The sequence below is a fragment of the Xenopus laevis genome, chromosome 5S (assembly GCF_017654675.1).
Source record: "Xenopus laevis strain J_2021 chromosome 5S, Xenopus_laevis_v10.1, whole genome shotgun sequence".
NCBI lineage: Eukaryota > Metazoa > Chordata > Amphibia > Anura > Pipidae > Xenopus > Xenopus laevis.
Window position 1 is genome coordinate 11,000,329 of NC_054380.1, and position 131,983 is coordinate 11,132,311.

Genomic DNA, 131,983 nt, shown 5'->3' on the forward strand with positions numbered 1-131,983 from the left:
CATAGGGACTCAAGTGGTTAGGCTCAGGTATAGATAGATTGTAAGAGTAGGGTAGGCCGCCTCAGAAAGGTAACCAGTAGGATTAGTTTGTTTAGGTAGTAGTGGGATAGATTGGTTGGAACTCAGTGCAGGTGGTGAGAGTTGGTGGCAATATAGACAGTCAAGCAGCTGAAGCTCCAACGAGTAGAGAGAAACAGAGGGACAAGTCTCTAGGCGATACCTCGCCCCGTTCGGAAGAGAATGGAAGAGGAACTGCAGGTTAATTATGACCTAGTGCCTAGAATATATAATGACCAGTTACAATTATTACAATGGTTAATTCAGTGGCTGAACCTGTGAAGCAGAGAAACAGGCCTTATTTTATAATTAATAAGCATGTAATAGCCAGTATATGGTGATATCTGTCAGTCCTGAAACGCAATTGATTGTGTCGCCATTTGTATTCCTGCGAGTTTCTCCATAACGGAGCAGTTGTCATTCTTGTGCAAATGTTTTGTGCCTTGGTACGTGGATAGCAATTAATCACAACTCATCATAACCTCTCTGTGTTGTGAGCTCTTATTAAAGGGATACTCGCATGGGAAAATTTTTTTTCAAAATGAATCAGTTAATAGTGCTGCTCCAGCAGAATTCTGCACTGAAATCCATTTCTCAAAAGAGCAAACAGATTTTTTTATATTCAATTTTGAAATCTGACATGGGGCTAGACATATTGTCAATTTCCCAGCTGCCCCAAGTTATGTGACTTGTGCTCTGATAAACTTCAATCACTCTTTACTGCTGTACTGCAAGTTGGAGTGATATCACCCCCCTCCCTTCCCCCCCCAGCAGCCAAACAAAAGAACAATGGGAAGGTAACCAGATAACAGCTCCCTAACACAAGATAACAGCTGCCTGGTAGATCTAAGAACAACACTCAATAGTAAAAACCCATGTCCCACTGAGACACATTCAGTTACATTGAGAAGGAAAAACAGCAGCCTGCCAGAAAGCATTTCTCTCCTAAAGTGCAGGCACAAGTCACATGACTAGGGGCAGCTGGGAAATTGACAATATGTCTAGCCCCATTTCAGATTTCAAAATTGAATATAAAGAAATCTGTTTGCTCTTTTGAGAAATGGATTTCAGCGCAGAATTCTGCTGGAGTAGCACTATTACCTGATGTGTTTTGAAAAAAACATGTTTTCCGATGACAGGATCCCTTTAAGCAGTCAGAGATGTTTGTTAGAGTTCTGCCAGCTTTACTAAATATCAGAATAACAACAATAAATACCAGCCTTGTTAGATGATCACATCTCACCCAGCGGCTCTGTTACATACAGTATGTCAGATAAACCGGGCTAATATACACAGAGATTTGTAATGAATTTTCGCCCGTTAGTGAATTTCCCCCATGTGTATAAATGATATATTACAGAGAAAATATTATTTGGGTTCTCAGTGTATGATGCCTTTGACTTGTATTTAAGGAAAACTAAATTATAATCCTTCTTGTGAAGGGAAGAGAACTGTGTACATCCCTTTAATGTGGATCTCCACCCAAACCCCCTTCATTTAAATGGTAATGATTGTTTCAAAGAGTGTAAAGTCAGCTCTACCTGTGCAGGACGACTGGGTTAAGTTGATCCTCTCCGGAGGACAGCGAATAAAAAAAAAATTTGTCGCTTGCATTAAAAATTGTCGTGCATCAAAATTATTTTGACGCCCATTGACTTAAATTCGTTTAGCGAATTTCGTGGTATATTCGCAAATTTTTCTAAGCGAAATGGGACAAATTCTCTCATCACTAGTAAGACCTACTGAGAATAGGAGATTTCTTACCTGGAAAATCTTTTTCTCATATTCCCGTACTGTCAGTGCAGCATCACTCCCTCAAAGAGTGCCGGTTTTTGCTGCTCGTCGCTTAGTTATAGTTAGTTAGGTAGGCAGGTTCTGTCTCCACCGACAGGCTCTGGTACAAAACTGAAGGAAGGGATGGAGCCAGGAGGAAGATGATTGGAGAAAGCTCTTCAGTCTGTCCTGCCTCTGAAGAGGATGAACCTAAACCAGTCATCCTACACTGACAGTACGGCCTATGAGAAAAAGATTTTCCAGGTAAGAAATCTCCTTTTCCTAAAATACAGCGAATGAAGTTTCTCCTTTTTCTTCCTTTCCTTCTCCTGAAAGGTCAGAAGCCCAAGAAGGGTAAATGCCAGCGCTTCTCTGAGTTTGGTTTGATTTAGTGATGCACCGAATCCCGGAATCCTTCACGAAAGATTTGGCCGAATGCAGAACCGAATCCGAACCCTAATTTGCATATGCAAATTAAGGGTGGGAAGGGGGAAACAGTTTTTACTTCCTTGTTTTCTGACAAAAAGTAACGCAATTTCCCTCCCGTCCCTAATTTGCTTATGCAAATTAGGATTCGGATTTGGTTCGGCTGGGGAAAAGGATTCGGCCAAATCCTGCTGAAAAAGGCAGAATCCTGGCTGAGTCCCGAACTGAATCCTGGATTCGGTGCATCCCTAGTTTCATTAAAGCTCCTGCTCAGGACCCACCTGCAGTGACAATGATCTTTCCGTTCTTCCCAAGCCTCTGCTTTTCATAAAATATTTAACGACTGCGGCTTGAGGCCTGAACCCCCGGGTGGGCCCCAAAATTGCTCCCGCTGGAAGATAAATGATAGATGAGAAGTTAATAAAGTTGGGTCGTTTAGATGAGCATATGGGCACAATCTGGGCTCAACAGGATTTGGCAGCCTGTCCATTTATTATGGATGCAACTTGTTCCGCTCAGGAGGGGCTTCTGTCTCTTAATTAGCGAGAAGTTAGTGTACTGTAATTGTAATATATTAATGTTTTGCATTAATGAGAGATGCAAAGAGCCTGGAGTTTATCACTGCCGATGGTATATTTGTCAGGCTATCGACATTCAAATGGATCAAAAGAAATATTCAGTGCAATGCAATGTGTTGCGCTGGAGTTGCCATGCTGCCTGGCAGTTAAAGGGACAAACATTTTGCCTCTGATTTGGGAAATTCTTGGGTATAACTGTGCTGTTATGGATCTGTGCGAGTCTCTTAAAGGGGTTGTTCACCTTTAAATTAACTTTTAGAATGATGTAGAGAGTGATATATTTGGTGCCTACACCTTTCTCTTGTACATCAATGCAGAATAGGTATAAATACTTGTCTGCTTCATACTAAAAGTTAACTGAACTATCCCTATAACAGGAGTTTGTTTCCTGTTTTGTTTCCTGTTTTGTTTCCTGTTTTGGGGGGGGGGTGATGCTGTGAGGTGGGAGGTTGGCATTCCAGGCTTGGGCATTTGTAGATTTTAAAGAAAGAAAGAAATTGAAGTACAACAGGATAGTAAGGAAATGCCTGAAGCTAACGGCAAGAACCGTAACCCTCTTGCTTTAATCTTGCCACACGAAGTGCGTCATGCCCAACGGGATTAAAGAGATTGGCTCAGTGCACAGGATCAGACCGGCCGTTCCAATTTGCCATCTCCCCACAGCCAGTGATGTCATCGCCCTTGAATACCAAATGCTCTCAGGGGATTTACATTGTCATGCAAACCATCTTAAAGGAACAGTTACACCAAAAAATGAAAGTGTCTTAAAGTAATGCAAATATTATTTACTGTTGCTCTGCGCTGTCACAATTGGTGTGTTTACTATAAAAACCCAACTACAGTTTATATAAACAAGCTGCTCTGTAGCCATGGGGGCAGCCATTCAAGCACAGGATACACAGTAGATGGCATGGCTACAGCAGCTAGTTTATATAAACTATAGTAGTACTTATCTGTTATCTACTGTGTATCCTGTGCTTGAATGGCTGCCCCCATGGCTACACAGCAGCTTGTTTATATAAACTATAGTAGTACTTATCTGTTATCTACTGTGTATCCTGTGCTTGAATGGCTGCCCCCATGGCTACACAGCAGCTTGTTTATATAAACTATAGTAGTACTTATCTGTTATCTTCTGTGTATCCTGTGCTTGAATGGCTGCCCCCATGGCTACACAGCAGCTTGTTTATATAAACTATAGTAGTACTTATCTGTTATCTACTGTGTATCCTGTGCTTGAATGGCTGCCCCCATGGCTACACAGCAGCTTGTTTATATAAACTATAGTAGTGCTTATCTGTTATCTACTGTGTATCCTGTGCTTGAATGGCTGCCCCCATGGCTACACAGCAGCTTGTTTATATAAACTATAGTAGAACATAAAATAAACTCAATAGGCCGGTTTTGCCTCCAATAAGGATAATTATATCTTAGTTGGGATCAAGTACAAGCTACTGTTACAGAGAAAAAGGAAATCATTTTAAAAAATCTGCATTATTTAGTTAAAATCGAGCCTATGGGAGACAGCCTTTGCGTAATTGGAGCTTTCTGGATAATGGATACCATACCTGGTGCATAAGACTGCATTGTTTAAAGGCTGACTGGCTGTAATCCCTTTTGGTCCTTCCACAGCCTCCCTGCTTTATTACAACCCTATTTAAATAACTTTTTTGTTTTCAAACCGCACCTCTGATTCAGTTTTTGGTCAAGGTCACCTTTCTTAACTTTCCCCATTCCGCTGTAGTATGAAGAATATCTTGTACTCAGTGTTTCAGGTGGATGGGGGCAAGTCCAAGCAAAGTTGTATGTGATCAGGAACGTTGCCTAAAAATTCCATATTTTTGTTCTGTTCTTTGGAAGCGATGCTGTGTTATTGACTAAAATGATCTCATTGTTGCTTGGGAGGCAGTGAGTAAAGAATCGGACTGACTAATCCAAATCCTTAGTGCCCAGTCTCAGGGCTTTTAGTAGTAATAATCAGCCTCATACCACTAACTAAGCAGGGCCCCCCCCCCCTTACTGAGGACCACAATTTGAATGTTTTCACGTAAAAATCAAGAAAAAATAGAGAAAATTGGAAATTGACGCCGGCGAATTTTCACCGCCGAATTTTCGCGGGAATTTATTCACCCATCACTACCCACTAAGCTTTTTCCCAATGTGCACTGGATGACATGACATATGCGGATGTGACATCACAGCACAACGCGCATGCACATGACGCCATTTTTGCCACACCACTGGGGGTGTGCGAAAAGTTTTTTTTTACCATACAGACATCCATGGGCTGTAACGTTAAAGCTGCAGTGCTTGGCGCAGGCCCTCAACAGCCTATATAAAAAATACGTGCCTGCCTGGGGCCCCAATGGAAAGAATGCTCCTTGAATGCATGGCCACACACCTGATCTGCTCGGACCACTCCCCAATTATGTCAAACCCAAACCTAGATTCTCCCTGGCCACTCCCCTTTGGATTTTGCCAAACTCCACCCATAATCCTTCCAAATCCCATCCACTCAATAAAAGACCTGCCCTCTTTGGGAACAGCTTTCCATCTCAAGGCCCCCCACTGCCACAGGGCCCTTCATGGCAGCATGACCAATTCAAATATGCAAATTAGGTGTTTGAAATTGATGATGGGTGTTTTGAAATTTGGACAAATCCAAAAAATATGGATTAAATGGTCCAATAGGGATATTTATCACCAGGGCCATAGTTGCATCCATAAATGACCCCTATATCTTTTCTACTTCTACCCACCTTTTTCCTCTGCCAGGGGCCCCTTGGATGTTGGGGGGAATAGGACATACGTGTTGTTTGCCTTCCCTAATGTCATTTGTAATGTGATATTATTTATATATGATTGGCGCCAATAATAATGATAATAAAAGCCATTTCATCTGATGGTGGTTCTGTGCTATTATTCATCCTCGCCCGTTGGCCAGACCTGAAATTGCTGTCAGGATAAAACGAGCTGCTTCTGATTGTATTTGAAATCACTAGAAAACGGAGAATGTGAAAATATGAAAATAATTGGTGGCCTGGTGTTTTGCTTTTGTCATTTGTGGCGGCGGCGGCGAGATAGGGCAAAACATAATTACAGGGGCGGCGGCGCGCATACAGCTGAGCCACAATTTGGAGCAATGTTCAATTCAATAACACAAAGGGAGATGGGATGCGAGCGGCACAGCTGAAAGCTTCTTGTTCCCGAGGATTAGAATAATTCTGCGCACAAATGCAATTATGAGAATGTTGCTCAGCAAATGAAAATGGATCTGAAACAGAGGATTAGGTGGGAGATTTAGGTAAATTCAAGATAAATCAATTTCAGCCACTGTCAGGAGATTAGGGGGAAAGGCCTGGAGGAGGTCCAACACATGCTCAAGGTACAGAACTACTTCCAAACTATTTTACATTAGAACCTTCAAATACATCGAACACCAGAACTGGACGGGGACATAAAGAACCCAACAGATCACTGTAATTTCCATGGCTGGTTAAAAAATTCAGTGTACTATCAGAGGTCCAACCTATCTAAGACTCATAGGTCGAATCCTATGTATGGTCCAAAAATGATGTCCTCCCCAATTTATATCTGATTTGGACCGGTTCAGGTGAAAACTCCTGCCAGCCAAGGAGCACATCAGACATGCTCAGAGGTCTACATAGGGTGCCCATGGGATCCAGTCAATGGCTTGAGGACTGTATTGGACTTCTTCTTGTGAGACGTCCCTGGAGATTGCCGAAGTCCCTTACCTCCCAGAGCGTCTCTTCAAGGTTGTTGGTGCGCAGGCACGCACTTTCGGGTTTGCGTCTAGAATGACGTCACCAGAGGCGCCGGATTTGAATCTTTGGTGCCAAAACTCCTTTAAAACGCCAATCTTCCATTTTGATGGTGCCCAAGCTGGTTTCAGTTCTCTGTTCCTCAGGGGCGATTCTTGCTATTATGCCGCCTGAGGCGGCCTTCTTTCGCCCCTCCTACACCTCCCCACGGCACTAACCTTTACAGCGCCGGAGAGGGCAGGGGCGGTCCGCGACGCTTAGTGCAGAGAGCGCAATAGCCCTCTCTGCACTAGAAGAGCCGAATTTCCGGTTTGAAAACCGGAAATTCGGCTCTTAGTTACCAGGAGCGGCATTTTTGCCGCCCCTGGCAACCAGGGGGGCGCTGCCGCCTGAGGCGAGTGTCTCAACTCGCCTCATTGGTGGAGCGCCCCTGCTGTTCCTGCTGAAGCGTTTTGATTCTGATTTGGATTTCTGGTGTTGACCTCTGCCTGACTTGTGACTTTGTTTGCAGCCGCCTGCCTTGACCCCTTTGCCTGATTGTGACCACGTCTTCTCTTAATCCCTGCCGATACCTCGTTTACGGACCTGAGTCTAGTTACGCACTTCCCTGTTGGTTTCCACAGCAGAAAGCCCCGGGGCCCCAAAAGGGCATTGGTGAACACCGTAAATCAAAAGGGTTCACCTGTGCGTCTGAAGGTAACCATCACTGTGCAAGGTTCCCGATAGCGTGAACGTTAGACTTCCTGATACTCAAATAAAACAAAGACCTCCTTGCCTGGCACCTGCCAAAAAAAAGCCATTGCATCTGTGTATGGCCATCTAAACCCACTTACCTCTCACTATTGCTGATTTGGACTAAGATATCATATAGGAGGTCCAGTAGAAACCTGTAGCAATCAAACCAAAGGTAGATATGATTTATGATCATTTTGTGTCACTATCAATTAGCAAAAAAGCAAAACATTTGTGAAACATTAGGATTCTATAGGTTTTTTTATTCACTGAGACTTTTTATTTTTTTTTTTTTTGCGGTGACCTTTTCCGAGGAGTTAATTGGGCGTTTTTTCTCTGCAGTTTTTTTTTTTTTGGCACCAAAATTTTGCATCAGTGTCAAAATCTGAATTTCGCCACCGAACCGACCTGGCGGAAAATTTAGCTCATCACTAGGGATAAGCAAAATATTTTGTTGTGCTTCGCAGAGACAAAAGACTCTGATGAATAGTTTAAAAAATGTTGCGCAGTTTAAAAAGACTGCCATACAACAAAGCTCCATTGACGTCAACGTGGGGAATTATTTGCCGTTTCATTCATTTTCGGCAAAGCGAAATCACTAGTACCTTATCACTAGTACTGATACATAGCTTGTGATAGCGGCAACCACCCCCATAGCACACGGAAAGCTTAAATATAGGCCACGTAGAAAATATCCAAATGGTGTTGATTTGTTCAGCCAATATTATTTCTGTTCTAGTTTAATCAAAATACAACATACATCAAAAGTCAGAACTGACGTTTTTCTATTCATTTCTGTGATTGAATCATGAATAACTGATTTATAGGAAGACACTGCTTTGTATTTCCATAGCTGAAGGCTGACATCTATTGGCCACCCAAAAATCCTTGGCTGTAATATGGCTCAGTAATTACCAAAAATAGCCATAAGAAAAAACATCCATTAACGTTAATGCTTATGCGGTGAGAAAAAAACTTGAGAAAAAATGGCAACAGCACGAGGGCAGGTTTATTATTATATGTGTATCCATATCTATTAGCACAATTAGTCGACTCATAAATAAGTAGCAAATGAGTTCTATTTTTATTAGCAGCTAATTGCAAATGTGAATTCGTTTGTATTGTAAATGTTTCCTTTTCTGGAACAAACAGTGGTTGGAATAAATGTCACATCCAAAGCCTCGAGGCATTGGCTTCAGGGAATATCTGCTGAATGTTTTCTCTGGGTAATTTCTCTGTTGTTTAAGATGTAATTGCCTGCATGACACGGCACTGATTTCCATTCAAAGTTAATGGGTTTAAGCATTGTGCCCCGTGTAGGGAGCAACGGAACGACCCAGGTGCCCATATAAGGTGCCAAACTGGATGGGCATTTCTGGGATCATTTACATTGTGGAAGGTGCAAAAAATGGCTGGAGTTTTTGCACTTTTACACTCAGCCGTCCCCTCTTTTTGAATTTCCACAGGTTCTCTGCACTCCTTTTTGGATCCAATTGGTACTGTACTAGGCAAAAACTATGTTCAGCACAAGCCCTGTTAATTTCACTCATGTTGTACAAGGGGATGTACTGCCCCTTTAAGGGCCACTTTAGATTTAAAATCTAAACAAAATAATCTGCTAATACCATTACGATATGAATTTCAATACGAATTTCATCTATAACCTGGTAATTTCAGCCCTGGCGCCATGTTCTGCCAACAGCATTATGGATTATGGTTCCCATCCTAAAAAAGCTACATTTTTTAAATTCTTTCTGGGTTTGTCCCTGGTCTAGTAATCTCCTGCAACCAATCAGCAGGTAGAATTTACTCTTAGCTGGTGAAAAACCACCATCCTTATAGTTGCTATGGGTTACTAGACCTGGTAGAAGTTGTTTTTGTTTTTATGATCACATTTCACCAGTTCCAAAATGACAGACATGTCCCTACATATGATGTACATACTTGATATGATTGATAAACATTTACAGTAAGTACTAAAAAAAAAAAAAAAGCTTTTTCGGACAAATGAAATGTTCATTAATGAGATTGATTGGCCTGGAGAATTCTGCCTGCGGGTCAATAGAAAATTTGCTGAAGGATCAGGTAAAGCAAGTGCTAATCAATGGCTCATTATCTAATTAGATTAAGCTCAAAGTGGTGAGACTGAGGGACTTTGTCTATTTCATTTGGTCAATAAAGACTTAGAATTGGCCAATGAAAGCAATGTTTCTGAGTCTGATGGCAACTCAAAGCTGTGGTGATCAATAGTCTTCTTAGCATGTAGTATCATTGCAGGGGGCAGTAGGCAGCTGTGGGAAGAATTGCACACAATTTGGGCTACTTCATCATACACAACAAGCTACTCTCTGATCTTCTTCATGTTCCACAGTCTCACCCACACAGAAAAAATCATTGGTACCAGAGTCTTCTACACCCAAAGAACAGTGCCAGATCAAGGGAAAGGTGACTTAGCCAATGGTTTAGGCCCCAGGGTTCAAAGGCACCATCCTGTCTAGTGCCTATAGTAGCAGTGGTATATTGTGTCTGGGAAGGGAGTGTGACTGTGGGATAGCAGGTATAGTAGGGAGAGATGGTGCCTATAGTAACAGTGGATAATAGTCTCTGGGAAGGGAGTGTGACTGTGGGATAGCAGGTATAGTAGGGAGAGATGGTGTCTATAGTAACAGTGGGATAATAGTCTCTGGGAAGGGAGTGTGACTGTGGGATAACAGGTATAGTAGGGAGAGATGGTGTCTATAGTAACAGTGGATAATAGTCTCTGGGAAGGGAGTGTGACTGTGGGATAGCAGGTATAGTAGGGAGAGATGGTGTCTATAGTAACAGTGGGATAATAGTCTCTGGGAAGGGTGTGTGACTGTGGGATAGCAGGTATAGTAGGGAGAGATGGTGCCTATAGTAACAGTGGGATAATAGTCTATGGGAAGGGAGAGTGACTGTGTGATACCAGGTATAGTAGGGAGAGATGGTGTCTATAGTAACAGTGGGATAATAGTCTCTGGGAAGGGAGTGTGACTGTGGGATAGCAGGTATAGTAGGGAGAGATGGTGTCTATAGTAACAGTGGATAATAGTCTCTGGGAAGGGAGTGTGACTGTGGGATAGCAGGTATAGTAGGGAGAGATGGTGTCTATAGTAACAGTGGGATAATAGTCTCTGGGAAGGGAGTGTGACTGTGGGATAGCAGGTATAGTAGGGAGAGATGGTGTCTATAGTAACAGTGGATAATAGTCTCTGGGAAGGGAGTGTGACTGTGGGATAGCAGGTATAGTAGGGAGAGATGTGTCTATAGTAACAGTGGATAATAGTCTCTGGGAAGGGAGTGTGACTGTGGGATAACAGGTATAGTAGGGAGAGATGGTGCCTATAGTAACAGTGGATAATAGTCTCTGGGAAGGGAGTGTGACTGTGGGATAGCAGGTATAGTAGGGAGAGATGGTGCCTATAGTAACAGTGGATAATAGTCTCTGGGAAGGGAGTGTGACTGTGGATAGCAGGTATAGTAGGGAGAGATGGTGTCTATAGTAACAGTGGATAATAGTCTCTGGGAAGGGAGTGTGACTGTGGGATAGCAGGTATAGTAGGGAGAGATGGTGCCTATAGTAACAGTGGATAATAGTATCTGGGAAGGGAGTGTGACTGTGGGATAGCAGGTATAGTAGGGAGAGATGGTGTCTATAGTAACAGTGGGATAATAGTCTCTGGGAAGGGAGTGTGACTGTGGGATAGCAGGTATAGTAGGGAGAGATGGTGCCTATAGTAACAGTGGGATAATAGTCTCTGGGAAGGGAGTGTGACTGTGGGATAGCAGGTATAGTAGGGAGAGATGGTGTCTATAGTAACAGTGGATAATAGTCTCTGGGAAGGGAGTGTGACTGTGGGATAGCAGGTATAGTAGGGAGAGATGGTGTCTATAGTAACAGTGGATAATAGTCTCTGGGAAGGAAGTGTGACTGTGGGATAGCAGGTATAGTAGGGAGAGATGGTGCCTATAGTAACAGTGGATAATAGTCTCTGGGAAGGGAGTGTGACTGTGGGATAGCAGGTATAGTAGGGAGAGATGGTGTCTATAGTAACAGTGGGATAATAGTCTCTGGGAAGGGAGTGTGACTGTGGGATAGCAGGTATAGTAGGGAGAGATGGTGCCTATAGTAACAGTGGGATAATAGTCTCTGGGAAGGAAGTGTGACTGTGGGATAGCAGGTATAGTAGGGAGAGATGGTGCCTATAGTAACAGTGGGATAATAGTCTCTGGGAAGGGAGTGTGACTGTGGGATAGCAGTATGGAGGTGTATTAGGGAGAGATGGTACTTATAGTAGAGGGGGACAGATGGCTGCTGGTGACAATAACACTGTGTTGCACAACCTATTCTGTTAAAGTGCAGCTTCCAATAAGCACTAAGAGCCAAAAGCAATGAGTTGGTAAATCCATACATTATGGGGCCCCTGAAAGCCTCTTGTGTCTCTACTCCATAAAAAGAGGTCCTGTCTCTATAGACTGTGAATTCCATCACTAAGTAAGAAGCTCACATTGGACTGTTCAGCACACGGTTTGACTGAGAAATTCATTAAATACAAGTCAGAGGATGAGATGTAATTTGCGCTAATGTTGGAACATGACACGTAATTGCCGTTATCTTCCAGCCTTTCCTCGCGCGTTTTGTTAAAGATAATGGATACAAGAAGCTTCCAGAACCTGGAATAACTCTGACCTTTCCATTCTCGTGTGTTAAACACATGTTCTCCCTGCCATTATCCCAAATTAGCAAGTGAATGGAGCGGAGCAACTACTGACAATCAAACACCTTTCAGTGCAGAATAAAAAGCGTTGACTCCTGTGATGAAAACGTTCTATAAATACTTTATTGTGGCCAACGTAAGAGGCACCTTCGGCCCAGGTTCAACCCGGTTGTGCAGCAAAATAAGCCGAAATGGTTTTTATTGTGCAAAGAATTTCTGTCTCAAAAAATTTACTTCAAAAAAATTACTTCTAGAAACCAATCAGTGATTAACTTTTTAAAGTCAGCTGCAAGTAGAACAATGAATGCAGCAATTTGATTGGTTGCCATGGGTCACTGCCCATGGGCAAATTTGCCCAGTGTTGATAAATGACCCCCAATGTGTTTATATACAGTCAGTGGGAAGATCCTGTATGCGCAGAGATGGAGGTACAAGAAGCAGGAGGAGGAGGAGGAGGAGATAGTATTGGGGACTGTTGTGTGATTATTAGAAAAGATGACGCCATAAGAGTTCTGGGCAGGAGCATTTTGGATGTTGCTGTGGGGCCTGATTTAGAGAGCCAATCATTTGTGGCCAAAGAAGAGGGTCATCCCAATTAATGACACGAAGATCACGATTACGACTTGGTATCTATAGAAGGCAGACATGGTTTTGTCCTATTCTTTTAATAGGGATGTAGAGCTTGATATTTTAGTTATTTTAGTTATGTGTCATATAGGTAACTGGTAATGTTGTGCAGGTTGACAAAAAGTCGACCCGCATCCGACCATAACCTGCCCATTTATTACCAACACCTGACCCTAACCTGCCAATTTGTTACCCACACTTGACTCTAACCCGCCCATTTATTACCCATACCCAACCCGCCCATTTACAGTATTACCCATACCCAACCCTAACCTGGCCATTTATTACCCACACCTGACTCTAACCTGCCCATTTATTACCCATACCCGACCCTAACCTGCCCATTTGTTACCCACAACTGACCCTAACCTGCCCATTTATTACTCATGCCCGACCCTAACCTGCCCATTTGTTACCCACACCTGACCCTAACCTGCCCATTTATTACTCATGCCGACCCTAACCTGCCCATTTGTTACCCACACCTGACCCTAACCTGCCCATTTATTACTCATGCCCGACCCTAACCTGCCCATTTGTTACCCACACCTGACTCTAACCTGCCCATTTATTACTCATGCCCGACCCTAACCTGCCCATTTGTTACCCACACCTGACCCTAACCTGCCCATTTATTACTCATGCCCAACCCTAACCTGCCCATTTATTACCCACACCTGACCCTAACCTGCCCATTTATTACCCACACCCGACCCTAACCTGCCCATTTATTACCCACACCTGACCCTAACCTGCCCATTTATTACCCACACCTGACCCTAACCTGCCCATTTATTACCCACACCTGACCCTAACCTGCCCATTTATTACCCACACCTGACCCTAACCTGCCCATTTATTACCCACACCTGACCCTAACCTGCCCATTTATTACCCACACCTGACCCTAATCTGCCCATTTATTACCCACACCTGACCCTAACCTGCCCATTTATTACCCACACCTGACCCTAATCTGCCCATTTATTACCCACACCCGACCCTAACCTGCCCATTTATTACCCACACCTGACCCTAACCAGGCAAGCGGAATTCGCGGCGAGTTTCCACTTTTTGCCGCCGGCAAATAAATTTGCAAAACTGCAGCGAAAATTCGCAGACCAAAAATCTGCATAAAAAATGTTGCGTCAAGATTATTCGGACACCCATTGACTTTAATGCATTTGGACCAAATAGGCGTGCGTATAAAAATTGTCGCGGGTTTTGAAATGGACGCACGTCAAAATAATTTTGTTGCCCATTGACTTCAATGCGCTTTGCGAATTCTTTGCCATTTTCACCCATCACTACTCGGTATTTAGGCAAGCCTCGGTATTTATAGACCCGGCTCGAGGGTGGGCATATGGTAAAGTTCAAGTCGAGCCTGGCTACGTCAATGAAAAATTTTCTTCATTTAAAAGGGAGCTGCAGTTGTGATAAAAAAACAAACAAACCTTTTTTACATACTGTATCTAACGGTGTCAGACTTTGACACCGGGGCCCACCAAAAAACCTTAAACCAGGGTCCCACCAAAAAATGTTAGACCCTCTCAGTAGTATTATTCTTCCTCTCCTCACTCAACCTCTTTTCCCCCAGTCTCTTTTCTTTACATACTATTAGGGATGCACCGAATCCAGGATTTGGTTCAAATTAGGGGCGGGGAGGGAAATTGCGTGACTTTTTGTCAGAAAACAAGGAAGTAAAAAATGTTAGATTAGGTTCGGTATTCGGCCAAATCTTTCGTGAAGGATTCGGGGGTTCGGCCGAATCCAAAATAGTGGATTCGGAGCATCCCTACTTACTATAATCTATTATACAATCTATTTAGCCTCTTTGTTCTCATAGAAATAATTTTGACAAGCAACAATTTTTTTATGCGTGTGACAAATTTGACACGCGCAGGTTTTACTGTGTTTTATATCACTAGTGGCTCGGGCTACTTTGTTCTTGCTGGGGCCACTGTGGTATGAAATACAGGGGCCGTTTTGTCATATATGGCTTGGGGCTGGGGCTACTGTGTTCAGGGTCGGAATTAGGGGTAGGCAGAAGAGGCACCTGCCCAGAAGCGTAACTAGAGGGGGGCGGGCTCTGGCGCAGGACGCACAGCCGGGCCCCCGCCCCCCTCCATACACCCGGAAACTGTCCGGGAATATGCGCCGCGTAGCGGCGCGCGGACTTCGCAGACTGCCAGGGGGCCCTGAGGGGGTGCGGGCCCTGCTCGCACCCCCTGCTCCCCCGGTAGTTCCGCCACTGCACCTCCCTAGGAAGCAAAGATGGGGGGGTGCTGGGCAGGTGTCTGATAAAGAGTCTTCTGCCTCCCCCTAGTCTATGTTCATGTTCCCCTCTCATCCCCTCTGCTACTCTCCCCTGTGTCACCGTGACCCCCCCCCCTAGTGGGTAAGGAGGAGCGAGGTAGCCGGCCAGGTTGCCCAGGGAGCCTGGTCAGCTTGGCCAGCACTGACAGTGTTATTGCTGGGGTCACTGTGTTATTGCTGGGGCCACTGTGTCATGAAATGCAGGGGTTAATGTTTAATTTCTGGGCCTGGGGCCACTGTGTCAGGAAGCGCTGGGCCAGTCGATATATATTTCTATAAATATATATATACAAATTTATATACAGTATATTTATATTTGAGTAATAAAGTAGGTATAACATTGGGAGTGTGTCGTTGGGTGTGTCATTGGCAGGGCCTTGTGGTGCTTCAGGCAGGTCACACATACAATCCAGTCACACAGTCACACAGTGTTATAGTCACACAGTGTTATAGTCACACAGTCACACAGTCACACTGTTATAGCTGCAACAGTTCTAGTTGAGAATCTCTCTTTCTCTAGCTTTAGAGACACTTGCCCTCAGCTCAGGGCACATAAGGTAACACTTGGGGGCACATTTACTAAACTCGAGTGAAGGATTAGAATGAAAAATACTTCGAATTTCGATGTTTTTTTTTTTTGGCTACTTCGACCTTCGTCTACGACTTCGAATTGAACGATTCGAACTAAAAATCGTTCGACTATTCGACCATTCGATTGTCGAAGTACTGTCTCTTTAAAAAAAACTTCGACCCTCTACTTCTCCACCTAAAACCTACCGAGCACCAACGTTAGCCTATGGGGAAGGTCCTCATAAGCTTCCCTAGCTTTTTTTGATCGAAGGAAAATCGTTTCGATCGATGGATTAAAATCCTTCGATCGTTCGATCAAACGAAATGTGGTAAATCCTTCGACTTCGATATTCGAAGTATTTTACTTCGAGGGTCGAATATCGAGGGTTAATTAACCCTCGATATTCGACCAATAGTAAATGTGCCTTATAAAGTAATTTATATGAAGAGCACATAGTGAGTTTTCCAGGCACCCACCATTGATGTGAGTTCTCATGCGGCTCTGAATCCCATTAGCACCACAGCACTAGGCTCAAGAACTCGCACATAAGCAGGTCTGGACTGGGAATCAAAATAGACCCTGGCATTTCAGGTACACAGAGGCCCAAACAGCCCCCAGCAGCCCAATAAATAGTGTCTGTGTATGGCAACAGACATAGCAGCCCCTCTGGCATTTGCCAGAACTCCCAGATTGCCAGTCCGGGCCTGCACATAAGAGCTGACAATTGATTAGAGGCAGCGATTGGATGCAAAATAAACATACCTGAAGGAGACATGAAGTGCTTTCATATACAAGAACAAAGCAGGAGGGTTATGAACATAACACACACTAGACCCAGCAGTTGAATTTTTTATACCCTGCAATTTTTCAAAGGAGAACTAAAACCTTTTGATATAATGCAGCCCTATATCAGTAATGATCCGGACCTTCATAGTTGTCCCCAGCAGTTCCTTATCTTGGATCTTATTAGGCATCTTTTATGTGTCAGTGGCTCTGCACATGCTCAGTGTGCTCTGGGCTGCAGGGGAGAAATTAAACTTAGGGGTCGGGGGAAATCATTAAGCAGAAAGTGAGGTTCATCTGGCATTGAAGCTGATGCTACAGGGCGGATTATGAATCAATTCTGATCTCTTTTGAGTGTGAATTCATTACTAATCAGCCTTGTATTGTGACTGTTGTATTTTATATATATATATATACACATACTGTATATTGTGAATATTATATTGTACACTTTATATTGTGAGTAGGTCCCTAAGCTCAGTAAGTGACAGCAGCACTGAGCATGTGCAGTGAATAGAAGATGGGGAGCTACTGGGGCATCTTTGTGGGCTGTGGATAGAAATCTAAAACATAATGCACAGCATTTCTAGCCTAAAGGCCCCCATACACGGGCCAATAAAATCTGCCGACTGACCAAGTCGGCAGTTTATTGGCCCGTATGTGCGGCCATCAGACAGGGGTCCCTGATCGATCTCGGCCGTAAGTCAGCCAGGGTAAAAAAATCCTGTTGGATCGCAGCCGCATCTGTTCGTTGATGCATCCCGTGATCCATGATCCCCAGGAACCACTATCGGATCAGCCTGATATCGCCCACCTTAATATGGGCATCGCCAAACGAGCGGATCTCGATGTGTATGGCCACCTTAATTCTTTGTTAAGGTTTAGTTCTCCTTTAACATTAAGACAGAGATGTAGTTTGACTGTGGCACTACCAGCACCTGATGCCAAATTCCCTGGAGCCTCAGAGGCTGTCACTGGGTGCTGGAAGTTTTAACGTAACATCTTGTAAGGTTGACCCTTCTCTTTAGGGGTGACTTGATCTCCTAGATCTGCAGCCCACGTCAGACTAATAGGGAGCTAGACAGGACCCCAGGGAACCCTTTTCCTGCAACTGTTCTGCTCTGTTATTATTATTAGTAATGAATAATGTTGCAGCACAAGATCAGGGAAGGTAAGTCCAGTCTCCCCACCCGGTGGCGCCTTCACAATCGCTGCTGATTAGCCTCCCAACACAGGCAACGGCTTTGAATAGGTTTAGATTAATCTTAATTTCCAGCCGCGCTTCCATTTAGCCAAATCCATGTCAATCGCTAATCACCGAGAGCTAATTAAAAAAGACAAAATCAAACAAGTGAATGGCTGCTATTAATCACATGAAGCTGATGTGCTGGCTGATAGTGATGGGTGAAAAATTTCGCCATTGTTGAATTTGCGGCAAATTTGGCAGTTTCGCTGCAGGCAAATTTGTTCGTGAAAGCGCAGCAAAAATTCGGCACGTGAATCGTTTTGGCATGAGCAAAAATACCTGATGCACGCATCACGCGTGACAAAATCAAAGCGCGCGGCAAACCAGTTTGCCAAATTTTTCACTGTTTTGCGAATTTGTCCAGAAATTCGTGAATTATTAGGCGAAATGCAGCCCATCACTACTGGCTAATAGTTAGGGCATAGAGTGCTCTCTACATTTTAGCTTTAAATATCAAAATTGCAGTCTTTACTTGAGTCACCTCCCTATCCCCAGTTTGGATTTCCCTCAGGTCGCATTCCTAGAAGCAGATATAACTGTCCAAGAAATTTCGGAGGCTATACATTCCCTTCCGAATAATAAAACACCAGGAGTTGACGGTCTCCCAGCTGAGTGGTATAAAACTGTAGCTAAAGACCTAATTCCCAAGTTACTCCTTATGTACAATGCTTCCTTGGCTGACCACCGTCCCCCTCCCTCTTTATATTCGGCCTTGATAATTTTGATACATAAATCGGGCAAGCACCCTGAATCCTGTGATTCCTATCGCCCTATATCACTTATTAACACGGATGCCAAGATATTGGCGAAAATCTTGGCCACCCGGTTGATTAAGGTTATCACTTCTATCATTCACCCGGACCAATCCGGTTTTATGCCCGCTAAGTCCACCTCTGTTAATCTTAGACGTCTCTATACCAATCTGCAAATGCTCCATGACAACTCTGGCTCCCGAATCATAGTATCTCTTGACTCTGCTAAGGCGTTTGATACGGTAGAATGGTCCTTTCTGTGGGAGACGCTCAGGTCATTTGGCTTTGGTCCTAAATTTATAGCTTGGGTCCAGTTACTTTATGCACATCCAGAGGCTCAGATTAGGGTTAATAACTCCAATTCTCTACCTTTCTCATTGTATCGTGGCACCCGCCAGGGCTGCCCACTGTCTCCTTTATTGTTTGCATTGGCAATTGAACCTCTGGCCATAATGATTAGACAGGCTACCAATATCTCTGGACTCCGTTACAAAACCTGTGAAGAGCGCATTGCTTTGTATGCGGATGATATTTTGCTATTTCTTGCAGACCCAGGCCCTTCCCTTCATAATGCCCTTTCCCTTATCCAAGAATATGGGACGTATTCGGGCTTGAAGGTCAACTGGGATAAATCCTCCATTTTGCCGGTGGATCCTGTCCCTGTTGTCCTTCGACCCCCGTCTCTTCAATTACAGTGGTCTGACCAAATTAAATATCTGGGAATTATTGTAACTGCCAAGGATTCCTCCTTCCTTGAGGATAATTTGCTGCCATTGCTTGGTACCTTCCTCAAAACGGAAACCTCCTGGAAGGGTCTCCCTTTGACTTTATGGGGGAAAATTAATCTGTTTAAAATGATTTTCCTACCGAAATTTCTGTATTTCTTTCGAAATGCTCCCGCGAAGATACCTAAATCATTCTTTAGCAGAGTCAATAGTGCTTTGATCTCATTTATATGGGCGGATAAACGCCCTAGGATCTCCTGGAAGTCTCTTACAGCTACTGTCCCGAATGGGGGCCTTGGACTCCCGCATCTCTGGTTTTACTATGTAGCAGCACAACTGTCACATGTGCATGAATGGCTGGTCCCTAATCCGGAAGACCCCAATATGTTATTTCACTCCCTTATCCTAGGTTCGGTCGAATCCCTCTGCCACTGCCCTAAACGGAAGTTAAAGGACTCTGCTATTTTGCCTCCTGTATTGAGGGCCCCCTATGATGCCTGGCAGACTGCAAGGAGGTTGCAGCGCCTGTCGAATCCCTTGCTTACTCCATACACCCCTTTGTGGGGCAATTCCCATCTTCCCCACCTTCGGCATCTGCCTGATTTTATATACTGGCCCATTCGTAAAATTAAAACTCTTGGAGACCTGTTACAACATGGGTCATTTCCAACATTTCAGCAGCTGCAAGATTCTGTGGCTCCTATGAGTTTGAATGTGTTCCGATTTCTGCAGTTGCAGCATGCTTGTAGAGCCCAGTTTGGTCCGGGTCCAATTACTTATCATACTTTTCGGTTTGAAGATATTCTTAGAGTGGAGAGTACGAGACAGCTAGTTACTCACTTATACAGAGCTTTGCAAGACCTAGGACCTTCTCCATTTGACTCTGCCCGTCGTAAATGGCAATCAATACTACCAGTGATTGATGATGATATTTGGGATGAAGCCACCGCTTCTAGCTATGGTTTCCTTATTTCTACTAGGGATAGGTTAATTAATTTTAAAGTTCTCCACCTCTATTACTTTTCACCCCTCAGATTGCATAATATATTCCCCGACAAATCTCCAGCATGTCCCAGATGCCAAGACCCATCCGCAGATTTCTTACATATTTTGTGGTCCTGCCCCAAGATTGCTCGATTTTGGCGTGAGGTGGTTAAATGTATGAGTGATGACTTGGAGCTGCCTCAGGTCCTCTCTCCTGAAGCCTGTCTTTTGGGGGTAGTGGGAGATATGGTTCCACAGAATCACGTTAAACTTTTGTACCGTACTTTGCTGTTTTATGCTAAAAAGGCCATTATACTTCACTGGCTTCAGCCTGCACCTCCCTCAGTCCAATATTGGATTGCCTTGGTTAACCGCACCTTACCACTTATTAAACTCACTTATGAAGCGCGGGGCTCCTCAACTAAATTTGAGAAGATTTGGGAGAGATGGCTTGAGGTATATCCTAACCCTAATGTTCAGTGATTGCTTTGTCTTTAAACCTGTCCTTGATGACCGTACTGTCTTATTGTAATGCCTACTGTCTTCTATTGTGTGGATTGTACATGTTTGATCACACATGTCTGTTTGATGTGTATTGATATGTCACTTTGCCTTTTGCTGAATAAAAGAAACTTTAAAAAAAAAAAATATCAAAATTGCAATATTTAGGCCATTTTCAGATGCTTCTATTGAAACAACAAAACTCTTTAAAAAATGCAGCTATAACTGGATTTATTATTTGATTCTGGCGTTTACACTAAGCCAGTGTTCTGCGTGTCCAGCTTTTAAGTGCTGACTGTCTCCTTCCAGCTGGTCACTAGAGGGCAGTATTGCTCTATGACAACTCTAGGCAGTCTGAGCACAAACAGTTAAAAGATTGGGCACTAATGTTAGAGCACAGAGTGTGCCCCAATTAAGTGCAAATCACTACATTATACTTATTTCACTAGTGCTTTGTTTTACAGTAGAGATTCAAGGAGGAAACAGCTAGATATTCATTTGGGCGGCTGTGGGTTAAACCATTTGCAACTAATGCAGAATTTGCTGCCTTCTCTTCCTCCTGTCCAGCTGAACTGTTGAACATTGCCACCTGCAGGCTAAAGGTGATATTGCAGCAAATCTTTGTTATAGGGGGTCCATTTACCCCTTTAATAGAGGCCCATGACTGATACAGAGACCAAACTAAAAATGGAAAGAGCAAAGTTTTTTTTAAATTGGATTTACATTTAATCAGTGTATAAAAATCTGCTCATTTATCCTAAGATGCACATTCATAGTATAATTGCCATGTTTGACCCTGACCCTTCACAGAAAAAAATATCCCACCCCCCAAAAAATGTCCTTATGTCGTTCCTAAAAATTCTACCTTCTCTGTGGTTTTATGAGTGGTTATGTCTCAGCGTGAGATCAGTAATGATCAGAATAGATATTGGGGCTCCATACCCCACAGTCAGGCCACTCAGGGGGTTCAGTTCATTGAATTGATGTCTCTGTAGCACAAACTCTAGATCTGCTGCCGCACAGACTCTCCTTCCTTTACGGTTCAAAATCTCTTACTCTTTATTGGTGTCAACTGGACATTATTATCTGCATCCACTGGAACACAAGAAATAGGTCAAAATCAATAATAATCCATTAAAAGGGAAAAGCATTAGAAAACTTTCTCAAATCTTTCCTAAGCAGAAGAACATCTTTCTTCTTTCTTTCTCCTGACAACTTCCTTGACTACTTGGTGGTCAGACTGATGGGAAACTGACCAGCAGGTGGCGCTGTTGTAACAAAATTAATTCATATTAACAGTACATGTATCCCTTAATATCTTGGAATAAAAAAATAAATAAATAATGAATGTACATTGCAAAAGTGCTTAGCATAGCCCCCTCATTAATTTTACATTCACTTTTAAGGTTTACTTATCCTTTAAGAACTTGAAAGAATAATTCTGTCTCTTGAGTAATGGGCACATAGGTTAAGAGACTTGAAGCACCTCTTGTGATTCAATTAAGTGCCAGAAAAAAGTAGTGCTTTGGGCATCACACCAGCTCTTTATCAAGACTCTTTATCTATCGGCCCTGGTAGAGTTTAAGTAAACCCTTAAAAAAAGCGAATGTAAAATTGATGAGGGTGCTATTGTAAGCGCTTTTGTAATTTACATTCATTATTTATTTTTTATTCAAAGATATTGTTATCTGTTGTTGATATGAACACATTTTGTTACAATGTTACAACAGCTCCACCGACCGGTCAGTTTACAACTCATCTGACCATTAAGTAGTCAAGGAAGTTGTCAGGAGAAAGAAAGAGGCTGCTCTGATGTTCTTCTGCTTAGGAAAGAAAGTTGAAACCTTTCTCAAATCTTTCCTAAGCAAAAGAACATCAGAGCAGCCTCTTAATATCTTGGAATAAACTAATAATAATAATAATAAATGTACATTGCATAATTTCTCACCAATTTTACATTCACTTATTTTAAAGGTTTGCTTCTCCTTTAAGGTGTAAAAACTGCCACAACCTACTGCTGATAATTCCTCATTCAAGTTGAGGAGTATCGTACCCAATGAGGAACAGACATACTCATCTCTCTATCTTTGTCTCAATAGACCGTGTCAGTAGGAGGAGTCCTGCTACAGAACTCATAGTATATAATATACTCATCATCATATAATAGGACTGGCATTAAAAAATTCCTTTGCCATGTCTTTGATATTCTCTTACCTGCCTGCAACTTACCACCTTGACCCTGTCCCCTTTCTACTAATGTTTCTGATCTCCCTGGGTGAATAGATAGATTTGGGAATTTCATAACGAAGGTAAAACAATCATAAAATCCAAAGGACTTTCTTACCTCTTCTCCACTTAGGTAAACGCCTCTGCCATCCTTTGATAGGTTCTTAAATACTTCTGTAAATAGGAAAATGACATTGAAGAACTGATGCAAATACAGGAAAAGGTCGGCTTCTGTAGGGTCAGTGGTAGAGTCCTGCGCAGGTCCATTTTATGGAACCCGTACCCGCCCTGTACCCGCAACCTGCAACCCGCATTCTTACCCGCTTGGAACCGCTACCCGACCCGCAAATACCTTTTCCGCAACCCGGACCCGCGCGGCGCCACCCGATGACCATCAAGAATCAGAAAGTGCTGTCATTGTAAACTAGGGATGCACCGAATCCAGGATTCGGTTCGGCATTCAGCCAAGATTCGGCCTTTTTCAGCAGGATTCGGATTCGGCCGAATACTTCTCCCCAGCCGAACCGAATCCTAATTTGCATATGTAAACAAGGAAGTAAAATACGAATTTGAATATGCAAATTAGGGGAGGGAAATCGGATTTGGTTTGGTATTCGGCCTAATCTTTTGCAAAGGATTCGGGGGTTCGGGCAAATCCAAAATAGTGGATTTGGTGCATCCCTACTTATTTTTGAATAAAAGGTGCCACATAATCATATTTAGTGATATTAGTTGAAAAAGTAAATAATACTTTCTAGAAAAACATCTCATTCTTTTATCGGAGAGACAGGGCCCCTAATCAATCTATGTACATAAAAGAGTCAGAAGATGCCTCCTTGACTTTGTTTCTACTGCAGAGCGGAGATGCAGAGACAAGATGACTCAAAGAGAACGCACTTGTTACGGTTTCCAGGCGAATCAAGCAGCAGACAAAATCGGCAAAGTTGAGCTTTTCCGAGGAGTTGGCGTATCTCAGGACCATGACGTTGATAACAGCAATGCTGATTGGCAGCCCTGTGGGGTGGAAAGATTGGCAATGTTTAAACTGAGATACAGTCTGATTGTGAGCACACACGTCAATACTCTACGAATACTCTAATTGGAAATATCTAGTGATGGGCAAATTTGCACCGTTTTGCAGAAAAATTTGTGCGAAATTCGCGAAATGGCAAAAAACTCGCTAAATGCGGAAATGCGTCGGCGTCCAAAAAACTGACACCGGCGTCCATTTTTTTTGATGCCGGCAAATTTTCGCCAGCGAATTCGCCCATCACTAGAAATATCTATTTGGCCTTTATTGTAGCATTTTGCAGGGGTGCAAGGTTCAAACCCTCCATCACCCCACTGGGCGTCCAGTATGTCAGCTCCCCAGACTAAAGGTCAAGTTAGTGAATAAAATATCGATATTTCCTGTAGACACTCCTGGTAACTCAGCTTTTGGTGAAGAAAAGTGAGATTTAGGTGTCAACACTTGAAACTATTGTAAGAAATAGCCATTGTGGATATGCCATTATCTTATATTATATTGTAGGTGGCTCCAGGAATCCAAGTACATTCAAAGTCACAACTTGACCCACATTTCCATATCAAAGGGTTTCCTTGGAATTGTCATTGGTTTCTACAGGAGCTGTACAACTGATTTTCTATACAGAAAACTTGCTCTAAAGAATGTGGACGATTTGGGGGGTTTCTCTCAACACCTGGTCAGTTGGGAGGTGAGCTCTGGGGGCAAGTAACACAAACCAGAATAAAAGAAGATTGGACAGGAGTGAGGGAAGTCTGGGAAGATAAAGACAGAAGCAGCCAGAGAACAAGATGGGAGCAGGAGAGAAACTACAATGTGACTGTATAATTATTCTCTAACTGTAAATAGTGTATCATATATAGTCTTAGTTTAATTGTAATTGTTTAATTGTCGTAACAATAAACTGATTTATTATTCAGTATAATCATTTTGATATACACTTATTGGTGTGGATTCTTTGTCTGCTTGCTGAAAAGAACCATAAACCCTGGTGAGAGAATATTATTGTTAAAGGGATACTGTCATGGGAAAAAAAAATTTTTCAAAATGAATCAGTTAATAGTGCTGCTCCAGCAGAATTCTGCACTGAAATCCATTTCTCAAAAGAGCAAACAGATTTTTTTATATTCAATTTTGAAATCTGACATGGGGCTAGACATTTTGTCAATTTCCCAGCTGCCCCAAGTCATGTGACTTGTGCTCTGATAAACTTCAATCACTCTTTACTGCTGTACTGCAAGTTGGAGTGATATCACCCCCTCCCTTTCCCCCCCAGCAGCCAAACAAAAGAACAATGGGAAGGTAACCAGATAGCAGCTCCCTAACACAAGATAACAGCTGCCTGGTAGATCTAAGAACAACACTCAATAGTAAAAACCCATGTCCCACTGAGACACATTCAGTTACATTGAGAAGGAAAAACAGCAGCCTGCCAGAAAGCATTTCTCTCCTAAAGTGCAGGCACAAGTCACATGACCAGGGGCAGCTGGGAAATTGACAATATATCTAGCCCCATGTCAGATTTCAGAATTGAATATAAAAAAAATCTGTTTGCTCTTTTGAGAAATGGATTTCAGTGCAGAATTCTGCTGGAGCAGCACTATTAACTGATTCATTTTGAAAACATTTTTTTTTCCCATGACAGTATCCCTTTAATAATATATCATTATTTTACACTATGAGTGATACAGTAAATGACTGTTACCCTTTGCTCTCTCATAACCACCTTTCCCTCCCATCTGCCTATTTGCCCCTCCAACTATCACTCAGAATACAATGTACCTGCAAGCTGAGCTGCTTTCCTCAAACCGGAGGCATCAATGAATCCGGTCTGGTTTCTGTCTATTGATCTGAACAAGTCCTGCAAAATAGAATTAGATTTCATGAACTATACTTCCCTCATGAAATCAGAAACTCTTTTAACCTTTAATAGTCTCTTTGGCATGAATGCAGCAGCGCTCACTGATGTCCAGTCTTCTCCTGAATGCCTTGACTTATGCCTCGACTTAAAAGAACAGTAATAGCAAAAAAATTTAAATGATTTAAAGTAATGGAAATAAAATTTAATGTTGCACTGCAATGGTAAAGCTGGTGTTTATATAAACAAGTTGCTGTGTAGCCATGGGGGCAGCCATTCAAGCACAGGATACACAGTAGATAACAGATAAGTACTACTATAGTTTATATAAACAAGCTGCTGTGTAGCCATGGGGGCAGCCATTCAAGCACAGGATACACAGTAGATAACAGATAAGTACTACTATAGTTTATATAAACAAGCTGCTGTGTGGCCATGGGGGCAGCCATTCAAGCTGGAAAATGAGAAAAGGCACAGGATACACAGCAGATAACAGATAAGCTCTATAGTATACAATGGGATTCTTCAGAACTTATCTGTTATCTATTGTGTATCCTGTGCTTGAATGGCTGTCCCTTATGGCTACACTGCAGCTTGTTTATATAAACTATAGTAGTACTTTTCTGTTATCTACTGTGTATCCTGTGCTTGAATGGCTGCCCCCATGGCTACACAGCAGCTTGTTTATATAAACTATAGTAGTACTTATCTGTTATCTACTGTGTATCCTGTGCTTGAATGGCTGCCCCCATGGCTACACAGCAGCTTGTTTATATAAACTATAGTAGTACTTAACTGTTATCTACTGTGTATCCTGTGCTTGAATGGCTGCCCCCATGGCTACACAGCAGCTTGTTTATATAAACTATAGTAGTACTTATCTCTTATCTACTGTGTATCCTGTGCTTGAATGGCTGCCCCCATGGCTACACAGCAGCTTGTTTATATGAACTATAGTAGAGTTTCTCAAGCAAACACACAAGCTGTACCAGTACAGGGCAACACTACATTATATTGTCATTCCTTTAAAACCCTTTCATCCGTTTGGTGTTACTGTTCCTTTAAGGAGTAATCTATTCTTCCTTCTCAGTCAGCGGGTGGGACCTGGCTAGGATATTTTTGGGGCAGACATGGAATATCAAGAATTCCCACAGTTCGCTGATTTCTACATTTGCACCAAAAAAATAAGAGCCCACGTTGCACTCGATGCGGTTCACATTCAAAGTAAGTTTAAGGTGAAAAATACTACAAAAATACTCCATGTCTGCAGGGTTACACGATGGATGGGGCAGGGAAAATAAAAAATAAAAGCTGCCTTACCTTACACATACTGAGTCGTTTCCAGAGACGCCCAAATTCTTGCAGACTGAGCCTCCCGTTGGCATTAAGCTGTGTGTATTTATTAAGGTCAAGAGATCTTAGAGAACATCCCATTTCTTATACTAATCGATTCCACCCACAACTCAGTTGCTTCTTAAAAGAGAAGATCCCATAAAGAGACCCATACAGTACAGCATATGTTCCCATTAGTCAGTGTCGGACTTGGATGCCAGGGGCCCTCCAGAAAACATAGGTCTTCAGTCATCCTCCATATTCTCTTAGGGGGTTATTTACTAAACTCCCCATGCAAAAATCACGAAAAATTAGTGATTTTTTTTTTTATAAAAGAGGACTTTTAAAAAATATTGAAATTTTCAGAATTTATTAAACCCAGAGAATGGCTGAATCTGAAAATCCAGGCATCTCAGACCTGGCGGGGTTGCATATAAGTCAATGGGAGAAGTCCCAATGATTTTTTGATGTGCGCTGGGTTTCATGCAATACTCTGTTTAAAGGAAAACTATACCCCCAAAATGAATACTTAAGCAACAGATAGTTTATATCAAATTGAATGACATATTAAAGAATCTTACCAAACTGGAATATATATTTACATAAATATTGCCCTTTTACATCTCTTGCCTTGAACCACCATTTCGTGACTCTATCTGTGCTGCCTCAGAGATCACCTGACCAGAAATACTACAACACTAACTGTAACAGGAAGAAGTGAGGAAGCAAAAGGCAGAACTCTGTCTGTTAATTGGCTCATGTGACCTTACATGTGGTTTGTATGTGAGTACAGTGAATCTTACGATCTCTGGGGGTGGCCCTTATTTTTTAAAATGGCAATTTTCTATTTATGATTACCCAATGGTAAAAAAGTATATTATTATGATAATGGTTCATTTACATGAAGCAGGGTTTTACACATGAGCTGTTTTACTCAGTATATTTTTAATAGAGACCTACATTGTTTGGGGGGGGTATAGTTTTCCTTTAAGGGGGAAAATTCCCAAAAATCTTGAAAAATTAGATTTTTTACTGCAAAGCTAATTTTCTGGAAAATATAATAATAAATAAGTGTAAAAAACCCAAGCGGATTTGATCTGAGTTTGTAGCAGAAAATATTGAGATAAATTTGTGCTTTGATAAATAAGTCTCAGTTTTTTTTAACATACTACAATATTTTCTTCCATCCATTTTTTTCCCCCATTCACATTTAAAGGAGAAGGAATAGCATTTTACAATTGGGTCCTAAAAGTTAGGCACCCCCAAGTGACTATTTTTACTTACCTGACACCCCAGGCCAGTGCTCCTATCAGCAGAAAACTGCACCGGCCCGGGGTTTTTCTAGCGAGCACCACGGAGAGATCCTATTCTTGCTTCATTATTTTTCAAATTTCCCGGGGCAGACGCATGCGCAGTAGAGCAAAATAGACGGTTTCTTCGTTAAAGTCCGGATTTCAGCTCTACTGCGCATGTGCAACTGTGAGAAGACCCGAAGAAGCAGGAAGAGGATCTCTCCATGTTGGTCGCTGGAAGAACCCCCAGCCAGTGCGGTTTTCGGCTGATAGGAGCACCGGCCTGGGGTGTCAGGTAAGTAAAAGAAGTCACTTGGGGGTGCCTAACTTTTGGCACCCCCAAGTATAAAATGCTATTCCTTCTCCTTTTAATTAAATTGACCAAAAAGTTTGACAGTGACACCTGAGCCCACCTGCAGGCCCAGATTTGCGGCAAGGCCGCATAGGCCCGGGCGGCAAAAAAAAGGGGGGGCATGCCGCCCAGCCGCATTATGGGGACGTGTGCGTCCCCATTCAATTGTACCAGCTTCGCCGGCGCGCTGGGAAGGGGATGTGTAGGTGGGCGCTAGGATCGTGCCGCCACCTGTTCAGACCCCGCAGCCTAGGGGCGGCCCACAAAGAAATCCGGCGCTGCCCATCTGGAGTTTTCCTGGTATCCCTGTGGGCCGGCCCAACACAGCCATTAGTGTCGAGCTCAACCCCCTCATAATAAAGAAGCCACTCAAAGGTTATTATTGGAAAATAAGTATTAAGGCCTCATAGAGAAATCTATTCCTTGGTCTTCAACATGCTCCCAAGGAGCAGAGAATGAGGCTGCTACGGAGTTGCCTGGACAGACGGGCATTTCATTAAGAAAGATACATCCATCAACATTAGGATCCCCCGGCAGGCGTCCAAGGTGAAGTCTCCTCGGCTGCCATTGAAAGTCTGATCTGGAAGTGAGAAGGAGGAAATGCTTAATCAGTGCTCAATGTTTACTCAGCATAAAGGGGAACACTTCCCAATGACATGTTATTGCCTAATGAAAGAAAATCCGATTCATTCAGACCCGGCAGTCTTACCTTTAATTATCACCTCGTTCAGGAGTCTTTGTAGCTGTTCAGCGTATAATTCCGAGCTCTGATAACGACACAAGCAGAAAACAGGTACCTTATTGGCTGATGATGAAGGCCACAGAAACCCAATGGGATATGAGCAGCTTATTTGTAATTATACACCCTGTCTGGGTCAGACTGTGTATGAACATGGTCTTAGTATTGGTTTAAATTTACAATAAATGCTTCTGCCCTGTAGGCTTTTGCTAAGTGGACAATAAGGGCTTTGCCCAAAATATATTGTGCTTGTTTATGTCATATCTAAGTTTAAAGGGTTCAGTTTCGGATTGGCCCACCGGGATACCAGGAAAACTCCCGGTGGGCCCTTTTGCTTCTAACTATGTGGCCAATTTTATGGTCATTCCTTATTTCTTTATGGGAAAAATGCTTAATAATGGAATAATAGACTAAGTAAATATTAAAGACTAGGAGAATAAAGAGATTGAGTGAGGAGAGGAGGAATAATAGTTTGGTAAAGTTGGCCCACGGTCGAATGTTTTCTGGTGAGCCCCTGGCATCCCATTCCGACACTGAAAGGGTTTATTCACTTACGTGTTGAAGTGCAAAGCACTAGGGGAAAACAAAAATGCACCCAAATGTGTTTACCTACAATGCAGCGTTTCCCCCCAAATTCCACTGCAATAGCTGCAAATGACCACGTGCTGCAACTGGCGCTTAATTTGGAGACTGAGTGCTACACTAAGAACAAGGATAAAATATATCATAGAAGAATAGGGAGCTTTGGGAAATTGGCCCTAATGGTGCCAGACCCCCATAACAATCATTAATAGGCATGTGCCAGTATCAACTTTCAAAAAGCTCCGCCTTAAATATACATTCGTTTAAAGAAAACATTCATTTTTACCTTATTACAGTAATGGATAAACACCGATTCATAGCCACCATCTTGATAGTTCTTCAGCACAGCCTGGGGGGGAACAATAATATTGGGGAGTATCCATCATTAGGAAATGTATCCAATACATAGTAGCAAGGTCAATAATAAATGTCTTTAAGTATACTGCCCACACATTACAAGTGACTACTACTTACACAATGTGATCACCACCACCCAGGAACCACCCTGAGAGGAGAAGTACTTGGAGGCTTCCGACCCTGTTGCTTATTGGGCAGCCCCATAGTGTCAGTCAGTTCATTCAAAGAGTTGTGGGATGTCCTGCCTAAAGCACCTTCCTCCCAATGGCTTGAGTTAGTTGAGAGAGTCCCAATTGGTTGACCCCAAAAGAGGCTGGGCTTACCAGAAAGTGGATGGGGTTTTGGCAAGTCAAAGTTGGTTTGAGTGTGACTAGGGTTGACAACTTCTCTAAAGACTAAAAAAGGCTTACGCATCTATTACATTTCTCTTCTATTAATAATGTTGGAATTAAGCGTTTGTTTTTTTTTTTAAATAAATACAGCTCCTTTGGTCGTAGCCTTAAAGGGGAACTAAAGTCTAAAATAATATAATGCTGGAAATGCAGTATTTTGTATACTAAACATAAACATGAACTTAACTGCACCAGAAGCCTAATAAATGATTTATGTTTTCAAAGTTGGCCACAGGGGGTCACCATCTTGTAACTTTGTTATTCATCTTTGCTAGACCAAGACTGTGCACATGCTCAGTGTACACAGCCAATAAACAATGGCATATTTACCCTTGAGGCTCAAATTCTAGTATCCCAACACCTTGCTTCCATCCAAAGCAATCAATCCGAAAATCCAATATGTGAGTGTGGATACAATGAAGCGCCAAAAAGTGCCTTTATGTTTTTACATAAAGGCACTTTTTGCAGCAGTACATATTGGATTTTCACATGCTCAGTGGGGTCTGGCTGCTTAGGGATCGTAATAAATTATCAAAACCGCACAAGTCAAACAATATCTGCCAGAAGCCGATACAGCAAAACTTTAATTAATAATAATCAGAATATACAGACTGCACTGGGCTCTGTGTTGTCATATAATCTAATGTGGATTTTATAGTTTTTGTATTGTTTAATACAAACTTTCTCCAACTCTGCAGAACCAGTGGCTGCAGCAAAATAATCCTCCAAATAGAATCCCAGTTTATCTGTTTAAATCTGGCTCTATGATCTTTGTCCCTGCAGCTGGAGTTGGAAACAGTAAAGGGGATGTAAAGGCAAAAAAAAAAATCTAACACAAATCTTAACACAGTCGCCGACTGCTCTAGAGGGAAACAAACAAAGCTGCTTGAGTTCTGGGTAAGGTGGGTTCCCCTTCCCTGCCCTGCTGTTTAAAAGTATGATTGTTTTTATTGCAGAGCAGTTAGGGACTGTGTGAAGTTTCCTATCCACAGCAGACAGAGCAAGTAAAATAGAGGGAGAATTTCACTGCATACAGGCAGGTTTCTTATAATGAGTAAAGTATATTGGAGATAGATTTCTTTTTCATTAGAGAAAGTAAAAATTTTTTTGCCTTTACATCCCCCTTTAAACATTTGTTAGTTAATTTGATATAAACTATATGTTGCTTAAGTATTCATTTTGGGGGTATAGTTTTCCTTTAACTTAAATGCAATTGAAACAGATACGTGTTACATAAACTGAATAACCAAAAACTTGTATTTACCTTGGGAATCTGGGAGTTCATGCTGAGACTGGAGCTAAACTCACTGAAAAACACAACAGATTTTATGCAAAGGATGATGTCTGTCTGTCTTTTCTACAATTTATCTATATCTGTTCTTTCCTTTCCCCTCCATCCCCCCCAAACCCAAACGTACACTGTGACATTCAGACCCATTCCAGTTCCATTTCTCACATGGTGCTGCAAAGTAACATTCTCATACTATTAAAGGAACAGTTTGGTGTAAAAATAAAAACTGGGTAATTAGGTAATAAAACATGTTTCTAATATAGTTATTTAGCTAAAATGTATCTATAAAGGTTAGATTGAGTGGATGTCTAACATAATAGCCAGAACACAATTTCCAGCTTTGCAGCTTTCTTATTGGTTACCAGTCAGTAGCCAATCTGTGACATGAGGGAGGCACATGGGTCATAACTGTTGCTGAATGCTGAGGATCAATTGCAAACTCACTGAACAGTTATGTCCCATGTGGCCCTCCTTACAGTCACTGACTAACTCAGAGTTAGAGAGCTGCAAAGCAGGAAGTAGTGTTCTGGCTATTATGTTACACATCCAGTCACTCCAGTCTTTATACATTACATTTTTTGACTAAATAACTATATGAGAAAATATATATATATTTTTTTTGCACAGCCTATCTATTTACCCAGAACAATTCCTTTAAAGTATAGGGCACATTTACTAAGGGTCAAATTTTGAAGTTAAAAAACTTCAAAATTCGACCATCGAATTTGATACTTCGATGGTCGAAGTTTTTTTTCAATCGAAAACGCCCGTTTTCGATCAAAGTAAAAATCGTTCGATTGATTGATTAAATCGTTTTTACAAAAACAGACTGCTCAAAACTTAGCCAAACACTCAGAAAGTTTATAGGAGGTCCCCCATAGGCTAATCAGCAATTTGGCAGGTTTAAGGTGGCGAAGTGACGAATTCGATGTTTTTTATTGGAATCGAATTTTGGCCTATTCGATGGTCGAAGTACCCAAAAATTACTTAGAAATTCGAAGTTTTTGAATTTGAAAATTCCCTTCGACCCTTAGTAAATGGGCCCCTATGTGTATGTTACAGTATGAGAATATTACTTTGCAGCACCATGTGAGCAAAGGAACCTGAATGGGCCTGAATGTCACAGTGTATGTTTGGGGTGTGGGTGGAACTGAACCTTCCTTTAATATTCAGCTTTCCAGGGGAGCAATATGATATTTACCTTAACCCTGCATCACTCGCATACTGATAATGGTTCTCTTCCCTGGGGAGTGAACTGCTGCCCTGGTTCCTGCAATGAAAGCAAATGATGAGGAGGCTAAAGCTGCCAATATAGAAGACCCTATGACTGGAGGAGCCCAAGAGAGAGGGGGCTGCTGTATGCTTTCAGGTCCCTCACCACTGTCAATGCAAGTTGGGGGTCACTGGGAAGCTAACGGTGCGAGTCATTCTTTTCCCCCCAAAGTGGGGACTGGAAAACTATTCTGCCGGCATTCAAACATTACTCCACTGCCAGTGCTTACTGCTTCTTCCTTTATATAATGTCCTTGACCTACTTCCACTCAATGTAAATAATGTTTTTGGGGTGCCAGTACCCGCTGACTGGAGTGCCAATATCAACTTCTTCTCACTGAATATAATGTGTTTGATTTGTCTATACTCAATGCCTCTCAATGTTTGCAAAATACTAGACTTGTCTGTACTCAATCTCTCACTGTACGTTATATAGAATATACTTTGTGTGCCACTGCCCATTTTTTGTAACGATTGTGCCCTATCATAAAACAGGCCCTCCATCGGAGATGGTTTAACTCAACTTAGTGCCTTGCCACAGAGCAGAGTAGGGATTTAAATCCCTTGGTAAGAAAGACTCACCCTTTGATTGGCATGTCCTGTATTTTACACTCCTTGCTCTGATTTCATTGGAGTTAAATGATTGGTTATCATCCCGGGGTTTCACATTTGACAGATGCTAAACAGAAATAAACCCTCCTACAGGGGCCACTGACCAATAAGATTAAGCTAAAGCGTGTATTGTGCCTTTCTTTAAATAGGAAATAGACGATAATCACCTTAATGCAGGATCACTGGGATAAAGTGTTTGGCTCCCTTCCCTTGGAGCTGATTTATTGTCTTGAAATCTAAAATGACATAATGAGAGGCATTAAAATACTCTGATATCCATATTCCAGGCAGTTGACTGTCTAGACCCGGCCCCATTAAAAGGCAAGTGGCCGTCAGATATAACATAATTGAATGTTACATTATATAGAAATGATAATATAAAGCCAGTGTCAGACTGGCCCACCGGGATACCAGCAAACTCCTGGCGGGCCCTGGTGTCAGTGGACCCTGTTGCTTCTAACCATTTGGTCTATTTCATGGCCATTCCCTATTTCTTAATAATGGAAGAATAGATTAGAGATGGTAGAGCTAAAAGACTAGGAGAATAAAGAGGTTGAGTGAAGAGAGGAGGAATAAGAGTTTGGAAAGTGGGTCCATGGTCTAAGGTTTTCTGGTGGGCCTCTAAGCAATCTATGGAGCCTTGGGAGTCACAAAATTTCTTAGGAGGCCTAGGGACTTCTAGTTGGACAGTCCTGCTTTAGAGTAAGGGCCATCAAATTTGCCATGGAAGAATGATAGAATTCTTCTTCTACATCATGGGGCAAATTTACCTAGGGTCGAATATCGAGGGTTAATTAACCCTCGATATTCGACTGCCGAATTGAAATCCTTCGACTTCGAATATCGAAGACGAAGGATTTAGCGGAATTCGTTCGATGGAACGATTAAATCCTTCGAAATCGAGCAAAGGATTTCGAAGGATTTTAATCCATCGATAGAAGGATAATCCTTCGATCAGAAAATTGTAAGGAAGCCTATGGGGACCTTCCCCATAGGCTAACATTGGCCTCGGTAGGTTTTAGGTGGCGAACTAGGGGGTCTAAGTATTTTTTAAAGAGACAGTACTTCGACTATCGAATGGTCGAACAGTCGAACGATTTTTAGTTCGAAACGTTCGAATTGAAGTCGAAGGTCGAAGTAGCCCATTCGATGGTCAAAATAGCCAAAAAAAACTTTCGAAATTCAAACTATTTTTCCTCTATTCCTTCACTCGAACTAAGTAAATGGGCCCCCTAGTGTCCATGTCAAAAAGCACAAGGGAACTGTTGTTTTTTAAGCATAAAGGAAATGAAGAGAGTCACTGGAGTAACTGAAAACTCACTCCCCCATGTAGACATGACCAGCAGAGACCACCTTAGCCAGTGAGGTCACCAATAAACCCCCAGGGTAGATCTGAAGATAGGATTTCTGCCTGTGTATTGAGAGAAGCTATTGTTCTAAAATGTCTACATCTTTCTTATCTACCATGGCTGCACCATCGGGATTCCCATGACTTATTGTTCTAGACTGGCACATGGTGCAAGGGAAAGAGCCTTACTTATCAATCTCTTTTGTCTTCAGAAAGATCCGTAAGAGGAATTCAGACTCCTGGCCTTTGCTTTCGGTGAAGGGGATGATAACGTACGTCCCTGGAGGAGCCCTAAATGAACGCGTGACTTCACGGCTTATTTGAATGTCTGTATTGATGACATCCATGGCTTGGTTTGGGGAATAATTCTGCTGAGATAAACCCCTCACACCCTACATAGACAAGCACAAATAAAATATCCATTACACAAGTTTGGGGTAATGTGATGTCTAACATTGCCCAAACTGACTCAGCCCAATGATATTTATTTGCAAATTGCAACACAATGTTTTACACATGTGTATCCTTGGTCTGAATCCTGACACTAGAGTGCACCAACATAGGGCCTTCTTGTTAACTGCACATATAATAGGGCTGGATAAGCAACTACTGTTTATTTTATCTACTACAGTTTATATAAACAAGCTGCTGGGGGCAGCCATTCAAAGCTTAAAAAGGAGAAAGGCACAGGATACACAGCAGATAACAAATAAGCTCTGTAGTATACAATGGGATTCTTCAGAATGCATCTGATATCTGCTATTTGTCTTGTGCTTGAATGGCTGCCCCCATGGCTACACAGCAGCTTGTTTATATAAACTATAGTAGTACTTATCTGTTATCTACTGTGTATCCTGTGCTTGAATGGCTGCCCCCATGGCTACACAGCAGCTTGTTTATATAAACTATAGTAGTACTTATCTGTTATCTACTGTGTATCCTGTGCTTGAATGGCTGCCCCCATGGCTACACAGCAGCTTGTTTATATAAACTATAGTAGTACTTATCTGTTATCTACTGTGTATCCTGTGCTTGAATGGCTGCCCCCATGGCTACACAGCAGCTTGTTTTTATAAACTATAGTAGTACTTATCTGTTATCTACTGTGTATCCTGTGCTTGAATGGCTGCCCCCATGGCTACACAGCAGCTTGTTTATATAAACTATAGTAGTACTTATCTGTTATCTACTGTGTATCCTGTGCTTGAATGGCTACCCCCATAGCTACACAGCAGCTTGTTTATATAAACTATAGTAGTCTTTCTGAAGCAAATACACCCGTTTTACCAGTGCAGGGCAACAGTACATTATTTATTTATTACTTAAAAACACTTTAATTTTTTGATGTTACTGTTCCTTTAAACACAGCCGTCTTCTACTTCCATCTATGTGCTTCCCTTTCTAAAGGTGTAATGAGTACATTTTATTTTATAGCACTGTATTACACTGATTTATTTTAACTATGATTCCTAAACAGGTTAGATTATGGGATAAATGAATTACTTTGTGCTCTTCTCTGCCTTCATCAGAAGAGACTTACCTTGGATGCCACCTGTGTAAAGAAAAGAGACATCATTATTGCATTTAACAATTACTATTAATTATTAAATAACCAAATAAGGCTGACAGAAGCTTGACTATCATAAAATGGAATACAAATTGGACTTGGTTATCATGCAAGAAGTGAAGAGGGTCTGGTAGAGAGAGAAAAGGAAGGTATAAAGATAAGGGAAGGAAGATATAGAAAAAAGGAAGGAAGGAAGGAAGGAAGGTATAAAAGCAAAGGAAGGAAGTTTGGGGAAAAAGGATGCAATGGAGGTAGGTATAGTGAGAAAGGAAGCAAAATATAGAAAAAGGGAAGGAAGTAAGGTATAAAGAGAAAAGAAGGAAGATATCTAAAGGAAGGAAGGAAGGAGGAAGGATGGAAGGAAGGAAGGAGGGAAGGAAGGAAGGAAGGAAGGAAGGAAGGAGGGAGGGAGGGAGGGAAGGAGGGAGGGAAGGAAGGAAGGAAGGAAGGAAGGAAGGAAGGAAGGAAGGAAAGAAGGAAGGAAGGAAGGAAGGAAGGAAGGAGGAAGGATGGAAGGAAGGAAGGAGGGAAGGAAGGAAGGAAGGAGGGAGGGAGGGAGGGAAGGAAGGAAGGAAGGAAGGAAGGAAGGAGGGAAGGAAGGAAGGAAGGAAGGAAGGAAGGAGGGAGGGAGGGAGGGAGGGAGGGAGGGAAGGAAGGAAGGAAGGAAGGAAGGAAGGAAGGAAGGAAGGAAGGAAGGAAGGAAGGAAGGAAAGAAGGAAGGAAGGAAGGAAGGAAGGAAGGAAGGAAGGAAGGAGGAAGGATGGAAGGAAGGAAGGAGGGAAGGAGGGTGGGAGGGAGGGAGGGAAGGAAGGAAGGAAGGAAGGAAGGAAGGAAGGAAGGAAGGAAGGAAGGAAGGAAGGAAGGAAGGAAGGAAGGAAGGAAGGAAGGAAGGAAGGAAGGAAGGGGAAAGAAGAAATTGAAAAGGACAGACATTGAAGAAGAAACTATTTAGAGAAGAAGGAAGAAATGAAGGATGAAATAGATAGAGAAAAGGAAAGATAAAGGAAGAAGGAAATATCATAACTGACCACAAGGAAAGAAAGGAAGATGTAGAAAGGAAGGAAGGAGGGGGAAAGAAGAAATAAAAAAGCATTGGAGTTGAAGAAGTAAATATATAGAGAAGATCTCTAGTTAAATGCCCCTTCACTGTGATACCCCACTGACTGTGCCAATCGCTGTCCCTCAGGTTTTTGCTATGAATCTGCCCCCATTTTCTGCCACATTCTACTTACCCTGCACAATGCAAAGCCAATGCCTATCCATCTCTGGCTGTTTTTATTCTCATTCTCCAGGCTTTGCATCAGCGCCACAGTCACATTATACCCCTTCTTCATCCCTTCAGAGTCCGACACTGATATCACATACTGGGGGTTCCTCCACAGGTCCTCTGAGACAATCCAATAAGGGACATACAGGAATTAACGAGGAGTTACACAAGTTATGTTCAAGGTGTCCTCTTGGGTCTGGTCTCCTGGGATATTCTCCTGCGCTTATATCAGCTAAATCATTTCATTAACCAACCCAACCCCTGCCATGTTCTCTGTATTCTCATTAGAGATGCACCCAATCCACCACTCGTAGAATTCTAACACCAACTTGGTAGGAAACCAAATGGAATTCTAATGAAATTGATAAAACCACTGGTTCTGGCATTGCACTCAGTAATAAATAAAGGCAGCAATATGATGAGATTTGTGATTTGAGTGGTCGATTGGTGGTTCCCCAGTTACTCTGGCAGGATTTGTTGCTTTGTAATTTAAAATACCATCATTCAACCTGGTCTGGGTGGGTTTTAGAAGACACCGAGGGATCAATTAAAATGTTGCTCTTCTTGTTGCAGAGGAAACAACTGTACTCTCTACACCAGCGATGTGACCCCCCCAACCCCCTCACCCTGGTGATCTAGTGTTTAATCACTCAGGGGAATCAGAACTGTACCAAGTGGTATTCTTATCAAAATTAAAACAAAATCTACTACAGGTATGGGACCTGTTATCCAGAATGCTCGAGACCTGTGGATCTTTCCGTAATTTTAATCTTCATACCTTTAGTCTACTAGAAAATCATGTAAACATTAAATAAACCCAATAGTCTGGTTTTGCTTCCGATAAGGATTAATTATATCTTAGTTGGGATCAAGCACAATTTACTGTTTTATTATTACAGAGAAAAAGGAAATTTGTTTTTAAAAATTTGGATTATTTTGGATAAAATGGAATCTACGGGAGATGGGCTTTCTGTAATTCGGAGCGTTCTGGATAATGGGTTTCTGGATAACGGGTTTCTGGATAACGGATCCCATACCTGTAGTAAATCATAAAATATATAGGAATAAAAGGAAATGTACCTGAGTTACTGCAGCCGGCAGCCGTGCTTCCTCTCACCCAGCGTCCGAAGTGCGTGAGAGTCTGCCACGCTCGCTTTGGGTTGTCAAAGTCGAAATACGCCGGCACGTGATTACAAATACTCGCAATGCTGAAATTCTGCAGGAAATCTTGGCAGGACATCCTGTTGGGACGGGACATGTGTCAGTGATATGGGCCAGTACTTCTCTGCCTTCCCTACTCACAAGAGTTAATATATTGTCTCACTTGTTCCGAACCAGCGCCCCCCAGAGTCCATAAGAAGGAGACTCAACTTCTCAAACTGTTTAAACTTCCTTACGACAAAGTAAGACTAATAATTAATTTTTTTATAATTACAATTCATTTTTACTGAGAGGTACCGCTATATAATACAGTAACATGCTTTGGAATTACCCATTTATGTCCAAAAGGGTATATAATATATAATTACCAGAATTCTCCGTCATTCTTTTGAACATTTAGCTTGTGCCTTATATCGGATCTGACCCGGTCCCACTGAGGTGCACTGAGAAAATAAAGAAGCAAAGTGTGAGTATTGGTACAATACCGGTCAGTAAACAGAGGTTGATGGAAACATGTTATAAACATTTCATGGCCTCAACTTTCCCTTTAATGAAAACTCTTTAAAGGGCCACTGTAAAAATATAATTTTCAGCAGAATTGTGCTTTATACAAAGGGGGGGGGGTTAATTTTACTGGCAGAATGGGTTCAAGAACTGTTATGGTGAGCATAAGATGGACGCACGGGCAGATTTTGTCGTCTGGACACACTTCCCCGAGCCTTCAGCCTATTGGGCAATATACACGGCCAAATTATGGCCCACCTGATCAATATTCTATTGATGACACTAAGGCTGCAAAAACTGCACCAGACTGTGTCCATCTAACTGTACTGAAACCATATTGGCCCAGAGTCAACATCTTGCCCTAAAGTGGCCATCAAGTCCCACAGTTTTTTATCTTATTTACTGTTGCCATTTGATCTTATGTCTCCATTTTGTCCTACTGCCTACCTCTTGTTCAACTTAAATCATCTTGTCAAACGGTTTTCATTGTGCTGTACTGTGTCACTTTCTGTGATACTGCTATCTTGTCCTACTGTCTCCATCTTGTCCTACTGTCTCCATCTTGTCCTACTGTCTCCATCGTGTCCTAGTGTCTCCTTCTCCTACTGTCACTGTCTTACCCTACTGCCACCATCTTGTCTATTGTCTCCATCTTGTCCTATTGTCTCCATCTTGTCCTACTGTCTCCATCTTGTCCTACTGTCTCCATCTTGTCCTAGTGTCTCCTTCTCCTACTGTCACTGTCTTACCCTACTGCCACCATCTTGTCTATTGTCTCCATCTTGTCCTATTGTCTCCATCTTGTCCTACTGTCTCCATCTTGTCCTAGTGTCTCCTTCTCCTACTGTCACCGTCTTACCCTACTGCCACCATCTTGTCTATTGTTTCCATCTTGTCTATTGTCTCCATCTTGTCCTACTGTATCCACCTTGTACTACTGTCTCCACCTTGTCCTACTGTCTCCTCCTTGTCCTACTGTCTCTCTCAACCTTATTCTACTGTCTCTATCTTGTCCTACTGTCTCCATCTTGTCCAACTTTCTCCATCTTGCCCTACTGTCACCATCATGTCCTACTGTCTCCACCTTGTTCTACTGTCTCCATCTTGTCCTACTGTCTCTATCTTGTCCAACTGTTTTCATTGTGCTGTACTGTGTCACTTTCTGTGATACTGCTATCTTGTCCTACTGTCTCTATCTTGTTCTACTTTCTCCATCTTTTCCTATTGTCTCCATGTTATCCTTCTGTCTCTATCTTGCCCTACTGTCTCCATCTTGCCCTACTGTCTCCATCTTGTCATACTATCACCATCTTGTCCTACCATCTCCATCTTGCCCTACTGTCTCCATCGTGTCCTATTGTCCCCAATGCCATTGTCACAATTACAGCCTGAAGCAGGCAAATAACTGTATGTGTAGAAGTCATCAGTCCATACTTATCACTCCATCGTCCGTTCCATTCTCCTTTCCCCCAGGGATTCCAAACACGGATCAGATCTTCTGTGCCATTCTTGTACTCCACCTAAAAAGCACATCTAATTCAGAGCCTTCTAGCTCCATAGGATGAATGTTGCCCTCTGTGGCACAGGTTTATATAGCTTTGGGATACCAAAGAGCCCACATTATCACTGTAACATATTTTAAGGCCAAATATGTGCTTTTTCCCATATCTCTGAATTTCTTTACATGGAACCCCATTTTCCATAGGAACCAACTAGTATTCGCTATTTGAACCATCCATGGAGAAGACAGTTTTGCATATAACTGATGCAATATGTCTCTGTATCTCCACTTTGCCTTCCCATTATCTTACTTACAGGGATACCCTGGTACAGAATTAGCATAAATTACACATATTGTACTTATTAACCCAGGCGTATAGTTATTGATCAGGAAATATGGCACAGATGCAGACAAATCCAACATTTACTGGTCACTGCAGTCTGCTTTATGGCCAGTAGGTGTCAGCACAGGCACGATGATGAAAAAGATTATTTTATGCTGCAGCTGGAGGTTAACTCTTTAACTGCCAACTACATATACTGTAATCTATTTTGCAGAAACTAAAGTTACAGAAAGCTGGGAAATTTAGATTTTAGGTTCTCGGGTTCAATGTTTTCCTAAGGGATCCCTTGTCGCAATGCAAAGTGTTATCTTGTCTGTGGCAGCAAAACTAAACATTTAAACAGAATCTGTACATCTAAGTGAGATGTATTTAGGCATCACGTATAGAAGGAATGTCTGTTCTCAATAACTCAATAGGCATAAATCCACTGAGGTTTCAATAGGTAAGTACTAATGTCTCATTATGTAGGGCAATGCTGGACACTTGTGTGACCCTCTACAATTCAGCTATAAATCCCTTACCTGTTTAGCATCCGTCACGGTGTAGGAATGACCCTGCACTAGGCCATTTTGTAATTCTGGATTTCCAGATTGTTTCTATTCAGAATAAATGAAACAATTTAAATATTAAAAAAAAAGAATCCAGGAGCTCCCTCCTCCTCACCTGTAAGCTTCCATCAGACTGTTCTAGTCCTGCCCGCTACTTACATACCTCCCAACATTTTATAAATAAAAAAGAGACAAAAAAGTTGCCGCACGTAGCCAATTAAGTTAGAAACTTTGTTTCTTTTTCTGGCTGTTCAGTGCAGAGAAAAACTGGACTTTCCAGTACAAACAAGGGACTCCGGTTTGAGCTGTCAAAAGAGGGAATGTTCCTCTAACAACAGGACAGTTGGGAGGTATGTATGTTACAAACTCCCGGCTCCTCCCCCTTTACCCTTCCATGAGAGTGTCCCACCCACTGTCTGAATCACAGGCCCCTCCTCCTTCCATGTAAGCTCCCATGAGAGTGTTCTGGTCCAGTTGGACATGTATTATACTTTTGTACTTACATTGCCGGGAGTGGTACAGCCCAAGAGTGAACCTGTTTTGGCAGCTTCTATAACGATGTCCCTCAAATCTTGCGGGGGTTTCATTAGATCAAACTCCACTTGCACCCCTCCTGAGAAATCAACCAGGGCTTCTGATAGGTAACCCCAGTGCAAGTTCTGGTAGGAGCCGCGCAGCCTGCAATCAGTGTAACAATGGGTTAAGTCTCTATTTTCTCCTTGCCTTTTATATCTATAGATGTGTCCATTATCTATCTATCAATCTATCTATCTCTCTCGCTCTACATATCTATCTCTCTTTTTCTTTCTATATATCTTTTACTATCTATTCTCTCTCTCTCTCTCTCTCTCTCTCTCTCTACATATATATCTCTCATTTTCTATCTATATATCTCTCACTATCTATTATCTATTTGCCATCTATTATCTATCATCCATCCATCTATCTATCTATCTATCTATCTATCTATCTATCTATCTATCTATCTATCCATCCATCTATTTATCTGTCTGTCTGTCTGTCTATCTATCATCTATCCATCCATCCATCCATCCATCCATCCATCCATCCATCCATCCATCCATCCATCTATCTATCTATCTATCTATCTATCTATCTATCTATCTATCTATCGATAGAGGTGCTGGTAGGTCTCGGTAACCAAGACCAAGTTCTAAGATAATAATTCCTTAGTGAACTTGGGGTATTTGGGCCCAATGAACAAGGTAAGTGACAGGCTAGAGCTCATCATGGTGCACACACAAGGGATATATGATAGTTAGGCCTTGTGAGCAAGATCATCCTTGTGCTCCACCAAGGAGAAATTGTGGGGTTATTATTCCCCAGGTGACACTCTCCATAATGTAGAGACCACGTTTGGAACATGACTCCACTGGAAGGGATCCCAAAACACCATGGTTCCCACCCCATTGGAAAAACTTAACTCCCGCCCTTTCCATTTCTAATTAGGCTGCAGATACCCCAACCCAGTTCTATTATAAGTCCAAGTGTTTCTGAATCTTGCCCCCCATTCCTGCCCTGCCTGTTTCCAAGGCTGGGGGGGGGGTCCAATGCTTTTATAACAGCGGGTACAAATTCTGACATCAGGCGAGTGGGGTGTTACTGAAGGTGTTGGAGGGAAGCATATGATGGGGAGCAAAGGCTGTTCCTATTCTTTTCAATAAACCTTCAGTATTCTACTGCCGCTGCTAATACTCTACTGCTGCTGCTAATATTCTACTGTTGCTGCTAATATTTTACTGCTGCTGCTAATACGCTACTGCTGCTGCTAATGCTCTACTGCTGCTGCTAATATTCTACTGCCGCTGTTAATACTCTACTGCTGCTGCCAATATTTACTGCTGCTGCTAATACTCTACTGCTGCTGCTAATATTCTACTGCTGCCGCCAATATTCTACTGCTGCTGCTAATGCTCTACTGCTGCTGCCAATATTTTACTGCTGCTGCTAATACGCTACTGCTGCTGCTAATACTCTACTGATGCTGCTAATATTCTACTGTTGCTGCCAATGCTCAACTGCTCTGCAGATGGGTTTGAAGGAGAAAGGCTCCATCAGATTACTTGTTCCTTGCAGGATATCTCTCAGCAGCCTGTAGAGAACTTGCTTTGCAGTAAGTATTGTTGCCCCCATACCCAATGTGTCACTTTCACATCCTATTTGGTGGGACACTTACTTGGCGTAGGCTTTCTCCAGCAGGCTGGGCCAGAACTCATTGTCACTGCGGGGCTGGACAGACAGGTACTTTCCATTCAGCATCGGCAGCCGGTCATCTATAACCACGTCCACCCACTCACCAAACTGCCAGAACTGCAGGACAAATGGACCAGTCATTTTGGAGAGGGGGGTTACATCCCATTGTAACATTAATAGAATTTAATATAATATACCCACTGCCCTGCCTGTAAAGGATACATAAGATACCCACTGGCCAATCCTTAAAGGATAAGTAAACCTTGAAAACAAACGCATGTAAAATAGATGAGGGGGCCATTCTAAGCACTTTTGCAATTTACATTCATTATTTATTTATTTTTTTAATTCCAAGATATTAAAAGATTAATGTACTGTTAACATCAGTGAATTTTGTTACACCAACGCCACCTGCTGGCCATTTTCTGACCAGTCTGACCACCAAGTAGTCAAGGAGGTTGTCATGAGAAAGAAAGAGGCTTCCCTGATGTTTTTCTGGTTAGGGAAGATTTGGGAAAGGTTTCTAATTTTTTTTTCTAAGACGAAGAACATTAGAGCAGCCTCTTTCTTTCTCCTGACAACTTCCTTGACTACTTGGTGGTCAGACTGGTCAGAAACTGATCAGCAGGTGGTGCTGTTGTAACAAAATTAATTCATGTTAACATTGTATGTATCCTTTAATATCTTGGAAGTAAAAATAAATAAATAATGAATGTACATTGCAAAAGTTCTAAGAATAGCACTCTCATCAATTTTACAGTCACTTGTAAAGTTTACTTATCCTTTATGGTTTCCAACCCACTAGCATAAACAGGATTATACAACAGATCAGGAAGGATATGGACAAAGGAGAAATCCGCAACTCACCCTAAAGTGGAAGACACCGGCATATTTGTAATTAAACTCCTGATCCTTAGGAATAACGTTATCTAGAAATTTCTGGTGCAAAGTCAAAGCTCCGACAGCAGCCAGGACCCAGCAGTCACCTGTGTTATAGATACAGAATAAAGTGAGTAATGAACGCCATAGGCACCTGAAGTTATTTGTCCTTTAAGGACAGGGGCACACAAAGCTACTGGGGGAGATTAGTCACCTACCGACAAATCGATTCTTCTTCGGGCGACTAATCTCCCCTAACTGGCTCCCCGCCGGCTAGAATCTAAATCGCCGGCGGGATGGCACTCAGAGCACTTTGTGTTCCGAAGTTTCCTTGTGAGGCAACTTTGGGCGCCTTCAGATAACGAATCGCTCCGAATGCCATCCCACCGGTGATTTCGATTTTAGTTTGGGGAGATTAGTCGCCCGAAGAAGAAGCAATTTGTCACTAAGCGACTAATCTCCCCCAGTAGCTTTTGATGTTCACCTTCCGAACACTTTTTTCAATTCAGTTGTTTTCAGATTGTTCACCATAAACAAAGACTTTTTTTCAATTGCTAAGCAATTTCCGATATCCATTCATTTAGCATTTACACTAGATTTACATATACAGTGCATGTAAATCGAATTCCTATGCAAAACAGTCTTTGTCAATTTATAGTCATCGTGATGTGGGTTCTGACTCTTGAAACTATGTAGCAGAAGCCAGCTGATTAACAGACCTGGAGGAGAAAGTTGACTTCTGCTAGATTGTTTTAAGAAATTAAATATTAGATATTTGCACTTTTTACATTGCAAATAAAAAGCATGTGAAACAACAGTCCAGATTTGGTTATGAAGAGAAGCTGGATAAGATGAAGTTAGTGAAAGTCCTCTGATCAGTAGTGATGTGAGGGCTAGCCCAAACCAGTGGGACCCGTGGGTTTACCGTTAGGTTGGGTCACAGGTGGGTCCTGGCCAGGCTCTTCCTACTGCCTTTACCATTCTCCCCGTCTGCAACATAACAGTAGCCCAACTGTCAGACGACTTTCACTAACATCATCTTATCCAGCCTTTCTCCATAACCAAACATTTCCAAACCTCTTATAAATGTAGTTGCACTTCCAGAGACAAACTCTAGTTCCAACATTCATTATAGATTCTAGATAAGTCCTTGCTATGAAGAGCCACATTTATGCTTTCAAGTACATTTTCTTACCTACTTGACCTTGGACAATATCAAAGATACTCGCTCCATCCACCAAGAGCCGGGCATCTCTCTGAATTTCCTAAAAGGAGAGGGAAAAGGCAATACACTCATATTAATTTTGGGGCTGGAAAAGAGTTTGATTGTGAGATTACATATCTCAATATATGTTAAGGCTAGAAATTCTGTATTTTATACACATAAGTTTCTGTACCTGCCCCGAGGTTCAGCAGCCCTATATCAGTAATCACCCAAGCTAGAGTCCTGCAGCGGGTCGGGTACTCGCGGGTTACCCGCAAAAACCTACTGTACCCTGGGGGTTCCGGGTAAAAGTTCCGGGTGCGGGTATAGACGTGGGTCGGCGGTTGTGCGGGTTTGCGGTTCTGTGGGTTTGCGGGTCTTCTCAATATCGATTTTTACTACTTTTTTCTGATCATGCCTACTTCCATTGATGACACTTCCAGTTTACAATGACAGCACTTCCCAATTCTTGATGGTCAGCGGGTTGCAAGTCGGGGTTGCGGATAATGTACTTGCGGGTCGGGGGTCCAAGCGGGTAAGAATGTGGGTTGTGGGTCCGGGTAGGGTTGCCACCTGGCCGGTATATTACTGGCATGGCCGGTAAAAATGATGGTTGATACCAATATTATTAATAGGGGAAAAAGATACTGTATATACTCGAGTATAAGCCGAGTTTTTCAGCATCCAAAATGTGCTGAAAAAGTCTACCTTCGCTTATACTCGAGTCAACGGGCGCTAGCTGAGATTGCAGTCACTGCTAATCATTCCTATACCAACAGAGGACGCTTGGGGAGAGACTGCAATATCACACAGCACCCTCTGTTGGTTATATGAAAGAATAACAGTGACTGCAATATCACACAGCGCCATCTGTTGGTTATATGAAAGAATAACAGTGACTGCAATATCACACAGCACCCTCTGTTGGTTATATGAAAGAATAACAGTGACTGCAATATCACACAGCGCCCTCTGTTGGTTATATGAAAGATTAACAGTGATGGCAATATCACACAGCGCCCTCTGTTGGTTATATGAAAGATTAACAGTGACTGCAATATCACACAGTGCCCTCTGTTGGTTATACGAAAGAATAACAGTGACTGCAATATCACACAGCGCCCTCTGTTGGTTATACGAAAGATTAACAGTGATGGCAATATCACACAGCGCCCTCTGTTGGTTATACGAAAGAATAACAGTGACTGCAATATCACACAGCGCCCTCTGTTGGTTATATGAAAGAATAACAGTGACTGCAATATCACACAGCGCCCTCTGTTGGTTATATGAAAGATTAACAGTGATGGCAATATCACACAGCACCCTCTGCACATGGTAGTGGGACAGTGGGACAATGCACACAGTAATCTGTTTGGCAATTCTCTGTCCCCATCAACTTTGCAAAGAAGTCCGGTTGATCGCTGGGGGGGTCGTTTTGGTGCAATGTGCGCTGCTGGGAGAAAGGACTGTAGTTGTGTGTAGGCTTATACTCGAGTCAAGTTTCCCAGTTTTCGTAGGTTAAGTTAGGCACCTCGGCTTATACTCGTATCGGCTTATACTTGAGTACATACAGTAAATATATAGGAAGGCCGTTATTTTTTTTTTTTCAAAAAAAGTGGCAACCCTAGGTACGGGTCGGGTATGGGTTCCAAAAAATGGACCTGAGCAGGACTCTAATCCAAGCCTTTCAATTTGCCCCAGCAGCTCCCCATCTTGGATATTGTTAGGCCTCTTTTGTGTGTCAGTGGCACTGCACATGCTCAGTGAGTTCTGGGCTGCTGGGGAGAAGCTAAGCTTAGGGGTTGGGAGCAAGGCTGAGAGGTGAGAACTTTGCCTCAGGTGGCAGTGAATGGCCAGTTACAAGGGGTGGAAAAAAGCTGCCTCCTGTAACTTAAAGAGCTTTAAGCACAGAGTGGGAGGGAGGCAGAATGGGGCTGTAGCAGCCCCAGGATCGTCCCTGGTCAGGGGAAATTATCAAGCAGAAAGTGAGGTTCATCTGTCATAAAAGCTGATGCTACAGGGCTGATTATAAATCAATTGTGATGCAGGTTACACTGATTTCTATGCTGCCATGTTGTGGGACTCTGAATTCATTACTTATCAGCCTTATATTGTGTGTGTTATATTGTATATATACTGTATATTTTGACTGTTATATTGTATATATACTGTATATTGTCGGTCCCTAAGCTCAGTAAGTGACAGCAGCACAGAGCATGTGCAGTGAAGCAGCAGAAAAGAAGATGGGGAGCTACTGGGGCATCTTTGGAGACACAGATCTTTACTGCTAAAGGGCTGTGGTTGCCTTGGGCAGGTGCAGAAGCACAAAATTTAAAGAGCAGAATTTCTAGCGTAAATCTTTGATTTAGTTCTCCTTTAAGAAGAGAAGAGCTACACGACTCATTTTAACGAGGAATATCATCCCATTACTGTGAGGCGTAATTATAGCACTTGAAATCAAGATCTATGATAGATTAAAAGAAATGTGTCAGTGGCGTTGCCTTGCGTCTAATGACAGCGATCCTTCTTCTTCCATTAATTCCGTCTTCCATAATCTTCTGCTTTATGTTTCTTCCATAGAAAAAGCCCCATAATGTCACTTTGATGCTGCCCTAACTAAAGAGCTAATGTCTTCCATCACTATCTCTCAATTAAGGGAAAGCTGCTCATCACCGCTCATTCAGACTTTTTGAAACTGTGATTATCTCGTTTTGATTCTCGCAACATGATTTCAGTTAATCACAAAACAACACAGAACCAGACCCTTCTATAGATCTACTGGGAAACCAACTCTCTTATTATCTGCCTCATCAGTTTTCATATATATATTTATATTTATAAACAGAATATATATTTATTAAGATAGCTAAAATCTCAGCCATAAAGCAGGACAGGACTGCTGCTTACAATGGGGATCAGATAAGACTGGTGCAGCCACTGGGACAGAATGCTCTGTTATACAGATAGCTAAAATCTCAGCCATAAAGCAGGACAGGACTGCTGCTTACAATGGGGATCAGATAAGACTGGTGCAGCCACTGGGACAGAATGCTCTGTTATACAGATAGCTAGAATCTCAGCCATAAAGCAGGGCAGGACTGCTGCTTACAATGGGGATCAGATAGGATCTGTGCAGCCACTGGGACAGAATGTTCTGTTATACAGATAGCTAGAATCTCAGCTGCCATAAAGCAGGACAGGACTGCTGCTTACAACGGGGATCAGATAGGATCTGTGCAGCCACTGGGACAGAATGCTCCGTTATACAGATAGCTAGAATCTCAGCCATAAAGCAGGACAGGACTGCTGCTTACAATGGGGATCAGATAGGATCTGTGCAGCCACTGGGACAGAATGCTCTGTTATACAGATAGCTAGAATCTCAGCTGCCATAAAGCAGGACAGGACTGCTGCTTACAATGGGGATCAGATAGAATCTGTGCAGCCACTGGGACAGAATGTTATACAGATAACTAGAATCTCAGTCATAAACCAGGGCCTGATTCAGATTTATCAGAAGCTAAAATGCTACAGGCATGTTTTTTCCCTTTAAAGGAATTGTTCAGTGTAAAAATAAAAAGTGGGTAAATAGATAGGCTGTGCAAAATAAAAAATGTTTCTAATATAGTTTGGAACTAATAGTAAAATGGAACGAATAAAGACTGGAGTGATTTGATGTATAACATGTCAGTCTGAACACTACTTCCTGCTTTTCAGCTCTCTTGGTTTACACTGACTGGTTACCCTGGTTACCAGGCAGTGACCAATCAGAGACTTGAGGGGGGGCCACATGGGTCATATCTGTTGCTTTTGAATCTGAGCTGAATGCTGAGGATCAATTACAAACTTACTGAACAGAAATGTCCCATGTGGCCCCCCTTTTAAGTCGCTGACTAACTCAGAGTTATAGAGCTGAAAAGCAGGAAGTTGGATTCTGGCTGTTTTATTAGACATCTGTTCACTCCAGCCTTTATATATTACATTTTCAGCTAACTAACTATATTAGAAACATTTTTTATTTTGCACAGTTTTTACACAGTTTTTATTTTCACACTGATTTATTCCTTTAATACAGAATGCAATCACTTTATTTTGCTAATCTCGGTTTCAAATCCAGCAGATCTTCACATTCAGTCGGTGCAGGAGTCTAAAACACCCCTGAATTTAACTCGCTACTGACTTCATTCCTAATGGAAAACAAGACAATAAAGGCAGAATCCACCACCTTCAGATCACTGATAAAAAACGGAAAGGAGTCAATCATGTCACAGGCCATTAATTCTGCTAATCCTGGCGCTTATATTGCCCTTTAGAGCTTTACGTTCACTGCACATTACAGCTGGGAGTCTCGACAGAGAGTTTCACCAGTATGTTACAGAATGGGAAATTCTGAAAACTTGTCATTATTTATTTTTTTTCGATTTTTTTTAGTTATTCGCATTTTTCTTTTGACTCTTTGCAGCTTTCAAACGGGGGTAACTGACCCCATCTAAAATACAAATGCTCTGTAAGGCTACACATGTATTGTTATTGCTTGCTACTATTACAATGCTACTACTACTATTGTTTTTATTACTCATCTTTCTATTCAGAGATCATATCAGTTGCATGGTTGCTGGGGTAATTTGGACCCTAGCAACCAGATGGCTGAAATTGCAAACTGGATAGCTGCTGAATAAAAAGCTAAATAACTCAAAGGGTAGAGGCACATGATGCTATTTGGGGGAGATTAGTCGCCCAGTGACGAATCGCCTCTTCTTCGTGCGACTTATCTCCCCGCAATGCCTTCCTGCCGGCTAGAAACAAAATTGCAGGAGGGATGGCACTCGGAGTGCTTCGTTTTCCGAAGTCACCCGAAGTTTCCTCGTTAGGCAACTTCGGTCGACTTCGGAAAAAGAAACACTCTGAGTGCCATCCCTCCGGCGATTTAGATTCTAGCCGGCCCAAAGGCATTGCGGGGAGATAAGTCGCCCGAAGAAGAGGCGATTTGTCGCTGGGCAACTAATCTCCCCCAAATAGCATCATGTGCCTCTACCCTAAAACCACAAATAATAAGGAATAAAACCAACTGCCAATTATCTTGGAATATCACTCTCTACATCGTGCTGAAAGTTAATGTAAAGGTGAATAACACCTTTAACCTAGAGTAAATCAAATGCAACTGTCAGTTCTAATCCCATTGTGGATCATGTATTGTATGCATCCCGAAAGTAAATTCCTTTGAACTATGGACCCTTGGACAGGCCCTGCGTGCAAGCGATGAATACAATACATATTATGTTTAACATTGCCGTGATACTCCACCCGAGCAAACAGGAGTTCGGGTTACAGAGCACAGTGATATGCAGGTTACCTTCTTAAAATCTAAAAACCCGATAGTCACTAGAGGTGAGTCCTATAGGAGAATTGCTGTAATAACCCTTAAGTGTTGGGGAGGCCCCCATTGCCTGACAAAGCTGCATAGTCATTCTTTAGTGGTGGGTTGCTAAGCAGTTTCTTATTAGTAACCCCTTGTTTCTGGGTTGAGGAAGAATTTGCTCTTTGTAGGAGGTGCCAACTCTGCTTTACACCAAACACTGTACAATAGCCAAGCAATTATTCAAACATCTTTAGGCACAACAGCCCAGAATAAACAAACTGCCCTTCAGTTGCTGCGTGTTAGTGAATTGCTTCGACCTTTGCCTCTCTTACAGCTATATATAAACTGAGTACAGGTAGGGGACCTATTATCCAGAATGCTCATGGCCTGGAGTTTTCTGGATAACAGATCTTTCCGTAATTGGGATCCTCATACCTTAATTCTACCAGAAAATCATGTAAACATTAAATAAACCCAATAGGCTGGTTTTGCTTCTAAGACGGATTAATTATACCTTAGTTGGGATCAAGTACAAGCTACTGTTTATTATTACACAGAAAAAGGAAATCATTAGTAAACATTTGGATTATTCGGATAAAATGGAGTCAATGGGAGACAGTCTTTCCGTATTTCAGAGCAGGGCCGGAACTAGGGGTAGGCAGAGTAGGCACGTGCCTAGGGTGCAAAGGTGGAGGGGCGCCAGGCACGTACTTACTCCTACCCCTAGTCTGGTCCCTTCTCTGCTGACCACCCACTTGTTCCCATCTGTGCGAGTATGCATGTGTCAATTCACGCATGCGCAGAAGCGTCTTTTCGCGTATGTGCAGAAGCATCTTTTTGCGCATGCATAGAAGCGCTCAACCAGCCGGCGCAGCAGCCGGGCAGGCAGCCTAGGGCGCCTGCCTGGCTTGGCCCGGATCTGTTTCAGAGCTTTCTGGATAACGGGTTTCAGGGTAACAGATCCAATACCTGTACTTGATAAAGACCTGGGATTGGCCCAATACAATGCTGCTAATGGGTCCTGCACCCTTATTCCTTATAAAGGTGGTTTTATTTAAATAACAGAATTAGCCTGATTACTGAAGAACTATTAGTAGCACCTCAAGGGGCAGAAAATTGCACCCATAGGCTCCAGTTGCAAGTGATCTGTGTGTGGGTCCTAAGGAGTGCAATTATCAGGGTGCACTGGGAGCAGAGCAAATATCTGTATTGCACCATGAGGTCCCTGGTACTCTCTAGCCAGATAAGGGGTTCCACAAGATGCCCACATGCCCCCACTACCGACCCCTCCAAATACAGCGCTGCCAAATGCAACAAGTGCTATACAAGTGTGGAGCAGGACTTTGCTTTTTCCATTTTATTAGCACCCCAGCACTGCACCTTTTTGCAAGTTTTTTGCACTTTGCACCTTTGTATATAAACCCATTAATCTTAATGGCAGCCGCCCTATAACATTAACTTTTATGGTTCTACCACATAAGCTGTGCCATAAACTGACTTTCCAAGCTAAGTATTTACACCACAGTTGTGCGATGGCTGGAAAGTGAACAGGGCTGTTGTACATAGTAATATAGTAACACAGTAACATAGTAAGTTAGTTTGAAAAAAGACACACGTCCGTCAAGTTCAAACTTTTTTTAATCTGCCTAACTGCCAGTTGAGCCAGAGGAAGGCAAAAAAAAAAAACCCATCTGGGAAATCAAAGCAAAGTTTTGGTCAATGAAACACTTCAGTGTGGAGATGTGGAGAACCAAGAAATAAGCCTCTCTGGATCACTTTACAGTCAAATATACCAAGCAAATTGGCTGGAGTTGAATATGGAACCAGTAAGTGTCTCTCAAACAAATTCAGTCTGACTTACAAATTAATCTCTATATAAATGCACATACTGTAGTAACATTGTAAATTAGGTTGAAGAAAGACACATCCATCAAGTTCAACCTTTTAACTCTATTTTAACCTGCCTAACTGCCAGTTGATCCAGAGGAAGGCAAAAAAAACCATCTGAAGCCTCTCCAATTTGCCTCAGAGGGGGAAGAAAATCCTTCCTGACTCCAAAATGACAATGGGACCAGTCCCTGGATCAATTGTACTATGAGCTATCTCCCATAACCCTGTATTCCCTCCAGGGCAGCCATCAGAGGGGGACATGGGGAGAGTTGTAGGGGGCCCTGAGGGTAAGGGGGGCCCTGCCATGCCACACTTACTTGATTAGCCGGGCCCCCATCTTTCTGAGAGCTGCTGACTTCAGGAAGGCATGGACATTTAAGGGGCCCTGGCCACCAATTTTTCTTATAATGGGGGGGGCCTGGACTTGTAGGTGGGGCTTGCGGTGGGTGTAGCCCAGGGTTCCAAGGAAATTTTGTTGTATGGGGCCCTGCGATTTCTGATGGCGGCCCTGATTCCCTCACTTGCTAAACACCATCCAACCCCTTCTTATACCTATCTAATGTATCAGCCTGTACCACTGATTCAGGGAGACAATTCCACATCTTCACAGCTCTCACTGTAAAAAAACCCCTTCCCAATATTTAGGAGGAACCTCTTTTCTTCTAATCGGAATGGGTGACCTCGTGTCAGCTGGAAAGACCTACTGGTAAATAAATCATTAGAGAGATTATTATATGATCCCCTTATATATTTATACATAGTTATCATATCTCCCCTTAAGCGCCTCTTCTCCAGCGTGAACATCCCCAATTTGGCCAGTCTTTCCTCATAGCTAAGATTTTCAATACCTTTTACCAGCTTAGTTGCCCTTCTCTGTACCCTCTCTAATACAATAATGTCCTGTTTGAGTGATGGAGACCAAAACTGTACGGCATATTCTAGATGGGGCCTTACCAGTGCCCAGTGCTAAGGTTATAACAAATAAGAGGAATATTTATTATTGAACTTTTTAACCAGTGCAGGTATGGGACCTGTTATCCAGATTGCTCGGGATAGGCTTGCCGCCTGTTTTTTGAAAGGCTGTCCAGGTCAAAACTGTCTGCCCGGTTTTTCAAATTTGGAAAACCAGGCATGATTTCCTATGATTGGTGTGGTGATCGGCCAATCATCCCCGGCGTCACGAACACGCCCCCACTGAGTCACATACCCACCCACCATGTCACAGACCCACCCCCATTGCATCGCGGTTCCACCCCCAGCCCGGAGTTCCACGGCACAGAAAGTGGCAACCCTAGCTCGGGACCTTTCTGTAATTTGGATCTCCATACCTTAAGTCTGCTTAAAATCATGTAAACATTAAATACACCCAGTAAGATTAATTTGCCTCTAATAAAGATGAATTATATTGAGAGAGAATAAAATTCTGTGTAAGCAGATTCCCCCGGTCATATCACCTTGACCTTAAAGGGGTTGTTCACCTAAATAAAATGTTAGTATGACATAGAGAGGGATATTCTGAGATAATTTGTAATTGATCTTAATTTTTTTATTATTCATGGTTATGAGAGTTATTTCGCTTTTTATTCAGCAGCTCTCCAGTTTGCAGTTTTAGCCATCTGATTGCTAGGATCCAAATTCCCCTAGCAACCATGCATTGATTTGAATAGGAGACTGGAATATGAATAGCCGAGGCCCTGTACAAAAGGTTGAGGAATAAAAAGTAGAAATAACAATCCATTTGTAGCCTTACAGATCATGTGACCCCCATTTGAAAGCTGGAAAGAGTCAGAAGAAGAAGGCAAATAATTCAAAAACAATAAAAAATAAACAATGAAGGCCAATTGCTTAGAATTGGCCATCCTAGAACATACTAAAGAGTTAACTTAAAGGTGAACCACCCCTTTAAGGCAGAACCATCTCATTGGTTATTTGAGCAGTTCTTTGTTTTTCTGCGCTGTGAAGAGATATTTCTCTGCTCTCGCAATGGTAACGCCCTTTTACGCCCTCTTAGTGCTTATGCTATAGATTTCCAAGTTCATAAAAAAAAGTCGGTGATTTCTTTGTTCCCGGTTCTGAGTTCAGAGTCTACGGAGCTTGTGTCAAATAAACGTTATCTTATTTTTTACCTCGACTGGTCTCCAGTATGTGAACTTCAACAATAATGATCGGCAAAACCATTTACTTCAGTGTCCTGATTTCTTGATTTGGAAACAGGCAGTTTTCACCCAAACAGCCCTTCCAAAAACCAGGTGAAAACCGGACAAGTGGCAGTCGTACATACCCTTATTATAAAGGTACAGCACACACCATCCTTGACACTTTTGTATCATTGATCAATGACTTGTCCCCATGAATACATTACACTTATCAGGTTCCCTGACTGTATAGTCAGTGTTATTTACACAAAGCCTGTTTGTCGTCTTATCGGTAAACAGGGGCCACTGATGCAGAAACAACAAATTGTCCCTTTTAATTGTGACCATTGAAATGGGCTCACGTGAGAGGTAAAACCGGGCCTTTTTGACTTTCTGCCAACATAAAGCAGCTCCCTGTGTCAACTACATCATTGACAAACAATGCGTCAGAGCTTCAGCGTGCAGCTAAATATAACTCCATGCACCCTGGAGCAAAAGGCAAATCCCGGCTTTACTCACTTGTAGCCTTCACACCTAGGGTTGCCACCGTTTCTGGAAAAAAATACCGGCCTTCTTATATTCTTACCATTTTTTCCTTTTAATAACATTGGCATCAAGCATCATTTGTACCGGCCAGGCCAGAAAAATACCGGCCAGATGGCGACCCTATTTACACCTTTTACAAGAGTTGAAGTGTCAGAGGGATCAGGGCTTGAGCTTTCACAACGCAAAGTGTATTTTCTGTTGATTTTTGTGAACCAAGAAGAGCCCAAAGCCAGACTACCTGTTGTTGTTTTTTTGTTATTGATCTAGAACATCATTGGCCATTTTACTTTAGAAATGACTAAATGGAACACGGCCTCATATTTACTATGGTGAGTCACTTGCCCTTAAACAGGTGGTTCAACTCTAAGGGGCCGATTCACTAACTTCGAGTGAAGGATTCGAAGTAAAAAAACTTCGAATTTCGAAGTGTTTTTTGGGCTACTTCGACCATCGAATGGGCTACTTCGACCTTCGACTACGACTACGACTTCGAATCGAAGGATTCGAACTAAAAATCGTTCGACTATTCGACCATTCGATAGTCGAAGTACTGTCTCTTTAAAAAAACTTCGACCCCCTAGTTCGCCATTGAAAAGCTACCGAAGTCAATGTTAGCCTATGGGGAAGGTCCCCATAGGCTTGCCTAAGTTTTTTTGATCGAAGGATATTCCTTCGATCGTTGGATTCAAATCCTTCGAATCGTTTGATATTCAAAGTCAAAGGATTTCAATTCCTATTCCTTAATTAACCCTCGATATTCGACCCTTGATGAATCGGCCCCTAGGTTACAGGGGTGGTTCACCTTCATGTTAACTTTTAGTATGTTATAGAATGGCCAATTCTGATCAACTTTTCAATTGGTCTTCATTATTTATTTTTCATAGTTTATGAATTATTTGCCTTCTTCTCCTGGCTCTTTCTAGCTTTCAAAAGGGGGTCACTGACCCCCTCTAAAAACAAATCCTCTCTAAAGCTACACATTTATTGTTATTGCTACTTGTTATTACTCATCTTTCTGTCCCAACCCTCCCCTAATTATATTAGATATTCTCATGCAAATCAATGCATGGTTGCTAGGGTAATTTGGACCCTAGCAACCAGATTGCTGACATTGCAAACTGGAGAGCTGCTGAATAAAAAGCTAAATAACTCAAAAACCACAAATAATTAAAAATGAAAACCAATTGCAAATTGTCTCACAATATCCCTCTCTACATCATACTAACAGTTAATTTAAAGGTGAACAAAGCCTTTAACTTTTAGTATGTTAAAGGATGGCTAATTCTAAGCAGCTTTTCAATTGGTCTTTATTTTTTTTTATTTTTTTATAGTTTTAGAATTATTTGCCTTCTTTTTCTGACTCTTTCCAGCTTTCAAATGGGGGTCACTGACCCCCATCTAAAAAACAAATGCTCTTTTTATCACTTTAATTTCTACTCGAGTCGCCTCCTATACATATTCCAGTCTCTTATTGAAAGCAATGCATGGTTGCATTTGGACCCTAGCAAGTAGACGGCAGACATTGAGAGCTGCTGAAGCTTAATAAATAAACCAACTAATAAAAAATGAAGACCAACTGCAAATTGTCTCATAATATCAGTCTCTATAGGTGTTAGGATTCGGATTTGGTTGGGATTCGGCCGAATCAGAATCCTGCTGAAAAAGGCTGAATCCTGGCCGAATCCCAGCCCGAATCCTGTATTCGGTGCATCCCTTATAAGTGTACAAATCCTTTGTAGCCAATTTTTCCACTAGAAGTCCCTTTGAGACAAACTGTTATCAGCCAATCCTGGTCAGCGTTGGATTCACAAATGCAGAACATAAAGTAAAACACAAGGAATTGCCAGGAAAAGGTCATGGCTTCATCCCCATGCCGCGTACACTGGCAGAATATTATTTGAGCTCCAGATCCTAATTCCAGATGACTTACAGATGTATCACATCATTTCTATCCATAATATATGGCTGCTTAGAAATTCAGTTGCAGATATTTAGCTATGGCCCCCCTGGAACTTACTTTTGGCCTCGCCCACTGTATGCTGAGCAGCTGGTCTCTGGGCAGCAGTTTTAGGCCAAGGGAGTTCACGTGTGCCGGAAACGTTTCGTCCTCAAACAGTTGCCTCCTGCTGTAGAAGGTTTCCCGGATTGAGTCAAACTCTTGCCCTTTAAATCTCTTGGGATTTTCCACTGTTCCGATCCTCTTTTGGGCCTGCTGGCCTTCTGCTATCTTCTGGTACACCCCCGGTATTGGCATTGCCACGTTATTCTGGGTAAGATAAAAACCAGTATTTAAATCACTCTTGTAACATAGTATTGTAGTTAATTAGGTTGAAAAAAGACAAATGTCCATCAAGATTAACCTTTTAACTCTATATATAAACTGCCTAACTGCCAGTTGATCCAAAGGAAGGCAAAAAAAAAACATTTACCGGTAATGTCTCTCCAATTTGCCTCAGAGGGGGAAAAAATTCCTTCCTGTCTCCAAAACCAGTCCCTGGATCAACTTGTACTATGAGCTATCTCCCATATCCCTGTATTCCCTCACTTGCTAAACACCATCCAGCCCCTTCTTAAAGGAACATTAACCACCAAAAAATTAAATTAAATTTTATGAAATTTTAAAAAATTAAATTAAAATGGAATGAGAATATAATGTACTGTTGCCCTGCACTGGTAAAACTGGTGTGTTTGCTTCAGAAAAACAACTATAGTTTATATAAACAAGCTGCTGTGTAGCCATGGGGGCAGCCATTCAAGCACAGGATACACAGTAGATAACAGATAAGTACTACTATAGTTTATATAAACAAGCTACTGTGTAGCCATGGGGGCAGCCATTCAAGCACAGGATACACAGTAGATAACAGATAAGTACTACTATAGTTTATATAAACAAGCTGCTGTGTAGCCATGGGGGCAGCCATTCAAGCACAGGATACACAGTAGATAACAGATAAGTACTACTATAGTTTATATAAACAAGCTGCTGTGTAGCCATGGGGGCAGCCATTCAAGCACAGGATACACAGTAGATAACAGATAAGTACTACTATAGTTTATATAAACAAGCTGCTGTGTAGCCATGGGGGCAGCCATTCAAGCACAGTATACACAGTAGATAACAGATAAGTACTACTATAGTTTATATAAACAAGCTGCTGTGTAGCCATGGGGGCAGCCATTCAAGCACAGGATACACAGTAGATAACAGATAAGTACTACTATAGTTTATATAAACAAGCTGCTGTGTAGCCATGGGGGCAGCCATTCAAGCACAGGATACACAGTAGATAACAGATAAGCACTACTATAGTTTATATAAACAAGCTATGGGGTGACAATATTTCTAGCCCCATGCCAAATTTCAAAATTAAATGTAAAAAAATCAGTTTGCTCCTTTAAAAAAAGAATTTCAGTGCAGAATTCTGCTGGAGCAGCACTATTAACTGGTGAGTTTTGAACAAAAACATGTTTTCCCGTGACAGTATCTCTTTAATATAATGGGAGGAACTGCAGGAATGATCGGCATGCCACATACATAGAAGGAACACTAAACACACCCACCAATAAAACTTGGTATTGCCCTCTAATTTATAGTTAATCTGTCCGGGTTTATGGGAAGGAATTGTCCCCCATTGTTTCCTTTGATCTAATCAGTGACAATTCAGACTCCAGTGTGTCACTCAGTCTCTGCACCAACTCTGCCCTCTCTGTATATGTCTGCCCTCACTATAACATCTCTCCCCTCTCTGAACCATCTCTGCCATGTCTGTCTATACCCTGTGTCTCCACTACATTTTCTGCCCTCTCTGTAAAATGTGTGCCATGTTTGTGAGTACCATGTCTGTCCTCTTTGTACATCTTGTCAGCTTGTAGAGTTTCTGCCATCTCAGACTTCTCTCTACCATCTCTGCTGTGTCTGTCTCTGCCGTCTCTGTACCCACTCTGCATTCTCTGCCTGCTTACTCTTCCTCTCTGTCAGTACCATTTTTACTTTGAATTCTTATATATACTTTAGGGATGCACCGAATCCACTATTTTGGGTTTCGGCCGAACCCCCGAATCCTTCACGAAAGATTCGGCCGAATATCGAACCAAATCCGAACCCTAATTTGCATGTGCAAATTACTGGTGGGAAGGGGAAAACATTTTTTACTTCCTTGTTTTCTGACAAAAAAGTCATGCAATGTCCCTCCCCGCCCCTAATTTGCATATGCAAAATAGGATTCGGATTTGGTTCGGCTGGGCAGAAGGATTCGGCCGAATCCGGCTGAAAAGGGCTGAATCCTGCCCGAATCCTGGATTAGGACCATACCTTGCACTTGATTGTAACTCAGCTTCATAAATCAAACTTTTGGCACAACAATTATATTGAGTTTATATATATATATATTAGTAGTCTACATTTAAGGAAACACCCCATATTGACAAAACCCAAGGTGCCAAGTATTCCATATACTAGATCCCATACCTTTTACAATATGTAATGAAGGTGTCACCAGCTCAGCTCCCAGTTTCAACCTTCAATTACTTGCCTTTGCCTCTGGCTTTCTGGCTACCAGTTTCTCTGTCTCCTCCAAAGCCCTCCTATTGTGCTATACTCCTCTGGGCTTAGGAATCACTAGCCCAGGGTGTGTCCTTTCAGCCCAAGGTACTGTACTAAAACGTACCATAAAGCTATGCCTATGCAGGTATTCCATAGTAATAAAGCAGAATTCTAAAGAAGTTCACCAGTACTAAGCACAATTTAGCAGGGATAATCATAAAGCTAATTGCTGGTTATGCTTTATTGCCATGGCAAACAATTGCCCAGTGTTTTGTACCTCTATCATGTAATTACGGACTGAACTCATTTTTAAAAAGAAATAGGCTGTAACTATCCTGAGCTAAGATTTTCTATATCTAATAAACCCAAATCAACAAATCAGCAACATATTTAGCCTTCTGAATGGAAATATCTGCTTATTGTGTAAGGATTGAACATTCACCCTTCTACAAATCCAGGGGTGCACAGGGCAGCAAATAAACTCCAAATCTCCCCCTAACATGGTTACAGATATATAGAAACATTGGGGTAACAGTCACCCCGCTATAGTTCCAGGGGTACCCAGGGCACAAATAAGCACTCACCCCAAATCTCCCCCTAACTGACCTTCAGACTGGGCCCCCTTAGCTCATAACAAGGTTACAGATATATAGAAACATTGGGGTAACAGTCACCCTGCTATAGTTCCAGGGGTACCCAGGGCACAAATAAGCACTCACCCCAATTCTCACCCTAACTGACCTTCAGACTGGGCCCCCTTAGCTCATAACAAGGTTACAGATATATAGAAACATTGGGGTAACAGTCACCCTGCTATAGTTCCAGGGGTACCCAGGGCACAAATAAGCACTCACCCCAATTCTCACCCTAACTGACCTTCAGACTGGGCCCCCTTAGCTCATAACAAGGTTACAGATATATAGAAACATTGGGGTAACAGTCACCCTGCTATAGTTCCAGGGGTACCCAGATTACAAATAATCACTCACCCCAAATCTTACCCCTAACTGGCCTTCAGGCTGGGCCCCCTTAGCTCATAACAAGGTTACAGATATATAGAAACATAGGGGTAACATTCACCCTGCTATAGTTCCAGGGGTACCCAGGGCACAAATAAACACTCACCCCAAATCTCCCCCTAACTGACCTTTAGGTTGGGACCCCTTAGCTCATAACAAGGTTACAGATATATAGAAACATTGGGGTAACAGTCATCCTGCTATAGTTCCAGGGGTACCCAGGGCACAAATAAGCACTCACCCCCAAATCTCCCCCAATCGACCTTCATGCTGGCCCCCCTTATCGCATAACAAAGTTATTGGTATAGAGGGTGGGTAGTCACTCCCCAAATACCACAGATAGCTTACAATATACAAACATTACAGGATGTTAATGGGAACTAGCAATCAAGTTTAACTGCCAGTGCCAGTAGAAGACCTCTCTACATTTGTATCCTTGGTCTCATCGTACTCGTCTTTCTGCTCATTATGTCCTTTAAGGGTAGGGGCACACGGCGCGATTTCGCCGCGATTCTGCGCTAAGCGAGTTGTCGCTGCGTTTTTTAAGCCGAAATAGCTTTGCTAACTGTGGCGCTGGCGTCAATGCAAATCGCGGCGAAATCGCTGCGCTAATTCACACGCGGCGATTCGTTTTCTATTGTCGTCCGAAGTTGCCTCGCTGGGCGTTTCCGGGCGACAGTAGAAAAAGAATCGCCGCGTGTGAATTAGCGCAGCGATTTCGCCGCGATTTGCATTGACGCCAGCGCCAAAGTTAGCAAAGCTATTTCGGCTTAAAAAACGCAGCGACAACTTGCCCAGCACAGAATCGCGGCGAAATTGCGCCGTGTGCCCCTACCCTAATGTGTCTTGAAAATTGGGCTTGTAGATCTATTCCCCTCTGCACTGTTCCTGCACAAATGATTTCTAATTAATTGAAATCAGATTAGAATTTAACAGACCTTGAAGAGGAGAGAGCTGACAAGAATCACTTTCCTGTTGCTTTAATTGGATTATTTAGAACATCAAAATCAATGTACTATGTCTGCCATGGCAAAAATCGATGTGGGAAAGAGGTGTTTGGCCTTCTAAGGAATCACGAGGCAACAATATGAAGAGGGCGGTGAGTTAAATGAGGGAGGGAGCCATAAAGTACTTTGCTAATTACCTCGGGAGCATTCTTGTCCTTGCCTGATAACTATTCTATAAGCAGCTGATTGTATCAGAGTATCTGGCAATGCGGCCTCTAGTAAGGATACTATGGGTCTCTTCTACTTATAGTAGCACCAGTGATCAGCACTGTTCTGTATATATATATATACTGTATATATGATAGAGAATTTTCTGGGTAATAATCAGGGTATAAACCTCTGGCACCTCTGGGTAAATGTATGATGGATATCCACTCCACTGCACCCAATCCATTTTTGGAGACATGGTAGTTACCAGTACGATGGAGACAGGTCCGGGTTGAGAATTAAAATAGGCCCTGGCATTTCAGGTACACAGAGGCCCAATCAGTCCACACAGAGGCCCAAACAGCCCCCACCAGCCCATTAAATACTGACTTTCTATGGCACCTTATAGCAGCCCCTCTGGCATTTGCCAGAACCCACCAATTGCCAGTCTGGGCCTGGATGGAGACACATTCAAGGAGCCTTCATTGCTGGTAGAAAATCCCACTAAAGAGTAGAGAGCACATATACCCCATACGTAATAAAAGGCACTACGTTTGGACAGGAGCAGTAGTTCAGAGCAACCAATTAGCAGATAGAATTTACTGGTCACCTATTTAAAAGCAAACTCTCATTGGTTGCTCACTACTCTATAGTGGGATTTTCAACCAGGAATGAATGATCCTTAAGTGCATCTTGAGTCTTCACCAGGCCCGGACTGGCAATCTGTGGGTTCTGGCAAATGCCAGAGGGGCTGCTGTATGGTTCCATGGAAAGTTACCATAAAGTGGGCTGGTAGGGGGCTGTTTGGGTACTTAGAATGGCAGGGCCTCTTTTGACTCCCAGTCCAGGCTTGGTCTTCACTATTGATAAAGTGTCACTTGAGAAAATGTTGTGACCTTAGATCATTACAAGAGCTGCCCTAGATGACAGTGGGCTGGGCAATATCAGACTAGGTAACCAAGAACAGACTATAATACACCAGATAAGGCATAATAACCACATAAAGACTGGAATTACTTGTTAAGCAAAACTTGACTTGTCCTATCAACTTAATCAGCTTTGTCAACCGTTGGCTCCCATCTTTCCCCTGAAATGTAGGGTCCAATAATTATTATTATAATAGTTATTATTATTATTATTATTATTACTACATAACAGTTCCTTTCAGAATGTATAGTGATATCTAAGGGGCTCAGGTGTGTGAGTATAGGGACAACCAGACCAGGGATGAAGATGACACCATTGGGAAGGTTTAACATGATGAAATATTTGGATTATATTTTGTTTAAAGGGAAGGGTGGATTTTTATGAACTTTACCATCAACATTCCAGTTGATTGAATTTAATGTAGAAGGAGGCCGGGCATGTGTGCAAGCCTATTAGTCACTTTTATTACCCTCATTAACTGAAGTGCTATAATTATGTCTGAAGGATTCCTCTAAAAAGCATGAAATAAAAGCATTAAATATTGTCGGGTTAGTCATTCGGATGCCACAGAATAGGAAGACTTTTGTTTCTCAGCAATGAAACACACGTTTGTCCTTCTGGGCCTGTAGCTACAGTATTAGTGATGGGCGAATCTGTCCCGAAAAATGAGTGAAACGCATTGAAGTCAATGATTTTGACACGAGTGACAACTTTTTATACGCGCTACGATTTTGTGCGAAGGCATTAAAGTCAGAATAATTGCACAACAAATTTTTTTCTGCCATAGCAAATTTTTCGCCTGCGAATATTTGCTAAAATCCGTTGCGTATCCATTCCTGTTACGAGCTAAGGGGGCCCAGCCTGAAGGCCAGTTAAGGGGAGATTTGGGGTGAGTTCTTATTTGTGCCCTGGGTACCCCTGGAACTATAGCAGGGTGACTGTTACCCCAATGTTTCTATATATCTGTAACCTTGTTATGAGCTAAGGGGGCCCAGTCTGAAGGCCAGTTAGGGGGAGATTTGGGGTGAGTGCTTATTTGTACCCTGGGTACCCCTGGAACTATAGCAGGGTGACTGTTACCTCAATGTTTCTATATATCTGTAACCTTGTTATGAGCTAAGGGGGCCCAGTCTGAAGGCCAGTTGGGGGAGATTTGGGGTGAGTGCTTATTTGTACCCTGGGTACCTCTGAAACTATAGCAGGGTGACTGTTACCCCAACGTTTCTATATATAACCTTGTTCTGATCTAAGGAGGTCCAGTCTGAAATGAGTAGTGGGTGCTTATTTGTGCCCTGCTGGTGGGGTGAAACTTGACTTCAGTAAAAACTTGACTTCAGTTAAAACCTAAGGCACCCCACTATTTTGAAATCTGATATGGGTCTAGACATATAGTCTGTTTCAAGGTTCCCCCAGTCATGTGACTTGTGCTCTGATAAACTTCAGTCACTCTTTACTGCTGTACTGCAAGTTGGAGTGATATCACCCCCTCCCTTTCCTCCCCAGCAGCCTAACAATGGATTAATGGGAAAGGAACCAGATTACAGTTTTTTGGTACATATGAAAATAGCACTGAATAGTAAAAATACATGTCCCACTGTGGCTCCTTCAGTAGGAGAAACAACAGTCTGCCAGAAAGCAGTTTGATAGTGCAGTACTGACTCTTTCTGAAAGCACATGACCAGGCAAATTGACCTACAACTAAAAAAAAAGACACTTGTTGATTCAGAAATAAGATTTATATGATAGAGTGAATTATTTGCAGTGTAAATAATGTAATTCAGAAATAAAAAACTACACCATAAAAATCATGACTTTAAAATGACCCGATGGGTATGTAACCAATAAATACATTACAACTATCACTACTGCTCTTTTACTACTATTTTACAATGTTTCTTATGTTCTTTATGTCTGACCCTGTTATAGGAGTTGTTAACAGTTCCCGAGATATAAGAGTAATCGATTATTTTACAATTTAGAAACAATCTTTACAAGTGTTGCTACAAGTGTTAGACAGTTATATGAGGTTACTACCGAGATACAGAGCAACTCACGTTACTAAACAAACATGGGCGAGCCCTTGAACCATTGTTTTCAGTTGGCGCTGAACATGCTCAGAGCTGGGACATGGGCTGTGAGTTGAACTCCAAACACTGTTGCCAGAAGGCTGCAGAGTGATTGCAATAAAAAAGGGGGTGCAAGTTCCTAAATCTGTCACAAGTATTATGAACTCCATGAACCGCCAACTCTCCATTTCTAGTGACACTGGGGCTCATTTATTAATACTGGGCAAATTTGCCCATGGGCAGTTAACTATAGCAACCAATCAGTGATAAGCTTGTTGAAGCCAGCTGCAAGTAGAACAATGAATGCAATAATTTGCCCAGTGTTGATAAATGACCCCCACTGACACCCCATGTTCCAGCTGCCACTGTAGCACCCAGACTCACTGGAGCCATTTTTATGATTAAAGGGATACTGTCATGGAAAAAAATGTTTTTTTTCCAAAATGAATCAGTTAATAGTGCTGCTCCAGCAGAATTCTGCACTGAAATACATTTCTCAAAAGAGCAAACAGATTTTTTTTTATGTTCAATTTTGAAATCTGACATGGGGCTAGACATATTGTCAGTTTCCCAGCTGCCCCCAGTCATGTGACTTGTGCTCTGATAAACTTCAGTCACTCTTTACTGCTGAACTGCAAGTTGGAGTGATATCACCCCCCTCTCTTCCCCCCAGTAGCCCATCAGCAGAAAATGGGAAGGCAACCAGAAATCAGCTCCCAAACACAAGATAACAGCTCTCTGGTAGATCTAAGAACAGCACTCAATAGTAAAATCCAGGTCCCACTGAGACACATTCAGTTACATTGAGTAGGAGAAACAACAGCCTGCCAGAAAGCAGTTCCATCCTAAAGTGCTGGCTCTTTCTGAAAGATTTTGTCGCCTGGCGACTAATCGTCTCGTCTTTTGAGCGACTATCTCCCTGAACTGCCTCAGCGTGTTTTCCCATAGGCTACAATGAAAAGTCGCCTGCACTAATGCCAACGCAGCGAAGCGTTTTCAATAGTCGCCCAAAGTTGCCTCAGTGAGGCAACTTCGGGCGACTATAGAAAACGCATTAAACACGGTGAGGCAACAAATCTCCCCGAATCTCCTCGTGTGGCCGAACCCTAAAGGATAAGAAAATAGACATTGAAGCATATTTTAAACTGCCAATACATTCCTCATTACCCCCAGGTTAGCTATAAATGGACATAAACCCTCCTACTAGGTTGAACCAGTTCTGTTATTCAACCAACAGTTCACCGGGGGACATCATCTACGGTATAATTTATAAATTACAGTAGGGGGTAAATTATCCATAATACCAACCAAAAATGTTTAACTTTAAGAATTCCCTGAATACACTGGTACAAGTTTCAAACAAAGAAAGTTCCAGGGAACATTTTAGAACAATGAATTCAACATTCAGGTGGAGCATTTAGAACCATGAACTGGACATTCGGGTGAACATTACAGTATTGGAACTATAACTGCAATATTCTGGTGGAACATTTTAGAACCATGAATTGAACATTGTGGGGTGAACACGTAGAGCCCCAAGTCGAACGCTCTGTGGATAAGCTTCAAGCTTTGATTCCAATTATGACTTTTTAAGGGCTGTAAACTGGACATTTGGGGAAAGGGCAGGTTTTATAACTTTGGTGGAATGTTTTTAGACCCATGACTCGAACATTCTGGTAGAACATTTTAGAACATCGATATAGAAGAAGAGTTGAATGTTTGGGAGAAGCTTCAAAACGTGATTCCTATAAAAAAAATTCCAGCAGTTTCCAGCTGAATTGAACTGGTGAAGCATTTAGAACCCTGAATTGAAAATCCTACCGAAATGTTTTAGACCCTTAAACTGAACTTTCTAGGGGTTTCTATTGTAAACCCTGAAGTTTGTTCTACAGTTTGTTCTACGGTACTAAAGTGGCAGGTCTGGTGGAACATTCTGGAGCTATGATTTTAATATTGTGGAGGAGGGGAATACAAGAACCCTGCATTGGACATTCTGGTGGAGCATTTAGAACCCTCAATTTCTGGTGGAACATTTTAGAACAATGAATTGAACATTGTGGGGTAACATATAAGAACCCTAAGAGTTAAATGTTCCATTGATAAGCTTCAGTCCTCTGCTTTGATTCCTATAAGCAATAACACAGCTTCCAGCTATTTACTACAGGACTCTTACTCAAGCACGTGAAAGGGGAGGATCTCAGAAATATTAATGTTAATAGCCCGGAGATACAAAGTACTAGAGCTTGATTCTTAGCAAAACATTAAATAAAGCAGATAAAGCCAAGCACTGGTTTTACAGGACTACATCTAGCAGCATCTACTGGGGCATGCTTATACTAAGAATAAGATTTTAAACCATCATTTTCTTGTTTTTCCAACATGTAGACACATATAAGGGTCACAATGGTCATTTGACTTGACTACTAATACCATCCATATGAAGCGATGGATTTGGGATTCATTCAGCATGGACATTAATTAGCCATGGTGGATTATTTGATATAGATCTCATCCATAATTACACATAAAGATTTCAGTTCCAGGCAAAGTGCTGTATGTAACGATGAACAGTAATGAATAGAGAGTTTACCTGTGCACGTTCCCAGGTGAAGGCTGAAGATCTCAGTTCCACTCAAAGTCTCTCTCTTTCCTGACAGGCTTGTCCTCACCTTGGTTAAACATTAGCTCATTTTTGATAATCAAATTATGCAAAAAAAGGAAGATTTCTAATCCGGTTGAGCTCACACGGTGCCCTAATCAGTGCAGGGAGGCAGCTTACCTGTATAGTCTATACACTGCATGTGAGCCCCTGTAGCTGCTGCCTATTGTTAGGCAAATGACATGCACTTTATTCTCACGTTACAGCCAGTCCTGCGGGGGAAAGAGCCAACGAGGAAGCACAAGGCAAGTGACGTACAGTATTTACACAATTACACCTGGGTCAGTTACTAAATCATAGAAGGGCAAGATATGTTTTATAGATAAAGTATTATGTTAAAGGGATCGTTCACCTAATATATATATATATATATATATATATATATATATATATATATATATATTTTTTTTTTTTTTTAAATGTATGTAATTTTATGTCTCATTAACTGATGCCCTTTATGCAAGTGCAAAGCTTTAAGGGTTATGGCCCAAGCTCGCTGCACTTCAAACTGACCAGATATTCTTTTCAGCCTTCTCACCCATTGGACCCAGAATTTCAGTGGTCAGGTTCCTTTCAGTGGCGTAACTACTGGGGGAGCAGGGGGTGCGATTGGGCCAGGGCCCGCACCCCCTCAGGGACCCCTGGCAGCTCGCGCGCCACTCTGTTCTGCAGCCGTTTCCAGCCCTACGGAGGGGGGCGGGGCCCGGCTGCACGTCCCGTGCCAGGGCCCGCCCCCCTCTAGTTACGTCTCTGGTTCCTTTATTGTGTCACTGGAAGTGAGTCTGGCTCCTTCATAATTACAGTGCATTTCCCATGCAACCAGTTCCCTTGTCCAGGGAGCAGACAGTGCAGGGTAGGGGCAGTGTTACTCCTTTGCATGCGGGCATACAGCTATATCAAAAGTCAAGAGTGAGTTTATTGTCATTTCATCCATATACGTTTGTACAGTGCGCAGTGAAACGAAACAACATTCCTCTAGGACCCTGGTGCTACACACAACATAGAAGTATCGGACAACAGACAAAAAGTGCAAGTGCAAGATAATAGTAACTATAAATAAATAAATTAGTGTACGGACATTCTCTGTGTTTGGTCCCAGGATGTTTTATTATTATTATTACCTATCCTCTAAAATGTGATGGGCTGTTATATTCCAGAAAGGGCAAAGAGTTTGGGCAGAATAAGGGGATTTTGCGGGAGGGCTGAGACACATGCTCAGATTTGGGGAGATTTAGACGCCCGGCTATAAATCGGCTCTTCTTTGGGGCAACTAATCTCCCCGAACTACCTCCCGCCAGCTAAAATCTAAATCATCGGTGGGATGGCACTTGGAGCGATTCATTTTCCGAAGTCGCCCAAAGTTTCCTCGCGAGGACGACTTCAGAAAACAAAGCGCACCAATTGCCATCCCGCCGACGATTTACAGTCTAGCCGGCAGGAGGCAGTTCGTGGAGAAGAGGAGATTTGTCGATGGGCGACTAATCTCCCTGAATCTGAGCGTGTGTCTCTGCCCTGATAGTAGCAGTGTAACAGGGTAGCCCACCACATTCCCCCGACACAACCCAGGGTGGCCTACCTTAGATTATTGATTGGGCTGATGCAGGAGGGCCTAAATCTGAATGCTAATTAGGCTGAGCCTGTTTTTCCAGTCCTGATCCTCTTGGCTTTAATTTGCTTTTGTTCTGTCCATTGTGGTTTAATTTACTTTGTATTCTGTACACAAAGCCTTTTATTAAACAAAGATATTTGTATACTAGATATATCTACTTTGCATAACCTGGACAGACTCCTACTTAACCAAGTCTCCAGTGTTAAAAGATTTTTTTAAATTAGTGATGCATCGAATCCAGGATTAGTTTCAGGATTCTGCCTGGCCAAAGCAAATCTAAATCCAAATAAATCAGGTTCATCACAAAAACACGGAAGTAAAAAGATTTTTAACCGTGTGTTCTCTTTCTCCACCATTTGCCTGATTTGCATATGCAAATTAGGGTTTGGATTCGGTTCAGGATTCGGCTGAATTTTTCATGAGGGATTTGGCTTGATCCTAAAATAGTGGATTCGGTGCATCCCTATTTTAAAAATAGTTGACAGGGGCTGGTGGTTCCATACTGAGTCAAATAGCAGCCCCCCAGTAGTAGCAATAGGAGGAATGCACAACTGAAATAATGAATATCGTCACAAGTTGAGATGAATCAAAGGTCCTTGATTTGTTTTCACTGAGATATTCAGTTAATAAGACTTGATCTTTGAGTTTTTGTATAATTTATATTGTAACTGTTATACTATAACTATCCTACTGTAACTTATGTACTGTAACAAACAAGGGAAAGTTATGCTCACCACTAATTTTTAAACCACTAAGCAAGGGTGCAATGAGGTTGTGATCACAGAATTCATACAGGCAAATACGAGAGTCCTCTGCACTCAACCCATTATCAATATATTTAAGACATTGAGACATTTTGTGCTACTGCTACTGAAAAATGCCTTACCCTTTAAACAAAACAGGGATTGTTTGTCCATATATATTGCAATGTATTTGGGATTTTAAGTCATCCCATAACTGCCCAGTCCAACACTCAAATTTCATCTGATTCATTAAGAATTCTATTGCTTCATTATACATTTTACAAAGGGACTAAGTTTTAACTGTTATACTATAACTATCCTGCTGTAACTTATGTACTGTAACCGTCCTTCTGTAACCGTCCTACTGTAATTGTTATACTGTAACTGTTATACTATAACTATCCTACTGTAACTGTCCTACTGTAACTGTCCTACTGTAACTGTTATACTATAACTATCCTACTGTAACTGTCCTACTGTAACTGTCCTACTGTAACTGTTATACTATAACTATCCTACTGTAACTGTTATACTATAACTATCCTACTGTAACTGTTATACTGTAACTATCCTACTGTAATTTATGTACTGTAACTGTTCAACTGTAACTGTCCTACTGTAACTGTCCTACTGTAACTGTCCTACTGTTACTGTTATACTATAACTATCCTTCTGTAATTTATGTACTGTAACTGCTCTACTGTAACTATCCTACTGTAACTGTTATACTGTAACAATCCTACTTTAACTGATGTAGTGTAGCTATTAAGCTGGCCATAGACGCAAAGATATAGTCGTACAAATCTGCATGTCTATGGCCAGCTTTATACTGTAACTTTCCTACTGTAACTGTTGTACTGTACCTGTACCACTGTAACTCTCTGTTACCATTATGCTGTTACAATCCTACTGTAACTGATGTATTGTAAGTGTTCTACTGTACTGTAACTGTTATGCTGTAACTATCCTCGTGTAATTGATGTACTGTCACTGTCCTACTATAACTGTCATACTGTAACAGTTCTACTGTAACTATTTTACTGTAACTGGTAAACTGTAACTGTACTATTGTAACTGCTTTCCTGTAACTGTTGTAATGTAACTGTCTAACTGTAACTGCTATAATGTAACTGTCGTACTGTAACTGCCTTACTGTAACTGCCATACTGCAACCGTTGTGCTGTAACTGCTATACTATAACAGTCATGTGGAAAGTAGGATGAATCAAGCGCACAGCCAATAGCCACTGATGAAGAATGCTTCAATCCTTTTAGGAATAGATGTACCGCACGTCTGAAGCCAGAATTTTAAACAAGAAAGAGGAGAGCACTCCAATGAAGATTTACTGCTGTGATTAGTTTTTATTGCAGACTGACAGACAGTGCTCTCCTCTTTATCATTTTAAATACAGTCATACTGTAACTGTTTTACTGTAATTGTTCTGCTGTTAATATACTGTAGCTATCATACAGTACAAAGGAATCCAACCAGTTTTCTCTGGTCAAGTCTTTCCAACCTTACTAGCTGGTGGCTACCCAGTGGCTGCCAATGGTATGAATGATTCCATGCAGTGGACATTAAGGAAAACTTTGGGCAATCATCACTCTATTCCTTTATTGGAGCTGATGGAAGAAAATGTTGGTCAATCTGTGGCGCTTTCTGGTCTATACCAAAAATATATCCCAACATTCCCTAGCCTTCTGAGCTTTTGGTAGTCTTGGATTGCATCAACAGTTGGTCTGAAATCACATTCGATATGTTTTTCTCAGTTTGCCCTTATTGTATCAGGTATGTGCAATAACATTCTGTTGTCGAATTTCCATATTAGTCTGCATTAGTAAATAATAGCTGTTAACACAACACTCCTTTACACTGCCTTATTGTTTTGTGTTCCCTTCCCTGGGCAGATATAACACTGGGCAGTATTCCCATACTATTCATACCTGCACTGGCCTTTCTTGGAAGGGGTTTTTGCATGAAATATAACACAACTTGCCACTGTTTTAACCAATCCTGCAGGCATATTGACACACAAAGCCTTTTTATTTCTTTTGAAGATGATGTGATGTAATCAGAACCTTATACAATACATTCTTTTTGTTGTTGTTTTTTTCTGTATTGAAAACAAAGGCACCATTCAGATGTCAAGTAGATAAATGTCTTATTGACTGTAGAATCTGCCTCCAGTAAATATCAATAGAAAAAATTAGTTTATTAAGGGGACTTAGCACGGCCATGTTCCCTGTACCGTTTAATAGATTTTATGAAGAACATGCCACCCTGGAGCAGACATTGATTACATACAAAAAGGATTGAAACTATAACATCCCGTCAATGTTAAGCCTATTTAAAAGTCTACATTCTTCAGAGAAGACTCCAACAGGTTGCAGAAGCAAAACGCTGATGCAGTGAGTAGTGAGAAGTGAGTAAGAGGCAGCCACATGCAGTGTGTAGAAATAATACAGTAGGGTTCATATACTTTAAATCTGGGCATATCTGTACCTAGACAGTACCCCATGGCAGCCAATCAATTTTTTGCTTTCACTGTTCTACCTACTGCTGGTTATAAAATACTAATCACTGATTGGTTGATATTGGCCCAAGGGATAACCTTCGCATTGCTCCTCCAATATATAATGAATATATAACTAACGGTGGCTATACATGTAAAGATCTGATTGGATTGCTGCTAAACAAATTATTCATTGCTTAGTAAAAAAAAGAAGTGGTCTTAATCAATTACTTCAAACTCAACCCTCTTGAGGGGAGAAGTTGTGAATTACTAAATTGTTTGTACTAGGGATGCACTGAATCCAGGATTCGGTTCGGGATTTGGCCAAGGTTCCGCCTTTTTCAGCAGGTTTCGGATTCGGATTTGGAATCCTTCTCCCCAGCCGAACCAAATCCGAATCCTAATTTGCATATGCAAATTAGGCACGGGGAGGGAAATCAAGGGTTCGGATTCGGTATTCGGCCAAATCTTTCGTGAATGATTCGGTGGTTCGGCTGAATCCAAAATAGTGGATTCGGTGCATCCCTAGTTTGTACGAAGGGAAAGAGAAAAGGTAGTAAACCCCCGCACCCTCAAACACTTCCTAATTCTTTATTATCACTGATATTGTGTGCCGATAAATATCTTCGAGCGTTAATAACTAAATTGATTCTATATTATCATCTGTGTAATTCATTAATGATTTTAATTAATTATTGTGATTGTCTAATAAAATTCATTGATTTAAAGTGCCAGTGCTTGTTCTATTAATGTTCTATGGCTGTTACAACTGACAGTTGCATTGATTATCACATACCCATAACAAATCAATTCATTAATGAAAATGAACCACTATTGTCTTACAACAATTAATAAGAGGATAAAGTGCTAGTGCTTTTCTGTGTATAACTTCCGACTATTCGTGAGCCAGAAATTCATCAATATATTTAAATATAAAATACGTCAATAGATTTACTTAGATTAAAGTGCTGGTGCTTATCCAAATACAGCCTCAGGCTGTCCGTGATTCAAAGTTCATAAGAGTTAGTTAAAAAATTGCTAGTGCTGATTAGTGTTTTAAAAAGGATGAGACATTTTGTCAATTTCCCAGCTGCCCCAAGTCATGTGACTTGTGCTCTGATAAACTTCAATCACTCTTTACTGCTGTACTGCAAGTTGGAGTGATATCACCCCCTCCCTTTTCCCCCCAGCAGCCAAACAAAAGAACAATGGGAAGGTAACCAGATAGCAGCTCCCTAACACAAGATAACAGCTGCCTGGTAGATCTAAGAACAACAATCAATAGTAAAAACCCATGTCCCACTGAGACACATTCAGTTACACTGAGAAGGAAAAACAGCAGCCTGCCAAAAAGAATTTCTCTCCTAAAGTGCAGGCACAAGTCACATGACCAGGGGCAGCTGGGAAATTGACAAAATGTCTAGCCCCATGTCAGATTTCAAAATTGAATATAAAAAAATCTGTTTGCTCTTTTGAGAAATGGATTTCAGTGCAGAATTCTGCTGGAGCAGCACTATTAACTGATTCATTTTGGAAAAAATTTTTTTTTCCATTGACAGTATCCCTTTAAAGGTGAACAATGCCTTTAAATCTGTCTGTCAGGGCAATACATTTGATAGTCCCCATTTAAAGGGGCAGCTCAAAAAATTGTTCATATAAAGAAAATGTTGTCATTAAAATTGCAGAAGACAATGTAATTACTTGTTGAGGCCCGGCAGGCTCTCTCTCCTCCAATTACTGTAATTAGCTACTGCTCGCTTCCATGTTGTCGCTGGCTGCACAGGGAGTAACTAACCAGCCGATCCAATTCCTATTTCCTATTCCAGATGTAACTTAGCGTTAAGCATTCAGCTCTGATTCTTTCCAGATCATTTGGCAGATCATGGACAATGCATAGGGTGTAATCATGTTAATAACGGCATTCATTTATATTGCCTTATGATTAAAGGTTGTCAACTGCATTCACTTGCTTAACTGAAAATAATTCCCTGTTTCCATGAAGAAATGGCAGGAAACTTACAGTAGTTGTCAGGAGCTCAGTACTTACCTATTTATTATTAGTAGAAAGCCTATTCATCCAATACTTTCCTACATACTGGAACCACAGCCCATTAGTCACTGGTTCCAATGGCTAATTGGCTCCCACTCCTTCCCATGTACAGAGACAAATCGTCAGGCTTCCCAACCGACAATTGATGTGGTTCCATATGATAACAAGCAGAAATAATGGAATATTCCTGTGGTCTGATCTTTGGACTGGGTGCCAAGCAATTAGGCAGCCAAGAGACCCTATGATTAGACCTTGTTGTGTATAACAGCTTTGTTTTGGCACTACAGTACTGTGCTGTTGGACATCATTTCATTTTAAACAGATATGGGATCAGTTATACAGAAGCCCATTATACAAATTACAAGAAGGCCATCTCCCATAGACCATTTTAATCAAATAATTCTAATTTTAAAAATGATTTCCTTTTTCCCTGTAATAATAAAACGGTGCCTGGTACTTGATCCCAACTAAGATATAATTAATCCCTATCGGAGGAGGAGGGCTTAGTGATGATAGTTGTGGGTTGGAGGTTGAGGTGCATCGGGGCATAATTGGGCAGATCAGGGGAAGGAGGGACTGGGTTGGATCATGGGCATAAATGGGTAGATCAGTAGAAGAGGGGGTTGGGGTTGGACATAATTGGGCTACTCAGAAGAAACAAGGGCTGGCATTGGACCATGGGCATAACTGGGGAGGCTAGGGGCATTACTAGGGCTTAACTGGGCGGGAGCCTAAACTGACTGCTGGGTTACCAACTAGGCCACCGAAATACCAGCAAAGTGACAAACCTATACTTGGTACAGTGTACCTCTATCGATGTTAGGAGCTGTCTTCCACTCAAACATGGATTGAATTACCTTCAGGTCTGACAGACAATCCTCTGTGAGGGGAGAATTTCATTTAACAACATTCCCTCCCCTCCTGTCTTAATACCTGAGTTGTCAGTTTTCGGGGGCACACTACAGCGAAATGCCCCTTTCCACCACAGTACAGAAAGAGCTGGTTAACTCTTCACCTATGATGTTCCTCTCTAGAGATGGACGCCCGAACAAAGTCTACTTGCATAGCCTCTTCTTCAGCAGATTGAGTAGTGGGAGGAACTACTTCTCTAATAAAATCAGAAGTACTAATACCATGACTTCTATTACCTGCCCTTTCTTAACGCCTCTCATTTAATCTGGAATCAATTTTAATGCAGAGCTGAACAAAGGAACTAAAATCTTCCAGGGCATCAACACGGGCCAATTCTTCTTTCATTGCTTCTGAAAGGCCCCTGCGAAAATCGAAGCGTTGAGCAGCCTCATTCCAGGAGGTGTCTAATACCCACCTCCTAAAGGTAGCTACATATTCAGTTAAGAACGAATTCCTTGAGTAAGGGTCAGCAAGGTAGTCTTGGCTGTAGACATTTTGTTAGGGTCATCAGAAATGATGGACATTGCAGCTAAAAATCCATCAAAGTTGGAGAGGAGTGGGCTTTGTTGTTCAATTAAGGGTGAAGCCCAAGCTAAAGCTTTCTCCAGAGAGAAGGGTTCAGATCCAACCCACCTTAAGGGTACAACTACATGGGCGATTTCCCCCGGGATTGTGCCGGATCCGACGCTCTGCGCCAAAATGCAGGCGTGAAATCAGATGAGACGGAAAACAAGGTAAGAAATACAAATGTCGGATGGTGTCACAGAGTTAATTCGACGCGACATGACACAGCATGCAGCCGACGTTCCTGTTGCTTACCTTGTTTTCCATCGCAGAGCGTCGGATGCGGCTCAATCGCGGGGAAATCGCCCATGTAGTTGTACCCTAAGGGTGTCGTTCTGAAATCTATTCAGCTGCGGCATGCATAATAGCTTACATTGGTTAACAAACCCGCAAAAAAAATTTCTATCCCCTGCAAACCTGTCAGGCACGGGCATTTTAAAGGAGAACTAAACCCTAAAAATGAATAGGGTTAAAAATTTCATGTTTTATATAGTGAACTTATTGCACGAGGCTAAAGTTTCAGCTTGTCAATAGCAGCAATGATCCAGGACTTCAAACTTGTCACAGGGGGTCACCATCTTGGAAAGTGTCTGTGACACTCACATGCTCAGTGGGCTCTGATTGGCTGTTGAGAAGCTAAGCTTAGGGCTCGTCACTAATTATCCAGCAGAAAATGAGCTTCCCTGGCTGTAATATAAGCTGATGCTACAGCTTTGCTGATTATTAAATTCTTATGCTAATTGCACTGGTTTCTGTGCTGCCATGTAGTAATTATCTGTATTAATTACTAATCAGCCTTATATTGTGACATTTCTATTCTATATGTACTGTATATTGTGAGTGGGTCCCTAAGCTCAGTAAGTGACAGCAGCACAGAGCATGTGCAGTGAATCAGCAGAAAAGAAGATGGGGAGCTACCAACTCAGTAAGGGGGTGTGCTGGGGAACACAAGCCACTAGTAATAGCAGCAGCAGGGGGACTGCGAGGCTGCGTGCAGGGCAGCGAAACAATATATTCCGTCAGCTTTTCCGCTGAATAGCAACAATGTGTTTACCGGACCCCAGTACTGATAACAAAGTTTCCACCAGAAATGATTAGTACTTGAACTGAGATAACAGCATCTTGCTGAAACGTAAAGTCCGAAACCTCCGGATTCTACTAAACAAGTTCTAGCCAATTAAACAGATTTTTCCTAGATCTCAAACGCCGACTGTAACAACCTTATCCCCAATTACCAAAACCTATAGCTCAGGTGGGGGGGGATCAGGTGATCATGGGATATAAAAAGTGTATCCATATGAATCAGATTTCATACACATTTCAATCATATGTTTATTGAAGTCGGCGTTGAACCCCTTCAAGGAAGATGAAGTTGACGTTTCTGGTCAAAAACAGAGTCTTTGAAATAGACAAAATTAGTGAAATCTGCATCCAATCGTGTTACTTTGATGCTCTTGGTTAATAAGCTTCTAACATTATGTGACATTGCGGTTCTTATGCCCCAAACGACTGTCAGTTCTGCACTCGAATGTCAATGCAAAAAGTGATTAATTTTTTTTGAAGCGGTTTAGTTTTGGGGAAAGAGAAGAGATTTCACAGTGGAAATGGAAACATGATCATTAATGAGTTCAGTGTTTTGGGTATTTTTTTTGGCTTTTCATTGTGTCTGAGAGAAAGGTTGAACTTGATAAATTTCAGTTTTCCCACTAGAATGACAAATATTTCATTTTCTTTTATTGTTACGAGAGGAAAAGCTGAGAATAATGGATGAAGGTCTCTCTCTGTTCCCCTAATGGCTTTGATTGATGAACGATGTTTCACTGTGTAACAAGGTTAGAGTTTTGAAAAAAAAAGCTAAGATATATTTTGCGAGGAAAACTATTTTTAAGGCGTTTTAATACTTGCTAACTGATACATAGGGGTTAAAGGAAAAATAATGTTCTAAATTGAAATTGCCTCTTAATTACTTTTTTTTGGTAGAGAGCTTCACATGACCAGTAGCCTAATGGCACACATGATGCAGCCTCTATATCTCACCTTCAAGTTTTTCTTTTCCAGGACTAAAGGTCTGTGTGGTTCACCACCCTTGAAGTAGTGGGTGAATGGGTAGGGGTTTGTTGGTTATTGGAGGCAATGTTGGGACATGATATTTTTGTTTTTCGTTTTTTGGTGTAGAGCAATCCCCTGTATTGTTCACACTTGTGACACCTCTATTGTTTATATCCAAAAGCCCTGTACTGTTCACACCTGAGACCCAGACTGAAACTGCCACATTGTTCACCTGTTCACACTTTATACAAAATGCTAATGGGGCACCAGCACTGTGTCACTGTGTGCCATTCTCTGCTTGCCCAGTGCTGCTTGTGTGTGTCATTCTCTGTTTGCCCAGTGCTGCTTGTGTGTGCCATTCTCTGTTTGCCCATTGCTGCCTGGGTGTGCCATTCTCTGCTTGCCCTACTCTACCTGAGAGATGTAAGCCTGTTAGGGGTTTGTTCTTGGGGTTTGTTAGCATTTGGACATTGTTGTTAAGAGCCCCTAAGGTATTTAATCATGTGTTGGGGGGTTGTTGTATTATCCACAAGGGAGGATGAGGCATATGGATTTAAGGAACAAAGAAAATTGAGTGAAGGCTGCGCTGTTGCACGAATAGTAGGGTCAGGGAAAGCAGCACCAAAAAATAGTGGATCCACACTTCCACTGTGAGTAATAAAAGTCAGCAAGAGAGGTGCGCTAATTAACCTTATAACTCCTTAAACACAGGCACCTAAAATGAAAAGAAACTACACATAGAGTAGTACGTTCGGCTCTTCCTAGAAATAACTTTGATGTTAGAACTACTCACAATCGTGATCCTCAAACAAGAGCGTGTAGAGTATTCTTTTTAAGCAGGGTATATACGATGTTGTAGCGTGCGATGTTTCTGAAGGAAAAGAGACGCTACAGATGGTGAAGAATCGTTAGAGATCCGACTTAGACCCTGCGGGTCCTAAGGACTTACCAGACTGCCGTCAGAAGAGAGCGTTGGAAGACTCGCAAAGAGATCGCTCGATGCCGACGTGTTTCCCAGGCGCTGTTAAGACACCGTTCCCTGAGTTCAGGCAGCCTTGCTCACCCGCTGCGCGTCCGCAAACTCTGCTGTTTCTCGTCCCACAGTCAGTCAGCTCGCCTCCGGTGCCGTGCGAAGGTTAAATAAGTGATTGGAAAGGGGATTAAATCTATAACAAACTTTTATTTCATTAATACAAAGGCCCAACGCGTTTCATATCCTACGATACTTCCTCATGCCCCTGAGGAAGTATCGTAGGATATGAAACGCGTTGGGCCTTTGTATTAATGAAATAAAAGTTTGTTATAGATTTAATCCCCTTTCCAATCACTTATTTAACCTTCGCACGGCACCGGAGGCGAGCTGACTGACTGTGGGACGAGAAACAGCAGAGTTTGAGGACGCGCAGCGGGTGAGCAAGGCTGCCTGAACTCAGGGAACGGTGTCTTAACAGCGCCTGGGAAACACGTCGGCATCGAGCGATCTCTTTGCGAGTCTTCCAACGCTCTCTTCTGACGGCAGTCTGGTAAGTCCTTAGGACCCGCAGGGTCTAAGTCGGATCTCTAACGATTCTTCACCATCTGTAGCGTCTCTTTTCCTTCAGAAACATCGCACGCTACAACATCGTATATACCCTGCTTAAAAAGAATACTCTACACGCTCTTGTTTGAGGATCACGATTGTGAGTAGTTCTAACATCAAAGTTATTTCTAGGAAGAGCCGAACGTACTACTCTATGTGTAGTTTCTTTTCATTTTAGGTGCCTGTGTTTAAGGAGTTATAAGGTTAATTAGCGCACCTCTCTTGCTGACTTTTATATGGATTTAAGGGTATGTTTTTAACATGACTTAAATTTTTCACATTTGAGTGATGAGGGATTTGGTTTTTTGGTGTGCTACCACCGTTAATGTGGATATGATCTTAAAAGTTCTAGTGGTAATATGGGTGTGGTTTAAAAGGGGAGTGGCCAAAACTGACTTCCATTATCGGCCCTCCACCACATAGGCCAGTAAAATTTTGGACCTCGGCACTGGTGTAGGGACCAACCAAGAAACCTTAGACCATGAGCCACTCTCAGTACTATTATTCTTCCTCTCCTCTCTCAACCTCTATTCTCCTAGTCTCTTTTCTTTAGATACAATCTATTATTACAAATTAGCCTCTTTGTTCTCATAGAAATAGGGAATGGACATTAAAAGGTCAAATGTTTAGCTGCATGAGGGACAGCAATTCCACAATCATGGATCCGCACACACTAGTTTTTCTGCAGTGGGGAAACCCCTTTCTTTTTATTTATATTTACCACCAATATCAACGTTTCAGGGGGTACAACCTCCCTTCGTCAGGATAACCAGCACCACTATAGCAGAGAAAGTGAGTAAAATTCCAGGTGTGCGGTGTAATTATTACAATATAGCTGCATGAGGGGCCACTGATACCTGGGCCCACCGGGAGTTTTCCTGGTATCCCAGTTGGCTAGTCCTAAACTGGCCCAATGCCACATACAATACATTCCCCAGAGCAGCCACATCTTACCCTCCATTATCTCTCCATGTCCTACTCTGCCTGAACTGGAGGTATGTGCGGCTTTTAGGAAGTGTTATTTTGGCATGGTTCACCACCCTTGAGTTTTAGATGAATGGTGTGGGGGTCTGTTGGCCATTGGAGGTGTCACAGCAGTTCTATTGCATACATTTAACTAATAGAAGCAATATGTTGGGACATGATATTTTGGGGAATGAGTTCCCTTTAAAGGAGAAGGAAAGTCTTTTTGCACTTGGGGTGCCAAATGTTAGGCAACCCCAAGTGATTGTATTTACTTACCTGTAACCCAGGGCCAGTGCTCCTATCAGCAGAAAACTGCACCTGCCCGGGTTATACCAGTGAGCACCCCTAAGTGCAAGAACACTTTCCTTTAAAAGTACACTTGGATCAAGGAGAATCAATTACTGTATCTGCATCTCTACGAACAATGCCAATCACTACTTTATTTTAGCCTCATTTGCTGGTCCCCTGAGTCCATCGATACAAACAAGGACACATCTACCGCACTCTGGACCCTACCTATAAATTGTCCTAGTAGACTTGGATTTGGAACAGCATATACATTATTCATATTTTGAGTCCTGAAATCCTACGTATGCATTTTAGATATTAGATATATTTAATTTACAAAAAGACATGTTTTTCTGGTTTCTGGTTTTGGCTCACTACTGGGGTCTTTTTGGCCCTGTATTCTTGATTAACTATATACATTTGTCATTGGTGCAATGGGGCGATATGGGCACCCAGTTTTACCTGACTTTAATGCAAAGGAAGGGCAACGCTAGTGTAAAGAACTGGAATTATTAGCAACAATCTACTTTATTTGTGGTGCCTCTAATAAAAGAATGTGTCTCTGTGATGCAACTGGCTTTGGCCACAGCAATTTGGGTGATGTTTTCACTCCTCAAAAGCCATATCAATTACAGAACCACAAACAGAAGACACAGTTACATTCTATGTTGTCTCCATAAGATTCACAATGATACCCTGTAATATGTTTTATATTACACATTATCATACAACATCACATCTCACTGGCATTATATATGATTCATAAACCACCACCTTATTTTCCCAGCATGTACAGGACACAAAAAAATGGAAACACAGATTCTTCCTTCTCATTGGAGCTCACAATCACTAGAAAATTTGGAGCTCACAATCACTAGAAAATATGGGAAAGGAATGAAAAAAATCATAAGGACACCAGTATGTGCAGCTGAGTGGCCCAACCACCAACCAACCTCTAATATGATGGGTACAAAGAAACCAAGAACAAAATCTAGAATGAATGAGGTGCCTGTGCCAGACCTGGATAATGCCTTTACTTTATTTCTGCATTTGTCACAGACAACTATAAGCACCTCCTGTGCCATATTTTAGGCTTAATCAAGTCTCAGCAGGGAAACCCCATTGGGCTCCAAACCCACAGCTGTACAATCCCAGATTGGCCTTTAATCACTTGTGCCTGAGGTAGACAAATTACTAATCATCTCGTGCATAAGATTAGACCACCCAAACCCATGATCATCCTATATTTTGCAAAAAGTCCTCCTAGAAGATTTTGGTGAAGAAGATATAGAAGTTGCATTTCGACAAGCCATTCTGGTTTCATGTTTAGAAGACACGCATTTGGCAGCAGTTTGGTTTTGGGAAAACTTGGGAAAGATACAATAATGCTCAAATTTAATTGACAAAAAACCCCATAAGGAGGATGAAAAGTTGATATAAGAAGTTCAGCTAAGACGGTTCCAATATGGAGTTTGCTGCAGCATCATCAGTATGAACCCCACTAGCAGGACATCATTATTTTCAGCCACTGAAAAACATAAAGTAAGGTTTTTGTTAAAATGCACCAGATGCTAACCTTAAAGGAGAACTAAAGCCTAACTAAAGAAGTAGGATAAATTTAGGTCTTAGAGAAAATTTTCTTAAACTCTGGTCTTCCCTTTTTAAAATTCTGAAGTCTGAAGATAAAATTTACATAGAAAAATGTATGTATACTTCAGATGAAAACTCCTCTTCTTTGGCACATTGTAAGTCTAAGATTGATTGATTGAAGATGTGATAATTTTGTTATTTATTTGGGTAATTATTTTGTTATGTTTGTTGGTAGAGAGGAAGACTTTATCTTATTTTATTTTATTTAATTTTGTTTTTCTTTGATGAATTTTGTTGATGTCCTTAATGTTTTGTTAACAATGAACTGCTACATTATATTTCTTATTATTATGTAATTGGCTAATGTTATACTAAGCTATTGCTTTGCTGCTCTTTGTTCTTTCTGTTTTTTAAAATGCTAATAAAAACAATTGAAAAAAAAAAAGAAGAAGAAGTAGGATAGAAATGTTGTGCATTATATTTTGGGCTTCTGTACTAGCCCAAGGCAACCACAGCCCTTTAGCAGTAAAGATCTGTGTCTCCAAAGATGCCCCAGTAGCTCCCCATCTTCTTTTCTGCTGAATCACTGCACATGCTCTGTGCTGCTGTCACTTACTGAGCTTAGGGACCCACTCAACATACAGCACACATAGAATATGCACTAATATGAGCAGGATATTGTAGCCAGGAAGCTTTAGTATCATTTTTTATGCATAACCATTAAGAAATGTTGGGAGTGAAGCCAAGGTTACTGGGAGTTTACACTCAGGGGTCTATTAACATCATGCTTAAAGGGCATATAAAGTCAAAAAAATAAAAACCCATTTTTACTTTCTTTAAAAAAAAGAAATCTATCTCCAATATACTTTAATTAAAAAATGTGTTCTCCCTTGATTCACTGCTGTTAATAGGAATTGTCAGACAGTCCCTAACTGCTCTGCAGGGAAACAATCATACTTATGAACAGCAGGGGGAGCCCCTGCCTTACTTCCCAGCCATGCAGAACTCAAGCAGCTTTGTTTGTTTTCCTGTAGAGCAGTCAGCGACTGTGTAGAGATTTGTATTGGATTTTATTTTTGCCTTTACATCCCCTTTACTGTTTCCAACTCCAGCTGCAGGGATAAAGATTATGGAGCCAGAGTTAAACTGATAAACTGGGATTCTATTTGGTGGATTATTTTGTTGCAGCCACTGGTTCTGCAGAGTTGGAGAAAGTTTGTATTAAACAATACAAAAACTATAAAATCCACATTAGATTACATGACAACACAGGACCCAGTGCAGTCTGTATATTCTGATTATTAATCAGTCTTGCTGTATTGGCTTCTGGCAGATATTATTTGACTTGTGCTATTTTGATCATTTATGACGATCCCTAAGCAGCCCAGACCACACATGTGCACAGTCTTGGTCTTGCAAAGATGTATAACAAAGTTACAAGATGGTGACTCCCTGTGGTCAACTTTGAAAGCATAAATCATTTGTTTGATTAGGCTTGTGGTGCAGTAAGTTCATGTTTATGTTTAGTATACAAAATACAGCATTTCTAGCCTTATTCTATTTTAGACTTTAGTTCCCCTTTATGAATGAGCAAAATATTTTGCAGAGTTTCATGCTGTGTAAAAGTATTTAAGCTAGGAAAACAGTGTAAAAACTGCAGAATTAAATTAAATAAAATAAATATTAAGATGTGTATTTCTTTAACACCACCCAGTTGCTGTATTTTAATGCTGTTTTTTTCTACCATTGTGGAAAATATTCATGTCCTCCGTCAGATGGGAAAATGGCACTGAAACCTGAAACTCAAGGAATGGGAAATAGTGCGCGCTAACAAATCAATACCCTTGATGGAAGCATTCAGTCCTTTACCGGCAAATGCATTTGTTAGAAAATGATATACAGGTATGGAACCTGCTTGGGACAGAGGGTTTTCTGGATAATGGATCTTTCCATCATTTGGATCTCCAAATCTTAAGTCTACTAGAAAATCATGTAAACATTAAATAAACCCAATAGGCTGTTTTTTCAACAAGGATTAATTATATTTTACTTTGTGTCAAGTACAAGGTCCTGTTTTATTATTACAGAGAAAAAGGAAATGATTTTTAAAAATTTGGATTATTTGGATAAAATGAAGTCTATGGTTATTCCAAGCTTTTGGGATAATAGGTTCCATACCTTTATATAATTAAAAAGCAAGATAAAATGTCGGAGTTCCACAAAGACAGAAGGTTATACATTGGGAGTCTCAGCCTTCCTTTTATTAACCCACAGCCTTGAAATAAGTAGCCTGTGTAATAGATTAGCTTCTCTCCACTGGACACCAAAACAGTCACTCCAACTCCAGAATATCTCCTACCTTGTCTTGGGTAAGATAAACTCCTTTGCCATCATTTGTCAGCCTCTGAAACCTTTCTGGATAGAAAATAAAGGCACCGATTTAGTTACAGGGCTTTCCAGGTACATTCACCCCCCTCCAATGGTGCTGCAGTCTGTCAAATGACTAATTATTTTGAAATCTATATATATTTTTTCAAATATGAAATGGAAAATAAACATATAGGATAGGAAAAACGATGACTGTTGGCCAAAACAAAAACTTTAAGTAAAATTGTTTCTAGTGAGGGGCGAAAAATTCATGAAACGGTGGAAAAATTTTCGCGAAACGGCGAAAAATTCACGAAACACATTGAAGTCAATGGGCGTCAAAATAATTTTGACGTGCAACAATTTTGGCGCGAGTGACAATTTTTATACGTGCGACTATTTTGTCAAAATGCATTAAAATCAATGGGCGTCCGAATTATTTTGACGGGCGACAATTTTTATGCACACAACAATTTTTGTTGTGGCGGATTTTCGCTGCAGTTTCGCGAAAACATTCGCGGGCAATAAAACGCATAAATTATCCTCTAGTTTAGGGTTGCCCAAAAGGTAGATGGGGATCTACCAGTAGACCTTTAGTTGGTGATCAGTAGATCTGAAGACTCTGTCAACAAACAGCTTGTATATATCATCCTCATGTTTCATTCTTTTCATTTCGATATTCATTTTGTTAAGGTTACAGAATAAATTGTTTTTAAAAATATAGCAATATTCATTTTCTCATAAATCAATATAATATGTAAGTAATATTTTCTATGGAACAGAATGTTAATGCTTTTATAGATGTAGCTCAACATGGGACAACATCACGAAAAGTAGACCTCATATTAGTAAAGTCACTCCTGCTCTAATTTGTTTGCACTTCTCCTTGTTCGACACCAAGATATCCCCCTAACATGATTATGACAGACACATATTTGACTGCCAGTGTCCAACTCAGCATTGCAACACCTATTTGTTATATTAAAAGATTGAACAAGTCTAGCACAATTGTTTTGGATGCTGTGGAGTCAGATTTAAGGGAATGTTCACCTTTAAATGAACTATGTATGTATGATGTACAGAGTGATATTCTGAGACAATTTGCAGTTATTTCGAATTTTGTGGTATTTGTGTTTTTGGAAGATCCCCTGGCATTCTTACCTCCCGGTGCGTCTCCTCCCGGCCGGTTCACTGGCGTTTGACGCTGAGCATTGTGACATCATCATTTGGCGCAGAATTTAAAATGTGGTGCCAAATTCCCTTTAAAAAGGCTTTTATTCATTTTGACGATGCCCAAGCTGGCTTCTGTTTACAGATCCTGTCAAATCGTTACTACTGTTTAGGATATCCTGGTTTTTTTACTTCTGCCTGTTTTTTGACTCAGTTTCTTGTAACCTGCCTCGACCCGTTTGCCCGTTTTTGACTACGCCTTGCCTAATCCTTGCTGGTACCTCTTTTACGGACTTGTTACTATTTACGCACTTACTCCATGTCGGTGCCGCAGGAGAAAGCCCGGGGTCCCAAAAGAGCGTCGGTGAACACCCGAAATCCACATGGGTTCCCTGTGCATCTGAATTTACCCACTACTTTCAAGGTTCCTGATAGACGAGTACATTACCGTTTTTCAACTATTTAGCGTTTTATTCAGCAGCTCTCCAGTTTGCAATTTCAGCAATCTGGTTGCCAGGGTCCAAATTACCCTAGCAACCAGACATTGATTTGAATAAGAAACTGGAATATGAATAGGGGAAGCCTGAATAGGATTATGAGTAATAAAAAGTAACAATAACAATACATTTGTACAGAGCATTTGTTTTGTTATGGGGGTCAGTGACCCCCATTTGAAAGCTGGAAAGAGTCATAAGAAAAAGGCAAATAACTATAAAAAATAAATAATGAAAATGAGTTGAAAAGTTGCTTAGAATTTGCCGTTTTATAACATACTAAAAGTTAACTAAAGGGTAAGTCACCCCTTTTAAGATACATGTCTAAATATTGGGAAGGGGTTTGTTACAGTGAGAGCTGTGAAGATGTGGAATTGTCTCCCTGAATCAGTGGTACAGGCTGATACATTAGATAGGTATAAGAAGGGGTTGGATGGTGTTTAGCAAGTGAGGGAATTAGGGATGTACCGAATCCTTCTGCCCGGTCGAGCCGAATCCTAATTTGCATATGCAAATTGGGGCAGGAAGGGAAATTGTGTGACTTTTTGTCAACAAAACAAGGAAGTACATTTTTTCCCCTTCCCACCCCTAATTTGCATATGCAAATTAGGATTTGGTTCGGTATTCGGCCAAATCTTTCGCAAAGGATTTGGGAGTTCAGCCAAATCCAAAATAGTGAATTCGGTGCATCCCTAGAGGGAATACAGGGTTATGGGAGATAGCTCATAGTACAAGTTGATCCAGGGACTGGTCCGATTGGATTTTGGAGTCAGGAGGGAATTTTTTACCCCTCTGAGGCAAATTGGAGAGGCTTCAGATGGGTTTTTTGCCTTCCTCTGGATCAACTGGCAGTTAGGCAGGTTAAAATACAGTTAAAAGGTTGAACTTGATGGACGTGTGTCTTTCTTCAACCTAACTTACTATGTTACTACAGTATGTGCAGGTGTAGAGATTAATTTGAAAGTCAGACTGAATTTGTTTGAGAGACACTTACTGGTTCCATATTCAACTCCAGCCAATTTGCTTGGTATATTTGACTGTAAAGTGATCCAGAGAGGCTTATTTCTTGGGTCTCCACATCTCCACACTGAAGTGTTTCATTGACCAAAACTTTGCTTTGATTTCCCTGGTCTATTTATTGAAAAAGTCTAACTTACTGTAGGCTGATTTCAGTCGTACCATGCAGCACAAATAATCTTCAAAATTGAGTTTCATTTTATAATCTCCAAATCTTAAGAGCAAGGTGGTAAGTTGATCATTGCTAATTGCAATTCCTGAGAATAGAAAAAGAAATCTATCGGTATGTACAGTATATCAGTTGGTACCCTAAATTGTAGCATGTGCCCTGGGGTTATCCTAGATTCTGCCCTGTCATTCACTCCTCATATCCAGTCACTTGTTAAATCATGTCACTTCCACCTGAGGAACATATCCAAAATACCATCATTTATCACCCAAGATGCTGCCAAAATTCTTATTCACTCTCTCATCATTTCACGTCTAGACTACTGTAACTCTCTTTTGGCCTTCCCCTCCAGAGACTGTCACCTCTCCAGTCCATAACGAACACTGCTGCGAGGCTCATACACCTCAGAAACCGCTCCTCCTCTGCCTCGCCATTCTGTCAATCCCTGCACTGGCTTCCGTTACCTTTCAGAATCAAATTCAAATTAATGACCCTGACATTCAAAGCACTTCATAACTCTGCCCCACCCTACATCTCTGAACTCATCTCTATATACTCACCCAACCGCTTACTATGCTCCTCTACTGACCTGCTACTCAACTCTTCTCTCATTACCTCTTCACATGCTCGCATTCAAGACTTTGCAAGGGCTGCACCCCTCCTCTGGAACTCTCTCCCACGGTTTGTCCGACTTTCTCCCAACCTTTCTGCTTTCCAGAAATCTCTTAAAACGCACTTCTTTCGAGAAGCCTACCCTCACTCTGCTTAACTACCAAACGCAACACCACATACAGTACCACATTTCTCACCCACTTAATTCGATCTTGCCCACTCCCACACCTTGTGTATTACTCCCTTCTCTTTAGAGTGTAAGCTCTTTCTGCATAGGGCCTTCCTCACATTTTGTACCGGTATTGATTGTGATGTATGTAACTCCATATGTTCTATGTATATAATTCATGTCATTTAGTTGTATAATCACATTTACTTTACAGTGCTACGCAATATGTTGGCGCTATATAAATACATGTTAATAATAATAATGTCTCAGTGGAAGGACAAGAAGAACAATATAGTCAACATAAAGCGGTGTCTAAAGCAGGAGTCCCCAGACCTGCCCCCTATGGGGCCTCAGAGCAGAGGGAAGTTGGGGGACAGTTACAGAAAATTTGGAAAGAATGCATAATTCTTTTCCAAGACAAACCTAGAAGCCCAACCTGAAGGTCTGTCTGAGATCTGAAGTGAACCTTTATTTCCTGTGCTAGATATTCTCAGAACAATGTCATTGGGGTATATTCATCAAAGAGTGAAGTTAGAGATCGCCACAGTCTGCTAGAGTGAAATTCCGCCTCTCTCCAGTCATTTCTATGGGATTTTTAAAAGAGTATTTATCAATGGGTGAAAGTGAAAATTCACCCTTTTATAAATACGCCTTTCAAGATGCCAAAGAAATGACTGGAGAGTGGCGGAATTTCACTCTAGTGGACGGTGGTGATCTCTAACTTCACGCTTTGATAAATATACCCCAATGACTGATGACAGGGTCATTTCTGTAACCTTGTAATGAGATAAGAAGTTTCCTGACTTAATATTTAACGTCAAATGGAAGCTCGAAGGGAAAAGGCCTGAAAACCATTGGCCTAAAGGCACACAATTATATCTTATATAGAAACCCCAAATATATATTAAATATCGTCTTGTTTTGCAGACCTGCAGATTTCACAGCTTCCCTTAATTCTGAGAGACCAATAAATCCACTTCCATCGATATCAACATCGGTGAATATCGCCTTAAAGAAAAATATAATGCAAATTAAAGGAGACATTTTGTGTAAAAACTGAGAATGTACCAGTGCCTTAGCGTCATTTAAATATAGACAAATTGTGCTTAAAAAAGTGGTGTTTCAGGCTGATTTATTGACAATTTCTGAAAAACCCTAAAAATACCTCCCTTCTCTTCCAATTCCTGCTCCCTGAATTCCCAGACTGTGCAGGGGAGACGGCAGGTCTCAGCTCACTGCACTGAAGGACAGGAACCAATCAGCAGCTAGCAGGACCTGATAGGGAACTGAAGCCTGTCTTTGCTTGGGTGACTGCAGGGCTGTGATTGGCTGTCCCCCTCCTACTGTGCTTCTGGCAGGGACCGTTAGGACACGCCCACCCCTCATTTGAAACACAGACATGGACCAGAGAACATCTATAGGGAGCTCCAATAAAGGGGCTATTTTTAAAGATAATATTATTTTTTAGCACCATGTAAAAGCAACACCATATATTACTTATAATTGCCTACAAAATTAGGCTTTTTCATTTATCCTATATGTCTCCTTTGAAAATATTTAAATTGACCTTTGAAAATGTCATTAAAAAAAGAACATTTTAAGGTACAGATGTTTATCCCGTATAACACGAATTATTGGACTTGACATACTTACAGTTTCCGTTTAAGGCAATAGACTTCCTGGACTGATGATAAGGGGTCAGAGTGAAATTGCCCATACATACTGTATATCCCCTATGTGGTCAAGTGATCATTACTAGTAGAGCTCATACTAAACGTAGATGTTTTACCTTAAAGTAGTTGAGATAACTCCAGAGCCGCATAAAGAAATCGAGTTCCAACTTTCCATTGCAAGTGAACTGTGTAGGCAGTTAGGGGAATTCAGAAATTGGTTGGACAGACACAGATGAAAGCCCAATTTTTTTTGACCACACCCATTTTTGTGGCCACATCCCGTAATTACCATGTTCATTATAAAAATTTGAAAATATTTCTCCTTATCTAAACTGTTAAAATTACTTATTTTCTTATCTCAAAATTGTTACAAAGTATCTTAGTTGCACCTGTTAGCTGTACTGGCCTCTCTGCCAAAAGCCAATTAAGTTAGAAACTTTGTTTCTTTTTCTGGCTGTTCAGTGCAGAAAAAAGAGGGACTTTCCAAAACAAAGGAGGGACCTCAGGTTGAGCTGTCAAAAGAGGGACTGTCCCTCTGAAAAAGGGACAGTTGGGAGGTATGTTTTCTTAATAGGCTGAAAAGTGCCTGAAACTGACCCTTCCTCCTTCAATTGACTGCAGTGTCAGTGGTGCAATTACATTGGCGCAGACCCTGCAAATGGGGGGCCATAACCCCCCTCCAATGACCTGTGATCCCTGCCCTGGACCTACCCAACCCCTGTGCCACCTGAGCCAAGTTTTGCCTCCACATTATTAAGTATATCATGTGGGGGTCTGCAGGTCAAAGCCATGTAGAGTCTTGAGCTCCTACTAAATGCTCACTATACCAACCCCTTGTGTCTTGCTTAGGTGAGTGTAACATGTATGGGTTTCAAGAACATTTTAATTATTTTGTAGTTTTTTGAGGTTTTTCATCTATTTCTGTATATAAGGATACGTCCATTGATGCCAAAATCGATCGACTGGCCTCTAAACTGAATCGGATTCTTCCATGGGGAGCAAATCCTAGAGGGAACAGATGCATATCATATGGAAGGGGAGAATTGCATCTTTGTTGCTATTAGTAACTATTAATACTTTACCTATTCCTAGTCATACATCTTACCTTTTGCAATTACATCATTCAGAAACATTTGTAGATCCCAGGCATTCATTTTGCCTCCCTAATGTCAGGACAAGAGAAGGGAATTAGAGGGATGGTGCTGTAGGTGAAGTCTTAATATAAACTGCCTTGACTTTTAGAGATCTGTATCTCTGGAACACATCTGGGGCAATGACCTCTGCTACATACTGTCTCTGATACCTTGGGTCCCTGTATTGGTGGGTTCCATCATTAGAGTTCAGCAAGATCTTTGCCACACTGTCCTATTGCACTCAGTTATACTAAAACTGGTGACATGACATCTGAGAAGATCTCACCTTATCTTGGTTAAAGTGCCTCTGGCTACACAAGCCAAATTGATCTAGTGCTTCTACTGCATCTCATCTTATCTTATTGGTTTATCCATTCCTGATTAATTGGGTGTCCTAGAATGACCTAATCTTCACTGGGACTCTGGACAAACATACATCCTTCAACATGTATAAAACCCTTCTTGGCATTACTGTCTATACACTTGGCATGGTGGGTAAGATTCTCCTATGTTGCACCAAAACATTACCCAGAACTTTACTAAGATTGATCAGAAGGTGCAGGAGAGAAAAAAACAGGTGTGGGGTAGTGGTGGTAGGCAGGGTTGCCACCTTTTTTTAAATTCTTTACCGGCTGGTGGGGGGCGGGACACAAAGGGGCTGGCCGTGACTGCAAAATGGGCGGGCCGTGACGTCCGCGCCACGGACGATAAAAGAAGCACATGAAAAGCTAAGTTCCAGGGGATTGGGGGCAGGCCGAGGGCTCTTTTTAATCGTATTACAAATTTACCGGCAGCTACATTGCCGGTAAATTTGTAATACCGGCCCCGGCCTTGGCAGGTATTTTACCTGCTAGGCCGGTAAAATACTGGCCGGGTGGCAACCCTAGGTAGGTGACTTGTAGACTGTGGAATGGGGTGGAAGGGCGAGAGGATGGGGCTTGGGAGAGGTGCATTGAGCACCAATACTACTTGGTTTGGCTCTGTTATTTCCACTTTACTAAGACCTATATAACATTTAGCACTATCTCCTTCTAATTGTTGTGAGACACTAGACATGCCGCCTGAGAAGATCCCACCTTAACTTGGTTAAATTTCCCCTGGCTACACAAGCCAAATTAATCTAGTGCTTCTACTGCATCTCATCTTATCTTATTGGCTTATCCATTCCTGATTAATTGGGTCTCCTAGACTGACATAATCTTCACTGGGGCTCTGGTCAAACATACACCCTCCAACATGTATAGAACCCTTCTTGCCATTATTGTATATACACTTGGCATGGTGGGTAAAGTTGCACCAAAGCATTACCCAGAACTTTACTAAGATTGATCATCATTGGCATTGCTCCCTGCCCAACTGAGCTTATAACATAATGTCCCTATAACACCAGAATGCATCTCCCTTGTACTCCAGTACCTGAGTGGCATATTTCATAAATGTATCTTCATGTGTCTTTTCTTCATTTCTCTGTAAAATAAAACATGAAATGATTTAATTTCTGCTTCTGCTGTAGTTAATCAGTATTGAAAATGCTGAAAATAATTATTATTTACAAAGCACCATGTAAGAGGTTACATACACAAGAGAATACATAGGAGAGAAAAAACAGGTGTGGGGTAGGGGTGGTAGGGGACTTGCAGACTCTGTGGAATGGGGTGGGAGGACAAGATGATGGAACTTGGGAGAGGTGCCTTGAGCAACAATACTACTTGGTTTGGCTCTGTTATTTCCACTTTACTAAGACCTATATAACATTTAGCACTATCTCCTTCTAATTGTTGTGAGACCCTTGACATCAGGTTCTTTGATGGGTCCCAGCAAGCCCTGCCCAACACTGCTTGGGCAGTGGAAAGAAGTGATGAAGCAGAAGAACATAAATGGTTTAAAGGAGAACTAAACCTAAAAATTAAGATGGCCAAAAATGCCATATTGTGCATACTGAACTTATTGCACGAGGCTAAAGTTTGAGCTTGTCAATAGCAGCAATGATCCAGGACTTCAAACTTGTCACAGGGGGTCACCATCTTGGAAAGTGTCTGTGACACTCACATGCTGAGTGGGCTCTGATTGGCTGTTGAGAAGCTAAGCTTAGGGCTCGTCACTAATTATCCAGCAGAAAATGAGCTTCCCTGGCTGTAATATAAGCTGATGCTACAGGTTTGCTGATTATTCAATTCTGATGCTAATTGCACTGGTTTCTGTGCTGCCATGTAGTAATTATCTGTATTAATTACTAATCAGCCTTATATTATGACATTTCTATTCTATGTGAACTTTAATAAGATTGATCATCATTGGCATTGGTTCCTGCCCAACTGAGCTTATAACATAATGTCCCTATAACACCAGAATGCATCTCCCTCGTACTCCAGTACCTGAGTGGCATATTTCATAAATGTATCTTCATGTGTCTTTTCTTCATTTCTCTGTAAAATAAAACATGAAATGATTAAATTTGTGCTTTTGCTGTAGTTAATCAGTATTGAAAATACTGAAAATAATCATTATTTACAAAGCACCATCGTCAATGTAAGAGGTTACATACACAAGAGAATACATACATTTATACAGGCAGCTGGGGTGCTGATCACCCTGCTCGCAAAAGAGCTTACGATCTAACAGGAAGGTGAGTTAGACAGAAGATGTGGCTGTACAGACGAGAAAGCCTTAGGGGATAATGAAAGGTGATTTTAGTTGTTTAGAGATTAGGCTATAAACTTGGATTAAGAGTTGAGGTTGATGGTCCAGTGATGATTAAGCCACGCCTGATCCTAAACTCCCCACCCAAATTTGGCCTGTTTTTCAATCTCTTCTATAACCACACCCGACCCACACACCTGCCCGACCCACACACACTCTGACATCACTAGAGGGAACTCAAAGTGGCCCTGTCTGATGGTGTTAGGTTATCATTGCATTGCTGCAACTTGCGAAAAGTCCTTAGAGACATGGGATGGTACTATGGGATCTTTCAGTACTCCCAGGCTGTAATGGACCAAAGCTTGAGCAATTCCCATTTGGGCTAGGCAGCCGCGGGATGTGCATCGGGCATAGCTGGGAGGGCACAATGGTCTATAGTGACCGATCCCTCAGAAGGTCCAGGAGAGAAAAAACAGGTGTGGGGTAGGGGGGGTAGGGGTGGTAGGGGACTTGCAGACTCTATGGAATGGGGTGGGAGGACAAGATGATGGAGCTTGGGAGAGGTGCCTTGAGCACCAATACTACTTGGTTTGGCTCTGTTATTTCCACTTTACTAAGACCTGCATAACATTTAGCACTATCTCCTTCTTATTGTTGTGAGACCCTTGACATCAGGTTCTTTGATGGGTCCCAGCAAGCCCTGCCCAACACTGCTTGGGCAGTGGAAAGTAGTGATGAAGCAGAAGAAGATAAATGGTTTAAAGGAGAACTAAACCTGAAAAATTAAGATGGCCAAAAATGCCATATTGTGCATACTGAACTTATTGCACCAGCCTAAAGTTTCAGCTTGTCAATATCAGCAATGATCCAGGACTTCAAACTTGTCACAGGGGGTCACCATCTTGGGCTCTGAGCAGCTGTTGAGAAGCTAAGCTTACAGCTTGTCACAAATTTCCAAGCAGAAAATGAGGTTGGACTGTAATATAAGCTGATGCTACAGGGCTGGTTATTAAATCCTGATGCTAATTGCACAAGTTTCTGTCTTGTCATGTAGTAATTATCTGTATAAATTACTAATCAGCCTTATATATAGTCATCTACAAGAGGTCCTCTGCACTCAACCCATTATCAATATATTTAAGACAGAGACATTTTGTGCATACTGCTACTAAAAAATGCCTTACCCTTTAAACAAAACAGGGATTGTTTGTCCATATATTGCAATATATTTAAGTTGGCCAACTACGTCAAAGTCATCCCATATCTGGCCAGTCCTACGCTTAATTTTCATCTGATTCGTTAAGAATTCAATTGCTTAATTATACATTTTACAAAGGGACTAAGTTTTACCTGCAACTTACTAGCTGCTTTCAAAGTAAAACTCCCAAACTTGGCTGCCCTTTTATTAGACAGCTCCATGTTGTAGCTCCCACCCTTCCCAGCTATAGTCAGGTGATCCCACTGGTGTCTAATAAAAGGGCAGCCAAGTTTGGGAGTTTTATTGCAGTCCAATATTGCAGCAAAGGAATCAGTTTCCGCATCTGGAACAAAATTCATCAAGTGACAACTCATATGAAGATAGATTAATCACATTGTCATTAGCATTACTTAACACAGTTACCGTATCCATGTGCGATGTTCGTTGTCCATGATTGAAATGAGCAGATGAAGAACTCAAACTCTCTGCATCGGTCACCAGCGCGGCTTCCTGTTGTGGTTCCCATCTTTCCCTGTGTCTGGTTCAGAGGTTAAAAAAGACGAGGACGAGACAGGTGATAAGGGTCTCTGTTGTGACCTCCCGTCATCATTCTCCGCGAATTGCACCGTTCTCCCTGATTTCAATATCGAGCGGGACGTGACGGCACTGTGGTCTCTTACGGAAGTATACTCCCGACCGGAGTAACTCTGCCGGCCTACACCTCGTTTCTCCGCTTTCCACATATATACGGAATGGTTATCATAATCTCTTTTATAGCACTGGAACTTTTCTCTCTTGAGGTTCTTCACATTAGACTCATACTTCGTTAAAGGAGAAGGAAACCCCCTGGGCGCAAAACCCCTCCCCCTCCCCTGTGTTGCCCCCCCTCCCTCCTCCCCCCTGGCCTACCTGTCCCCCTGGGCAAATGCCCCTAACTTGTTACTCAAAGCAGGTCCTGTCCACGGAGTTCACAGTCGCCATCTTCTCCCACGCGCGTCTTCTTCCTGCTTTGACCGGCGTCTTCTGGCGCATGCGCAGTATGAACATTTACCGGTACGGATCTACTGCGCATGCGCCGAATGTCACAACGTTTTCCGATTTCACTTCGTGACATTCGGTCATGTGCAGTAGATCCGTACCGGTAAATGTTCCTACTGCGCATGCGCCAGAAGACGCCGGTCAAAGCAGGAAGAAGACGCGCGTGGGAGAAGATGGCGTCGGTGAACTCCGTGGACAGGACCTGCGCAGAGGGGTGAGAAACAAGTTAGGGGCATTTGCCCAGGGGGACAGGTAGGCCAGGGGGGAGGAGGGAGTGGAGGCAACACAGGGGAGGGGGAGGGGTTTTGCGCCCAGGGGGTTTCCTTCTCCTTTAATTACTCTTTAGTGTGTTTCCAATCCAGGGATTCCAATGCCAATGGTTCAGGTGAATCTGATATAATTTCATCCTGTATTATGTTTAGTTCATTTTTATCGCGTTCCCAAATCAAGCGCATCAAACTCATAGAACAATCGGTTAATATCCCGTTCCAAGCTTGTTCAAAGTCAGAAGAAATCACATCAAACGCTGGAAATTTCCTTATACGGAGCCCTCTTGGCACACGCTCACTTTTTAGATTGTTTTCCAATGAGCAGACATCCCACCAGAGGCGTATCTCCTTCAGCATAGCTCGTTCCAGGTTGCGGAAAACAAATTTTAAATCAATATCATTTGTTATGTGTGTTCCGGATCCCCCACTTGCATCTGGGGACTCAGCAAAAACTTGTTCCGCTTGTTTTTTAAAATGGGCTTCAGATGGCCAGATGCATTTCCCATCACATTCATGGTCAATACAGAATTCTGCTGGAGCAGCACTATTAACTGACCCTTTTTTAAACAAAAAAACATGTTTTCCCCAGACAGTATCCCTTTAAGCTTTAGTTCTCCTTTAATACAACTTATAAATAAACTATAATTTCCTTAATTGATGTAAAAACTTAGTTTAATGGTTTCATTATCTTTAAGGTAGATCCAATACATACCAGGAGGCTCTGGGAATCACCAAGCTCTCTGCAAAAGAAAGAGAAAAATAAATGTGCAGTTCTGTTGCACCATATTCACTGCAATCCATGCAACAGGGGTGATCTGTCTGGTGAAGGATAAAACAAGTCATTTATATGAAGTGTACCCCATATCGAGGGGGCAGATTTATCAAGGTTGAATTTTCGAGGGTTAATAAACCCTCAAATTCGACCCTCGAAGTTAAATCCTTCGAATTCGAATTCTAATCATTCGATATCAATGGAACGTACTTACACAATGCAACCTGGACTCCTCAGGAAAACCTGCAGCAGAAAGGATGACTCCTGGTTCTGATCCAAATTATAGGGGGTGATCACATATCGTCCTGCCGCCAGTCTGAATCCTTTGGTCACATCTCGCCGTTTTTTAATGCGGATTACCGACTGGAGATCTTCGGGGAAAAACGAACCTGGCATCTTCCTCTGCGGATCTGGTAACTGAATCATAAAGTGTCTTTTTATCCAGAACCCACAGAACAGCTGTTTCTTGGCTACAAATTCCCTTTTTTATATAACAAAGATTTTTCTTTAGTTTTATAAAGAGCCCTGAATGACACCTGACCTCTGTTTTTTCTTCTTGTGTAAGAACTGAGCCCATTGTATTCTACAAAGCTTATTTCTTCTATGTAACCTGTGTCCGATATCCCAGTTTCAAATGGAACAGCTGTCCCCTTGGTTACACAGAGTAATGTGTAACACTATTATGATGCCTATGACTAAGGTAATGTGTTCCCGAAACGCGTAAGGCAATGCCCTTACCTTAATGTTCAATACTCTTTTTTCTTCAGCACACCACTTACTGCTTTTCGGTTTCCTCCACTCCCAAGCCGCCTCCAAGCCAACCAAAATACTTTCTTGAATAATGGGATATGAAGCACACTATCTTCTGGCTTTGCCTTTAAAGCATTTTATTACAGTGGAAAAGTAACACAAGCTTTCGGGGAGAACCCCTTCCTCAGGTGCATTAATGTTACCTTAATGTTGCAATAAACCTCCTCAGAGTGCCTCCTGATTTGCTTATTCGGACCTATAACACTATTAGGACTCATTTATGAACACAAGTGCAAATGCAAACTGCCATTTTTTTACTCATAATACAGAATTTTTTTCTCGTAATTCCATCTTAATTTGCAGTTTCAAATTGCATCCACTCAGTTACATTCGATGTCTCAAACGCTTGCATTTAGGTGCAAATCGGGAGCAAGTTGCATTTTCAGAATGGGGGCTGTGCCAAAGTGGCATTGACTGAGCGCAAACCTGGTGCACCTATTGATCCAACCCGCTGTGGGAATTCTGGTGCAACCGTCAGGCTGGCAGTAGTGCAGCATTTGCCAGATAGAGACCTGAGATGGCCACATCGGCAACCATGTGAAAGTGCCGGATCTATATGTTCTCCCAATTGCATCTACTTCATAATTGCACATCATGTGTTTGCAAAGGGGGGGTGCAGTCAGTGGCGTAACTAGATATTACTGGGCCCCACAGCAAATTATTTTTCAGGCCCCAAAAATGTTTAGAGGTTGACTTGTTTCTCCAATATTTATTGAAATTGTATATGAATTAGGGCCTCATGGGGCCCCTATACCTCCTGGGCCCCCCTGCAGCCGCAGGGTCTGCTTCCTCTATAGTTACGCCCCTGGGTGCAGTGCCCAATATCGATGCCGCTTTCTGTATCATTTTTAGCAGTACAGGTATAGGATCCCTTATCCGGAAACCCGATATCCAGAAAGCTCCGAATTACTCCCATAGACTCCATTTTATCCAAATAATCCAAAGTTTTAAAAATGATTTCCCTTTTCTCTGTAATAATAAAACAGTCGCTTGTACTTGATCCCAACTAAGATATAATTAATCCTTATTGGAAGCAAAACCAGCCTATTGGGGCTATTTAATGTTTAAAGGAATTTCTAGTAGACTTAAGGCATGAAGATCCAAATTACGGAAAGATCCGTTATCCGGAAACCCCCAGGTCCCGAGCATTCTTGATAACAGGTCCCATACCTGTACTATACAGTAGTGCTGTGCTCTCTTGCTTTATGGCTGGAAATTAATATGTTCATTCAGGATGTCAGGATCAGTAGCCTATTATTTCTGCAATGCACATGGAATACATAGAATATAGCGCCTGTCCTTCCCACGTTGGTCTCAGCCCCGGTGGTTCAGACCAATCTCAGAATGATCAGGTTTTTATTACCTTATCTTTAAATGTATTTTGGGACACTCCCTATATAAATGTGCTAATGACGTTATTTGAATGCAAATTTTCTTTACATGTGTTGTATTGTTTAAAAACAGCCCATTTTCTTCCGTACCTCTGTGTCCACCTACAATAAAGAAAATATCATATTTAGCTGTATTTAAATAAAAACGAACGCTGCCCATCTTGCTGCCCTTCAGATAAGGTCTCTGGCCTATTAATAGCCATAGCACATAGAGATATGCAAATTCTTGCGATATGCAACTTTTAGGGGCAAGAGCACACAGGGTGATTTTAGACAGTATGGCAGCCACCCCCCCCCCCCCAAAAAAGGTGGGCCATAGCACCCAACATATAGTTTATTAATTGTCTGCAAGTGCTTCCTGGGACATAGTTGCCTACAAATGCTGCATTCTAGATCTAATGCGATGCTTTGGACCTGTGGTTTTGGGTTACTCCTATTTTCAGGGCACAAATCACCTGACATTTCCCACCCTGTGTGCCCTTGTCATCAAAACTTGCCTGTCTTTGAACTGCTACAATCAGATATTGCTTCTCACTTGCACACAGCTACCACTAGGTGTCACCCTTCCATCAGCACTTGAACATCATGGGCCACCTTTCCATCAGGACTTGTATTCTATAGCATATCTCCCAACTGTCCCAATATTTGCAGGACAGTTGGGAGGTTTTCTATAGCATACAAGCATGTATACATTTGTAACAATTTAAGATAAGCAAAGATACAATTGTAACTATAAGCAGGTCTCTTGGGAGAACTGAGTCAAGTAATTTCGACTTTATTAGTGAAACTGTTATAACACATAAAACATGGCCCTAGAACTCCCAGAAACATGTGCAAACTTTCATAACCTGCCAAATTACCATCAAAAATTTTCATGGTAATTAGCTTGCGTGGTCATAAATGGGTGTGGTCAAAACATTTCGACACGCTGCTCACAGTTGACGTTTTTGTCCCTCTTTACATTTTTCAAATGTTGGAGGGCTGGGGTCCCCAACTTTTGTCACCCATGAGCCACATTTAGATGTAAAAAAAGTTGGTGAGCAACATAAGCATGCAAAAAATTCCTGGGGATGGCAAATATGGGCTGTGATTGGTTATTGGTAACCTCTGTTTGGACTGGAAGCCTACAGGAGGCTCTATTTGGCAGAACTAATGTTTTTTATACAACTAAAGCTTCCCTCCAAGCCTGGAATTCAACAAGAAGTGCCTGCTTTGAGGCCACTGGCAGTGATCCCCAACCAGTGGCTCATGAGCAACATGTTGCTCTCTGACCCCTTGGATGTTGCTCCCAGTGGCCTCAAAGTAGGGGCTTCATTTTGAATTCCTGGCTTGAAGGCAAGCTTTAGTTTCATAAATAACAGGTGTACTGCCAAACCAAGCCTCCTGTAGGCTGCCAGTCTACACAGGGGCTACCAATGGCCAATTTCAGCCCATATTTGGCACCCTCAGGAACTTTTTTTATGCAACTATTTTTACATTTGAATGTGGCTCATGGGTAATAAAGGTTGAGGACATTTGATCTATGGGGTTGGTGAGCCATTGGTTGGGGACCACTGCTATAAGACCTCAGCCCATTATGTTGTACACCTCATGCCTCCACTTACCTTGGAAAGCAGAAAGCCAATCTGCAGCCAGTCGCGCCCAAACTTCTGTCTGTTTCTGTGGTTTTGCATCAGTGATATGACGATATTATATCCTTTCTTCACTACATCTGACGGGTTTATCCATATGAGGTACTGGGGATTCTTGCAGAACAAATCTGAAAGGAGATATGGGGGAGAATTAAATTTATTACACTTCCGGACATCTATCTGCTACCTGCTGTTTGGTTTCTATGGCTTAGTAGACCTGGTGCAATTAAGGCTTAAGAGTATTTGAAATGGTTTGTGTGTGTTAGCCTCCAATATCATACCAGGCATGTTGTAAAATAGATTTGCTGCCCCCTGTAGTTAGGAGGTAAAAACCTGCATGTATAGCTCAGGTAGGTAGGGGAGCTTAGGACAACATCACCAGGTGCAATGTCAGATCCTGTAGGTGGGTTAGAGTCCCTCTGGAACAGGCAGTATCACACAAGTGATCTGCGGGTTTACCCTAAACCCATGGTGACCTGAGGGTTGACCACAAGTTGTGTGGGTTCGGGTTAGGGTTGGGTGTGGGTCAGACTGGGGAATTACAGTTCATTCTTCCGCTGCTCCCAAAGATTCAGTGTCTTGGAGAAGCGCACACAGTAGTAGCATACAGAACAAGAAGATGCAGGTATGGGTCTGGTGCAGGTCCTACAATGGCAGTTAGGGTCCAGTTTTTCCTGACCCGCACATATTTATTTCACATGATTCCCTCAACTCTATGAAGGTTTGAGAGAAGCTATATTTTTCTCATTGAGCAGTTAAATTAAGGAATTTTAGGCATACAGTGCACCAATAGCATTATGTTATGGAGGCCCTTACTTTTGTTAAACCTGTCCTCCAACCCACTTTCTTTGGGCCAGATGTTCTTATAGGCAGTTTTGTGCCAAGATGTTTGGTCTTGTCCCCAATTCAAAAAGTCTAGTGTGGGACTGCAGATGGTGATCTGGGAAAACTGCTGGACAAAATTTACCCAAGGCATCCTGGAGAGGTTAAACAAAAAGACATAAATATGGAAACTTCTTTTGCATTTAGATCAGCATATCATACGGGTCTGTCTTAAATATATTGATAATGGGTTGAGTGCAGAGGACTCTTGTATTTGTCTATATGTATTTTGTGGTCACACCCTCATTGCACCCCCGCCTAATGGTTTTAAAAATGAGTGGTGAGCACAACTTTCCCTTGTTTGTTATAGTTATACAGGAGCAGTGACCAGCTCCATGTTGTAGCTCCCACCCTTCCCAGCTATAGTCAGGTGATCCCACTGGTGTCTAATAAAAGGGCAGCCAAGTTTGGGAGTTTTACTTTGAAAGCAGCAAGTAAGTTGCAGGTAAAACTTAGTCCCTGTGTAAAATGTATAATGAAGCAATAGAATTCTTAATGAATCAGATAAAATTGAGCGTAGGACTGGCCAGATATGGGATGACTTTGACGTAGTTGGCCAGCTTAAATATATTGCAATATATGGACAAACAATCCCTGTTTTGTATAAAGTGTAAGGCATTTTTTAGTAGCAGTATGCACAAAATGTCTCTGTCTTAAATATATTGATAATGGGTTGAGTGCAGAGGACTCGTGTATTTGTCTATATGTCATACGGGTAATGAGTGATAACCCATTATTTGTATTTTTTTTGTACTCCTATCCAAAGGGAAAAAAATCTTAATGGAGAAGGAAAGGCTTGGGGGAAAAGTGATTATATATACTTACCTCACACTCCGGGCCGGTGCTCCTATCAGGAGAAAACTCCACTGGTCTGGGGGGTCTTCCAGCGAGCACCACAAGCAATCAGCGTACTTCTTCATCTTTCTTCAAATTTCCAGCAGCAGATGCATACGCAGTAGAATAAAATAGCCAACTTCTTAGTTAAAGTTTGGCTTTTCGCGCTACTGTGCATGGGCACCCGCACAAAAAGAAAGAAGAAGCCAGAAGCCAATAGCTCTGTGGTGCTCACTGGAAGAACCCTCAGACTGGTGAAGTCTTCTGCTGATAGGAGCACCGGCCTGGGGTGTGAGGTAAGTATTTACAATCACTTGGGTGTGCCTAACTTTTGGCACCCCCAAGTAAAGAGCGCATTTCCTTCCTTCATTCCATCCTACAGTATATGAACTATTTGTACAATGGTACTAAGGATAGACACTTGTCTTGAAGAGAAGGGATGACACCGTTTTTGCATTTTGTAAGCTTCGTTATTTACTGTTGGTGTAATGCCTTATTAAATGTTCTAAAGATACATAACAACAGACTCTATTGCTTCCTTTAGGTTCCATTAACTTCTAGGGGCTGATTCACTAAGCTCGAGTGAAGGATTCGAAGTAAAAATACTTCGAATTTCGAAGTATTTTTTGGGTACTTCGACCATCGAATTGGTTAAATTCGTTCGAAGTCGAACGAAATCGAACGAAAAATCGTTCGACTATTCGACCATTCGATAGTCGAAGTACTTCCCCTTTAAAAAAAACTTCGACCCCCTACTTCGGCAGCTAAAAGCTACCGAAGTCAATGTTAGCCTATGGGGAAGGTCCCCATAGGCTTGCCTGTGATTTTTTGATCGAAGGATTTTCCTTCGATCGTTGGATTAAAATCCTTCGAATCGAACGATTCGAAGGATTTAATCGTTCGATCGAACGAAAAATCCTTCGATCGATCGATCGCAGGATCAGCGCTAAATCCTTCGACTTCGATATTCGAAGTCGAAGGATTTCAATCCGAGGGTCGAATTTCGAAGTATTTTTAACTTCGAAATTCGACCCTTAGTGAATCGGCCCCTAAGTGTTTCCTTTCAGGACCAAATATCCGATTCCACTTTAAAACTTCCTCCGTACTTGTCTAAAACACACTCCCACTAGAAAAGAAATGAAAAGCATAACTAGAGTATTGGAAGGAAGCAAAACAATGGCGCTCAGATTAAGAGCACATGGCACTGGGTCAGGGTCAGCACAATTACCATGATGGTCTAGTAAGGGGTAGACTAACTCCAAAGGCTTGAGGAAGGAATATAAAGTATAGAGTCAATGGCAATAGAAAGAGTTTGTTTCTATGGAGGTGGATAAGGGCCTCTATAGATAAACTCTATTGTTCCTTCCACAAATGGTGCATCCATTACACAGAAATTCAAGCATGTACCAAAACTCTCCGTCGTCTCTCTTTGAATTCAGCTTCTTTCTGTCCTCCGGATCAATATCTTTCCACCAGGGACAACTATATCAGGAATATAAAAAAACACAGATTTGTAATATCATTTAAATATGTATAAGTAGCTTAGAAATGTCGAGAAGGACAGTCCCAATATCAAGTTCCTTGCATAAAACAGGGTTTGAGAAATGATAGGTTTGAGTCCTGTATGTTTATACGCAGGTCTTGGTACCAAGGCCAATCTCACAAATGAATTTGGATGGTCATGTCTTGGCCTTTTGTCCGGCCACACTTGCCCTTGTTTCACTCTTTATTATAATTGTGCTTCTGAGACCAGGCAAAAGCATGATAAAGAATGGTCATTGTCAGTCTTCATTTATCTCGGGCAGATTATATAAGGCAGTGATCCCCAACCAGTAGCTCGTGAGCAACATGTTGCTCTCCAACCCCTTGGATGTTGCTCTCAGTGGCCTCAAAGCAGGAGCTTATTTTTAAATTCCTGACTTGGAGGCAAGTTCTGGTTGCATAAAATCATGCATGTAATGCCAAAAATAGCCTCAATGTAGGATGACAATCCACATAGGGGCTGCAAAATGGCCAATCATTGGCACCCCAATAACATTTTTCATGTTAGTGTTGCTCCCCAACTCCTTTTACTTCTGAATGTTGCTCATGGGTTCAAAGGGTTGGGGATCCCTGATATAAGGGGTATGAATAATGAATCTTCATGCAAACAGATAAACATTATAATAACCCATACTTAGAGCATGTGTGCATTTTCTTTTACCTACTTGGGACTGCATGTTTATAAACGCATGGCAGAAGACTATGCTAAGGTGTCCTGCTCTGCTGTGTCTCATAGTTGATCCACCATGATTTCAGCCTTGGCTTCCATCAAAATAAGTTCTATCTAGTCTTGGGGGGTTATTTACTAAGCTCCAGATACCCGATATTCCCCGAAATCCAAAAAATTTGTGATTTTTTGTGTTATAATAGGCTTTTAAAAAATTTTTTTGGAATTTAATAAACCCTGAGCGCTAAAAAAGCCAGAATATAAAAACACGGCATCTCATACCTGTCAAAGTTGCATAAAAGTCAATGGGAACAGTCCCATTGATTTTTGGTTGTGTCGGGGGTTTCGGGCAATTTCACAATGTTTTCAATGTTTTCGGAGCTTTTTTTCAGGGAAAATTCACAAAAAAAATCTTGAAAATCGGAGCTTTTCACGCAAAGGTAATTTTTGGGAAAATGTAATAATAAGCATAAAAACCTGAATGGCTTAGATCGGAGTTTGTAGCAGCCGATATTGAGATAAATTCGGACCTACCCAATATTCCACGAAAACCTGAAAAATCCTTTGTGAAAGATTCGGCCGAATACCCAACAGAATCCGAACCCTAATTTGCATATGCAAATTGGGGATGGGAAGGGGAAAACATTACTTCCTTGTTTTCTGACAAAAAGTCACACAATTTCCCTCCCCGCCCCTAATTTGTATATGCAAATTAGTATTCAGATTCGGTTCGGCCGGGCAGAAGGATTCGGCCAAATCCTGCTGAAAAAGGCAGAATCCCGAACCGAATCCTGGATTCGGTGCATCCCTACTATTTTCACACACAACAACCTTAAACAGTGGGCGCACTCACACAAACACCTGAGTCATTTGCGAGCCATTTGTGAAAATGTATTCTCAATGCGAATTCGCAAAAACTGGAGGGACAGGCACAGCATTGCAATATTTTAGCGGTTAGGAAAAAACATGGACAATACAAGCATTTGTGAATAAATACTGTATGCGCTGCGCGAACTTTATGAATGACCCCCTTTGTGTCCAAATTAATAAAGTGCATGGGCTTTATTCATTTGGACACAATAACAGAACTGCACACTTTGGTAAATAGGTTCGTTAGTGTAAAGAGAAGCGTATGTAGCTCCTTAGTACCCCTGTACAACTCCATGTAATGAGCAGATAAATATTCTGTTTGTTTTACTTGTCACTCCAGCGCCCGCTCCATTCTCCTCGTCCCCATGGATTCCACAGGCGAATTAAATCCACGCACCCATCCCTGTAAACCTGAAACAAGAAGGGTTCCTTATGTGTGATATAAACTGTAGCAAAACTGCAACGTTTTCTTTTTTTATTTGACAAAACCAGCTGTATCGCAGTTAGACAATACTCGTTCATTTATAAACATTGGGCACATTTGCTCGTGTGCAGTAACCCATGACAATCAGTCAACTGTTGCTTTCATTATTCAACCTGCAGCTGACTAAATTGGTTGTAATAGGTTACTATTTACCCAGTAAATATAGAGAGAGAGCATGTCCCTATACTCTATAGTGTGTATTTGTGACCATATAATAAGTTTTGCATTAAGACTAACCTGAGCGGTGTCCGTTACAGCGTAAGCATGCAGAGCCACTAGGCCATTAGCAATCCGAATATTTTCTGGGCACTTCTAGAAACAAAAGCAAACGCAAGCTTACCGTCAGTAACACTATAGACTTTTCAAGCTGGAATACTTAAATGCACAGAATGCCGAGAAAAAAAAGCTGCTATGCTTTTGTAAATATTTTACTTTTCACAAATGTATGTAGGTAAGTATGCAGCATGAAGAATATGTAGACTGTCCATGCAAACATTAAAGGAATATTGTCATGGGAAAATGATCAAATGCTCCAGCAGAATTCGGCACTGAAATCCGTTTTTCAAAAGAGCAAACTGATTTTTTTATATTTAATTTTGAAATCTGACATGGGGTTAGTCAGTTTCCCAGGGGCCCCCAGTAATGTGACTTGTGCTCTGATAAACTTCAGTCACTCTGCACTGCAAGTGCAGCCCATCATCAGAACAATGGGAAAGTAACCAGATAGCAGCTCCCTAACACAAGATAACAGCTGCCTGGTAGATCTAAGAACAGCACTCAATAGTAAAATCCAGGTCCCACTGAGACACATTCAGTTACATTGAGTAGGAGAAACAACAGCCTGCCAGAAAGCAGTTTGTCACATGACCAGGCAAAATGACCTGAGATGGAGCCTACACACCAATATTACAACTAAAAATACACTTGTTGGTTCAGGAATGAAATTTTATATTGTAGAGTGAATTATTTGCAGTGTAAACAGTGTCATTTAGAAATAAAAACGACATCATAAAAAGAATCTCTTTAACTAAGCACCCTTGTAGCTACTGTATTCTTACAGAAAATGTGCTGATTCTTATTTACTTCAATTCATATACTGTGTACACTGCAAATAATTCATTCAGCCATTTATATGATTCTCGAACCAATACATTTATTATTTTTTTTAGTTGTAATATTGGTGTATATGTGCATCTCAGGTCATTGTGCCTGCAGGCCCGGATTTGTGGAAAGGCCACCAAGGACCCGGCCTAGGGTGGCAGGATTTTATGGGGCGACATGCTGCCCAACCACACCCACATTGGTTAAAAATTACTGGGGATGTGCAGGAGATACAGGTATGGGACCTGTTATCCAGAATACTCAGGACCTGGAGTTTTCCGGATAATGGATCTTTCTGTAATTTGGGTCTTCATGCCTTAAGTCTTCTAGAAATTCATTTAAACATTAAATAAACCCAATAGGCTGGTTTTGCTTCCAATAAGGATTAATTATATCTTAGTTGGGATCATGTACAAGCGACTGTTTTATTATTACAGAGAAAAAGGAAATCATTTTTAAAAATGTGGATTATTTGGATAAAATGGAGTCTATGGGAGACAGCCATTCCGTAATTCAGAGCTTTCTGGATATAGGGTTTCCAGATAAGGGATCCTATACCTGTACAATATTTTTTTTTAATTTCCCATGCGGCAATCTCTATTGCTCAGGTCCCCGATGAAAATTTGCATGAATAAAGGAGCAACGAAAGGCATTGGGCCTAGGGGTGATCGGTATGTAAATCCAGCCCTGTGTGCCTGGTCATGTGCTTTCAGAAAGAGCCAGCACTTTAGGATGGAACTGCTTTCAGATAATCTAATTCAGATAAGCTTCAGATAAGTACTGTTGCTAGGCTGCTGGGGGGGGGGAGGGAGGGGTGATATTACTCCAAATAGCAGTGCAGCAGCAAAGAGCGACTGAAGTTTACAACAGCACATGACTGGGGGACACGGGGGAAACTAACAACATGTCAAGCCCCATGTCAAATTTCAAAATTACATTTTAAAAAATCTGTTTATTCTTTTGAAAAATGGATTTCAATGCAGGATTCTGCTGGAGGAGTGCTATTAACTGATGCATTTTGTAAAAAAATAAATAAATAATAAAACGTTTCCCATGACAGAATCCCTTTAATACCACTCCTATAATTATTCTTCTCTTGATCCTGCTGCCCTTCTTTTCTCCACCCTGCTGTTCATTGTCTTTTCCATCTTTCACTCATTGGCTATCACTATTGCTTATTGCCTCCTGCTGTCCCTCCCTTTACTCCTTGCTGTTTTTCATTGCACCTTATTATTGGATGAAAACAGAGTTTGCTAAAGTTCACCAGAGGAGAAATCTACAGCCCCCTACTAATGTTCAAAAGATTTGGGGGGGAGGGGCAGTTTTTTCTGGGTATATTGTTAAAGGGCAAAAATAGACCTCACCCTTTATTATTATTATTATTATTAATAATAATAATATGTACCTAAATCCCCTCTTCAAGTGAATAGAGAGTTGTCGAGTTCACCTCCACAGGCCTGTATTTCATTAAAGTGCCCAAGGGATTGTGCCTAAAAAGTCAAGGCTGCCTATATATAAAATTTAACAAACTGTTTTTTGGGACTTAGAAAAATGTTGCACTAAAAATTGAGCAAGTCCTATAAACTCCATTGCACTTCTCCTGGTCTGAACTGGCAAAGGCAAGTCTGGCGAATGAGGTAACGTTCAGTAAAATCCGCATCTTAGTGAATTTGCGGAGTTATGTCCATTCGCCAGAGTGAAAATTCACCTGGCGTTAGAGTGCGGAGCAACGCTACCGTCTATCTCCTTCGCTAGCAAAGTGATGCCTCCACCATTAGGAAATCGGCAAAGTCCCGGTGGGTGGTAACTAGCGAATTGACACTAGTGTTAGCCACTTCGCCCTTTAGGGAATCTGCCTCTATATCCCTAAAAATCCTCTGCAAGTGAAAAGAGAATTGTGGAGTTCCCTTCTGGCACACTGTGGTAAACTCTAAATTCTCCCCTATACTGTAAATATTTACTGTATATACCCCATTGTTTGAGGTTGGATTGGAGAAAATACAAGTCAAAGTTCAAACATGGAACTCTGTGTCAGAATATTCCCCATAGTTCCTACAGAGCTGTGTTTTAATTTGTTTCAATGCAACTAATTCTAATCTGAGCAAAAGCTGAGTGCGGTACTAACGTTGGCAGGATCATTCCCTTTGCGTTCATCCCGGTATTCCATCTACAGAAATGGGAATTGATAGCAAAGTTATTGCAATGCGCTTAATACAGGAGACACAAACATTATTCTTATCTGTCCATTAAAGGGATCCTGTCATTGGAAAACATGTTTTTTTCAAAACGCATCAGTTAATAGTGCTACTCCAGCAGAATTCTGCACTGAAATCCATTTCTCAAAAGAGCAAACAGATTTTTTTATATTCAATTTTGAAATCTGACATGAGGCTAGACATTTTGTCAATTTCCCAGCTGCCCCTGGTCCTGTGACTTGTGCCTGCACTTTAGGAGAGAAATGCTTTCTGGCAGGCTGCTGTTTTTCCTTCTCAATGTAACTGAATGTGTCTCAGTGGGACATGGGTTTTTACTGTTGAGTGTTGTTCTTAGATCTACCAGGCAGCTGTTATCTTGTGTTAGAGAGCTGCTATCTGGTTACCTTCCCATTGTTCTGTTGTTAGGCTGCTGGGGGGAAGGGAGGGGTGATATCACTCCAACTTGCAGTACAGCAGTAAAGAGTGATTGAAGTTTACCAGTTACATGACTTGGGGCAAATGGGAAATTGACAATATGTCTAGCCCCATGTCAGATTTCAAAATTGAATATAAAAAAATCAGTTTGCTCCTTTGAGAAATGGATTTCATTGCAGAATTCTGCTGGAGAAGCACTATTAACTGATTCATTTTGAAAAATTTTTTTTTTCCCATGACAGTATCCCTTTAAGATTAAGTGGCTTGTAAAATATTGGATAACACAATGGTTTCTAAATAGTGACAATTGGGACTAAAAGAGAAAAGTCTCAGATGGTCTCAATAAATTTGACCACTTGAGTCACAATCTCTGCCAATCAGAAAGGAGATTCACTGTGACAAGGCCAAGTCAATAAATAAGCAAAAGGGTCTTTGCGTGGACTCCTCGTTTTAATTACAGCATGATAGTTTACCTTTTAATTGTGCAGTTCTTCGCTTTATTCTTATGGCTGCATTTACATCCAAGCTTAATGACAATGTCCATAACCCCCGGCTATATAAAAACAGGATATTGGCAAGAAGCCTTACCGCATTTGGAACATTGTATCTACTGTTCTGGGTCATTACTTCCTGTGAATAAGAAACATTTACACATGAATTAGCTTATATAATGCATATCTTAATGGTTTTATAAATAAACAAATTAGTGGTTTTTATACTTTTCAGCTGGTGTTTCTAGTAGCGTCCAATGCAATGGGAGAAGAGGCAGCTTAAAGGTCAAACATAGGAAGATCTAGAGGTGAATGGGAAAGTAATACCTTGGGTATCCCCAGAATGTCACTTTAATTATAATGTTGTATAAATCTCTAACCATATTATGGGCAGAGGGACACTAGGCTGAATCCTGGACCTCAAAGGGACCTTAGATGAAGAATATTTTGATTGATCACAAGTTCAGATAGACCTGCAAAAGTTCTAAAGCTTTGATTGGCTATAGATTGCCAGTTGATGTTAATGCTCTTATTGGCTAAAGCTAACAATATAAGACAAAAGAAAGAAAGCTCCAGGTAGTAGTTCAACTGTAGCACCTTCAATAAGAAGCTTGGAGCTCTCTTCCTTTTTCATAAATTGTTAGCTTACAACTTTACATTATTAGAGACAATATTGTATTTGAAGATCACTACAGCCACCAGAATTGTATTCTGTGGGTGGTATTGGCTATAGGTTGGTCTATCCTTATCAATGAACTACTGTAAGTTTCTGGGTAGGCCACCGGTGGTGATGGGCGAATAAATTTGACAGGCGTGAATTCTCTGTGAATTTCTGCGTTTTGCCGCTGGTGAATAAACTAGTGAAACTGCAGCAAAATATTGGTAAAAAAAATCTGCTGCGTCAAAACAATTTGGGTGCACGTCAGAATAGTAGCGCATAAAAATTGTCAAAATTATTTGGGCGCCCATTGACTCTAATGCATTTGGAGAAAATAGGCTTGTGTATAAAAATTGCCACGGGAGTCGAAATTTACAATAAAATAATTTTGACATCCATTGACTTCAATGCGTTTTGCAAATTGTTCGCCAATTTGCGAATTTCGGTAAATTCTCCCATCACTAGCCACCTTTTTTTCAAAGTCCGATTTTATCTCAACATTTTCTGCTACAAAGGCCAATCAAATCTGCTCAGATTTTTTTACGCTTCTTTAATATTAATTTTTTCCTGAAAATTTGCTTTGATTTGATTTCCCGTTTTTTTTGGATTTTTCACCTGAAAACTCTGATTTCTTATCCTTTTTTGCTAAAAACTCTGAAAATTTCAGGGAATTGCATGAAACCCAGCGCACATCAAAAAATCATTGGGACTTCTCCCATTGACTTATATGCAACCTCGACAGGTCTGATTCAGACTTTTCCATCCTCAGGGTTTAATAAATTCAGAAAAAATTGTGATTTTTTAAAAGTCTGATTTTATACAAAACAATCAAAAATTTTTGGGGAATTTTTGCATTCAGAGTTTAGTAAATAACCCCCTTAGTAGCCACAACATGTTATTTGTATCTCAAATTAAATGAGTCTGTTAACGTTTATGGAGCCCAATAGGAGATGTTGATAGTGGGACACACTATGACTTTCTTACCGCTTCTTCACTGCTACATGTGATCAGCGCACTGTGTTTTGATTTATGGACCATCTCCCATATATCAGAATGATGCAGGTCTTCTCCCTTCAGCTTCAATGTTATTGTTAAGGCTCCTGTAAAGTTGACCAAGGCTTCTGCTGGATCTCCCCAGTCCAAGTTTTGGTATCCCCCAAGAAATCTGAAAAAAGAGAAAATGTAGGTATTTTCAAGCTCTTCTCTCCAGTCCTTGTTCAACTGTTCCAGACTTACATCAGAGCAAGATTTTACACTTGTAGTTTATTATTCATAAGCCAGTAGCCTGGACCTTCCATTAATTCCAGGGATCCCTTGGCAGTTTTCCTCTATAGAAATAAATTTATGTTCATACATAAACATTTAATATGTTTACTGCCATAGTGATCTGAACACTAGGGAAGATATTGGTCATCTTGGTCTGCCCAGCATTGTTATTCAGGGACCTATGCATAATGGCATGTCAACTATTGGTCAACTTATTTGGTATGAGATCCCCCTCCTATGTAGAGGAACCTGCATCAGTATTCTATGAACCCAGTTTTAATTGGATGTTTTCTTTTTCAGCAAGGATTAGTAAGTGCTTGTTGAGCATTTATAAAGACTATGGACCAAAAAAAGGACCTTTAGTATTGTGTAAACAGAAAGAACCAACCTTTACTATCTTGTAAACTGAAGAACCTAAACACCTTTGCAGTTGGTCTTATTTGGCGTGTTAGAGTATCAATAAAGACCTTTCTGCTCTCCTATCTTTTTCAATAGTGTCCTGTATTTACAGTGTTGCTAGAGGCTAGAGCCTGGGGTCCCCCACCCCAGTCGGTAGCTGAAGCTCCTCCATACAGCATGGCCAGTCACCCCCCCACCACCGGCACACAGCGCAAACCTTACTTTCTCCTTGCAGCCACAATTGGGGTGAGGGGAGGGCCAGCATCCACATGTCCCGGTGGGGGGGGAGCCTGGATCTCTGACCCTGTGAATTTATATTGAAAGAACATGCCACTGTGTGTGTTTTTCAAAAATCACCAAAAGGAGTCCTAGTGGTCATCCTACACAACAAGGTACTAATTGAATCAGTGTTGGATTGGGGTGCCCGGGGCTCGACATAGCTGTCGTCTGGGGCCCCCCAACCCAGTAGTCAGCTCCTCCATACTGCACCGGACAACCACAGCATGGATTGCACTTCCTCCTTGCAGTGCCGATTGGCCTGGGGGATTCTGGTGCCCATGTGTCCTGCTGGGGGGAGTGGTTGTTGGTAGGGTTGCCACCTAGCCGGTAAAAATGATGCTTAATGCCAATATTATTAATAGGAAAAAATGGCAAGAACATAGGAAGGCCGGTATTTTTTTTCGGAAAAGGTTGCAACCCTAGTTGTTGGTGAGACTTGGAGCCCGCCATGTTTTTTCCCGGTTTCCTGCTGACCCAGTTCAACCCTGAATTCAAGATGTTCATGTTACATTGTCTACAATATCTGCTGGGCTTTACTTGGCATATGCTTTCTCCAAAAGGCATGGCCAGTATTCCTTTGTGCAGCTGGGCCGAACAGAAAAGAAGTCGCCATTCACAAAAGGCAGCCGGTCGTCTATCACGACATCCACCCATTCCCCAGAACACCAGAACTGAAAAAAAGATATAAGCTTTCATTAGTGATACAGACAATGGTAGATAAATTCACCATTATGGGTACATGTTCATGGAGCCCACTGTGGACATTTACAGATTTTATGCAAAAATCTAAATTTGGGTGGAGTTCCCCTTTAATGCAAGTTTGACTACGGACAATGGCCTTTATATTGAGGTGAGATATAGATGCCGGAACAAGATGGACATCACCGTGACATTCTTTAAAACAAATTAGAAATACATAAGGAAACTTGTCAAAATTAATTACACAGTGAGAAAGAAAATCATTTCTATGCAGCTTGTGCTTAACATATTAATCACATTATCATGTCGTCAATTAGCAAAAAAAAAATGATTATCCACCATTAAATCAACTCTTATAGCTCGTGTGCATCATTTCTTAACCACAACCCTTCCTCTGTATAATTAATGAATATTCAAACATGCATTCAATCCGTAAAGCATAAGAATAAGCTATACTAAAATAAAAAAACTGAAATAAAATAATGGTAATATTATTATTAACTGTACCATACCCGGAAATGGAAGATTCCAGTGTAGTTTTTAGTAAACCCTTGATCAGCTGGAATGATGTTTCTCAGTAAATTTTTTTTCAGTGTAACACAACCAATCGTAGACAAGACCCAGCAATCACCTGAAGGGAAAGTAAGAAACAATAGAGGTTCATTTACCAAAGTAGCAGCAAAATTCCATGTTATGTTCTTACAGTGCAGTGTTTTTCCCAGACTTTTAGCATCCTTGCAGGTGTCCACTGTATGGTTTCAGGTCAAATTTTTCTTACTGTATCTCATCACACACTGGTTGCAGTTGGTCAGTTGGCTGTGTTGACACAACCCTCTTAGGGAACCCTTGTGTTCACACTCCCTGTACTTAATTTGTGATTGCATTTATAAATGATCCTTTTGAGTCAAAAAGGACTTCAGTCATTCTGCTTTGGGTATTACATTGTGTAAGTCAATGAGTAGGCTACTTTGGGTATGAATCTGTGCAGATTAATGAGTATTACACTTTGCACGTCAATGTATAGGGTCCTCTGAGTATTACTTTGTACAGGTCAATGAGTAGGCTGCTCTGGGTATTACTTTGTGAAGTTCAATAAGTACTCTGAGTAGGAATCTGTGCTGATTAATGAGTAGAGGGCTCTGGGTATTACTCTTTGCAGGTCAATGAGTAGGATGCTCTGGATATTGCTCTCTGCAGATCAATGAGTACGTTTTTCCTCTGTGCAGGTCAATCAGTAGGCTGCTTTGGGTACTTCTCTATGTAGGTCAATGAGTAGGCTACTCTCGGTATTCCTCTGTGCAGGTCAATGAGTAGGCTGGTCTGGGTATTGTTCTCTATGTAGGTCAATTATTAGTCTGCTCTGGGTACTCTTCTGTGCAGGTCAATGAGTAGGCTGCTCTGGGTATTCCTCTGTGCAGGTTAATGAGTAGGCTGCTCTGGGTATTTCTGTGTGCAGGTCAATGATTAGGATGCTCTGGGAATTGCTCTCTATGTAGGACAGTGAGTGGGCCCAGTATTCCTCTGTGCATGTCAATGAGTAAGCTGCTGTGGGTATTGAACTCAATTTAGGTCAATGATGAGTAGGCTACTCTGGGTATTGCTTTGTGCAGGTCAATGAGTTGGCTACTCTGGGTACTTCTCTGTGCAGGTCAATGAGTAGACTACTCTGAGTATTGCTCTGTGCAGGTCAATGAGTAGACTACTCTGGGTGTTGCTCTGTGCAGGTCAATGAGTAGGCTGCTCTGGGTATTGCTCTGTTCAGGTCAATGAGTAAGCTGCGCTGGGTATTGCTCTTTGCAAGCCAATTAGTAGGCTACTCTGGGTATTGCTCTGTGTAGGTCAATGAGTAGGCTGCTCTGGGATTGCTCTCTATTTAGGAAAATGAGTGGGCTATTCATGGTATTCCTCTATGCAAATCAATGAGTAGGCTGCTCTGAGTATTGCTCTATGCAGGTCAACAAGTAAGCTGCTTTGGGTATTGCTCTGTGAAGGTCAATGAGTAGGCTGCTACGTATTATTCTGTGTAATTCAGTGTGCTGGCTACTCTAGTATTATTCTGTGCAGGTCAGTGACAAGTCAGCTCTAGCTATTACTCTGTTCAGTTCATTGATTAGGCTGCTTTGTGTTTACTCTATGTAAGGCAATGTGTAGTCTGCTTTGTATATTACTGTGTGCAAGTCAATGAGTAGGCTACTCTGGTATTATCTTGTGCAAGGCAGTGAGTAGACTATGTGCAGGCCAGTGAGTGGGCTACTCTGGTCTGTCTCCCAGAAGTACACATTTAGAGAAAACAGTATCTCACCTATTTTACTCTGTAAAATGTCAAAGTAACTTGCTCCATCAACAATTAAATTGGGATTTTTGCAAACTTCCTGTGGGGAAGCAGAAAAAGTGTTAATATTTCATGTATTCCGACCCCAAAAATATTTAATACAGGACTGAGATGAAAAAATAATTCAAAAACCTCTACAACTGAGATCGGTACAGGATCAGCGCAGCTCCCTTTGACTTTTTATAGCACCTCGATAACATTTACTTGGCAACATTTTTCATGGTTTTTTTCACTCGATAAACCTTGGATTTTTAGAGCTTTTAAGAAATGTCTAAAAATCCCAAACTTTTCGAGATTCGTGGTTTCCTGGTCGAGATTCCATTGTTAGTAAATCGGCCCTAGTTGTCGGCTGTTATGGTGTAAAGTTCAGCAACTTTAAACTCTGGAACAGTGTAGACATTTATTCTGGAGGGATAATTGGCATCTTATCATCATCTTATCACATGCGTGACTACTGTACTTACACGTACATGCGCGGCTGCAGCACTTTCACGCGCAAGCGCATCTGACTGTGGCGCTCTAACCCGCATGTGTGGCAGCAGTGTTTCTGGGCACATGCGTGCCAGCGGTGTTCATCGGAGTCCAGTCCAGCCTAGGAGTAGGCAGAAGAGGTAGCTGCCCAGCGCCCCTCCAATCGTTGCGCCCTAGGCAGCTACTTGTGATGTGCGAGCCGGCCCGATACACATGGGAAGGTCGGGTTTGGGCCAACCTTGCTCCCCGACCTTGCACTGCTGGCTTCCAGTTTTATAACGGCGTGACTGCTTGTCCTGCCCCTTTTGTGATGTCATCTGCAGGGCAGGTCTACAAAAGGAACCCGGAAGTCAGATGGGAAAGTCTGGGCCACACAGATGCCAGGAGAAGGCTACCAGCCTGAATTCAAAATGCTTTAGTGAAGGAATAATGGTCTGGGGGCACAGGGAGGACAGCAGGGTCTGGTGACTTTTAAGCTTTAAGGGGGACCCGGCCATGCTATTCTTCTTGGGTCCCCCTTGAGACGTCAAAGAAGCACCGAAAGTCACTGGATGGAGCTTAAAGATGCTGAATGGAGCCGAAGAAGAGGAGAATGAAGAAGACTGTTAATGGCTTTTTCTAACATGTGGGGGGGGGGGGTTACTTTTTTAGCGCTGATGTCTGTGTAGCCTTTTTACTATGGTGTGGGGTTGGGCTTGAGGCCAAGATGGGGCAGGCAGGGACCAGGGGGCCCAGAAAATGTTGTCGTACAAGGGCCTGTGACTTCTGATGGTGGCCCTGGATAAGGCCCCTGGTTCCAATGAAGGCAAACTTGAAGGCTACAGGCAGGGGCGTAACTAGATGCTAGTGGGACCCACAGCAAATTTAGGGTCCTAAACAGTGGCAAATTGGCAAACTTCAAGAGCTTGCAAGAACTACTCTTTGCGCATGGGAAAGAGTGCTAATATGCGCCCTTGATTTTAAAGAATCCGTGAAGAGGTATGTGCCTTGCGCCCCTCCATCTTTGCGCCCTAGCCAAGTGGCTCTTCTCCCTACCCCTAGTTCCATGACAGGCACAATAAAAAAGGATACCAACTGCAAAGTTACTCAGATGCCATCTATTATTAATATAGTAAAAGTAAGAATTTTTTTATTTTTTTAATTTATCTTTCTGCTTTCTCTCCTCCAAGCCTGAATGATGCCAGTTTTCTCATGCACTTGCTTTGTAAAGTGATTATTTGACTTAAGACAGGGGTGTCCAAAATTTAACAACGAGGGCCAGATTTGGTGAGGTGAAAATGTGTGGGGGGCCGACCATTCAGCCGGACATTCTTTGCATAGTGATGCGCCGCTGCGGCTGGTGTCAGCAATAGACACACTCTGGCATGTAGTGACGCGCTGCTCTCTCATACTTCTTTAGGGCTGAAGGTCCAATAGACGTACTGACGTGCCAGAACTAAAGAAGTGTGTGAGAGCGACACGTCACTACGTGCCAATACGTGTCTATTACTAACACCTTCAGCACACAGGAGAAGTATAGACCAAGTGGCAGATCATTTCACTAATGTGCCCAAATATTACTGCTATGGGATTCCTGATCACACTGTGCTGGGGGGCCTCATTATTATTCATTTCATGATGGAGGCTGAGGGCCGGTGTAAATTTGAAAATGGGTCGCAATTGGCCCGCGTGCCGGACTTTGGACATACCTGGCTTCAGAGATATAAATGATCAAGTATTTGTTTTCCTAGCTTGCAGCTCAAATTCCACAATCCTCTGAAATCATGAGAATGCTTAAACTTCTACATGCGCCTACAAGCAGACTCACCGGTGGCCGTCTCCATTGCATTTTCTGTATCTTGAGTTTATCTCTTAAATCAGCTCCTATGATACGTATATCAGCTGGAAATTCTTCATCACAAAACAACACACCCTTCTTCAGGTGGAGTTCCCTCAATGCATGGAAGTCTTGATTCTTAAATATCTTTGGGTTCTCTGAACTACTGCTGAGCTTTGTCTGTTCTGTGTTCCTGTCCATGTTTTCTGGCATCTGTTAAAGAAGGAAATAACCAACATTTTAAGCACATTTTCCCCCCTAACAAATTACCAAAATAAAGCATAAGCTCATAAGGCATAAATTCATAGATCCATGGGGTTCAAGTACTTATCCCCAGACCTTTAGTTAGCTTTAACTGTCAATCACTATAACAACTTCTAAGCCTGAGTAAAGTAATCACATTTTATTCGGGATATATTTCCAGTAGCCTAACACATTTCATGCCAGGCACTTAATTCATAGGCTAGGTACAAGCAGCAAACCAACTTGTATTGAAGGAACAATACCCAACATGAACAAAAACAATCATAGAAATAACTTAACTTTCAACTAGAACAAAGGCATGGATTTCAGTAAATCCCCAGAAAGATCAGGGTAGTTATATAACCACAGAATCAATGGTAACATATTACACAGTTCATGCTCAAACAAAAGCCTGATCAGCAGAGAAAATATCCATCTAACCTCCCTTTCGTTAAACACTTCTCGGTCTTAAAAATATTCACGTAATGCCAGAAGCGGTTATTAATTGTTGGTCCCAACAGAGCATGATGGGAAATGTTTTGTTACATACCATAAGTATCCTTATTCCATCTATTGTCATTCCGTTATGTGTTTATTTTCTTACACAAATTCTGGGTTTGAAAAATGTCTCCTTAAAGTGAACTTTCAGTATCATGGATACAAAAGCAATATCATTAATTAAAGTGATTTGCTATTTTTATAGTGATGCTCTCAAACATTCAAGCTATTGTTTGGTTTGTATTGTGAATGTCATCCTTATCATTTACAGTAGGGGGTACATTATCCCTTATAATACACGAGTGATACTTAGAGTTCCCTGTATAACTCAGCCTGCAGCCTTGTGTCTTTATATGGTCACAGAACCCCTCAGTAACTTCTAATATCCTTATCATTTACAGTAGGGGGTACATTATCCCTTATAATACATGAGTGATACTCAGAGTTCCCTGTATAACTCAGCCTGCAGCCTTGTGTCTTTATATGGTCACAGAACCCCTCAGTAACTTCTAATATCCTTATCATTTACAGTAGGGGGTGCATTATCCCTTATAATACATGAGTGATACTCAGAGTTCCCTGTATAACTCAGCCTGCAGCCTTGTGCCTTTATATGGTCACAGAACCCCTCAGTAACTTCTAATATCCTTATCATTTACAGTAGGGGGTACATTATCCCTTATAATACACGAGTGATACTTAAAGTTCCCTGTATAACTCAGCCTGCAGCCTTGTGTCTTTATATGGTCACAGAACCCCTCAGTGACTTCTAATATCCTTATCATTTACAGTAGGGGGTACATTATCCCTTATAATATATGAGTTATACTCAGCGTTCCCTGTATAACTCAGCCTTGTGCCTTGTGCCTTTATATGGTCACAGAACCCCTCAGTGACTTCTAATATCCTTATCATTTACAGTAGGGGGTACATTATCCCTTATAATACATGAGTGATACTCAGAGTTCCCTGTATAACTCAGCCTGCAGCCTTGTGTCTTTATATGGTCACAGAACAAACCCTCAGTGACTTCTAATATCCTTATCATTTACAGTAGGGGGTACATTATCCCTTATAATACACGAGTGATACTCACAGTTCCCTGTATAACTCAGCCTGCAGCCTTGTGCCTTTATATGGTCACAGAACAACCCCTTAGTGACTTCTAATATCCTTATCATTTACTGTAGGGGGTACATTATCCCTTATAATACATGAGTGATACTCAGCGTTCCCTGTATAACTCAGCCTGCAGCCTTGTGCCTTTATATGGTCACAGAACCCCTCAGTGACTTCTAATATCCTTATCATTTACAGTAGGGGGTACATTATCCCTTATAATACATGAGTGATACTCAGAGTTCCCTGTATAACTCAGCCTGCAGCTTTGTGTCTTTATATGGTCACAGAACAAACCCTCAGTGACTTCTAATATCCTTATCATTTACTGTAGGGGGTACATTATCCCTTATAATACATGAGTGATACTCAGCGTTCCCTGTATAACTCAGCCTGCAGCCTTGTGTCTTTATATGGTCACAGAACCCCTCAGTGACTTCTAATATCTTTATTTATACAAGTGGGATTATTTAACATAACATGGGACAAAAAGGTTGTAATATAAAAAAAAAACTAACTCATAAAAACACTTTCATGAATGTCATTTACATTTTTATTTGGCTAAGTGCCAGTGCAGAGGTGTAATAAAGAGTACAACATTTGCAACATGATTCCCTTGAATGCAATTTCATAATTACTCTGTATGAGTCATTACCCAATTTCCTGGAAAAACAATTACCCACTTTATTCCTTTAAATTGCCTTTAGCTGTTAAAGAGTACTAGTGAGTGTAAACGTGGGTGAGCCACAGATATCACATATCTGATCTGTACATACATATACTTTTTTTTATCCTTTGGAAACTATGTAGGTGAATTAAAGGGGATCCCATAGACAACAATTAATAATAATCATGTATTGGATTCTTGTCAAACAAGATGGTGAAAGAAGGGCAAGATAGAGATACAGGTATAGGATCCCTTATCCGGAAACCCGGTATCCAGAAAGCTCCGAATTACGGAATGGCGGTCTCCCATAGACTACATTTTATCCAAATAATCCAAATTTTTTAAAATGATTTCCTTTTTCTCTGTAATAATAAAACAGTAACTTCTACTTTATCCCAACTAAGATATAATTAATCCTTCTTGGAAGCAAAACCAGTCTATTGGGTTTATTTAATGTTTAAATTAATTTCTAGTAGACTTAAGGCATGAAGACCCAAATTACAGAAAGATCCGTTATCCAGAAAACCCCAGGTCCCGAGCATTCTGGATAACAGGTCCCATACCTGTAGTAGGAAAAAGTGTAGCCAGTAGGGCAAAAATGAGACAGTAGGACAAGATGGGGATAGTAAGTCAAGATGGAGACCATAGGACACGATTGGGATAGTAAGACAAGATGCAGAGAGTAGGATAAGATGGGGATAGTAAGACAAGATGCAGAGAGTAGGATAAGATGGGGATAGTAAGACAAGATGCAGAGAGTAGGATAAGATGGGGATAGTAAGACAAGATGGAGAGAGTAGGATAAGATGGGGATAGTAAGACAAGATGGGAAAAGTAGAGCAAGATCAACAGTAGGACAACATGGGGACAGCAAGAAAAGTTGGTGGTAGTTGGTTCAACATAGAAATAGTATAAAAAGATGGTGACAGATGTGCAAAAGGTTGACAGCTGTATAATTGTAGACAGTAAAGCAACATTGCGCTAGTGTATTTGAAATGTTGATAGTACAACTCCCAACACCCATAGAAAGCTGAAGGTTACTAAAAGTTGTGGTACAACAGCAGCTCAAGGGCCATAGGCCAGACAGCTCTAATTCACCTACATTAAGGGGCCCTACCAAATATATGCCATGGGCTGCTCATTAATATAGAGGTCTAGTTTTGAATTTTATTTTATGCCATTTATTGTTTTGTTGTTGAAAGTAATTTGCTTGAGAATACTGTCACATGGGCCACATCATGCTGCATGTTTCTACTTCCAAAGTTTGCATGATATTCCCTTGATAGTTAATCAGAGAGCAGTTGCTGAGGTCAAACTTTGTGGAGTAGCTCCTGGGTGAGTGACAGTCAAAGTTTGGCAGGACTAAGTGACTGCAACATCTGCTAGGGATCAAGGTTAGTAGACTTGAAGCTGGACCAGTGGTGTCCTGGGCACTTTTCCTTCATTGTCTTGGTGGGAGCTGTTCTTGCTACCCCTCCAATCAGAGTCAAATTCTACTAATGGTTTGCCAGTCCAATTGTCTGCCAAGCCCTATGTTTGTCACACTAATTCTCTCCAACGTGGACTGTCCACAGATATTTATTTTGTCTTATGGCAAGTAGCCATAGTAAGTAACATGGCAAGTAGTGACAAGCTCAGAAAGTGTTTTGCCTCAACCAGAATAATCAACCCCTACCCAACAAAGAAAAGGATTTTTATGGTGACACAAAATAGAGAGTGACCAGTCCCATTGGAATGGTTCATGTGTGTGCAGGGAAGGGCTGCTAGAGACAAGAGTTATGTGGACTGCTACAACCCTGACTTTATGAGATGCCACAAAACATAAACAGCCTTAATCACCATAAAATTCAAAGAGATATTTTTTCTTTACATATAAACAATACTAAATATAAGGGAACACTACCAGAACCAGAAATTCCTGTAAGTCAAAGGCTGGGAAGATGGTGAACAGAAGAAGTGGAAGCTTCAAAATATGGACAATGCAGCAATGCTGCAGGGTTCCTGCAATCAGATCAACTTTCCAATAGTTTTTGATCGTCTCCCAGATTTATATATTGGGGATGAATGACAAGTTGGAATGGTCTGGTCCTATCTGAATATAGTTGGGACTTAAGAGTAGGGATGTAGCGAACGTCGGAAAAAAAGTTCGCGAACATGTTCGCGAACGTCCGGACAAAAATGCGAACGGTTCGCGAACATTGCGAACCCCATAGACTTCAATGGGAAGGCGAATTTTAAAAGCTAGAAAAGACATTTCTGGCCAGAAAAATGATTTTAAAGTTGTTTAAAGGGTGCAACGACCTGGACAGTGGCATGCCAGAGGGGGATCAAGGGCAAATATGTTTCTAAAAAATCCATTGTTGACACAGCGCTGCATTTTGTGCTGTAAAGGGCAGAAATCACACTACGTCACTCAGGTGGTGTTTCTGGAGACGGTATTATTATTGATATTTAGACAGAATGTGAAAAAACTCACACAGCTAGGTGGCAGTGGTTTGAAGAACAGATGCAGATGAGAGATCAGCAGCAGGACAGACAGCTGCCCACAGCAGCTACATACAGAGCACTGCAGTAGAAGGTAGATTACTAGCCAGCAAAGCTACCTAACCTGAAATGTCCCTCAAATCCCTGCAGAGTTCTGTCCCTACAATACAGAGCAATATCAAGTAGATTACTAGCCAGCAAACTTACTATCAACTGTCCCTCAAATCACTAACAGCTCTCTCCCTACACTAGCTCTTGCAAACACACACAGGCAGAATGAAAAAACGCTGCAGGGCTTCAGTTTATATATGGAAGGGGAGTGGTCCAGGGGATGTGGGGGTGGTCCAGGAGGGAGAGCTTCCTGATTGGCTGCCATGTATCTGCTGGTCTGGGGTGAGAGGTCAAAAAAAAGCGCCAGGTAAGGCGAACCCGAAATGGCGAACGTCGCGCGACGTTCGCGAACATTCGGCGAGCGCGAACAGCCGATGTTCGCGCGAACAAGTTCGCCGGCGAACAGTCCGCGACATCCCTACTTAAGAGTGTACACAGGATAAGAAGTCAGCACTCACCAAAGGGATACAACTTTAATCAGGTGCATGTCTCAGGCAGCCACTTCCAGCCGAAGTTTAGACACTTTTCAAATTAGACAGCATTAACTTCAATTCTATCTTTCTGATTAAAAGGGGTTTAAATAGGGCAGTTGCTTAGGGCATGCACATAGTGGGTAGGTCAGGTGGCACCACAAAACCCGAATAGTAGATATAGTGATGAAAGATGGAGACAGTTGGGCAAATGAAGATAGCAAGGCAAGAAGAAAACAGTAGGGCAAAATGTTGACAAGATGACAAACTTAGGGCAAAATCTAGAGACTAGCACAAGGTGAAGACAGTAGAGCGAGATGGACAGTAGAGTAAAATGATGACAGTAATACAAGATGATAACAGTAGGGCAAGATAGGGACAGTGGTACAAGATGGAAACAGTAGAGAAAGTTTGAGAATAGTTCAATATGTTCAATATGTTCAGACAGTAGAGCATTATAGAGGCTTCAGCACAACTCTTTGCACTTAATTAGCATTATTAGTACTTGTAAATAAACAAAGAGATTACCAAGTTAAGAAAGAGTATTGGAGTGGCAGGACAGCTCAGTCTCGACCAAAATGTCACACTCAGTGAATATACAGAGACACGATGTTAAATTAGTGGAATGGGTAGTACTCTCACAACACTATTCACACCTTCAGAAATATGTCCTTGTGTAATACTTACATGTATTCACTGGTGTTTGCTCTTCACTGACAATTCTGCTCACTCTACAAGGTCATCCAGTCTGTGTCTCCGGGTTCCAGAGAAAGAACCTGACTTCTCCTGGGTCCACCTATACTAATAAAATGGAACGGATGTTGCAACACACATGGACTAAATACATTTGAATACATCAGGACACCTACAGTACATTCCCCATGTGAGAGGCAAACCTGACACAACAAACAGGTCAAAACATGATTCATAAGATTTCTATGGAAGTGCTATGACGATTTCTATGGAAGTGCTTCTTCTAGGCCACTCTTCCATACATACCAGTGTGATGCAGAGCCCCTGATATGGTTGGCTGGTGCACGTTACCCCCCAGTTCAGGCAATGGACCATCCCTAGTCTCAACACTTTAGTCCCTACTCTGGGTCAGTAATACCCTGGGATATTAATCCTTCTAGTATCCTCGGCGGAGCCTTGAGCTGCTCAACTATATATCCTTTCTATTATTATTTATTATTATTAACATGTATTTATATAGCGCCAACATATTGCGTAGCACTGTAAAGTAAATGTGATTATGACGGGGCGTGTCCTGCATGGCGTCCGGGTAGGCAGCAGCAACTGCGTGCTCCGTGCGGGGATGTTATAATCCTGCCGAAAATCCTGCTTTTCTACATACCTTTCCACCTGCTAACATCCAGCGTCTCCTGTACCCGACTCGGCGGGTCTGATAATGCGGAGAGCCAAACCCAAACCTGCGGCGCAAGACCAAAATACGTCGCGCGCCATGTCTTCCCAAAATGGCGCTGATACACGTGCACACGGCTCTGCAGATGCACGCTCACCAGGGCTGGGGACGAATGCTGCAGGGAAGCTAGCGAAGTTTGCTAGGGACCCTCTGCCTCAACGTGATTCCAGGGGCACTCCATCTGCAGCTCAAGGCTTACCCTCCCGGCAAGATATGGAGGTAGGAGGGGCACAGCCCCTGCACTCAGTGTCCCCTTCTGCAGCCCCAGAACCCACGCTGTCTGAATTATACCAGGCCATTACCTCCAACCATGCGGCCCTGATAGGGAAAATTGATGAGCTAAAGACTGATTTTGCAATCCTGAAACACGATGTGCAAAATATTAGAGAGAGAACGGGGGAGGCAGAAAGGAGGGTCAGTGACCTTGAAGACTCCGTGGCGCGGTTGTCAGGCCGTATGGCGGCTACAGACAGGCAACTGGCCATTTTGGAGAGTAAAGCTGACGATTTAGAAAATCGCTTAAGGCGCAACAACATTCGGATTCTGGGTCTGCCTGAAAGAGCCGAAGGGGGAGAAACCGAGAAATTTCTGGAACACTGGTTAACTACTACATTTGGCCAAACGGCTTTCTCCTCCACATTTGTCGTGGAAAGGGCTCACAGGGTCCCTGGCAGACCTCCACCTCCTGGCGCCCCACCCAGGCCATTAATAGCCCGTATGCTAAACTACAGGGATAGAGATGCAGCCCTGGCGGCAGCTCGGAAAGCGGGCGACATAATGTTTGAAAACCAACGTATCTCCATCTACCCGGATTTCTCCACTGAGGTCAGGAAGCAGAGGGCAAAATTTACAGAGGCGAAAAGGCAATTGAGACAGAAACAACTACCGTATGCGATGATGTTCCCAGCAAGGCTCAGAGTCACAGACAGAGGGAGAACCCTGTTTTTCACATCACCAGAGGAAGTTATAACATGGATGGAAGAGAGACCCAGGCCGTCGCCGAGGGGAGAACAAGCAGTTTAACCGCTCCTATTTGATCTAGTATCGCTTCGATCTCCTGTACCTGCTCCTCGCGGATAATGGTGGGTCATGGTCGTAACAGTCTATCTACACCCGGGGGCTATTTCTGCAGTGCATCCTCTTCAGGACAGGTAACATAACTTAACATTGACTGTATGCAGGACTTTTGTGTAACTTTCCCCCCCTGCACTGGGGTAGCAGGTTTTTGGACTATTGTTGCGCCTGATCTGGACTCGGTGGGTACACCAACCTCCAAATAGTTAAGTGTTGGACAAGGGTGTAAACCCACTTCAAGCAGGAATATGGAGTGGGTGGGGTGGGAGCGGGTACTAATTAGCTGTCTACACACCGGCTTATTTAAATTTTTGGGTATGTTTTTTGTTAATGTTTTTAGATGTTATGGTGTCTTGAATTCTGAGAGCAATGTATGGGCGACCAAAGGGAGGAGTAATCCCACCGACTTTTTTCTCAGTCATACTGTTTGTTGTGTGTCCTCACTGCATAATGGCCTCGATTAAGATTATGTCATGGAATGTAAGGGGGCTGGGTGACGCGATTAAGAGGCGTCTGGTTTTTGACTTTATACGCAAACACAAGCCCCAAATTATTTTCCTGCAAGAGACCCACCTGGTAGGGGGAAAGGTAATGGCACTAAAGAAACCCTGGATAAGTTCGGCTTATCACTCACTTCACTCTAGTTATTCCAGGGGAGTCACTATATTGTTCAGCAGATCTTGCCCTTTTATAATGGAACAAATCATCTCTGATAAGGAGGGGAGATATATTCTTCTCCATGGTACGCTGCTGGGGAAAAAACTCAATATAGGGAATATCTATGTCCCTCCACCACCCAAGGAGGACTTCCTCCAGGAAGTGATGTATAAGTTGCTCTCCCTCCCTCTTGCCCCTTTCCTTCTCATGGGGGACTTCAATGTAATAGCAGATGCTGCCCTTGACAAACTCCATCCCCCTAGAGTGTCCTCACCTTTTTTTAATAAATGGACCTCAACGTTCAATCTGATAGATTTATGGCGGGTACGTAATCCCGGGGCCAAACAATTTACTTGCTATTCCCCAGGGTATAATACCATGTCAAGGATAGACTTAGCTCTGGGATGCGTGGAACTCAATAAATGGGTCAAGTCTGTGGATATACTTACCAGAGGCATATCTGACCACTCCCCACTCCTACTTACTTTAATGTCATCCTCCGCTCCGGAGGACAGACTCTGGAGACTGAGCCCCTATTGGGCCAAACATGTAGCTATTCGGGAATCTATTCAATATAGTATATCAGATTTTTGGGATCTTAATGTAAACCTTAGCCCAGTTGACCTCGTCTGGGATGCGTTTAAAGTGCATATCCGAGGTGTATTTATTAGCAACATTGCTGCGACAACGAAAATCCAACAGGCAGATATATCTCAAAAATCACAACGGGTAATAGATCTAGAGGCTGACTATGTAAGCTCCCCAACTCGACAAACCCAACAAGCATGGCAACATGGCCAGAGGGACCTAACTCTAGCTCACTTAGAGCTTACAAAAAAACACATACTATACCAGCAAGCCAATGTCTTTGAATTTGGCGATAGAAACGGGAAACTTCTGGCCATGTTGTCTAAAGATAAATCAGTAGACACGACTATACCGGCTGTGAAATTGTTGGACGGTGAGGTGGTCTCTGCCCCGGCCAAAATTAATGAACGATTTGCACAATTTTACTCTGACCTATATCACTCCAAATTGGAAGTTTCCCCTTCGGAGCTGGATGATTACCTAAGGGCGATACATATATTTGAGCTGGAACGTCAGGATGCTGCAGCACTAGGACAAGTTATAACGCAAGCTGAAGTGGAGGCAGCGATCTCGGCTCTTCCAAGTGGGAAAACACCAGGTACAGACGGCTTGCCTGTAGACTGGTATAAGCAAAATGTGAACCTCTTAGCCCCCATCCTCACACAATTGTATAATGGGATAATGGAGGACAAGCCCCTACCGCTTTCCATGAGAGAGGCCCTGATAATTCTTATCCCAAAACCTGGGAAAGACCCTCTTGATTGCTCCTCATATAGGCCGATTTCCCTTCTTAACGTAGACGCCAAAATCCTAGCGAAGGTTCTGGCTACTCGGTTGGCACCCCATTTATCTACCGTCATTTCCCCGGACCAAACTGGCTTTATGCCAGGGCGCTCCACGGACATTAATATAAGGAGGTTGTTTACTAATATTGCCACGACCCATGATAACTCAGGGACTAGGTTGATTGCCTCGTTGGACAACGAGAAGGCATTCGACTCTGTCGAGTGGGAGTACCTCTGGGCCACAATGTCTAGGGTTGGGATACACCCAACATTTATAAAATGGGTTAAAGCACTGTACTATCTCCCAGTGGCAAGGATCCGAACCAACACAAACATATCGAGCACCTTTAAGATCACTAGAGGTACAAGACAGGGATGCCCTTTATCTCCATTTTTATTTGCACTAGCCATGGAGCCCTTGGCCTGCAGTGTGAGATCCTCGCCGGATATTCTGGGCCTCAAACTTGGCGCCTTAAAAGAGGTGATAAGCATGTATGCAGATGACACCCTTCTCTACCTGGCCAATCCGCAGCAAGACCTTTCTACTGCTCTAAGTATTTTTAATACACACACGAAATTCTCAGGTCTAAAGATAAATTGGTCAAAATCAGTGCTCTTCCCCCTCGACCCTCTCCCGAGCATTGTACCTCAGCACGCTTCTGGCCTGCACTGGGTGACATCTTTCAAATACCTAGGCGTGTGGGTCCATGCGGACTTAACTAGATTTGAGGAACTCAATGTCCTACCCATCTTACGTACTATGGAGAGAAAAAAAGAGCAGTGGGCTAGTCTGCCACTCACCCTCCTAGGCAGGATTAACCTCTTTAAAATGGTGCTATTGCCTAAACTCACGTACATCTTTAGACAATCCCCATTGCTGATAGCATCCTCCACTTTCATAAAGCTAAAGAGTCATATGCTGTCTATATTCTGGGCTGGGGCGGCTCCTCGTTTAGCTCTCAATACTTTGCAGTTACCTACTAATCAAGGTGGTCTTGCGGCCCCCAATCTATTCCTTTACTACCTGGCTACACAAATATCGGTGGTCAGGAATTGGGCTCTTTCGTCCCATACAAATGCGGCTACAGTGTTAGAGGCACAAGTGTTGGGGTCGTTTGAGGAGCTCCGCAACCTACCGTATAGAGGAATTAGATACACCACTAAGGCCTCGCCTCTTATGGGAGCCACCATCAAGGCCTGGCACATTGTAGGACGGTTCTATCCGCGTTTACCGCACTGCTGTTCAGTGTTTTCCCCATTGTGGGGTAACCCAAACTTAAAACATCTCTCCGGTCTCCCAGACCCACAGGCCTGGGCTAGGTATAATATCAAATATGTCGCGGATCTTATATCTGAGGGCAAGCTTCTAAGTTTTCAAGAATTGAAGGATAAATTTTCTCTCCCTAATCCCATGTTTTTCAGATACCTGCAGCTCAGACATGCTTGGGAAACCCAATTCCAATCAGGATTTGTAGACACGACTCCAAATAGCTTAGAGGTCAGCATACACAATGTAGATTTAACTAAACCTCTCTCCCACTTTTATGCCCAACTGTCTAGAGTAGGGAATGCCAAACTGTGTAAATTGAAGGTCTCCTGGCAGCATAATATACCAGAGATTTTGGATGAGAACTGGGAAGATATTTTGGATAATGCTCTTGTAGGGGTGATTAGTAGCAAAGATAAAATGACACAATTGAACTATTTGCACCGCTCATATATTACCCCACAACGGCTTCATAAAATGAATCCTCTTCTAAGTCAGGACTGCCCCAGGTGCCGTCATTCCCCGGCTGATTTCTTCCATATGACTTGGGATTGTCCAATAATTCGAACGTTTTGGAAATCAGTGACTCAGCTGATACATGTTAGAACAGATTTATTTCTTCCCTTGGAGCCTAGGGTGCTATTGCTCAATCAAGTGGAGGATGTCTCCCAGAGCCGTGCCCACTGCACATTAGCAACCGTGCTTTGTTTGTACGCTAAGAAAGTGATCGCCATGCACTGGAAATCCAGGTTGGGGCCAACCGTAAACACTTGGGTGCAGTTAGTTGAGAAATCTATACCCTTATACAAACTTATATACATGAGAAGAGGCTGTCCGAATAAGTTTAATAAGATCTGGGATGTATGGATTGGTGAGGATCCTGTTGAACGCTCTCCTAACCGCTTATAGTCACCACACATTTAAGAGTTGGTTATAGGTAGGCGTAATCCAGATTGACGGGTGCCCGCTCCACACCCCCCCCCCTGGTGCTCGGGAGCTG

At 41.9% G+C, this 131,983-nt stretch overlaps 1 protein-coding gene, 1 long non-coding RNA gene and 1 pseudogene across 3 annotated transcripts; all 3 read right to left on the reverse strand.

Moving 5' to 3' along the window:
• Positions 1–21,282: 21,282 nt before the first annotated feature.
• capn13.S (calpain 13 S homeolog) lies at positions 21,283–68,985 on the reverse strand. 2 transcript variants are annotated; one of them, XM_041564223.1, is made up of 25 exons: positions 68,882–68,985; positions 68,693–68,771; positions 58,408–58,656; positions 46,449–46,518; positions 45,242–45,360; positions 44,358–44,491; positions 42,664–42,838; positions 42,134–42,208; positions 41,203–41,288; positions 39,633–39,707; positions 39,184–39,344; positions 38,069–38,223; positions 36,810–36,821; positions 35,459–35,661; positions 34,089–34,157; positions 33,239–33,307; positions 32,011–32,053; positions 30,284–30,346; positions 29,386–29,443; positions 29,186–29,256; positions 27,021–27,089; positions 25,625–25,703; positions 23,716–23,832; positions 22,937–22,992; positions 21,283–21,687 (listed from the first exon to the last, which is right to left on the reverse strand). In XM_041564223.1, the coding sequence occupies exons 3-25, from the start codon at positions 58,642–58,644 to the stop codon at positions 21,661–21,663; spliced, it is 2,223 nt and encodes a 740-aa protein (XP_041420157.1). In that variant the 5' UTR covers positions 58,645–58,656; positions 68,693–68,771; positions 68,882–68,985; the 3' UTR covers positions 21,283–21,660. The 2 variants fall into 2 exon arrangements, with proteins under 2 accessions (XP_041420157.1, XP_018120408.1); XM_018264919.2 differs by having other exon boundaries at positions 68,693–68,973.
• Positions 68,986–82,990: 14,005 nt separating this feature from the next.
• On the reverse strand, positions 82,991–88,928 carry LOC121394359. The gene is made up of 3 exons (XR_005961683.1): positions 88,812–88,928; positions 85,983–86,038; positions 82,991–83,561 (listed from the first exon to the last, which is right to left on the reverse strand). It is a non-coding gene; the product is annotated as an uncharacterized LOC121394359 (long non-coding RNA).
• Positions 88,929–90,494: 1,566 nt separating this feature from the next.
• capn10l.S lies at positions 90,495–105,575 on the reverse strand (annotated as a pseudogene).
• Between the last annotated feature and the right edge of the window lie 26,408 nt (positions 105,576–131,983).

What these genes read in the sequence shown, in the direction of transcription:
- capn13.S (XM_041564223.1), bottom strand. Translation starts at nt 58,644, where the DNA reads ATGCCAATACCGGGGGTGTACCAGAAGATAGCAGAAGGCCAGCAGGCC. An exon ending in AAGAATGACGGAGAATTCTG is followed by an intron (nt 39,345 to 39,632) that starts GTAATTATATAT and finishes CCGTCCCAACAG; the next exon opens with GATGTCCTGCCAAGATTTCC. An exon ending in TGCCGGCTGCAGTAACTCAG is followed by an intron (nt 38,224 to 39,183) that starts GTACATTTCCTT and finishes GGATTGTCTCAG; the next exon opens with AGGACCTGTGGAGGAACCCC.